We start from the raw sequence: 121,896 nt of genomic DNA on the forward strand, positions 1-121,896 counted from the left end.
CTGGATCTCCCACTTGGTGCAGGGACCCAAGCATTTGGATCATCTTCCACTGCTTTTCCAGCTGCATTAGTAGGGAGCTGGATTAGAAGTGGAGCAGTCAGGACTCCAGCATAGGGGATACTCAGCATCACAAGCTATGTCTTTACCTGTTATGTCACAATGAAATCCCCAAAATAAGGATTCTTAGGCATTTTTTGTCCTCCTCACTTCTAATTTGTTCCTTCTCTGATGTTTGTAACTGACAATACTCCTAGTCACAGTGGAACAGCAGTTCAAATTTTGTTTGCTTGCTTGTTTGTTTCAGTTTCAATTTTTTAATTTTTTTAACTTTTTTTAATACATTTTAGTTGGTGGTGGGCTCTCCCCTCCCCCTCCTTTTTTCTCCCATCCCCTTTGTTCTCTCTAGAATCATGTGTGCCCATCGTGAATTTTCCCAAGTCCATCATGCTTCCACTGGAGTATCTCCCAGTCATGTAGGAGAATAAATTCCCATTGTAGGTTAATTCTTGTATCCTGGGGTCTTAATATAGGCACAGTGAGGATAAGGCCTTTGTTGTTTATGGGTCGTACCAATAATAGTTATATGTGGACACTGACAATCACAGTTGGTTATAAACAATCCACCTCTTGTAGATGGTGGCAGTTCCAATCATTATAGCTCCTCTAGGCAGGGTTTCCTTGCCTTTCAGTCTTGGAGGGTGTTACCTCAGGCTATAAAACAAGTGCTTGCTCCAGTACCCCAGGACTGCATGCAGCCTTTGAAACTACATAGAATGGAAAATTGATGAAAGATATCAGGCATGCATGATACACAAATGAGCGATGTCAACATTTGCTTGATCAGTCAAGCATTGTCAGATTATATAAGATTTGGTGGCTGGGGGGGAATTAGAGGGAAATTCGGAAGCTCATCTTTGATCATATTCCCACAGTCAGTAACAGGAACAAAGAGAACACATCGGACCAACTGTGCTTGCTCTGGCAGCATATACACTAAAATAGGATGTATCAGTGATACAGGGATCCAAAGCCTCTGGCTCACAAAATGTGTTTATCCCCCAAAGGGTAACAATAGGATAAAGGATTTAATCCCCTCATACCCAGGATATTCTCTAATCCCACTGCAGTCTTTACACTGTCTTCCCAACCTACAGGCAAGACCACAGGAGCCCACCCCAGAAGTTTTCTTCTTCTACCCTCAAACCCAACCTCTGCCTCCTCTCACCACTTGCAGAGCCCCAGCCTGATCTCAGTTCAGCAGCAATTGCTTCAGACCCTGCCCTTTGCTCATTGCCAGCCTCCTTTGGACAGTTCCTAAGGTGTCCCTCACACATGGGGGTCCTCTTTGCTTCACAGCAGTCACCATGAGTCTGTCCCATTGACCCCTGCCTCCAGCCCGGCTGCAGAAACCCAGGCTGTGCCAGACCCCAGGCAGGGCAGAAAGGAATATGCTGGTTATGCCCAAACACTAAATAGTTCGAGTCTCCCCATCTGCCACTCAGAAGCAGGAGGCTATTGGCCAAAACTTGTAGGCTCAGAATTCAAGGAAATTCTGCCCTTAAACCAGTGCAGTCACACTGGATTCTTAGAACCGGATTCACCGAAGAACCTTAAGGGTCACTCCAGAGGCAAGGAACAGTGGCAGACAAGGAGGGTTCTGGGAATGGGTTCATCTTTGTCTGTCTTGTCTGTTGGTCTTTCACAGAGGACTTTGAAGGAAGTGTCAATCATCTCTTCTCAGCTCAAATCTCCCGTGAAGAGGTCATTTCTTGGGTAGAATTCTCTTCACCTACAGCAAGCACAAGGTCTGTAGTTTGCAGCCATTGTGGAATGAGATCAGTCACCCTTGTTCTGTTCTCATTTTCTGGGAATTAAAAAGTTCATTTTTCCTCAGCAGGTTCTCCTTAAAGTGTCCATATTTATCACAACATAATTACAACCTATGAGAGAGAAATAAAATGCTAATGATTATTTTCTTTCTGAGAAACAGAAAGTCATTAAATGTTTTTCTGTAAGATTTCAGGAAACGATCTCCAAATAAAAAGATGCATTTAGGCATGACATAGACCTTTGCAGCCATGAGGCCTGGTTTTCCCTCATCTGTGAACAACACACGTAGATAACGTCACCTTTGAGCAGCACATCTGTAACCCCCTCCATTATATGCTGACCCTGAGCTGCCAATACAACCCTCACAAGAAAACGCCTCATCACTCTCCTCCCCAGCTAACACACACATCTCCGTGGGAGGAAGGGATGGAAGTCTATGTTCTATATACATAGATTTCTCTAAAGGAGATTCTGCAGGAAAAACAAGCCTTAGTTCCCCAGTGTGGGCAACTCGCAGAAAGTAAAATAAACTCTTCACACCTGCAGGCTTCCTTGCTATGGATGAGTTTCCAGATCACACACCTCATCCCGGCCATTGCCAGATCAAGAATAACCTCAACGCTTCATGGCTGCAGGTTGGTCCCATTTCCCAAGTTCAAAGTTCACAGCCTTGAGTTACTTATGTACAGAAACACATAGCAGTTCCTCACGAATAAGTCCACAAAAACAAGCTCAAGCCAACAATGTTGACTTCACTCACTGTCTCCATTCACCAATGCTTCCTTGCCCAGCAAGAGTCTCTCTCTGCTTCCCATCTCCTATCTAATCTTCCCCAAGCTCTGTACCAAATCCATTGCCTCTGCAAACAGCTGCCTCTCCAAGTCCACAAGGTATGGGGGAACAATTTGAGTGGCTGAAGTTCCTTTTTATAAGACAAAAACCACAAATTCCTCTACTAGAGAATGATAGTTTTACCTTTACCAGTGTATAATATACAATTATATACAATGCTTAATATCACAATATACAATAGTACTTGAAGAATTTGATAGGGAAATGGAGATCAAAGACAAGTGTGCTTTGGTACAAAAAAAATTTTTTTTAATTCATGCATTGTTTTCTTCATCTGCACTTTCCATGAATAGTTTGAAAAGCTTTTCGATATAAGGTGATCTCTAACTTGTAGCCCATATCCTTCCTCTTCAAAAAGATGATGAGTACTGTGGTTTAACCCTGCCAGGCAGGCTCACCTCACTGCAGCTTTTGCATGTGCCAGTGAGAAGTGGCTAAGGCAGCAAGCCCAGCTCAGGTCTCCCACGTGGAAGGGGGCATTGGTCTGACCCAAAAAGGTCCTCTAATTTTCCTTCCTCCAAACTACCCAGTCTCAGCCCCTTCACTGACGTGTGAGTGCAGTGACCTGGCCACAAGTCATTCCTCACCTATGATGTACTCCCTCAGCAATCCCCTCCCCTCACCTCCCCATGCAGCCTTCCCTGAGCAATCCACAGCCCCCACACTCATGAGCATACAGATTCCAGACCCCAGTCTTCCAGTGGGATGGTGTGCTGGCCTGGAGCCCTGCCCACCCACCTGGGAACTGAGCACATGCATGGGTCCCTAGACATGGTCCACCAGCACACCATACCAGCATGCCAGCATGCCAGCATGCCAGCCTGGGAACCAACCCATCTGAGACCCAAGCACATAGGAGAAGGTGCCTGACAGTGACCTGTCACTGGCCTGGCACCTGCATGGCATGGATGCAGATGCACCTCACAAACTGAGTTCCCACTTTCCCATCCTCTCTGAATGTTCCAATGATGCATTCTTATACCCATTACTTTCCTCTCTCCTATTTAGAACCACAGACAATCCCAGGATGGGTTAGAAGATGCCTGAGCCTTCAATCATAAATTCAGTTTCTCCATGGTTGATGTAGGACAAGGGTGGGGGGAGCTGGAAGACAAGAAAGATGGCAGAAGCACATGGAGAGGGTGCAGTCCAGCAGGGTACGGGAGGTCCTAACATTCAATCGGGGATTTGTTGAGGAATAATGCCGCAGAAACCTGAAGGGGTGGTATCCAATCACTTCCCATGGCTGCCCCTCAAAGGTACACCCCAAGCATCCCCTCACTTGCTGGGGACAGAAGTTGTGAAAGGAAGGATCCTTCTACCATACCTCCACAGGCACACTGTCCCAGCGACCGCTAACAGACTGCAACATTCCAGGTCCTTGGCTACATGCTGCCCATGAATCATTTAGTTTAATTCTCAAAATGCCTGCTATTTTGCAAGTAAAGTGCCTGGGGCTCTATTTTGTGACTGTATCATAGATACAGGTGACCAGAGCTGCCACACCACACAATTGCTTCTCAGATGTGCTGTGGTGCAGTGCAAATGGCAGGAGAGATCCCTGACTCCCCCACCCTGGTTCTCCAAGCAGATCCACCTGAGCGGTGAACCCATTTGCCACAGTCTTTTATCCAAACAGCTCAGCCTTCTGGCACTTCAATGTCCCAGCACTAGCTACAAAGCTCCCTTGTGGTTCTGTGTGTTTGATGAGTTCCGAGCATGAGGACAATGGCCACTGATACCCTGTTTGTTGACTTTGCTACTCTCCTGATTCCAGGAATGGTCACTCCAGCCAAGCAGGACTGACTAATTGTTGATGTTGGCCTAGGTTTCTGTTGTTCCCCTGAGACATCTTTAACTTCGCACATGTCACACAAACTCACATGGGTCACATAACAGTGTCCCCAGAGAATCCTGCACTACACTCCCCATCCCAGGGCTCTCTCCACTCCACCTCCCTCCAGTTGCCAAATGCATTTTTTGGAGCCATTGGTCTGAACACACTCTCTTGTCAGCAGCTGTCAGTGGCTCCTCACTGTCTGGATACTGCTGGGTGATTTTGACCCCATCGTTCTCTACTTCTTACCCAGTTTTCATTCTGGGGCAAGCAGCCTTGCCAGCCTCATGCCAAGCCTCATGCCCAGTCTCTCCCAAGCACATTCCATGACTACAGCCAAGCCATTTTCAGTTCCCTCCTCCAACCCCACAGGCACTGGCCCTGCTCTCCCGATTTCCCTCTGGAAAGGTCCTACATCAACTCCAGACTCAGTCAAAACCCTGAATCTTTTCCAGAACTCCTTCCATGCATCCTTTCCTGGTTCTCCCTGGATCCTCTATTCCCTGGGTAGGATTTGGCTCATTACTGGGACTCCAGGGTGTTTAGATTTCTTTTATTACTCTTGGAATATTCTAACTTCCACCCTCATTGCCCCTATCGTCTGACTGCCCTTGTGATCCACAAATGACCAAATGCAGGCTTTGTCTTATATATTCTTCCACTTTCCCACACCGCTACTACTGGCAGCTAACACAGGACTTTTACGTCACAGAGTTCAACAACTGGTCAGGGAATTACTCCATGAAATGCAGAACTAGCTCAATACACTTGACTGAGGAGCTGGATTCACTCCTTTAACCTGGATATCCTGAGGTTTCTTTTTCCTCTTTGTATATGATTCAAAAATTGATTGTCCATTTCAATCTAGTAGCAACCCAAGTTTTATAAATATCATTGATCCAATTCATTTAAATATTCTGGGAATTGTTAACCAAAATTATGTCCATGTTGTGAAGATAAAATGTGAAAGACAGCAGAAAATAGTTATTGTTTTCCAATCATGTCTCTTCCTAACCCAGAAGACCAAGGCGCAGCACCCTAGAACCTTTTAATTTCATTGTAAATAACTTCTTTTTTAAATTTTGCTTTGTTAATTCGAAAGAGAGGGGGCAGAAAGATGATCTTATCTCACCTGCTGATTCTCTCCCCCAAAAGCCTTCAGCAGTGAAAGCTGGGCCATGGCAAAGGCACGAGCTAGGAAATCAACCCAGGTTTTCTGTGTGGGCAACAGGGATCTAAACACTTGATTCATCATCATTTTCTGCCTTCGAAGGTGTGCATTAGTAGGGAGTTGAAACTGGGAACACAGCCAGAACTTAATGCTGATCACCTTGGTTAGGTATGTTCTCCCCCCCCCCCCCCCCGCCCCGCCTCCCAGCCAAATCCCTTAGTCAGAGACTGCAGCACTTTCTGTGACCAGCCAGGCCTGGGTTATTAGCCAAGAGGGTGGAGGAAATGCCTCCGGAACAACACAAAACCAGGAGAGGAGCAGCTTCCCCAAATAAAAGAGACTAAGAAACAATTACAAAAACAATGAAAAAGTGCAACATCGGACTTAGGGAATGGTAGGATGCTTCTCCCTTTCTGACACCAGCAAGTTTCCAGTACCAACCAACGCTCTTCATGAATAGAACAGAAACAAGGTGATTGACCTGGGGAGAGAATTTTATTCAAAGAGTATCAATTTAAAAGAGAGCCAAATTTCCAAGAAAACCAGGGAACAGGGCTCAGAAAACAAGAGGAGCATCCAGCCCCAAGGCCAAGAGGGAGGCTGAAGGTCCACTTGCTGAACACTGGAGACTGTGGCTGGAACCCTCCAGGGGCCCTGGCTGTCCGCACTAGCAACACTGCCACCCTGCACCTGCAAGCCAGATGACCTGGTTGCCATTCTCAACAGAAAAAGTTCTCCTTATGTGGACAAGTGTCCAGCTAGCAAGTGGGAACTCTATGATGAAAGCATGAAAAAAGAATGAATTTGGGTGGGACAGCTGGCCCCAGCTGACACAGTACTGTGCCAGGTGCCATTCATTGACCACTGTCCCAAACGGTTGGACATTGGTCCTGGATTTTTCAGTTTTTACAAAATGTGATTGCCATCAATGCTGTCTGAAAGTAACCTGTGAAAGGTTTTTTAGACCTCCACTTTTCATTTGCATGCTGTAGACCTGTCTGACAGGGTATTGAGAGATCCTTTCCCAACCTGCAAGGGCTCAGCATGCAGGGAGTGCCTGGGCAAAACAGGATATGGTTCAGACAAAAGCAGCTCAAACAACTCCTTTCTAGCTGTTGGTGGGTCCTGCCAGCCTCTTGGTGGCTCAGCCAGCCATTTTGTGGCCTGTGCTATAAGCTGGAAGCTATATCAGGGTAAACTATGGAAGAAACATAGATTGTACATTCTCGAAATGGAGTCTAAAAGGAGTGGTCTCAATTTCCTTGCTATGGTGGCTTTGTCTTTTAATGTTTAAGATAAATCTATGACTATTGATGTTATTGTTAGTGACTTTCTTATTTTGAATTATTTTTGTTTGTATAATGTTTCTTGTTTTGTGGACTTCTTTTCAACCTCATAAGTGTCCCCCCTTTATGCCATAAATCAAAGTCATCATAGCCATGGTATACATTTACAATCTCTGCCAGTTACCCTGGCCATCCAAATATCCTTGGGTACCTGAGCACCCAAGTAAGGTAACCCCAAGATCTGAACAAGCTGTCCCAGCTTCTAACTGCAGGATCTCCTAGTGCTGTGCGATCTTTCCATTAGGTACAAATGCAGCTCCCCATGTCCTGGCAACCTCCAGAGTGAAAAACCAGCCATCTTCCCTCAACATATCCAGTGTGAAGTGTTGGAGACAAATGGTGCAGTTGTTACACTCCCTGGGAATGAGTGACGGGGTGCCTGCCCAAGCATTCAATGATTTCCATGATTGGAAATTCTGAAATAGTTAATAGTTGACTGTAATTCAAGCTGGCTTGCACAACTTTGCAAAGTTTAGGAACCAGCATTTCTGATATCATTCGACATAAGCCAGTTATTAATGGTCTATGTTCATCTGTGGCTAAGAGTCTGATGAAGTTGAAGTATATCTAAACAATTGGGAGACTCCTAGAAGAAGTGGGAAGCAGATTCTTTTGGGCTTCATACAAGTAAAAAATTAGAAAGTAACTTCTGAAACTCACTGTTAAATTGAAGCCTTTTGTTTATTTGAATTTGTATCAACTTGAAAAGAACAGACGCCATGTGTTTTGTATACACAATTCTAACAAAATAGCAGTACTGCCTCCCTGCCTCAATCACTCAAAATCTTGTCCTTTTTGCTTTCTTTCTTTCTTTCTTTAATTTTTTTAAAAGATTTATTCATTTTTATTACAAAGTCAGATATACAGAGAGGAGGCGAGACAGAGAGGAAGAACTTCTGTCCAATGATTCACTCCCCAAGTGAGCTGCAACAGCCAGTGCTGTGCCGATCCGAAGTCGGGAACCAGGAACCTCTTCCAGGTCTCCCACGCAGGTGCAGGGTCCCAAAGCTTTGGGCAGTCCTTGACTGCTTTCCCAGGCCACAAGCAGGGAGCTGGATGGGAAGCGGGGCTGCCGGGATTAGAACTGGTGCCCATATAGGATCCCGGGGCATTCAAGGCGAGGACTTAGCCACTAGGCCATGCCACCGGGCCCTCTTTCTTTAATTTTTACAGCAATTTTTTTGTATTTCATGTGTACAGTTTTAAGAATGCAACGATACTTCTCTCCATGCCCTTCCTTACTCCCTCTATGCGCCCTCCTCATTTTTTTTCCTTTAATTTTTACAATGATTTACTCCCCATTTTCTTTGTAATCATAGGCTTAACCCTTTACTACATAAAAAATCAACCAGTAGCAAGTAGAAAAGCTACTGTTTTTCAAGAGTATAGGCAAGCACTATACAAGAACCAATTCTCAAGATGCCAATTCGCTCATGTACATTACTTTGTCGTGTGTTCTATTTGCAGCAGAGTTGCACAAATAAATGTTATAACAGCATAAAAAGGACACTTCCTAGCAGCAAGGGAAATGGGAAATCATGGAAAACAAACCTCTCAAGTGTCCCATCAACTACTTCCGCAAAGTCAGGCAGAGGCCAGGGAGCATGTACCAACGCTGGAAAACTGCAGTTGCCAGAGACCAGTTCTGGTGAGACAAGGAAGTGCTACAAGGTTAAGCCAGAGACCAAACCTTGGGGAGGAGCTGCAGAGGCTGCCGGAGCCACCTAGAGCTGCTTGTAGATGACCCTGCGGGTGTCCCACCCATGGCCCCTTTGCCCACCTGGAGGTCACATACCACTTCAGTAGAGCCCTCCCACACATCCCCTGATGCCTTCCTTCATCAACACTTCTGGTTCCATGGAAAGCTTTCTGCGGGAATGTGTTCATACTTTTGATGGGCCTCCTGAAAGTGCTGGACAGTTCACAACCCAAATACCAACTCTCCCAGTAAAGAAGGCTGGCAGTGAGAGGATAGAGTCCATGGTCCTCTCCCTTCATTGGGACATTGCAAGGTGTGTTCCACATTGTCTAAGAGGGTTCCCAATGGTAATAAACCCCTTGCCCACATGTGAACCCTCTCATTGACTCTTGAACTTCCCACCTGCATCCCCACTACCTCACTGTGTGAAAGGGTCAGAAATCTCTACTTCCACAGTGATCAAGGTCTGTGCACTTCTTTGCTCTCTAGAGTTTTTATAAGTCCCACACTGCCTTATCTGTGTTGAAGGAAATTCCTGCTTCTGTGTGACTTAGAGCATTAACGCTGAGCCTCATGGTAATGCAAGAGTTGCCTAACCAGAACAGAGTCACAAAAATCACAAGAACGTGACCAAGGCAGATAGTCAGTCCCCTCCTCGCCAGGAAGTGCTTCCATTAGGGCTCCATCTCTGAAGTGCTATATTTTGCCCTAATAAAGGAGATGTTTGTCAGAATTTCCACCTTTCCTAATCCACTATCATCCTTATTCTGAAAAAGATTTCTTTTACACATTATACTGGTGATCAAATTCCTAAATGATGAGGCTGAGTGTGACTAATCTGTTAGTTAACAGAAATACCTAAAATAATGAAATGAGGGGTCAGTGTGGTGGCACAATGGGTTAAGCCTTCAACTATAATGCCAGCATCCCATCTGAGTGCTGATTGGACTTCCAGTTGCTCTAATTCTTACCCAGCTCCAATTCAGAAGGCAGCAGAAGATGGCTGAAGTACTCAGGTTACCCATGTGGGAGACCCGGAAGAAGAGCCAGGTTTCTTACTTCAGCCTAGCCCAGCCCCAGACATTGCAGCCATTTGTGGAGCAAAATAGCATGTGAGATCTCTCTCTCTCTTGTCTCTCCCCCACCCTGCAAATCAGACTTCATAATAAATAAAGGAGTATTTTAAAAACTAAAGTGATGAGATGAAATATGTATTCCAGAATAAAAACTACTGCCTCTACTGCGAGCATAGATTGAGTCCAAAGCTCCCTTATTCTTCAATTCTTATTCCAAAAGAAAGGCTCCTATCAGGAATGTTGCGTTTGTACTAACACAGCACTCTTCCAAGATGCGCTACCATGCCATTAGTATTTCATCCCACTTGTTGCAACCTCCACACTGAGCCAAGACAGGTGTGCAATTGACAATTGTGTTATTTCTCCCCCTTGCTCCAGATAATTATTCACCTTGAGCATGGTAAGCTATGCTTTCCTGCTAAGTTCAGTCATGACTGATCCTTTGATCTATTTATTCCATTGATGCTCCTTTTTATGACAACTGCTAGTTAAATTTGAATCAGCTCCTATAGCATCCTGAAGAAAGGAGCTATGGCAATGCTTAATGACGGGATTCCTGTTTCATAAATGACCTGACTAACATTATAGAGGCCATGGTGTATGGGATCTGAGGTCCTGGTGACAGAGAAAAGATTGTGAATTTGTTTATTTAGAATGACAAATAACAATGTCATTAAGAATATGAAGTGAAGTGGTGGCATTAATACAAGGGTTTAGTCATCCTATACCACAATACTTATCTAAAGTCCTGGCTTCTTCACTTTTGATCCACCTTCCTTCTAATGTACACCATGAAAAAAGGCAGATAATGGCTCAGGAGCTTGGGTCCTGCTCCCACATGGGAGAACCAGGTGAAGATCAATGTCCTGGCTTCAGCCTAGCCCAGCCATATGTTGCTGAAATTGGAGAGGGAGCTGGTGGGTTGAAGTGCTTTCCTCCCCCTCCTCCTCCTCCTCTTTCTTCTCCTCCTCCTCCTCATCCTCCTTCTTCTTCTTCTCTCTTTTTCTCTCTCTCTCCTTTCAAATAAAATGAAAATTTATTATTTAAGAAAAATACAGTAAAAATTGCTATCAAGAAAGAAAATAGAAATCAGAACAGGTGAAGCCAATTAAATCCTGTAAGCCTCAGTATGTAAAACATACAAGTCTGAAAAAGTCAGTCAAAGAGGTCAAAATCTGGGGTTGTCAAGAACAGATCTGAGAGAATCAAAATGGTGGAACAGAGTAAGGACACATTGAAACAGATGGAGAAACATTAGAGAGTGTGAAGCAGAGAGGGCACATTCCAGGAAATAGGAGAGGACATGATGACAGCAGAGAGACATCTGGAGACTCACAGACACAGGAAAGCAGCAGAACAACAATGTGGTATTGCAGTGACCAGTACCCCAGCGGCATTCAGCCAGTGGCAGTTTAAAACTGCACTGGCAGCTGGAGCTCCACCAGCATCAAGGTGGGAAGGGACATTCACCAGGAGTTCAGGAGGTGAACCCAGACAAAGAACTTCCCATTCTGCTGGTCTGTTTGATTTGACCAGGAACAGAGACAGAGCAGCAGATCTCAGACTAGTGGTTTGGGAACAAGGTGGATTTCACAGTCAAATCTATCCCCTAGAACAGCGTCAGGTTCAATTTGGTATAGAAAGGCAAAGGCTATGGGACAGCACTGTGCATGCACTAAGCTGGGAGCAAACTCATTTCTGGCTTAGTGAACTGCATCAGCATGGCAGCCTAAGATTCCACACAAGTTAAGTCCATGTAGCCCTCAGACCTGATGGCCAGCAGATCAAGAACTCTAGTAGTGGCACATCAGGCATCATTTTATACAGTGTGGTAATGGCTTTAAGACTGCAGGGACAACAGTGAGCTGCTCATGCGCTGAGCTGGGAATGAACTCAAACTGACTGAGTTCTGCAGAGAAAATAATACCGACTTTGGCATCAGATGGGTCAAAATAGGCCCATGTGGCCCTCAGACCTACCAGCCAACAGGTTACAGCAAGATCACCACCAACAACAACCAAGTTATATAGGACTCCTGGCGTCTTCCTAATCTAGGGACCTGCTCCAACCAGAAATAGGAGAAAGATTGTGCAGAAAGCGGTGCAACCTCAGCATGGAATCACAGGAGGTGGAGACTGGTGAGCCAGGAGCTGGGGTCAGAGACCATGGTGGAAGTCTAACATAAGAACTCAGATCCAGAACTTGCTGGAGGGAGTGTTACTGCTGACTGCAAAAAAAAAAAAAAAAAAGCCATGTACCAACCACAGTAAGTAAAATCAAATTGTAGACCATTGGGTTTACACTTAGAAGCCTGCCCTGAGGAGTCTGCGAACCAAAAGTACAGTGAACAAGAGCAAAAGAAGAGACAAAGGCACAATGAATATTACTGAAGAAACCTCTACAAAGGAGCAAAACCCTTTCCCAACCTTAGAGCTAACTGAGGAATACATGGAGGAAATGGGAGATACAGAATTACAAACACTTGTCATACAACTTCTTATCAACAATGAGAAGCATATAAAGCAGACATCCAAGGAATTTAAGGAGTATGTCACACTGGAAATGAATCAAATGAAAGCTGATCTATCAGAAATGAATAATGGAGTGGAACAAATTAAAAGTATAGTGGAGAGTCTCCAAAATAGAATGAAGGAGGCAGAAGAAAGAATCTCAGAATTGGAAGATATTTCCTGTCACCAGAGGGAAACAGACAAAAAGCTGGAAGCAGAGCTTGATCGAGCCAAAAAAAAAAAAAATTCAAGAATTGAAAGACATTATTCAAAGGCCTAATATAAGAGTTACAGGAGTCCCAAAAGGTGCAGAAAGAGAAACTGGGTTTACAAATGTATTTAACAAAACAATCAGGGAAAATTTTCCTAATCTAGAGAAAGAATTAGGAAACAAGATCCAGGAGGGACACAGAATTCCCAGCAGAGATGACCAAAAATGATCTTCACCACAGCACATAATAATTAAACTCTCTTCACTTGAACATAAGGAAAAGATCCTTAAGTATGCACGTGAAAAAAAAATCAACTGACTAATTTCATGATGTTGTAAATTTCCATTTTTCCCTCTGTTGTTGAATTTGTATTGTGGCATTTCATTTGAGGGGATGATATTCTGACATCTCTACTTTCAGATCAAAGATGGTCCCCCAATGAAACTTAATTTGATAATAAGATACTTGATTCTATTAATGATTCATGTCCACAATGATGGAATTATAACTGTTTATGAGCTGTGGTACTGTAATAATATGGAGGAAATCAATATGGGGAGGAGGGCTTGGGGAGGGCTTGGGGGAATCCCAGACCCTTTGGAACTGGGTCATAAAATGAAATAATAAATAAAATAAAATAAACTGACATATAAAGAAATACCAATTAAAATCACAGGAGACCGCTCACACAAATCTCTACAGGCCAGAAGGGAATGGAGTGACATATTCCAGATTCTAAAAGAAAAAATTGTCAACCCAGAGTAATGTACCCAGTAAAGCTTTCCTTTGTCTTTAAAAATTAAATAAAATTCTTCCACAGTAAAGAATAGTTAAGAGAATATGCCTCTTCCAAACCTGCCCTACAAATGATACTTCAAGATGTTCTCTTGACAGAGAAAAGGAGTAGCACCCACCAAAACCAAAGGCAAATGGGAAGAACATCCCAGTAAAATAACAGCAGAAGACTAAATCAATGCACAACCCATGGCTAAAATGACAGGGCCAAATTACCACCTGTTCATGTTAACCCTGAATGTAAATGGATTAAACTCATCAATCAACATCATTAGTATACTGGATTAAAAAAACAAAACCCATCTATTTGTTGCCTTCAGGAGACATATTTCACCAACAAAGATCAGCGGAAACTGTATTGATGGATTTTGATGTTTTTGTTCTTAGTTTCATCTCTTCAAAACACTTTCTCTCGTGTTAAATTCTTCACTGACTCATACGGTTGCACAGTTTTCTTCAAGAAGGTTCTTGATTTTCTTTTACAGTTCCTCAATGAGACATTAGTCATTCAATAGCATGCTATTTAACTTCATGACATTTTACATTTCTATTTTTCTTCCTGTTGTTGATTTTTGTTTGTGGCTTTTCATTTAAGGGGAAGAATAATAACTGTGTAATGGAAACTATCATATCCAGATATGACAATACAATGCAGCATGCATCTCTATTTCCATATCAAAGATGGACTCCCAATGAAACTGTTAACTATATCTTGACAATAGCATGCTGGACTCTCTGTCATTGTCCATGCCCACAATAATGGACTGTTTATGAAGAACTATACTATAGTAATAATATAGGAGAACTCAGTGGTTGGGGAGGGAGCTTGGGAAGGGGTAAGGGAAAATATCAGGGCCTATGGAACTGTATCATAAAATGAAAAGAATAACAAAGTGTAAAAAAGGAATAAAAAAACAAAGCAGCAGATAGAAAGAAAAAAAAAAAAACCAGGTCTGAGAGCAGAGTGTAACACAGGTCAGCTGAGAGACTGGGGCCAAGACCATGAGCAGTGCAAGCATGCTGTAGGCTTTTTTGAGCTAGGGCAGTGTCTTAGTCCATCTGAGCTGTTCCCAAAAATACCATTAACTAAGTTGCTCATAAACAATAGCTATTTTCCCCATAGTTCCAAAGGCTGAGAAGCCCAAGACCAATGGATCAGCAGTCTCAGCATCTAGTAAAGACTCAATTTCTGGTTCATTGATGGTACCTACTCCCTGCATTCTCACATGGTGGAAGGAGCAAGGGCTTTCTTGCTGGGATCTCTTTTGTTATGGACACTAATCCATTCCTAAGGGTTCTACATTCTGACCTGGCCACTTCCAAAAACCTCCACCTCCTCATGCTGTCACTTGGGTGTTAGATTTCAACATACACATTTGTTGAAGTTGAGGGAGAACATTCAGGCCACTGCAGCTAGTTTTGTGACTGTGGTGGCAATTCACCAATTACATACTGATTATTTCTGGATCTCCTCACCTTCAGGAACAGTGTTGGATTGAACTTTCTGGTTCCCTTATGGCTGAGTACATTCTATCCAGTAGCTCTGTCAGTAGTTCTGTCCAGTAGTTCTGTCCAGTGAGTTTCTAGGCAGGTGGTATGTATATCCTTTCCAGGGCAAAGCATTTAATTGCCATCGAAATACTTTGCAGAATTCTCTTTCCTCTCTGAAATAGAGATGACTATTGTTATAAGGTGGTGGCCATATCAATGGCCTGGGTCCTCAAAAAAAGATGCAGAACAACGTATCTAGCTAATCTTTACTGGACGCATTATATGAGTAAGAAACAACCCACTGTTGTTTAAACCATTGAGATTGTGGAGTTTTGCATTGTCACACCATCTCATCTGCTCTGTGTAGAGGTCATTCTGCTGGATTCGGGAGATAAGGTTACCAAATAGTGCTCACATTTGTACAAGAAGCAACTTAAGGTCATGAAAAGAACACTAGTCTCAGGAGGTGGTTGAGTTCATGGATAGATGGATAGATGCTCCCGATAGCCACTCATTAATCCTCCCCTAGTCAGTGTGGGAAAGACAGGTGACTTGCTTCTAACCAATAAATATAATGAAAGTTACAGGTGGTCATTACATTACATTACACCAGCAGCCTTCTATATCCGTGAGCTCCAAATCCTCAGACTCAACTGTGGATGCAAAATATCCCTATAAAAAAATCTGCACTGACCATACACAGACTTCTTTTCCCTGTCAATGTTCCCTTAAAAATAACAATTTATTAACACTTAAATGATTTAAAGATTTACAGTGTATAGGAGGATGTGCATAGGTTTCAGCCAAATACTATGCCATTTTCTGCAAATGACTTGAACAACTGCAGATTTGGATACACAAATGGTCTTGGAACCAATCCTCATGGATGCTGTAAGGGACAGTGTATCTGACTCCATTTTGAAGACTCTGGAGAGTCTCTGCCTACTTGACATCAACAACCCACCTGCCAAGGTGTTGATGGCAGCTTCCAAGAGTTCAGGGCAGCCTCTGGGAGCTGAGGGCCCAGCACGAAAGCAGGACTCTCAGTCTTCCAATCACCAGGAAAGAAATTCTGCCAGTAAACTACAGGAATTTGAGCAGATCCTTTCCTAGCAGGCTCACCAGATGGGAATGCAGCCCAGCTGACACATCATTACAGCTGGTAAGACTCTAAGCAGAGAGCTCAGTTAAGCTTCAGGTCCCTGACCAGCAGAAACTATGAGAGAACACATATCTTGTTTTCTACTGCAACATGTGTAGCCACATGTTATGCAACGATAGAAAGCTAGCACAGTCAAGAAATGATTTCATATATGCAAAACTAGTTTACAAACTGAAAAGTGCTATATACATGCTAGATCTTAGCCTCAATGTATTCTGGAAGCTTCTTGGTAACTTTATATCACACAAAATTAAAAAAAAAAAAAACTTGTGCTTTGGGGGATCCAAAAGCCATTTTTTCAGCCACGCTTTCATGTAAACTTGCCCAATTTTTCTTAAAATTGCAGTATCTGCTCTTTTGTTTTGACCTTGGAATTCTGACAGCTGTGTCACAGAATGCTTTCACTCTGAGATATGCATAACTTCTCTATTGCTGTCAATGAAGGCAAAACCTGACGTTTAAATGCTCCTCCTTAGAGATCTGTCAAAAGCACAAGCAGTTTTATCCAGGAAACCTATTTAATAGGTATACTTCAGACCACATTTCAAGGGAATTGCCACTTTGATCGCATTCACTATTACCCTGCACGTCACGGTGACACGGTGACCGTCAGCAACATCCATGAGTGCTTGTACACTGTGTCTCAGTTTTTCATCTGGTGGCTTTAAATGGATGTTGAAGAGCTGTTGTCCATATTAATATGTCAGATTTCATCACCATTACAGAGATACAGACAATACAACCAACGTTTTCTGCCCCAGTAATGATATTTTTTACTTGCATGGCAACTCTCCTTCCAAGAGGCCCTGAACAGTGTGCAATCAGCTTTGTGGCTTTGGAAGGGCAATGCCAAGTTCTTAGCCATTGCAAGACTGCGGTGTGGTAATTGTGATAATAACCAAGAACTCACCTCCCTCTAGAGGCCAGGCTTTTGTAAACTTTCCATCTCAAAACAACTCTACTAAGCCAATACCTTCATGTCCATAGTGCCTATCTGGAAGCTCAGGTATAGGGAAAATAATCTCTTCGCTTGAAGTCACACACTTCTAAATCACTCAGCCAGCAGTTTTAAATCAAAGATGTCAGATCCCAAAGCAAACTTTCTTCCCCACATCCCTCCAACTCCTCTAATACTGAACATTAAGCATATACCATAGAACCAGTTTAAGGGCATTTCCCAATCTTCTTCCATTTGTTAACATTCATTAACTGCTCCAGTCCTTTTTAGATGGTTATCTACATAGCCATCAGCTCAAGAATTGAGTGGTGCCCCTATCTGTAATGGGAAGAGATAAGAATCTTACATTACTTTGGATTATACTTGGCTGTGAATGCTAAAATTGCCTTAGCTTGAATAAGATAGGAGCTTATGTCTCTCTCAAGCAGGCACTGTATTAATTTGTAGATTATTAAATCCAAAGTGCAGCCTTCAGGGAATAAACAAGAACTCCCAGTGTGAGCCAGAGTGGAATCTGCTGTAATTAGAGAATGCTGTGGAGCCCAAAAGAAGTAAGCTGTCGCTGCTAGGACCCAGGAAAACGACCTCAAAGAAAAGCAATTGGATTAAGTTTAGAAACTGAGTGATATTTAAGTAAACAACATGGAGTTAGAATGGTGTTTTAGATGTAAAGAAAAATAAAAGGACATCCCCTTAAATAAAAAGCAGGAACACTAGTGATGAAAGTGCTGGGAGTGCTAGTCCATTTCCCACTCAAAGTGAGGCATGTGACTCTAAGACATCTTCCTTTTATGCTGTTTCAGTATTCATTTTTTCATAGTTAAGTACACGGTAACTCAAAACTACATTTTCCTAACTTAGTTATACCTTGACGAGTCACTTGACTCATTTCTGATCAATGGGACCAGTATGATATAGCAAAGGCAGCCCTGAGGAACATCTCCAAGAAACTAGCTAGTATTCTCTTTGGCCTCTTGTGCTTTTCTTATGTCCTGAAGGTTGGAACAGGATGTAATGGCTGAAACTTAGGCAGCCATCTTGGGTATTGATGCTGTAACATCCTGCGATAAATAGAAAACCTCCCTATGGGCCTTAATTGCCTTTCAGGTTGGAATGGATATATGATGTGAAAACAGTATTCCCACACCATAACAATGTGGCCCAACTGAAGCCACAACTCTCAGAGCAATGTTGAAAGACACAAACAACCAGACATTAATTCTAAATTAGCTCAAATTTTTGGCTGTGTCACCTAACTACATGAAAGCTCAGATCCAGTTCCCAGCAGCACTTATTTCACTTCCCTTTCCATTCATGTCTACCTCCCTCATCATAGTTCTACTCTTCCTCAGTATCCAAACTGTCCTGAAGCCTAAAGGCTAACAACTCTTCTCAGTAACATTAGTTCCCATTCTTCTTATCTCTCTGAAGAGATATCTATTGGGGCATGCAGTGCAACATAGTGGGGACACGTGCCACGGGCTGAGCCTGGGATGAGAGGTTCTCCACTTCGCAAGAAAGCCAGCTTTGTCCCACTCCTCCTAGACTTGCAGAGAACTTAGCGAGAGGTAAGACTTTCTGTCTTGGTCCTTGATTCTACTCCCGAATGGATCTCCTTTCATTTGGAAGGTGTGTTGGGTAACTCTAGAAAAATAGATCCAAAAGGATTTCCAAAGATATATACAAAAAGAGCTCTTTTTTATGGGACCATAGTGACAGAGATCAAGAGATGCTACCATCTGCTGTCTTAAAAGCTGAAGAATTGAGCAAAACGATGGTGTGGTTTAATCAAGATCCTAAGGCTTAGGGACAGGAGGGCGATGGAGTCTCAGGCCCAATTTGAATCTCTAGAAACTAAGAGACCAGCGCAGGACAGAAGGAGATGGATGTCTCAGCTCAGGCATAGAGGAATCTCACCTGTTTTATACCTTTTTGTTCTCTTAAAGGCTTTCACTTGGCTGCTGGTGCCCATCCACATTGGTAAGCGTGATATTTCCTCACGTCCTGATTTAAATGTTACTGCATTCCAGGGACACCCTCACAGACTCACCCAGAGTTATTGTTTCTCAACCCACTCAAGAACTCTAGAGACTTATTAGCCTGGTAATCTGACATGAAATCAGCCATCACAAAAGGCAACAGAAAAAAACATAAAAAAAAAAAAAAAAAAACCTGGAGAATATGTGGGTCAGACCTCATTGTTTGCTCACCCAAAAGCCATTCCACCCTTTATCCTTATTAACAGCATCTACTATGAAGCTTTATGCAAAAGCAATTTTGGTTCCCACCCCAGCCTTTGAAAATGAAACATCATAGGCCCGGCGACATGGCCTAGCAGCTAGAGTCCTTGCCTTAAACGTGCCCGGGATCCCATATGGACGCTGGTTCTAATACCAGCAGCTCCACTTCCCATCCAGCTTCCTGCTTGTGGCCTGGGAAAGCAGTCGAGGACGGCCCAAAGCTTTGGGACCCTGCACCTGTATGGGAGACCTGGAGGAAGTTCCTGGATCCTAGCTTCGGATCGGCATAGCATCATTGGCCATTGCGCTCACTTGGGGAGTGAATCATCGGACAGAAGATCTTTCTCATTATCTCTCCTCCTCTCTGTATATCTGACTTTCCAATAAAAATAAATCTTTAAAAAAAAAAAAAAGAAAATGAAACATCATTAGCCAAGGCAACCCATGTAGTTCGCATTCCCTCCATGTGTGATTGGCACGGAGGTGGACATAAGATCCACTTCTGGACAAAACGGAGAAAGGGGACCTTGTTTTCTAGAAATTTCTCAGAATGAGTTTTATTCCTTATTTTAAAAAAAAGAATAAAAGAAGAAAGAAAGGAAGGAAGCTTCTTCAGAAACCCAGAAACAGAGAAAAAAAACCGTAACAAAATGGGCAAAGGAAATGAACAGACATTTTCAAAAGAACAGATTCAAATGGCTAACAGACATATGAAAACATGCTCAGGCTCCCTAGCCATCAGACAGATACAAATGAAAACCATGTTGAGGTACCACCTAACTCCAGTGAGACTGGCCTACTTTCAGAACTCGACTAACAACACCTGCTGGCATGGATGTGGGGAGAAAGGTACCCTCCTTTACTGCTGGTGGGAGTGTAGGCTAGTACAACCACTGTGGAAATCAGTATGGAGACTGCTTGGAGAATTGCAAATAAACCTGCCATATGACCCAGGTATCCCACTCCTAGGATTATACTCAATAGAAAAGAGAGGGATCTGTAATCCTATACTTGCAGCAGCACAATCTACAAGAGGAAAGACATAGAAACAATCCAGATGTGCATCCAAAGAAGAGTGAATAAAGAAACTCTGGTACATCCACTCCATGGAATGTTATTCAGCTATTAAGAAGAATGAAATTATACTATTTACAACTAGGTGGTCCCAACTAGACCATTATATGCTCAGTGAAATGAGTCAATCACAAAAGAACGAATACCATATGTTCTCTCTTATATAAGGAAACCAGTATGGAAAGTGTAACTTCAATAATTCGATCCATACTGTTTGGTTGGTTGGTTGGTTGGTTGGTTGATTGGTTGGATCCCATGTGTTTTGATGTTTTTTATTTCAGTTTTGTTTATTCCAAATAATTTCTTTTCTCTTGTCGAATTCATCACTGGCTCTTGGATTACACGGTGGCATGATTTTTCCCAAAAGACTTTTGTGTTTCCTTTTTGTCACTCATGTGATGGTTACTCAGTGGCACATTCTTTCATGGTGCTATAATTTGCTGATATTGTTGTTGTTGTGGCTGTTCTAACTCATACCAGTTGTTGACCTTGTTTCATGGCTTCTCAGTTATGCAAATGTATAGTGATGGAGTACTGGGGTTTTCATATCCAGATGTGGAGCTATGATGGAACATGCATCCCTGCTTCCAGACAAAAGATGGATTCCCAATGAAACTGTTAGACATGTGTAGACAATGGAATGCTGGACTGTCTGACATTGTCTGTACCAACAATGTCGGGGTACACTTAAATACAAGACAGAATTATGATTCCATATGAAGGACTATACCATTGTAGTAAAATGGGGAAAATCGGTCAGGGGGTGGGAGTTTGGGGAGGAATCCCAGTGTATATGAAATTGTACCACAGAATTCAAAATTCAAAATAAAAATGTATTTTAAAAAAAGGAAGGAAGGAAGGAAGGAAGGAAGGAAGGAAGGAAGGAAGGAAGGAAGGAAGGAAGGAAGAAAGAAAGAAAGAAAGAAAGAAAGAAAGAAAGAAAGAAAGAAAGAAAGAAAGAAAGAAAGAAAGAAAGAAAGAAAGAGAAAAACAAAGGGCATAAGAGGGGCCCAGCATGGCAGCCTAGTAGTAGGCTTCAGTCCTCATCTTGCTTGCACCAGTACCCCATTTGGGTGCCCATTTATATCTCAGCTGATCCACTTTCCATCCAGCTCCTGGCTTGTGGCCTGGGAAAGCAGTAGAGAGCAGCCCAAATCCTTGGGACCCTGAACTTGTGAGAGACCCAAACGAAGCTCAGCCACTTGCTAATGAACCAGCAGACAGAAAATCTTTCTCTCTATTTTTTCTTCTCTCTGTAAATCTGACTTTCCAATAAAAATAAATAGATCTTTTAAAATGGTATAAGAGAAGCACCCTCTTTTCAGTTGTGTGAGAATTTGATGCTTGGTGCTATGGCAACCACTGAGTTATCATCAAATGAAATGCAGAAGGAGCACAGGGAAATTGACTCATCCACTCCTGCTAAAGTTAAAAATCTGAAACCACTTATTTCCAGATGTGTGCTATATAAATAAGTTCTTACTTCTAACTCTGCTTAATATCCCATTTCTTAGAGCAAACAGTGTCCTAACTAATAAAATAATGAATGGCATCCATCTACTTGTTCCTATCCACTATTTCAAGGTTGTGGAAGATATTATAAACAATGATATTGGACATCATTATAAATAAAATCTGTATTTTCCTTCAGGTGTAATTATGAAATAAACAGCACAATTCACAAATTATGAAATTGACAACATAATTTGATAGACATGCTAAGAGTACATGGGAATATAAAGTTAAATTTTTACAAGGGTCATTTCAACCAGATCATGTTGCAATGCCTAAAGAAAACCTTTACTATCTCCTTTCATATTTCCTTCATTGACTGGCTGACCCTGTTGGCTTTCCAAGCAAAGAGGCTGACAGTTGTGTGGCATGCCCACTGTGTACAAGCCCCACTCCTGGTGCTTGACCTGAGGGTAGGCAGGAAGGTGGCCCAAAACTTGTAAGTACTCAAACTGGCAAACCTGCACAGCAAACAAGGTGAGTTCTATCACCCTCATAGAAATGTACCATCATTTAATGTAGAACATTTTTCATGCAAGAAACTAAACACAATGAACGGAAACTGCCTTTGCCCTTCTGATGTCGGTTGTCTGAGTGCTTTAAAACATTATGTATGTTTATGCTCTGCCTATTGCACAGCTGTTTTTTATTATGTTTGGATATGGAGTATCACATACCCCCCTGTGTGATGTACCTGTCCTTGGGTAAAACACATCCATTTTAAAATGCCGTTTGTAGATTATTTCTCTGAGCCCTGCAAAGACCATAATGAGATAATGTGATGGAAAGCATTTTGTGAGTGGTTAGGTACTATGTAAAAAAAAGTTGCCATTTTTATTACAACTTTGGATTGTAATTGCCCCAGCCATTGCAGCCATTTGGGGGTAAACCAGCAAATGGAAGATCTACCTATTTTCTCCTCCACCCCACTTCTGACTTTCAAACAAATCTTAAGAAAAAAATTGAAATATGTATTCTCCCCCCGCCAAAAAAATGTAAAGTGAGCAAGGATGCCTTGAAAACCCTGTCCTAACCCCACAGAGGCTGCTCCCAGGACAAAGGGACACACCTAGAGGCCCACCTGTCCTGATGATTTCCATTATTCTGTCCAAGAAACAGCTCACAAATCCTGCCTTCCTGCTGAAAAAAGCAAGCAAATCTGCCACATGCACTTCCAATCACAGGCAATTACACAGGATAAACCCTTAAATCTTTTGTAAAGTGAATATAATTGTTGACCCCTGTGTTGTGGTCTTCCTATAGTCAGCACTGAGTATGGTATAGCCTCAATATCCAGTTGAGCAAGGGTCAACAATGTTATTGAATTCACAAAACAGCTTCTGATTTCTTGCTTCTCAAAGTCAAGTCCCTAGATCACAGGGAACTTCTTAGAAATGTGGAATCAGGGGCCTGGCACTGTCGCCTAGTGGCTAAAGTTCTAGCCCTGCACCCACTAAGATCCCATATGGGCACCAGTTCATGTTGCGGCTTCTCCACTTCCCTTCCAGCTCCCTGCTGTGGCCTAGGAAAGCAGTACAGGATGGCCCAAAGCCTTGGGACCCTGTGCCTGCATAGGAGACCCAGAAGAAGCTCCTAGCTCCCTGCTTCGGATTGGCTCAGCTCCTGCTGCTGCAGCACTTGGGGAGCGAACCAGCAAATGGAAGATCTTTCTCTCTGTATCTTCTTCTCTCTGTATATCTGCCTTTCCAATAAAAATAAATAAGCCTTTAAAAATTAAAAAAAAAAAAAGGAAATGTGGAATCAGCTCTGACCCGAGACCTGCTGAATGAGGACCCTCAGGTGTCTGATGTTGACCTGAGAGGATAAGGACTGTCACATTAGACCCTGTGTGCAGCTCATGCCGCTTGAGTCCATCCCAGCACTCACTTGAGACAGCCCCCATGTATGCCTTGTTGCACAGCTCTGCCAGCGGACAAAAAACATGCGTGCTAGGCTACTGGGTGCTGGGCGGAAGTTCTGGGGAGTTATAGCCTTCCATGGAATATGGAATTGGCATATGAATATCACAGTTTCTTTGGCCTTCAATAAGAAAATGCTTAAATATATTCCACATAGTTTCATAGTTCCCAGTGATATTGAACTCCAGGTTCCCATAAAAATAGCCCAGTGTTGCCTTTCCCATATTTCTCTGTCCTTCGTCCATATTCTCAACATCACTGCTGAATCACATCCTAGATGCTTTCCCTCTAAATGACACTTTGGGACCCACTTTTAGAAGAACTCAAATCAAAGAGAAGTACTTTCTCTTCTAACAGTCTATGCTCCATTCTAACCCTTTGTATTAGTCTCTGTGTTGCCATAATAAACCACATCGATTTGGCAGCTTCCACAACAGACATCTACTTCTTCATAGTGCTGGAGACTAGAAATTCCAGAGCAACATGCCAGTGCTGGGACCAGCATTGTAGCATAATGAGTAAAGTGGCTACCTGTAATGTCAGTATCCCATATAGGCACTGTTTTGTATCTTAAGCTGCTCCACTTTTGATCCAGCTCCCTGCCAATGGCCTTGGAAAAGCAGACAAAGGTTGCCTAAGTGTTTGGCCTCCTGTGTGTGAGAGGCCTGGACAAATCTGCTTTTGACCTAGCCCTGCCATCAGGGGAGTGAATAGCAGATGGGAGATATTCTCTCTCTCTCTCTCTCTCTCTCTCTCTCTCTCTCTGAACTCTTTCAAATAAATAACTAGCTCTGCTTTTGAAATGCCACTACCATCAGCTTCTGGTGGGTGTCTTCTTCCTGGTTTACACATGGCTGCCTCCTCACTGTACCTTACCCAGTAGAGAGAAAGCAAAACAGATGCCCTGCTGTTTTCTTCCTCTTTTTACAAGCCACAGTTTTATTGGATTAGAGCCACATGCTCATGTCCTCTTTACCTAAGTGCTCTGTCTCCAAATGTATGAATTTAGAATGGGGGGACACAGCAGGTGCATAACACTCCTTATTTCAAAATATGAAGAATACGAAGCTTCAGTAAATTAAATAGGGGTCCAACAGGTCGATAACATCACACGGATCTGAAAAAAAATAAAGAATCCAGTCACTTGGCTTCTAATTCTGATTCTAGCACTGAGCTTCCTGGGCCAGTGCTCAGTCGAAGCCTCAGGATACCAGACAGGGAGATTACTAAGAAACAGCAAGGTCAGTCCAGATTAGGAGAGTGGAACCAAGTACCCAGATCGCCCGATTCAAGTTCAAGGTCCTTCCCACCAAAGTTGTCAGGAGCTTTAAGAGAACACAAAGCCCAAAAAGTGATAACACCGAACTTAAAAAATATGCCTCATTCTTTTCTTTCAAGAATCTAAATCACTTTGATTACAACCGATTCATGATCATTCACACTAATGAAACAGAATATGGACATAAATAATTCAAAACCTCACTAATAATGAGTGCAGCTGTAAGACGCTCCTGCCAAGGGGAGCATCCCTGGAGGCCACCCAGATGGGTAGGAGGCGGGCATGGTTCCCAGGGTCTGCAGCTGATCTGCAAGAGAGAACACAGCTTGTTGCCAGTCGCAAGACTCTGGTTTAGGGAGGCACAGTCAATTCAGGTCCTTTGTGATATGCATGCCTTAGTACACATGCTGAGAGGCCAGCAGCTCAGGGAGTCCATGCAAGCCTTACGCTTGTTTCCTAATGAACTCCTAGCACTGGTTAACACAGGTGCTGTCTAAAGCCCTCCTCCTGCCTGCTGGCCTCTCCTGCCTGGGATATTGTTGCAGAAACTCAATGGAGCACGGCAGGAATCAGACAAGCCCAGAAAATCCAACTAACCACTGGGCAAATAGACTCACTTCAGTATTCTTCAAGGAAAATGAGGAGAGGCGTTCCAGACCCACCTGCCGTGTATCTGCGGTCCCCACATACCCTCCTCCTCAATCACGTCTTGCTTGCCTTGCCAAGAACACCATGTGATGAGAAAAGTGTCCCAGGTACACATGACTGTGTTCATCTCTGCTGATGGAGCCATTTTTGTTCAGAACCAAAATTCAATTAAACTCCTTCTCCCTCCTCAGCCCACTGTTTATAACAACACACCCCTCAGCAACATCAGCAACTACCCAGGTTTGACACTAAAAGCATGTGGGTATATAATTCGGAACTAATGTGGATAAAGCACCAGATACAAACATGATGTTCCCTCAGGCAAACAATCCCAAAGTGCGTTTGACACAGCCCCTCACAAGCATCTTGGCAGGATCAGGTCTCAGTGGTCCCACAGTGGAGACCATCCTGCACCGTTACATCAGCCTGTTCCATTCCTACTCTACTTCCTTTACAGTTTTTTCTTTAAGACATTTTTTTTTTTGGCTGGAAAGGCAGATTTATGGAAAGATGGAGAGACAAAAACATCTTCCATTTGTTTGTTCACTCCCCAGATGACTGCAAAGACCAGAGCTGAGTCAATCCGAAGCTGGGAGCCAGGAGCTAGAAACTTCTTCTGGGTCTCCTGTATGGGTCCAGGGTCACCCTCTACTACTTTCCCAGGCCAAAAGCAGGAAGCAGGATGGGAAGTAGAACAGCTGGACACAAACCCACACCCATATGGGAGGCTGACACTTGCAGGCAGAGAATTAGCCAATTGAGCCAGCATGCCAGATTTTCCTCCCCCACTCCCACTCTCCAGCTTCCCAATGGAAATTCCCCTGTGAATCCCTGTTAATTAGCATGCAAGCCCTGTGATCGTCCCTGTAAGGCCAATGGCGACTTCTACCATCGCAGGCGGAGCAATGTGTAATATAACTATGCCCTTACCTTCACATCTAGGGAAAAAAAAAAACCTGATTTGCGTTATGCACTGTATGCTGGGATCCAATAAGGGTGTCGGTTCTAATCCCAGCACTTCCACTTCCTTTCCAACTCCGTGCTGGTGGCCTGGGAAAACAGTTAAAGTGTTGGGTTCCTGCACCAGCGAGGGAGACCCAGATGAAGCTCCTGGCTCTTAGATTCAGATCGGCACAGCTCAGGCAGTTGCAACAGTTTGGGGAATAAATCAATGGATGGAAGGTCTTCATCTCTGTCTCTTCTCCTCTCTGTATATCTGACTTTGCAACAAAAATAAATGAATCTTTGAAAAAAAAAAAAAAGAATGATGTGTAGCTGAAGAAATGAAAAAGAAAATCAAGAATCTTCTTGAAGAAAATAATAGTACTGTGAAGAATTTAATCAGAACAAAGTGTTTTGAAGAGATGAAGCTAAGAACAAAAACATCAAAATCCATCAATATAGTTTCCGCTGATCTTTGTTGGTCAGATATGTCTCCTGAAGGCAACAAATAGATAGGTTTTGTTTTTTCAATCCGGTATACTAATCTGTGACGTTGGTTGATGAGTTTAATCCATTTACATTCAGGGTTAACATGAACAGGTGGTAATTTGGCCCTGTCATTTTAGGAATGGGTTGTTCATTGATTTAGTCTTCTGTTGTTAGTTTACTGGGATGTTCTTCCCATTTGCCTTTGGTTTTGGTGGGTGCTACTCCTTTTCTCTGTCAAGAGAACATCTTGAAGTATCATTTGTAGAGCAGGTTTGGAAGAGGCATATTCTCTTAACTTTTCTTTACTGTGGAAGAATTTTATTTCATTTTCAAAGCAAAGGAAAGCGTCACCCTGTAGCCCTTGACACTTTGTACCCTAATCAACTAAGATTATTAAAATTAATTAATTAATTAATTTTTTAAAAAAAAACAGGAAAGCATTGCTGGATTCATTTTCCTGAGCTGACAATTTTTTCTTTTAGAATCTAGATATGTCACTCCATTCTCTTTTGGCCTGTAGAGTTTCCTGTGAGAGATCTCCTGGAGTTTAATTGGCATTCCTTTGTATGTCAATTGATTTTTTTCACATGCACATTTAAGGATCTTTTCCTTATGTTCAAGTGAAGAGAGTTTAATTATCATGTGTTGTGGTGAAGATCACTTTTGGTCATCTCTGCTGGGAATTCTGTGTCCCTCCTGGATCTTGTTTCCCAATTCTTTCTCTAGATTAGGAAAATTTTCCCTGATTGTTTCATTAAATACATTTGTAAACCCAGTTTCTCTTTCTGCACCTTCTGGGACTCCCGTAACTCTTATGTTAGGCCTTTGAATAGTGTCTTTCAATTCTTGAATACTTTTTTTGGCTCGATCAAGTTCTGCTTCCAGCTTTTTGTCTGTTTCCCTCTGGTGACAGGAAATATCTTCCAATTCTGAGATTCTTTCTTCTGCCTCCTTCATTCTATTTAAGAAACTTTCTAAGTGTTTTGAATTCTCCCATTTCCTCCATGTATTTCTCAGTTAACTCTGAGGCTGGGAAAGGGTTTTGCTCCTTTGTAGAGGCTTCTTCAGTAATATTCATTGTGCCTTTGTCTCTTCTTTTGCTCTTGTTCACTGTTCTTCTGCTAGGCAGATTCTTCTCTTTGGGGCAGGCTTCTAAGCTGTGTCACCCACAAGTCTACAATTCAATTGTACTTATTGTGGTTGGTGCATGGCTTTTTTTTTTTTTTTTTTTTTTTTTTGCCGTCAGCAGTGACACTCCCTCCAGCAAGTTCTGGATCTGAGTTCTTATGTTAGACTTCCACCATGGTCTCTGACCCCAGCTCCTGGCTCACCAGTCTCCACCTCCTGTGATTCCATGCTGAGGTTGCACCGCTTTCTGCACAATCTTTCTCCTATTTCTGGTTGGAGCAGGTCCCTGGATTAGGAAGACACCAGGAGTCCTATATAGCTTGGTTGTTGTTGGTGGTGATCTTGCTGTAACCTGTTGGCTGGTAGGTCTGAGGGCCACATGGGCCTATTTTGACCCATCCGATGCCAAAGTCGGTATTATTTTCCCTGCAGAACTCAGTCAGTTTGAGTTCATTCCCAGCTCAGCGCATGAGCAGCTCACTGTTGTCCCTGCAGTCTTAAAACCATTATCCCACTGTATAAAATGATGCCTGATGTGCCACTACTAGAGTTCTTGATCTGCTGGCCATCAGGTCTGAGGGCTACATGGACTTAACTTGTGTGGAATCTGTAGGCTGCCATGCTGATGCAGTTCACTGAGCCAGAAATGAGTTTGCTCCCAGCTTAGTGCATGCACAGTGCTGTCCCATAGCCTTTGCCTCCCTGTACATAATGGCACCCAATTCAGCTGTGGGTGGCCGACTTTTCTGTGACATCCAAACTGTTCCTGAACCGCCTGTTTGGGACCTACCACTCTGTCTCTGTTCCTGGTCAAATCAAACAGACCAGCAGAATGGGAAGTTCTTTGTCTGGGTTCACCTTCTGAGCTCCTAGTGGATGCCTCTTCCCACCTTGATGCTGGTGGAGCTCCAGCTGCCAGTGCAGTTCAGGTGGCTGCTTGCGTAATGCTAGTGGGCTATCCATCACTGCAACACCACATCGTTGTATCTGCTGCTTTCCTGTGTCTGTGAGTCTCCAGATGCCTCTCTGCTGTCATCATGTCCTCTCCTATTTCCTGGAATGTGCCCTCTCTGCTTCACACTCTCTAATGTTTCTCCATCTGTTTAAATGTGTCCTTACCCTATTCTTCCATTTTGATTCTCCCCTGATTATTATTATTATTATTATTTATTTCATGGTCAACCAGATGTTCTTTGAGACAATTCTGTAAGTTACTATAACCATTTTCTCCAAAGCAAGCCATAATTCATTCTTCAGTAGTAGCCATTGTGTGACAGCCAGGACTCCAAGGCCATGGCACATATGATGGCCTACTAATCAGCAACACATTCCCAAAACATTTCTATTTCTACAACTTATTTATCACTTAACAGGAGAAATACATCCTTAACAGAAATACATCACTTAACAGGAGAAATACAACAGGAAAACACATAAAGATCCAAGACAAAAGTTTCAAATATTAAATCCCCTTACAACCCCATAAATAATCAAGCAATAATTAAAATAATATCTTTATAATATTAATATACATAAGCATCCTTTAATTAATTCCTCTAGCAAAAATTATAAAACAGACACATTTTCTATGCTCCAGAGAAGTTGAAAAGACAGGCTAGTCTTTAGGGTCACAGTAACTATATTTATTACCACAGTATTTTCAGCTCATACTCCCATCACTTTCACCAATTTTTAGAATACTTGTCAAGCCCTTTCCCTGAAGATACACTACATGTCTGGGCCAGATTACAGGACAATAGACAAAATAAGATGTCCAGAAACGGCACAGGCTTAATTATATTCCTGTGTGTAAATTGTTAAAGGCCCACTGACCAAGACATGATCAACAACATTAACTCCCAAGCTCACATCAGTTGCAAAAACCATCTCACAAGGGCAAACAACAATGCCTCAATAGATTACAGAATTCTTGAAAAGGGTGGTTGAGTGTCCATGCATTGGGCTGAAACTCGTCAAGATGGTTGGAGAGGCCTTGCCATACAGCTGGAAGTTCCTTGCGTCCTTGCCAACAGGGAGCTGTTCTCTTTACACCTTCGTGTCGTCCACACTTCCTGCATAGACTCCAGCACATCAACAGCTTCCCCATCAGGAAGATGAGAGTCATGTTCTTGTGGTTTGGCAGAGTATTCAACTACAAGCACATGTGGGCCTTAACATAAAGGAAGCACTTAACACAGTGTCTGTTTTACTATTATCACCATGTAAGCCATTAAACTGTGCACAAACTGAGTTAGCAATATTAACTGTGTGATATAAACCAGGAAAATAACTCAACTTGCTTGTTCAACAGGGAGGTTTCCTTATTTTTGAGGGTAAATATGTCAACCTCTCATATCAGGGAAAATATACCAATTACAGCCTGTGCTGTTCACATAGAATGGGTGAATAAGTTAAACTCAGTATCTACTTACAAAACCAGCAATAAACAAATTATATTAGAAACATTTGAAGGTCTGTCTTAATTGTTATGGCATTAAACCACAGCAAAATTTAGACCCATAAAAACTTTGAATCACTATTGTCAAGGTTTGAAACCTCCTGAACTGGCAGCAATATTATTTTGTTTTTAGTTTTAGTTCCATACTATAATATGCAGCAGAGACTTGGCAGCTGGTCTGGGAAATCTCATCCTACAGACAGCTAAACAGGCCAAAAACATTCATTTCTGTAGCTAAACCTGTGACAGCAGAGTTTGAATAGACTAGTTTATCTTAACTTTTCTGGACAATGATCATGCAAAGGAAACTAAGAAGACCTCTCAGTGTGATTAAATACAGAGAGGGAGAGAGCTCCAGGATTCCACTCCCTGTTACCTGAAAGAGATCTACAGGACACTGAATCAATCTTCTATACAGCTAGAGGCTCCGTTTAGAAAATCATTTGCACAGCATTCCGATGAGGTTGATTTCTACCAGGCAAAGTCCTTTGAGGAACAGGACAATGCAACTGCCAGGTCTCAGACTCAGAATCTTTAAAAAATCATCTTGGGCCTGGCATGATAGCTTAGCAGCTAAAGTCCTCACCTTGCATGCACCGGGATCCCATATGGGTGCCTGTTCTAATCCCAGCAGCCTCACTTTCCATCCTACTCCCTGCTTGCAGCCTGTAGTAGAGGATGGCCCAATGTCTTGGGATCTTGCACCCATGTGGGAGACCTAGATGAAGCTCCTGGCTCCTGGCTTCAGATCAGCGTATCTCCCGCCATTGCAGCTGCTTAGGGAGTGAATCATCAGACGGAAAATGTTCCTCTCTGTCACTTCTCCTCTCTATATATCTGACTTTGCATAATTTTTTTTTAATCGTCTTGGAACCAATGCAATGGTTCAATGGCTAAATCCACACCTTGCAAACACCAAACTCCTTGGGACCCTGCACCCACCCAGAGGAAGCTCCTAGCTCCTGGTTTCAGATCTGATTGGTTGCACTTGTTGCAGCCACTTGGCGAGTGAGCCAACAGATGAAACGTATTTCTCTCCTCTCCATAAATCTGATATGCCTTTCCAATAAAAACAAATAATCTTTTAAGTCATCTTGTTACTATTCTGAGATTGTCCTCTGGACTCTCATTCCTTTAACCCTTCTGCTGATGATTAAAGGCACATTTATTTATTTAAGACGGGAAGACAGAGAACTCCCACCTCCTGGTTCACCCCTGCCCCTCGCCTCACTGCCGCCAAGTGCCTGCAAAAGCCAAGCCTGAGTTAAGCTGCAGCCTAGAACTAGGTCTCATTCCAGGTCTCCCCACTTCAGTGGCAGAAACCCACTAAGTCTACATTAGCAGGAATGTGTGATTCTGGGCAGAGCTGGGACTCTGGGCCAAGCACACCAATACGAGATGAGATCATCTTAAACTGTGTCTTAAATGTTAGGCCTAACACCTGCGCCTGGTAGGCATTTTATTTCCCATGATAAATATTTCTGTTTAAAATACCTGGCATAATTTCTGGTTTCTGACTGCATCCTAATGATAGCATTGCTCGTCTCCAAAAATTGGCCTGGTTCCTTTAATCTAACTGATGCCTCTAAGAGATACAAGGACTAAAATGTCATGAGCTGAGTTTAGAAATTCTAATTCACTAGAAAAGTTTAACCACCTCACCATATACAGAAGTCACCGCCATTTCTAACAGGCAAAAGAAATAACTCTTTACAACAAAAGACCTCTCTTCCTCCATAGCGCTTTCCCTGTCTCAAGAATAATCCCCATGCCATCTAACACCAAAGCCTGTGCTGGGGGCTGGCATTTAGCACTTCAGTTAAGATCCTGCCTGACATGTCTGCAGCCCTCAAGTCCCAATTCCACAATTTTTTAAAGATTTATTTATTTTCAGTGGCAAGGCAGATTCACAGAGAGAAAGATCTCCCATCTACTGATTCACTCCACAAATGACTGCAACAATCAGAGCTAAACAAATCAGAACCCAGGAGCCTCTTCCAGGTCTCCCACACAGGTGCAGAATCCCAACGCTTTGGGTCATCTTCTACTGCTTTCCCAGGTCATAAGCAGGGAGCTGGGTGGGAAGTAGATCAGCCAGGACATAAACCAGTGCCCATATGAGATGCTGGTGTTTGTAGATGGAAGATTAGCCAATTTTGATCCATCACATCAGCTCACATCTAATTCCAACTTCCCTCTGTTGTGCACCCTGAAAAGCAGCAGATATGGTTGGAGTACTTGGATATCTATCTATCTATCTATCTATCTATCTATCTATCTATCTATCTATCTATCTATCTATCATCCCTATCTCTCTCTCTCTCTTTGTTTCTCTGTTGTTCCCCTAAGCATGAGATTGCATCTGCCACACTACAGTGTAATTGGGAAACTCCATGCTCTATTGCTGGGCTACGATTGGGTCATGTTGATCCCTTGGCTCATATTCCAGCATCATTGCTATCACATAAAGAGATGCCACATAGACACCATGTAGGAAACCTGCCTTCCTTGACTGCAGAAGCATTGGCCATGAATTAGCAGAATCATTCACGCATCTGAGGATGGAGCATCTTACACTAAAAGAAGCTACAGCCTCAACATAAGGCTAAGCCTAAGGTGGATCCACCCAGTCCCAGATTGAGATTAGCATGTGGTGAAATGTGATATTCCTCCATCATTTTGAAACCATACAACATAGGAAGATTATGTTTCCATTCAACTTATTTTAAAAAATCCTGTGGGAGATCGCCCCACAGGATCTCTGTCTGCCTAGCCCATATAGGCGGCCATAGACACATGGCACACTGTGCCCTTGGCTAACAGACCCCAACATGGCCTGTTCACTAGGCATGCAACAAGAGCGATGGGCTGCACCCTAGTCTCTCTTCCCTACTCTGCTAGGACTTCCCTTGTAAACAACTCAAGGAAGTCAAATGTTAGATTCATCCTGCTTTTCAGCAGCTAACGAGTCTGCCCTAAGATGTAATTTCCTGTGCTTCTTGACCTTTAACTTCATTGGCGGATCCAGAGAGATAGACACATTTGTTAGCCAGTCACAATTTTGTTGTCAGGTAAAAGCACTGTTGGGACCACCCTTCTGCCTGCCCCCTCCTCTATATAAGCTTCTGACTTCTCTCAAATACACCGACATTCTTCACCACCAGTTTGTCTGCAGTGTTGCTGCTGCAGAAGGGCACTGTCGCCTCGCCCTTCGGTGGTCTGGGGGCCTGCTGGACAGAAGACTCCTGGTTTTCTCCAGATTCCCACACAGCCAGGACAAACTGCAGGAGTAGGGCCCTTCTCCAGGTTAATGAACTGACAAACACCCCTAAGTCTCGTAGTTCATGAGACTCCTGCCTTGGAGACACGAAGCAGATGGATGCAGCAGTTGGGTTGAGAACACCATGTTCTTATTTTGAGGGCTCTGTGTTTCCAGAGCAACATCATACCTGAAGAAATGCAGCCTGTCATATGGACTGGCATGGTCTGTTTCCATAACAACAGCAAGCTGGTTGTGGGATTCCCTCTTCTTCCTCAACAGCGACCATGATAACCACATCACACACCTCTACTTCCCAGCCAAATGTCCACCTCTCTCCTCCTTGACTGGCCAGTTAGATGAGGTTTTCCAGAAGCAGACCCTGAGATGGCCATTTGAACCCAAGTGATTTATTAGATCAATCCCTAGTAGATGCTCTATATGCTCTTTTTAAAGTTTCAGAAAATAATAATAAACAATGTATCATTTTGTGTGTGTGCGTGTGTGTGCGTGTGTGTGTGTGTGTGTGTAAACAGGGGAAAAACACAAAACAGTGATAAATACAAAATCCCATATGGCTGTTGAGTAGAAGCACGTGGGCAGGTGTAATTGACCCTGTTTGGGTTCTTATGTCAGGTGGTAAATTAACACTTAAAAAAGAAAATTTAAATTTAAAATGCACCTAAGATGCCAGCATCCTGTAAGAGTCCTGGCTGTTACATTTTTAATCCAGCTGTCTGCTAATATCCCTGGAAAAGCAGCAGGAGATGGCCCAAGTACCAGGGCTCCTGCCACCCCTGTGAGACCCAGATGGAGTTTCTGACTTCTAGTTTCAATTTGGGCTAGCCCCTGCTATTATGAATTAGTAAATAGAAGATCTCTATGTGTGTATCTGTCTATAATTCTGCCTTTCAAATAAATAAATAATTCACATTTGGTCTTTCTACTGTAACAAGAAATGCCATAAACCAAAGCGTTTGTAACCAACAGAAATATTCTTCACCCAGTTTTGGAGGCCAGGAAGTGGATTAAGCAGGTTTGGGGTCTGCCTCACAGACCTCACCTTCCCACTCTGTCTTCAGGTGATGAGAGGGCCAAGGTGGCTTTCTACGAGGGTACTAATCCCATGGGTGAAGGCTTCACCCCCATGACATCATCACCCACCAAGCTCCCCCGCCCCCCGCTTCATGCCACTTCACTGGGACTAGAATTCCAGATGTAAATTGAAGACACATCACTGAGACCTCAGCACCATCCTCAGTAACTGGCAACCCCAAAGCAATGAAGGAGAAAAAGATGAAGAATATTTTCATCTCAAATCAGTAGATATATAAACCAGGCTAAATAGAATATTATTCCACAATCAGTATATACAAACATTGCCTATATTGGCGACCACAAGAGAAACTTACATATAGATATAGAGATATATGAATATCATAAATCCTGCTGTATCTCATCAATTATACAAGGATAGTAATCAAAATACTTAACACGTGAAGCTAAAAAAAATACACTGAACATAGATGCAAAAATTATACAGCTTAAAGTAAAACCTATCAAGAATATAACAGGTAACTTATAGATAACATACTCAAATCAGCATTAGACATTAGCAAAACTAAAAAGACATACAGGGGAATCAGGAGTGACCTTGACAACCTCTTAACAGGTGGTCATATGCTCACAGCAGGGGGGACCCCAGAATGGAGCAGGTGGACAGGAGGAGGCATGTATCCCAACCCTGGAGACTCCTGGATCCTCACCAAGGACTATCAGGACGGGCACCAAAGGCTATATCCCAACTGCCAAGGAGACCATGGGGAATTGGACTGAGCTTGTAAGCCAAGAACTCTGAGGTCATCCACTCCCTTTCGGATCTCCCACATGGGGTGGAAGAAGTCCAGATCCTTCCTCACAGGATCTAATGTCACCAGAACAACAGCCGGGAGCCCTGAGCAGACCTCTGAAACAGAACAGTAAGCTTCCTTCGGGACTTGAGAGAGGAGCTTTCTCTGGTCCTTACTTAGCTCCAACTTTGGATCCCCACTCTCTCTTGCAATGACCATCAGGGTCGCTCTAGAACCCCCACCCTAAAAAATTTAGATGAGATAGACAGAGACCAATAAGGAAAGCTTAGAACCAGACAGGAAACAGTCAGCTTGGACTCACATATACCTTACTAGGTAGGACACAAAGATTAGTTACTCCTCACCAAGGTATTGAAGATTTCTCTGCACACCCCTCCTAAAACTGTTCTGCACCTCAACTGTTGACATATGCCTTGTTAGAGTTATTAGCCAGTTTGGACTAGCCTAAATTGTACCAAGTTCAGTAAAAATAATGCTTCAATACTATAAACTGCTAAATATAAAAATGAAAATAGTCATGAGACAGCTGATAGTACCCTATAGCCATTTTAAAATATATAGCAGCCAGTTGTATATAAACTAAAATTGGAATGTCAGTGAAGTAGTCACAGGATGTGGATAAGAACTTGCATTCTCTAACATATTGGTCATTCAATACCATGTAAATTAACTCCATAGTTTGTAAATTGTTGTGGATGGGTTGTTGTGGCTTTTCACTGGACGGGATGATATTCTGCCAGCTCTGCTTTCAGACCAGAGATGGTCTCCCCACGAAACTGCTGAATTTATCTGGACAATAAGATGCTGGACTCTATGCGTGGTACATGCTTGCAATGAAGAAACCATGACTGGATTTGAACTGTAATACTGCAACTAGGTGGAGAAACCCACCATGAGGGGAGGGCATGGAGAGGGGTTGGGGAAATCCCAGAGCCTATGAAATTGTGTCATAAAATGAAATGAAATTAAAAAAATTATACAGCTTAGTCTAAACTAAACTTTGAGATTATTTACATGCATTTTAACATTTAGCCTTGAAATACAAGTCGCTCTTCTGACTTTGGTGAGAAGTCTTTGCAAATATTTCCACTTTCCTGGAAGCTATCAAAAAAGCACAGAATATTCTGCATAGTAAGCCTGACAGCTATAATCCAATAAAGATTTGTGAGAGAACCAGACTTCAGAAATGGTTGCTATTTCCTGAAGAAACTGTTTCTCACCTCTAAGAAGCTTATAATGCTGATTGGCTGTCTTTAATGTGTTGCCTTGGTGATGTTTAAATTGGCATCTTAAAGGTATAAATACTTGTTGACTCTTTGTTAAGCCAGAAAGAGATCACTGGCTCTTAACATGCTGAGTGAAAAAAAGGAAAATGACTTTTAGATTTTTATTTTACACTGGAGTTTGATTGAAAGTCTCGTCTAATTTAAATAAATGACTAACACCTGGGTTAAACAGAAAATCACGGGGAAACATATAAGCTACTTAGCACTGAGTGACAAGGAAAGTAGCATGTGTCAAAATCTGTGGGTTACCTAAACAGTATTTGGAAGGAAATTTATGTCCTTGAATATATTGAAGGAACACTTTAAAAATGTAACACTTCTTCCTCTTTGCTTCCTACCCTTCTTTTTCTTCCCTTCCATTCCTGAATAATTATGCCCTGGGTGGATCACAAACAGGTTATCCACACACAGGTACGGAGGGGCGGGGAGTCGCAGTGGCTCAGGTACAGGGTCGGAGTCAGAGTTAGCAGGAGTGTCCCAGCTTTGGCAAGGGAGACAGCGGGGCACAGGAGGGAGTATGACCTCCAGCTCCAAGCCCAGACCCTGAGCAGGTAAGACGGCCATCCCCACAAAGGGCAGCCAGCATGGGCGGTCAGAGTAGGGTACAGCAACAAAGGCATCCACAGGGCAGAGGCCAAGGTGGCAGGGATGGACAATCTCTCACAAATGGAAGATTAACCAGAGAAGTAAAGAATTGGTGTTCCAAAAGTCTTATTATAAGTTTAAGCTTTAATAACTTTGGAGTTACAGCTACATTGGTTTGTATACTCAGAATAATATTTTATTTTCCGTCTTTGTCTCCCTCTCTCTGAAGATGGTAAACATTGACAACAAAGACAGAATTAAAAATATATTATTCCGGAGCAGGCCTTCAGGCCAGACCTCATCCTACATCAGGGTCCCCAGGTTCGACCCTGGCTAAAGCTCCCAATTCCAGCTTCCTGCCGATGCAGATTCAGGAGCCAACAGTGACTTTGCAAGTAATTATTAGGTTCCTTCCTCCCACATGGGAGACCTAGATTTTGTTTTTTCGATATTTTTTTCCTTTTTGTTTATTTGAAAGGCAGAGAAGGAGAGCCAGAGAGAACAAGATCTTCCATTGGCTAATTCACTCTCCAAAGAGCCAGGCCAAAGTCAGAAGCCTGGAACTCTATCTTGGTTTCCCACTGGGTTGGTAGAGGCCAAAGTACTTGGACCATCTTTCACTGCTTTCCCAGGCACAGGAGCAAGGAGCTGAGTCTGAAGCAGAGTAACCAGGACTGAACCAGCTCTCCAAGAGAAAATGCCATCCTCAGAGGCAGTGTCTGTGTCAGTGCCAGCCTCATAGGCAGCCTGTGTCACATGCCAGCCGCCTGAATATCATTCTTGGCTCCTGAACTCAACCTAGACCAAGCGTGTTGCAGCCTTTATGGGTTTGAAACAACCAATAGGAGCTGCTTCTCTCTGTGTAATCTATGCATGTCTACATGTGTGTGCCTCCCCTCTCTCTACCCCATCACTCAGCCTTTCAAATAAATAACACAAAATGTTATCTATACAAAATATATGTTTCTATACTTTATATATATATAATCATCAGCTGCTCTTTTGTTTACCAAAGCTGTTTCATTGAAAAAGACTTTTGAGGTCTCTACTACCATGATGTCTTTATCAAGCTCTCCTTGTTGACAGGGAAGGACGTCTAATTTTAGAGACTTATCAGGGAAGATAGAAACTGAGAAATCATGATATGCAACCCTCTTGGGAGCCAACATTGTGGCATAGCCCATGAAGTCACCACCTGCCACAGCAGCGTCCCAAATGAGCACCAGTTTGAGTCCAGTCTGCTCTACTGCGCTTCTAGTCAGCTCCCCACTAAGGAAATAGGAAAAGTAGTAGCAGATGGCCCAAGTGTTTAGACCTCTGCTACCCACATGAAAGACTCAGATGAAACCCCCGGCTCCTGGCTTCAGTGACCCAGTGAATAGAAGATCTCTCTCCAAGTCAGTATCTTTCTCTCTCTCTCTCTCTCTCTCTCTCTCTCTCTCTCTCTCAATTTCTCTGTAGCTCTACCTTTCAAACTATATAAATCTAAGAAAATAAAAAGAAAATGCAGTTCTGGGAGATGAGCCAACATGCAAGAAGCTAGCACCTGCAAAGATTTCCTGGCATGTTCCAGAAATCCTAAGGAAATCGATGTGGTTGCAGCAGAACAACAGCAGGAAGAGAAGCTGGCACACCAGGCAGCAAGACCAAGTGCTACAGGGCCTGGCAAGGATATGAGAACTTTAGCTTTAATGCCAGGCCCGATCCGTTCATCCCATGAGTTAGTGTCAGATCATCTCAGGAGCTACTCTCAAGGGAAGATGCGAGACTGCATGACCCTCTGTGAAGCTGGAACTCAAAACTTGAGTTCTCAGAGCCAGTTTTGTGGTGCAGCACGTTAAACCATTACCTTGTAATGCCAGCATCCATATGGGTGCCAGTTCATATCCAGGATGCTCCACTTCCAATCCAGCTCCCTGCTACGTGCCTGGAAAAGTGGCAGATGGTGGCTTAAGGGTTCTTGCCACTCATGTACAGATTCAGATGAAACCCAGGCTCCTGGCTTCTATCTGGCCCAACTCTACCCATTGTAGACATCTGGAGAATCAACCAGAAGATGAACGATTCTCTTTCTTTCCCTCTCTCTCTCTTTCAAGTGTAACTCTGCTTTCAAATAAATACTAAAAAAAAAATGCTCTCCCCAAATACATTCTCAAAGCTCTCCCCATGCTCAACCCTGTCAGTCCTACATGTAGGTAAGGAGTATACAAGTTGCAAAATTTGTAAACAGACTCTCAGTTCAGTTTAGTATCTGTATTGCTTCATCTCAAACTTACATTTTAACATGGTGTTACAAAAGCAGAGAAGACCTGGGACCTCCAAATGCCGACCAATGCAAGTTTCTTTGCCCGTGCATTACTCTACAGGAAGAACAGGCAATGCCTTCCTCATAACTTTGTCTTCTAATCAACGAGTGCTTGTCATGCACTCTGTAATTGCTTGGTATTCAAGATCTTATTTGGTCCCTAGAGCAGAGTATTGGGAAGAGGATGAGGATACTCCTTCTGCATGCAGCTTCTGCAACACATCCCAGCAAACAAGTGTTTCTGGAAACCAGGTGCCTCCAACCCCCAAGCTAGCGCTGTCCAGTTCTGCTATTCCAAGGAGAATGGAAAACCACCAGCTCAGCAAGTGGCTTTACATGTTTATGTCTGGGTTTGTTAGAAGAGCAATGCCTTTCCCAGGTTCTCTTCAATGGAAGCAATGCTACTCTGATAAACCCAGAAGTAGCCACTCTGGGTATATGAGCAGTTTATATGAAATATTTCCAATAATTTAAGCACCAAAAAGAAAGAACCAAAGACAGAGAAGGAAAAGAAGGGAAGAAGGTTGATCTAGTTCTTCCAGGAAAAGATTCATGTTAGAAACATTAGAATACAGACAGTAGGGAGAGAGCAAGAAGGCAAAATAGGATGTGGACATGTGAAAACGGCCCCAAAGGATTAACAGAGAAGCAAACAGGATGTGATTCCAGGAGGTGGAGGAGGACAGGCCAAGAGCAAAGGGACACCTGGAAGCAGCAGACAGCTGAGCAGTGTTGCCTTGAACAGATAGCCCAGGGGAACAAATACCTTGACAATACGATGCTAAATCTTCTACAATTGTGTATATCCACAATGCCATGATACACTTAAATAGCAGAATATTGGACTTGTGACTGTTGCTGAAGGACTGTGCTATTGTAATAAATGGGGGAATGGTGAGGGTGCCAGAGAATAGAGAGGAGGAAAGGGAGGTAGAGAGGAGAATCCCCCTACCTACAAAGCCATATTATGGAAAACCTTTTTAAATTTTTTTTTATTAGAAACAAGAACCTGGACCTTTTCTCCTCTGTCCGTGTGGGTAACTCCCTAAGAGCCTGGTGGTTCCACTTGACTTCTCAGAAAAGCTTTACTTGCAGCTGAACGAAGTCTCCTAGCATCTAAGCTCTGTGTCTCCTTGTGACCAAAGAGATAAGCTTGCAGTGCAGCCCCTGCTTGATGAGCCATTAAAGCAGGGATGCAGAGGAGGTAGCCGCTGTGCCCTAGGAGCCTCTGACTCCGGGCTGAGCATGGTTCTCCCTCCTGAGTACGCATTTGTGCTTGGCCTGCAGGTGCTCTCCTGGAGGGCGCGGAGACAGGCACCACTCATGGGAGTTTCTGTTTTTCCCATACTGGCTGCGCCCCAAAAAGAACTGCCCTAAACCAAACCTGGACTGCAGAGGCCTCTTATGCCTGGTGCCCCTCGTTCTGGCCTGGCTACACAGTCTGTCATCAATGGGAATGACTGTCTACTCTCTTTGCCACAGCCTTCAAAGACCACCTACACAACCTGAATACCCTTAAAAACTCTGCAACACCTGAGTCACTACCCCAATCCCAGCCACCGGGCTCCTGCCCCCACCCCTTTGCCTTCACCCTGAAGATGCAGAAACTGTCCACCTCAGGGGACCCCATTTCCACCCACAGGCTCTCCTCCATTCCTGTGTTTGGTTAATTCCCACATTGAGTAAATAGAGCTCAGAAAGGCCTGCTGGGGCCACCCTGGCCGGACCAACTGTCCCTCACACTTCTTCAAAACACCATCTTCTATTCATGGTGCTTGCTGCTACTGTGTTTCTGTGTTCCTTAGCCATCTTCTCCAGCACAGAACAAAAGCCTCCTGAGGACTGCTCTGTGCTCAGCCTCTAGATCAGTGCTTGCCCATGATGAGCATCCTATAGACTGGCATACTGACTGATTACCATCCCCTTCTCATCACAACCTTCTCATCACACCATCCAAGCCCATACCACTTGATGTTCCTTCCCATTTCAGGTTCATCTGCCCCATCATCATTGGCTCCATGGGAGCTGATCGGAAAGCTGTGAAGAAGAACCCAAGGTCTGGGAACGACTTGAACAAATCTGTACTATTGTCCAAATATCAGAAAGGAAGGTAAGAAGGGAGAGAGAAAGGGTACATGGGAGAGGGGAGAGGAGGGCACTATGCTGAGCAGGTGTCAGAATGGATGTGGTGGCTACAAAATCACCCAAATAAGAAGCGGAATACTTCTCCTTCAGGAGGATTCGAACAAAAAGAAGGATAAAGGTTGGAGGGAGTTGCTATTGTATGTGAAAAGTTATAATGCAAGATAGAATGTTATAAATTTTAAGCAAGAAAAGTGGAGAGGCTCTGTGGTGACACATAAGGCTAATCCTCCACCTGTGACATCGACATCCCATATGGGCACCAGTTCTAATGCCACCCATCCCACTTCCAATCCAGCTGCTTGCTAATGACCTGGAAAGATAGTGGAGGGGGGACCAAGGTCTTGTGTCCCTGCACCCACATGGGAGACCTGGCACAAGGCTCCTGGCTTCAGACCTAAGTCGGAACATCATGGCCATCTGGGGAGTAAACCAGCAGATGGAGGATCTGTTTTCTCTCTCTTTCTCTCCTTCTGTCTGTAACTCTGACTTTAAAGTAAATCTTTCTTGAAAAGAGTTACAGGACCCAGAAAAACTGCTGCCAAAAATTGGAATATACATTGTGACTCTCCACCTAAAATCGTGGCCTCTCCCAAGCCAGCAGCCGCCTTCCTTTTCTCCTTTCTTCCTATTTCCCTTCTCCCTCTACTTTTAAGGAATTCCCAGGGCCTGAGTATGAGAATTTTATGCAGTGGAAACATGAGTAAATGCTTAGGGAGCAAGTAAGTGAATAGACCAGTGTTCAGGTGTGTAGAGTTGAGACGGGGTAGGTGTCAGGTGACAGAGAAGTTGAGGCCTTTTTCCCCCCAAGGTCAAGAATATCTCCATGGGTTTTTCAAGGCTGCATCCCAAGGCCAGGGTAGGAATCACAATTTGTCTCCAGCATCAGAAGAAAAAGTCATGGAAAATCTTTCCTGCTGAGAGTGGATGTGAGCCCACCACACATGCATGGAGATCAAGATGACGCCTGCACCCCAGCCCTGTAAGTAAAGTTACTGCCAGCTTTCAGCACAGAGAGCTCATTTTCAAGCAGTGGAGCAAAAAATGCTTAAGGGACTGACTGGCAGAAAGTGCAATTATCTCTTCTCTCCTCCCGCTCCACAGCTAGCAAGGGTCAGTGGCAAGGGAGAGATGGGCTGGAGCGGCAGCCAGGGAGCATCAGTTTCCTTCAACATTTTCCGTGGAAATGAATTGCTGCGCCTCTGACAAATGATGCTAAGTGTCAGAGCGGCAGGCTGACAGGCACAGCTGCTGTCAGTGCCTGCTCTGTAGCTCTGTGTAACCCTGCCCTGTGGGCATGTCAGCAACACTTGTCTCCAAGGAGATGAGCAGCCTCGACTGATGTCTAAAGAGCCAAAGGGTGGGGCCAGCACAGTAGCCTAGCAGATAAAGTCCTCACCTTGCATGCACCAGGATCCAATAAGGGCGCCAGTTCTAATCCCAGCAACTGCACGTCCGATCCAGCTCCCTGCTTGTGCCTTGGGAAAACAGTAGAGGACGGCCAAAAGCCTTGGGACCCTGCTCCGGTGTGGGAGACCTGGAAGAGGCTCTGGGCTCCCAGCTTCGGAATGGCTTAGCTCCAGCCATTGCAGCTACTTGGGAAGTGAATCAACGCATGGAAGATTTTCCTCTTTCTCTTCTCCACTGTATGTCTGATTTTCCAATTAAAAAAATAAAATAAATTAAAACAAAAAAAGAAAAAACACATTCTTGATTTAAAAGCCAGAGAAGATAATCTTTTTCTAAAAACAAGTGGTGATAAAATGTCACCTCCTCCATTTCCCTGCATCCCCTTTCTTTCTTCTTTTTCAAACAAGTTTCAATCATTTTGTGAGCTCACTAACCCCAGAACACCTCTAAAAGGCAGATTCCTTATAACTCCATTTTATGGGGGAATTTAACTAAGACATAAAGAAGTGGCATGGCCTATGAGGATTCCACAGAGAAAGCAGGATTCAAACTTCACAGAGCAGCACGGGCTTTGGCACAACAGGGACACCCACATCTAGTACTAGAGTGCCTAGGCTGGAGTCCCAGCTCCATGACCAATCCCAGCTTCCTGCTAACATGCACCCTGGGAAGGCTGCAGGTGATGGCTCGTATTTGGGTCTACAGCACACAGGTAGGAGAACAGGGTGGGGACTCCTGCTTCTGACACAGACCTCACTCGGCCTTGGCCTTGGCAGGCATTTGGGGAGTTACCCAGAGATGCAGTTCCCCCTCTGTCTAACATTGAGAGGCATACCTCTCAAATGCATCTAAATATTAAGAGTTGCATAATTACTTCCACAATCAATTTTAGAATATTTGCATCAATCCATAAAAGGAAGCCCATAGTCTTAACTAAGTAACACCACATCACCCCCACCACCTCTCCCAACACCTGGCCATCATTAGCGTGCCTTCTGACTCTATTGCCTATTCTAGAAGTATTTGTTTATATATAGCCATACAATGAGATGTGGCCTTTCACTCAGCATAAATTTTCAACATTCACCCACATTGTAACATGTATCAGATACATATTATTGCCTCATTCCTTTTTAAAAAAAAATACTTTTTATTTTATTGCTGTTGGAAAGGGAGGTTTGCAGAAAGAAATAGAGACAGAACGATCTTTCATCCACTGGTTCACTCCCCAAATGAGCTGATCTGAAGCCAGGAGCCCCTCTGGGTCTCCCATGTGGGAGCAGGAACCCAAAGACTTAAACCATCCTCCACTACTTTCCCAGGCCACAGGCAGAGAGCTGAATGGGAAGTGGAGCAGCCAGGACACAAAATGGTGTCCATATGGGATCCGGGTGCTCGCAAGTGGAGGATTAACCAATTGAGTCATTGAGTCAGGCCCTAAGGTGAAATAACACTCCATTAACTGCCCACATCACATCTTATTTATTCATTCATCATTTATTTAATATTCATTTGTTGGTGGGCATTTAGGCTGTCTAAACATTTTTTTTCTTATAAGTAAGGCTGCTATGAATATTTTTTAAAGATTTATTCCTTTTTTATTGAAAAGTCAGATATACACAGAGGAAGAGAGACAGAGAGGAAGATCTTCTGTGCATTGATTCACTCCCCAAGTGGCTGCAATGGCTGGAGCTGCGCCATCAGAAACCGGGAGTCCAAAGCCTCTTCCAGGTCTCCCATGCCAGTGCAGGGTCCCAAGGCTTTGGGCCGTCCTCGGCTGCTTTCCCAGGCCACAAGCAGGGAGCTGGATCAGTGGTGGGGCCACTGGGATATGAACTGGCGCCCATATGGGATCCTGGCGTCTACAAGGCAAGGACTTTAGCTGCTAGGTTACTGTACCGGGCCCAAGCTACAAATATTTTTATACAAAATGTTAAGTGGACATATATTCTTTCTCTTAGGAGCTGCAGAAGTACCTGCTAACTCAATGTTTGAAATGGCCAATTTCTTAAAATTCTCGTTAACACTTTTTATCATCTAGCATTTCTGGTTCTAGCCATCCTGTATAGGTACACAGCAATCCCTCAGTGTGGTCCTGATGCTCGTCTCCCTGATGGCTGATGGCGTTGAGGCTTTTTACACGGCTTAGCAAGTTGGAAGCAGTAGGTTCGCTGTAAAACTCTCCCTGGACTACCTGTTTTAATTTTAAAATATTTGTTTTTCCCTCTTCTACCAGTAAAATCTGCCTTTCCACTTTGTTACTCTGCTTCTGCTTCCTTCACCCATTTTCCCCAGTGCTTCCAACTATTCCACCTGTCCAGTCACAGATCCCTTACCAAAATATGTTCTTTGAAACAGGCTCTTCATCTTCTGTTTTCTTCACTATATTTACTACTGTCAGAAATATCCTCATTTCTGTGCTTGCCTATTACCTGTTTTCACACACACACAAAGAGGAGACCCAGGAAAGGGAAAGAAGAGAGACCTTGTCTATTATTTTACATCTGTGCTCCTCAGTGCCTGGGAAAGTCACAGTCAAAACTCCTGCACATTTGGTGATTGGATGGACAGTTCTCAGATCGTGCACTTCTTGTTGGACTTGGTCAGGCTACATCACATTGTGCTCTTTCAGAGCTCATTAAATAAGATGCATTTCCTAAGGGTTCCAAGTGAAATACAGGCCACGCATGATGCAAAACACTCTACAGCAAAGCACACACAGTCATCTTCAGCCTTCCCAAGGGATCCTAAAAAACCATAGAGATACCAAAACTCAAGAATGCTCACATTGGGTCCAACCTGAGGAGCTATAGACAGAAACTGCATTTTTAATGAAAAAAACACCATAACCCTGTAAATGCTCAACATCTAACAATTAAAATGCTGTGAAAGATATGCTGGGAGACTGTAGTATTCAGGAATATATTTGTTGTAACACATAAAAAAAAAGGATAATCTAAACAGGCATTGCATGTTAGTCACAAACAGGGATGTCCTAAATGGCTACAGGGAATTCAAACCAAATATACTCATATTTGGGGGGGTACATAATATTTAATTTTTTATTGATTTAACTTAGTTGTGGGTACAACTAAGGGCCACTGTTGCTTTTCCACATATTCTAGTTTTCTTGCATGAATATGTTATATTTTAATAACAAGAAGCAAAAATTGCTTTTAAAAAATAAGTAGTCCACAGATTTCATCAAAACAAAAACAGACATTTTAGTAAAAAGTGCTTATTATTTCATTGTATTTCATTTTAAAGCAATGGATTACTAAACATCAAGCCGTTGTTATGTATATTACCAAGCTAATGAGGAGTGTTTCTGGAAGTAAACAGTGACTAATAAATATCATTATTCTTCAACTCCTGGTAAAGTCACAGATTCAAGATAATGATGGACACTGGCTGCCAGGCACTTTGCCTTTTGCTGAAAGAACACAAGGCAATCTGCCAGGAGCCTTACAAAAGATGCAAATGATGCCATGCATACATAACCCAGAGTGTAGAAAACCACATACACAGTTTCTTTAACAACAACAACAAAAATGATGAGAAGAGAATCTGAGTAAGGAACTTTGGGGAATTCTACAGACTATAAGATACATGAGCCATAGTGATAGAGGTAGGTAGACCAGCTGCACGTGGCTAGTCCAAATGTAAAATGCATACTAGATTCCAATGATATAATATGGAACAATAATATATTACATGATAACAGTACTCTTGACAGACTTTAAAGAAATGTAAAAGTAGTTATTAAATTAAAATTAAAATTTCACTATGTAGCTTACGTTGTATTTCTGTGACAGCATTATTCTTACTGTTACTGCTTAAGTTCTATTTAAACACAATTTCTATAAACACAGTCAAGGACCACATCATGACATTTGCATCAACAAATGGACGTTGTATATGATGGTGAGTCCACACGGTTATATTGCCCAATGACATCACACCATCAGGTTCCTGTATATTCTGTTCACACAACAAAACCTCCCACCCATACATTACCCAGGATGTAATCTAATCTAATGGAACCACCAGAGTAGATGTGGCTCATCACTGATTAAATTATCATTACACAGACATAACTTCATTGCACAGGTCTTATACTAATATGACAGTTTATTACGTTAGATGTGACAATGATATTATAATTATGTTGCCTAAGATGTTCGTTATCTTTTATAGTTACATTTGAAATGTGTAGGGATGGAATATTAGGATGAGGACTTGCTTCACAATCGTGTGAGAAGGAAAGGTATAAATAGAATTGGGCATGAACAGATTATGCTAAAATGGAAAATAAATGTGAGGCTGACTGTTAGTCTCCCCACGTTTGTCTGTTGTTGACTTTTTTTGGTAAAGAATATTTATTTGAAAGGTAGAATTATAGAGAGAGGAAGAAACTGAACTTTCATCTGCTGACTCACTTCCCAAATGGCTGCAATGGCTGGAGCTGAGCCAGCCCAAAGTCAGGAGCAAGGAGCTTCTTCCAGTTCTCCCACATGGGTGCAGGGGTCCGAGGCATTGCTCCATCCTCCACTGCTTTCCCAGGCCATCAGCACAGAACAGGATTCAACATAGAGCAATCGGAATTCAAACTGGCACCCATATGGGATGCCAGCTCTTCAGGCAGAGACTTAACCTACTATACCACAGTGCCATTCTTAGCATTTATATGTTCAATGAGTAAACATTAATATGAAGTTGATGAGATCAGAACTATGGAAATACCTTTGGAAACCAAGAGCAAGATAGTAATGTGCCCAATCCACAGAATTCTGAGCAGGCACCCTTCATTGTGAACTTTCTTATTGTCCACCTTATTCTTGATTTCAAAATATTCTGTGCTCAAATTCTTTCCTGCTATTTAGCTTTTATGTTAGAAGTGTAACCAGTGGGACCAGCACCATGGCTCAACAAGCTAATCCTCCACTTCCAAGCACCAGCACTACATGTGGACACTGGTTTGTGTCCTGGCTGCTCCACTTCCCACCCAGCTCCTGCTTGAGCCTGGGAAAGCAGCAGAAGATGCTCCTAGTCCTTGGGCCCCTGCACCTATGTGGAAGACCTGGAAGAAGCTCCTGGCTTCAGATCAGTTCTACTCAGGCTATTGCAGTCATCTGGGGTGTACACCAGTAGATGGAAGATCTATCTTTCCTTCTTTCTGCTTCTCTAATGAAACTAAAAAGAAAAGGTATTTCTAACTTAATTCTCTTACCCTAGTCTCCTCAGTGGATGACTTTAACTTTGTGCTGAACAGTGTTCCGTGCTATGTAAAAATAAGTCACTCCAAACCTTGTTGGATTAAAACAACATCCATTTTGTGTGCATCTATTTCTGATCCTTGGGGTTGGCTAAGGTCCATTAGGTGGTTCTCCCTCAGTCTGTCACGTGGACACAACCAGGAGGTGATTGAGGCTCGAGTCATCTGAAGGAATCCCCACCCATACGTGTGATGATCAGTTCTGGCCTTCAGTACTCTCCTAAGTTTGATGACAAATACTGGTGGTCAGGTGGGACATAAGCAGAGGATAGCACATGGACTTTCCATGCGATCTGGCTTCTTCATTGTAGTGCTAGGTTCCCAGAATCAGCATCTCACTAAATAGTATCACAGGTGGTGAGTCAGTCACCTTTGTGACCTGGTCTAACAAACATCACTTCCATCATCAGCCCCCTCACATTTGAAGGGGGGAAATAGAGACTCCAGCTTTTAATGGAGTGTCAGTGTCACACTGGAAGATGAGTCTATGGACTGGAAGATCTTGTTGCAGCCATCTTGGAGGATTTAGTCTGTCAGATTTCAGTGCCCCCTTGATAAGCGTATTCATTTCTCTGCCACTGAGCAGTTTCCAAATATTAGTAAGCCTAACAGCAGTTTTCTCTGCTTCGAGCTGTCATCTGTCTGCTCCTGCTCTGCTTGCAGATTACCCAAAGCACCCAAATTCACAGTATTCACGTGCCAAGGATGCTTGCTCCCCCATATCCACCCTTACGTTTCAACCTTCTCTATTTCTCCTCCATCCGCTCTTCTCCCTGTCAAAATACCAACAGATTGCATTGGTCATATGCTCCTGAAAACATGCTAACTTTGCAGACCTGATCCAAAAAATACAATGGCAAAACCATGATTAGTTAACTCTTAGTTTTCCAAGATTTATTTTATTTTTATTTGTATTTACAGGGAGAAGGAAAGACAGAGAGAAGTCTTCATTTCACGTGTTCACTCCCCAGATGGCAGCAATGGAGCTAGGCTGGTATAAAGCCAGGAGCCTAGAGCTTCCTCCAGCACTCCCACGTGGGTGCAGAATCTTAGCCAGGAATCTTAGCCTTTCTCCTTTGCTTCCCAGGCATCGGCGGGAGCTGGACCATAAGTGGAAATGGGATGCTGCTACAGTGAAGCACCATGCTCAGTTAATTTTAAGGCTATTCAGTGACTGTGCATTCCTCTCATTGATTTGTGTCATTATAATAAACAGCAAACTTCACCAGTGTTAAGTCCTGGAAAAGCTTTTAAGTGCCAGGTTGAAAAAAAGAATCATTCTACACACAAAATTCCTATCACTAGAAACATAATGGCACCCTCTGCTGTCAAAAAACATTTTCCCTGCAGGATCTCTAGCACTTTAATGCCATCAGCTGCCAAGCATCTTAACAGATGTGAAAGGCAATTCAATGAGAGAAGCACAGGTATTGCTTTAAGGCAGGCCAAGTGTCAAAGGGCTTGGGCCATTCTGCCCTCCCACTTGCATTAGCAGGGAGCTGGATTCGATGTGGAGGATCCAGAATTTGAACTGGTGCCCATCTGGGATATTGATGATGCAGGTAGAGGCTCTTTCTGAGACGCCACACACCGGCCCAGAGTCTATACTTTCACCCTCTGCTCTATTGCCTGATAAACTGCTATAGCAATTAGGACAGGGAACAGGCAGAAACTTCCTTAAATGTGTTAAGAATTATTACTAGGTATTATCACTCTTAAAGATAGCTGATTGTCAGGAGACATTTCTTGACCATACTAAGCAGAGAAATTAAGAAATAATCCCAGTCTCCCTTCCACACTTTAGCCACCTCGGCTCTTAAGATGCTTTCCGCTTCTAAACTTGTAAATTTCTTCGAGAAGTAAAACTATATGACAGTAAGCATCACAACCTCACTAAACTCCATGAGCTGCTTATAAGAGAATGGATTTCTGGACCTGCTGCGATGGCTCAACAAGCTAATCCTCTACCTGCAAGTATATATTGGTGCCAATTCGTGTCCCAGCTGCTATACTTCACATCCAGCTCCCTGCTTATTGCCTGGGAAAGCAGAGCAGGATGGTCTGAAGCCTTGGGACACTGCTCCCAGGTGAGCGACCCGGAAGAAGCTCCTGACTCCTGGCCTTGGATAGCTCAGCCCAGCCCTGACAGTTGTGGCCATCTGGAGATAGAACCTGTGGCTAGACTACTTTGCTCTCTCTGCCTCCTTCTCTGTGCAAATCTGCCTTTCCAATAAAAATAAACAAATCTTTCAGAGAGAGAGAGAGAATATGGATTTCTAGTGGATGACGCATGCATGGGATAATGCAAGAGCTGTGGCAGCACCTTCAGAGAGAGCTTTCTCCATTTTCTTTCCTCAAACAGAGAAGTCCGCTCTGCTTGGAAACATGGGGAGGCAAGCCTCAGCATTCCAGGATTCCCCAGCCACACCACTCTGTCCGAGGAGGCATTGTCTAATCGGTGAGAATTGTGGAAAGCATCAGGGCTGGTGCATGACTGAGGTCCTTTTCCCCAGGTACTGCAGTGCCCAGGACTCATACTTCCCTTACCAGGGGAGCATCCACCCTATGGAGGGAGACCTGTAGTCTTAGACCACAAGCTCAATTTAGCGCAAAGAACAAGTTCAATTTGGCCATGGTTCCAAGCCACAATCTCCTTTCCAGTTTAATCATCAACATTTGATTTTCCTCTCAACTTCTCAATTGATTCAGAACTTGATTGAGAAGTGTACCAAAGAGAATTCAAATGTAGAAAATGTTAAGACACAGGTTATATGAAGTTCAAGATCTGATACTTCACAGAACAAGTCAATCAACCACCTCAGCCATATGTTGGTAGTGAAAAACTGGGCAAACAGAGACTCTAAGATGGACTATGTCAATCAGTGGATTCTTCAACGATGTCATCATGCTTGAAGTGGCAAGATTGGCAGCAATTCATGACTGCTGAACTATCAAAACCACTTGAGCAGGACCCTCGGAGCATGCCCCACATTAGGGACCTGGGGTGGGTGGGAGACTGGGTGGGACTTCTCCCTTAATATTCTCCCTTACCCCAGATACATGAAGGAAACAATGTAGAAATGATAGTCTTTTCCACTTTCCTGTGGCCCTTGAACCTTTTTAACTATGTAATGATTATCAAAACTATAATAAAAAATGAGAAAAAATCTGATACTTGGAAGGAATTTAGAGTTCAAGAGTGGAAAATGATACGTATATGTGTGCTTTACTTAAGTAAGGCAGAAAGCCAAGAAATTCCAACAAATGCTTTTTGGGGAGGCAACAAATGATTCAATTGGCTCATCCTCCACCTCCAAGTGCTTGAATCCCATATGGGCACCAGCTTGTGTCCCAGCTGCTTCACTTCCCATCTCGTTCCTTGCTTGTGGCCTGGGAAAGCAGTAGAGGATAGCCCAAAGTCTTGGGACCCTGCACCAGCACGGAAGACCTGGAGGAAGCTCCTGGCTTCAGATCAGCTCAGCTTTTGGCTGTTGTGGCCATTTGGGGGGTTAACTAGAGTATGGAAGATCTTACTTATTTAAAGAAAAAAAAAAGCTGTTGGGATTCCACGAAGCAGGCAAGGGAAAGGGCAGTGGGCAAGAGCTCAGCATGTTCAGGGATGGGCTTCCCAAAGAAGCTTTAATGCTGCATCCAGGCTCCAAGAGAAGACCTGGGGCTGTGACTTCTTCCAGGGTTCTCAGGGAACCTGCTCAACAAGGGATTGTGGCGCCAATGGCCAAGAAGCCCCACTCAGCCTGTTCTCCCAGCAAGGGCTCTCATCTCAGCAGCCTGCAAAGGCTCACCAGTTGTCTGCTCTAGACTTGGGTAATTCTGAATTTTGACCTTGGAAAAATAGACAAACTACATGATGAGGAAAAGGACAGAGAGAAAGAGGATGAGATGAACAGTTGGGAGCAGGTGAATAATTACAGGTAGCTTTTACTCCAATTTGATCACTTGCTGTTTGACTTTCAAAAAATACAACTTGAGACTGGCACTGTAGTCTGTCAGGTTAAGCCTTCACCTTCAATGGCCACATCTCATGAGCACAGATTCAAGTTCTGACTGCTCCATTTCTGATCCAGCTCCATGCTAATGTGCCTGGGAAGGCAGCAGAGGATGGCCCCATATTTGGGCTCCTACACCCACATGGGAGACCTGAAGCAGCTCCAAGCTCATGACTTCTGGCTTTAGCCCAGGTCAGCCCTGACCACTGCAGCCATTGGAGTTTACCAGCAGATGGAAGTTTCTCTCTATGTCTCTTCCTCTCTCTATAATTCTGCCTTCTAAACAAAAGCTACAATTTTTTAAATGTTTTAAAAATAAATGAATAAAAAATATTAAGCATTTGGACCTAATGAGGTATGTGAGAATAAATTCCTTTTTTTTAAAGCTCTGACTTGGGATTTTTTTTAATTTTTATTTTGAATTTTTTAATTATGTGGTACAATTTTGTATAGTCTGGGATTCTCTCCCAAACTCCCACCCACTGACAGAATTATCCCCATTTTGCTACAATGATATAGTCCTTCATAAACAATCATTATTCCATCAGTCTCTTATTTAAGTGTACCCCGACGTTGCTGGTACAGACAATGTCAGACAGTCCAGCATCCCATTGTCTACACATGTCCAACAGTTTCATTGGGAATCCATCTTTCATCGGGAAGCAGGGATGCATGTTACATTATACCCCCACATCTGGATATGGTAGACCTCAGTACTCCATCACCCATCACTGTAAATCACTATACTATACATCACTATAAACTTGGAAAATTGCAAATAACTTTGCCATATGACCCAGCTATCGCACTCTTAAGAATATAACTGATAGAAATGAAATCTGCATATGAAAAGGAGATCTGTAATCCTTTATTTGCAGCAGCACAATCTACAATAGCAAAGACAGGGAAACAATCCAGATGTGCGTCCAAAGAAGAGTGGTTAAAGAAACTCTGGTACATCTACTCCATGGAATATTATTCAGCTATTAAGAAGAATGAAATTATACTATTTACAACTAGGTGTTCCCAACAAGAGACCATTATGCTCAGTGAAATGAGTCAATCACAAAAGAACAAATACCATACGTTCTCTCTTATATAAAGAAAGCATCATGAAACTGTATCACATAATATAATGTTAATAACAATAAAAAAAAAGAAAACAGAAAAAAAAAGAAAGCATCATGGAAAGTATAATTTCATTAACCCAATCCATACTGTTTTTTGTTTGGTTGGTTGGTTAGTTGGTTGGCTGGTTGAATTGGTTGGCTTTTGTTTGTTTTGTTTCTTTGTTTTTGCTGCATCCCATATGTTTTGATATTTGATATTTTTTATTTCAACTTTATTTATTCAAAGTACTTTCTTTTCTCTTGTCGAATTCATTGCTGTATCATGATTTACATGGTGGCATCATTTTTTCCAAAGGACTTTTGTTTCCTTTTTGTCACCCATGCGTTGGTTACTCAGTGGTGTATTTTTTCATGGTGTTATAATTTGTTGGTGGTGGTGATGGTGTTGTGGCTGTTGCTCTAACTCATTCCAGTTGTTGACCTTGTTTCACGGCTTCTCATTTATGGAAATGTGAGATTAAATTCTTAGCACAACCAAGAACAAAATCTAGGCAAATGTTGAATAAACTTGGGACCAAAAGATGTCACATCTCATGATAACACCTCTCTGATAACAAACATCTGAAGAAATTGGAGTTTGACTGCTCATCCTAAAATGAACAAAATTGGGTCTGGCGTGGTAACCTAGTGGTTAAGTCCTCGCCTTGCAGATGCTGGTATCCCATATGGAAGCCAGTTCTAATCCCAGCAGCCCCACTTCCCATCCAGCTCCCTGCTTGTGGCCAGGGAAAGCAGTCGAGAACGACCCAAAGCCTTGGGACCCTGCATCTGCATAGGAGACCTGGAAAAGCTTCTGGCTCCTGGCTTTAGATCCTGGCACAGCTCAGACCATTGCGGTCACTTGGAGGAGTGAATCATTGGACGGAAGATATTCCTTTCTGTCTCTCCTCATCTCTCTCTCTTTATATATATATATATCTGACACTGCAATAAGAATAAATAAATTTTAAAAAAATAAAATAAAATGAACAAAATTCACAGGCTTCTCCCAAATATTCTGTGATCATTGTGTGGCATAATCAAGACAAAATCTGTGTTCCTAAGGATACCTTACTTAGCCACTTAATAAGGACATTAAGACTTGTGAGATTAGGAGGAAGTTCTTGCCTTCTGGCTTCAGATCGGTTCAGCTCCTGTCGTTACAGCTACATATAAATCAGGCTTAAATATGTCTGATGCATAACTGCTATAAAATAAATGCTTGTTAAAATGGAATTTTAAAACAAGCCTAATAACCAGATTCCAACATGAGTTACCTGGTATCTGTGACTTCCAGTTGGACAAACAGTGATACCATCACATTTCAACCAAAATGTTCTAGCAGAGGTAGGAGTTTGGCCTCGTGGTTAACACACAAGTCAAGGCACCCATGTCCTACATCAGAGTGGTGGGTTTGACTCCCATTTTGGCTTCTGGTTCCAGCTTCCTGCCAATACAGGCTCCGAGAAGCAGTAGGTGATGATAGCTGGGTCCCTTCCACCTGTGTGGGAGAACTGGACTGAATTCAGCTCCTGCCATCAACTCCAGCTAGCACAAATATTTGGGGAGAAGGCTAGCAGATGGGAGTTCTAGCTCTGTGTATGTGTGTATGTGTGTGTGTGTGTGTGTGTGTGTGTGTGTGTGTGTTTGTGTTTGCCTCTCAAAGCTTAAAAAGTTTCTAGTAATAAACATTTCAGGGGAGCTTTTCAAAGAACTTTTGTGCATACACATATAGACATTCCTATGTTTGGTTAAAAAAAAAAAACAGTAACTTAATTTTTAAGAGTTTTCACTAGAACTTAATTTTTAAGAGTATAAGGCAAGATACTACCAAGGAGGAAAATCTCCAGTATTTTCCCTAAAATATGATCATCTCCCTCACCTGAGCCCACGATGGCCTAGAAGACTTGCCCAGCTTACTTCACTTACAGTTATCTCTCATGTAGCTCCCCCAAGCCAGCTGCCGGAGGGTTTCCAATGGCCATTCCCAGCTGTAACTCCGCCAGGCTCTGTATCCATGGTAACCTGTATAGACCTGTTGAAATGAAGGAAAAAATAAGAAAAAAAATGAAAAATAAGAGAAATGGCCAAGTCTCTTAAAACTTGTACAAAGTGAAAGGAGTTTGGAAGAGCTTAGAGAAGTTACTGAAGAATCTGGATTTTACCTGCCATTCAAGGTAAACGTTGCGCTGGACCACAAAGATCACCCAGGTGTTTAACAGCTTAGGATGACTGCTCCAGCATAGCTGTCTAGCCCAGTGGCTGAGACTGCCATGTCCCAGACTGGAGCTCCTGGGCTTGACACTTCCACCGGTTTGCGACTCCAGCTTCCCACCAGTACACATCTTGAGAGGTGGTGGTGATGACTCAAGTATCATCAGCTGATGACTCAGCTGATGGCTGTAAACCTGGCCCAGGCACCACAAGGAAGTGATATAGCAGGATTTATATAAGGAAAGTGAAGCCATGTGTACAATTACCATGTAGAGAAGCCAATGTGCATGTGTAGTGGGTTAAACCTCTTCCTGAGACATCAGCATCCCATACGGATGTGGGTTGAAGTCCCAGCTGTTCCACGTGTGGTCCACTTTCCTACTAATGACCTGGGAACAGCAGTAGAAGAGACCTAAGTGCTTGGGTCCCTGGTATCCACATGGGTTACCTAGATGAAGGTCCTGGTTACCGATTTTGACATGGGCCAGTGCTATCCACTGCTGTGACCTAGCGAAATAAGATGTCTTTGTGTGACTCTACCTTTCAAAATAAATAAAATAAGTCCTTTTTTAAAAGTAATCAATCAACAAACTTTAGCCAGGCTAAGAAAAAAGGACTCAAAACCAGAAATGGGAAAGCAAACAATACTACAAAAATAAAGGGAATGCTAAGAGACTAGTAGAAGCAATTTTATGTGTAAAAATGGGTTATGAAGAAATATATAAATTCCTAGCAACATACAACCTACCAATAGAGAACTAAGAGAAAACAAATCCATAACAAGACTGAACCAATTTCAAAACTTCACATCAGAGAAAAAGCCCAAATCATACGGTTTGAAGGAGGAATTGATCATTCATAATTAACCAATAACCAGTCAGATAATACCAGTTGTTCTCAAAAACTTCCAAAAATTAAGGAGGGAATATCAAATTGATTTCACAAGGTGAGCATTCCCGTGGTTCCAAAGCCAGAAAAGGACACTAACAAGAAAGAAAAATGACAGGCCAATAACACTGATAAACCTAGTGGGGTCTTTAAAAATTCATGGGAGACAGATACTGTGAAAAACTGTACGTGAGACAGAAGGGGCAAAGCAGGTTAAGCTGCCATTTGTGATGCCTGCATCCTATATCTGAATGCTAACACAAGCAGAGAATTGTTCAATTACTTGAGTTCCTGTCCAACTGGGAGATCAAGAAGGCGTTCTTGGTTCTTGGTCTAAGGTTGGCTTAAGCCTGATATTGCAGCCATTCAGGGGAATGAATCAGTGGATGGAAGATCTCTCTCTCTCTCTCTCTTCTCCCTCCCTTAAAAACAAAACTTTTAAAATATGCATAATTTCAGGACACAGCATGATGGTTCAGTGGCTTCTCCTCTAAGATTCAAGCACACTGATACCCATCCTCACCACTTCTACTCAACAGAATGCATAACTTCTAGCCAAAGGAACTAGAAAAGTAGAATAAATAGGAATGGAAGAAATAAAAGTGTCCATATGTTAATAATATCATAAATTTGTATGTTAAAACCTAAATATACCACCAAAACACTGCTAGAACAGATAAACAAATTCAGTCAAGTCTCAGGACAGATAATTAGCACAAATATCTGTAGTATTTCATTATATTGACTGTCTGGATATATGAAATCAATTCTATTCACAATTGCATTAGAACCAAAAAGTATAACTTACCAAAGAGGTGACAGATCTGTGTAATGATGAAACAGACAACACAAATAATAGAAATAATCTCATGTTCACAAATTGAAAGAATGCTGTGGAAATGTCCCTACTACCCAAAACACCTACACATTCAACACGATTTATATCAAATACCAAACACACAGAACCACATAAGCAATTTTGAAATTCTTATGGAACTATAAAAGATCTAGAATCATCAACGTAACTTTGAGCAAAATGCATCAAGCTACCTGACCCAAAATCTATTCTAAAGCTCTAATCCTCAAAAGAGCATGGTTCAGACAAAAAGCAGACACACTGAGCAGTGGAATAGGGAAGTGAGCCATGAGAGGATTCCCCACACCCAGGGTCAATCAATTTACTTTTTAAAGATTGATTTATCTAAAAGACAGAACTAAAGAGAGGTAGACAGAGATTGATCTTCCAATCCCTGGTTCGATACTCAAATGGTCACAGTGGCCATTTCTGGGCCAGGGACCAGGACTCTGTGTTGGTGTCCCACAGGGATGTCAAGGATCAAGGTAGTTGGACCACCTTCTGCTGCATTTTTAGTTGCATCAGCAGACAGCTAGATTTGTGCTCTGGTATACAGCGCCAGCACTGCACATGTCAGCTCTACCAAAGCACCTATCTCAATTTCAACAAAAAAATGCCAAGAACACACAATGGAGAAAATCAGATACTCAAATGCCAAAGTATGACACTGAACTCTTACAGCAGATAGAAAATTTAACTCAATACAGATTAAAGAGTAACAACTTAAACTGTGAAACTTCCAGAAGAGAGGCAGGAGGACTGCCCCATCACATAGGTCTTGGCAAAGCTTTTGTGGATATGCCACCCAATCTACTGGCAAGCAAAAGTAAACAAAGAGAATCACATCAAGCTAAAAAGCTTCCACACAGCAAAGGTAACAAGCTAACTCAGGTAGGAAAGAACCTATTTGCAAACAGTATACATCATTAAGAGCTGATATCCAAAAGATATAAGGAATTCAAACAACCCAATAACAAGAAAATAAAGAACCCAATTAGGAAATGGATGGAAATCTAAATGGACATTTCTCAAGAGGATATACAAAATGGTCAATAGACATGTCAAAAAATGTTCAGTATTAATCATCATGGAAATGAAAATTAAACCAACGAGATCTTACTTCTCACCTGTCAGACTGAAAGACAGGTCAGTGTGGTGGCGCCACTGGTTAAGCCATTACTGATGACTCTCAGCATCTATATGAGCCCAGGTTCCAGTCATGGCTGCCCTGCTTCTGATTCAGTTATCTGCCAGTGCACTTGGGAAGGCAGCAGACAGGCAAAATGTTGGGACCCTGGCCCCCTCCTGCTGCTGGTTCTCCCCCTCTGCTCTCCCTCTGTAACTGCCTTTCAAATAAATAAAATGAAGGAAGGAAGGAAGGAAGGAAGGAAGGAAGGAAGGAAGGAAGGAAGGAAGGAAGGAAGGAGGGAGGGAGGGAGGGAGAGAGGGAGGGAGGGAGGGAGGGAGGGAAGGAAGGAAGGAAGGAAGGAAGGAAGGAAGGAAGGAGGAAGGAAGGAAGGAAGGAGGGAGGGAGGGAAGGAAGGAAGGAAGGAAGGAAGGAGGAAGGAAGGAAGGAAGGAGGGAGGGAGGGAAGGAAGGAAGGAAGGAAGGAAGTTAGTTTACATGCCACGAATAATGTGCAGAAAAGAAAAACCTGTGCTGTGTAGATGGCATAGTTAATTTATGGAATACAGTTTTGTGGTTCTTCAGAAAGCTAAGAATTACCATGTGATTCAGCAATCTCACTTCTGGGTACAAGCCCAAATGAGTTAGTCAGTGCTTAAAGAGATCTGTACTGCAGCAGTATTCATCTAAGATATGCAAGGAACCTAGGTATCATTACTTTTTCAAAACATAAAGTTATATATACATCCATATATACATTCATATATATTCATTCAAAGGAATATAATCTTTAAAAAGGAAGGAATAATTTTATTTACAATAACATGGATGAAACCAGAGGATATTACATCCAGCAAAATAAGTCAGGCACAGAAAGACAAATATGTGCTGTCACTTTTACTTGGAAGAGAAAGAAGTTACCTTCCCAGAAATAGAGAGCAGTAGTGGCTGTCAGAGGTTGGGGACCACAGCGTGAGAGAAGAGAGAACTATAGGTTACAGAACGCATTACAGCCTTAGTGAGCTTTAATAAGCTTCCACATAGCATGATGACGACAACAAATGACACACTGTGTATTTCAAAATTATCAAAAATGTAAATGTTTTTACCATTTGCTACATAATGGACTTGTTAATAGGCTCAATCATCATTCCATAATATAAACAAATATCAAAACACATTGCAATCACAAGTATACAATCTGTACAATTACTAATCTAAAATATTTTAAGAAAAACGTGGCATCTATCATTAAAACTAATGAACTCATTTCAAATTAACCTATTCAATTAGTGAACAGCTATTAAGTGTCAGGTATTTGTAAAGTTAGACCTTTAGGAGCTAGAAATTTGTTTTGGCTTAAAGTAAGTTAAAAGACAGAAAAAATTAAATATGTATACAAAATGAAGATAGCTTTTCATGCAAGAATAAAAATTGAGCTTAATCTTAAAATCTGTGATGCCACAAATATATTAGCCTTCAGAAATAATCCCAAGTTATTATCACCCTGAGCTTCCTGTACTGGTTAAGAAGATACCAGACATCGAAAACAGGTTTAAAAAATGAAAATCTTGACATATTTTTCCTTAATAATAAAAGAAGCCAGTGTGCTACTACCTATCAAGTAATTCACAAATATATTTGCTCCTAGCTTTCAAAATACTGAAACTACAGCTTATAGAATTGTATCATAAAATTAAAAATAAATAGGAGAAAAAAACTGCAACTACAGACACCGTTTCTGTGGCAGTATGACCTGACTCAGAGACACATAGTGCTGTCTTATCTCAGGAGCAGACGATCCTGCTGTACTGATGATCAGAATAAGTGTTTAACATTCCTCTAACTCTGAAGCTTGGGTAGAGGGAGCTCCCAGCAGCGTGGGGGGTGGGAGGAGGCGGTGCTGGAGGTTCTGGAGCCAGGCCAGACTCAGTGCTTGGGGTCCTAGCCCCAGCCTCTTGCCTGGGCCCAAGAAGTTTCACCCTTCATGGTAAGTACACTGTAAAGGAATCTCTCAGGAGCTCTGGTTGGTCCCTGGCTCCGCCTTCCACTGCCATCCTCAGCTTGCAGGCAGCCAGAGCATCAACTGGCGCCGTGCTCTGCCCACTGGCCACTCGACAGCAAACTCTGGGGTCTTGAGGGTGTGGACTTGCTGCCTAGGGACACCCATGGATAAGGCCACTGTGCATGTAGGTGAGGAATGAATCTTGAGGGACTCCAACTACAGGATCCCTGTGCTTGCAAATAGGTAAGGGGACTGAGACATGGCAGTTTGGACAGGGGAGACCAGAGGATCTATGTGGGTCAGACTGATACATCAACCCACATTGGAGTCCTGAGTAAGGTTTGTTGGCATGGAACATTGCTGAGCAACACACGACAGTCCACACAAAGGCTGGGGCTGGGGACCTGTCTAGCAAGCCTAGATCCCAGTGCCTGAGTGGGTGTTGGAACAGGGGATGGGTCACGTTACACAGGGTCATGACACTAACCAGCGCACAAGCAAACCAGGTCCAAGAGTAGATTTTGTGGGGGATCTGTGGGCCCAACCCTGTGGAAATACAAGTCATGCTGGTTAGCTCAAGAGTTGGGGTGGTGATGGTCCAGACCTGGGGGTTAGGTAAGCAAGGTAGCTCCAACTGTTGGCTTTCTTGTAGGTTGGTTTTGGAAGGAGGCAGACCAGGCAGGACTAAACAAATCTTAGCTCATAGGCAAGTGCAAAAACCAGGCTGGAGGGCCCGGCGCAATGGCGCAATGGTTAAGGTCCTCACCTTGCATGCCAGGGATCCCATATGGGAGCCGGTTCTAATCCCGGCAGCCCTGCTTCCCATCCAGCTTCCTGCCTGTGGCCCTGGAAAGCAATCGAGGATGGCCCAAAGCTTTGGGACCCTGCACCCGTGTGGGAAACCTGGAAGAGGATCCTGACGTCGGATTGGCTCAGCTCCAGCCGTTGCAGCCGCCTGGGGAGTGAATCGTCGGACGGAAGATCTTCCTCTCTGTCTCTCCTCTCTGTATATCCGCCTTTCCAATAAAAATAAAATAAATCTTAAAAAAAAAAAAACAACAGGCTGGAGCACAGGTCATGCCAGGCTAATCTATCACACCTACTAGTTTGCACAATCCAGGGATGGGAGTAGACTAAGCAGAGCCTTGTTGCAGCATCTACCAGTGAGAGTTGGGACTGAGGGCAGGCTACAGCATCCAAAGGCAAAGGCCAAAACAGTGGAGGGTCTATGCCAAGCTGGGTCAGAACAACCACTGGCACATACAAGCTCTATGGGTGTGAACAGGCTTGGTTGGGGAGCAAATGGGATGCTCTTGCTTGCTTGTGGGTCCCACTAGTGACCATGGAGACCAGAGTAGGAGCTGCATTCTGGTCTGGACATGGCTGCAGTATCCTTCAGCACAAGTATGGACTGAGTTTGGGGTGTGCCAGACTGAGCTAGACTCCAGCACCCACTGGTGCTCGTGAGAACCAGAGTAGGTATAGGACAGGCTAGGCTAGGTGTTTGCCCCTGCTGAGCCAGGTGTGAGCTGTGTCTGGGTATGGACCAGGTTAGGTTGGGCTGTAATACTCAACAATAAAAACTGGAATGGGTTGAAAGCCAGTCAGGAAAGGCCACTGTTCCTGCTAGGACAGAAGGTGGGCTAAGTAGGGCTAGCCCATGGATTCACTGGTATGTGCAGGATCGGACACTGAAAGAGGTTCCGATGGAGGAAGTAGGGAAACCCCTCTGTTGGGACATAGTCCCTGCAGGTGAGCACAAGAACCACAATAGGGAACAGCCCAGACCAGGTCAGGGTATGTTACCCAGCAGCACACATTTGACATAGGTCTGGGGCAAACCAGGCAGGACCAGTTCATCTCACCCGCTGGTGAATCCGAGCACCAGAATTGAGTGTAGGTTGGTCTGGGTTCAGTCACAACACATGCAGTTCATATGAGGGCCAGGACTGGAGGCCAGATGGGCTGGGCTAGGCTGTAGCCCCTACCAGCATGAGCTGGAATTGGGGTGGCCCAGGCCCGGCCAGGCTGCAGCACCCACTGGCAAATACTGAGGTGAGGTGAGGCATGGCAGACCAGGCCACAACACCCAACCAGCACACGTGACAGCCGGGGAGAGGGGAGCAGAGAGGGGCCAAAGCTGGTAGGGGGGCTGCATGGGGCTTCTCTGATGGACCACCACTCCCACTGGAGAGTGTGGGTTGGGATAGGAGCAGACTAGACCAGGCAGGGCTACAACATCTGTTGGCCTCATTTGAGCTGGATCAGAGAGAGGCCAGACAGGGGTTGACTGTTCCTATTGGTGCATGCATAAGTCAGAGTGGGTGTGGATTGGTTGGGCTTTGCCACAGCATCAGCTGGCAGATGCTGACAACTGTTGAATGATTCTGTCAAGTTAACCTGCAGAACCACCCGGAAATTTCAGGATCCAGGAGTACGAGTGGGCCCAGTATGGAAACAATGGGCACCTCCCTCTTGGGTTGTCACATTCACACTTGTGAGCATGAGAACCAGGACTGGGGCAGGCATGGCTAGACAGAGTGGCACCCACCAGCACTTGTGTGGGCTGGATAGTGGGGTTGCTTGGATTGAACTAGGCTTCAATGCTCATTGGCATGTGTGAAAGCAGAATGGGATGTGGGACAGACTGGATCAATCTGTTGTACATACTAGCAAGCATGGGAACCAGGGCAGGGGGCAGGCTTGATGGGGGTATGGTGGATCGCTTCAAGTAGGCTGCAGCTCCCACTGGTTTGCAGGAGGACCAAGTATGTTGTGGGCAGGATTGGGCTGGACACCAACACCCATTGGTTTATGTAGAAGACAGGGCTAGAGACAGAACTGACCCAGCAATCGCAACTACCAACATATATACAAACTGATTTGGGTGACAGGCTGTGTCTGAGCCTGTACTGGCAAGCACACACAAGAATCAGGTGTGAGATTACCTCAGACAAAGCTTCTTTGGGAATCCCCCCAACTGAACCTCATCCATGAAAAGAATTGCAGGTTCCATGGTCTACCCGTGCAATGCATGAGTCAGAGCTGGGCCTTCTCAGAGGCTCAGACAGAGCAGTGGACAGCATATCCAGGTGCACATGGAGGATACGGCAGTACACTGCAGACTGCGGAGGGCACCTGGTACAACAGAGGACAGAACAAATTGCTCAATTACCCCGGCCAAGTGTTAGCAGTGAATATCCAGGCAGACAGATTCTAGGATGGACTATGTCAACCAATGGATTCTGGAGCGATTTCGTCGTGCTTGGAGTGGTGAGATTGGTTTTTCCGAATTACTTCCGGTAATTTGGAACTGTTGAACTATCAAAACCTCATGAGCAGGACCCTCACAGCATGCCCCACAATAGGGACCCTGGGGTGGTGTCATGCGACTGTCCTCCATCCCAGGATGCAGAGGCGTTTGGGAAGCTGGGTGTGGCTTCTCTCCTTATCTCCCCTATTCCCCCAGATACAGGACGGAAAGAAAAAAGAATGTGAACCCCTGGTGAATGTCGCTTCCCACCTTGATGCTGGTGGAGTTTCGGCTGCCGATCGCCACTCGCTGAATTCCGCTGGGGTATCAGTCAATGCAACACCACACCATTGTGTCCACTGTCTTCCTGTGTCTGTCAGTCTCCAAGTGTCCCTCTGCTGTCATTCTGTCCTCTCCTATTTCCACAAATGTGCCCTCTCTGCTTCACACTGCCTGTTTATCAGTCTGTTTAAACACGTCCTTACCCTATTTTGTCATCTTGATTCTCCCTGTTTTTATTATTTTTTAAAGATTTATTTATTTTTACTGCAAAGGCAGATATACAGAGAAAAGACAGAAAGACCTTCCATCCACTGATTCACTCCCCAAATGGCCGCCAATGCCTGGAGCTGAGCTGATTTGAACCCAGGAGCCAGGAACTGCTTCCAAGCATCAGGTACAGGGTCCCAAGGCTTTCAGCCATCCCTCACTGCTCTCCCAGGCCATAAGCAGGGACCTGGATGGGAAGTGGAGCATCCAAGGAAATGAACTGGCATCCATATGGGATCCTGGTGCATGCAAATCAAGGATTAAACCTCAGGGGAATTGTGCCAGGCCCAAGAATACTATTATTTTATACAACATTTTTCCGTCTACTCTTACAGAAGAATATCTCAAAAAAATAAAATTTTATATCATAAAACTTATTAAACTCTGAGCCAGAAACAAACAAGTTTGAAAAGATTTATATAAATGTTTTAATATAATTTTATTAGCATTTATTACACCAGAATTCATGTATAGACAGACACTAAATGACTGTCTTAAAAATTTTTTAATCCATGTAATTAGATTTTAATAAAGTAGAATTTGTTCTCACTGTACGGCCCTGAAAGTCAAGAATACTACTGGGAATTAAGTGCATCTTTATCAAGAACCAGAAATGAAGTTTATGTGCAGAGTGTCACTTAAAGTTCCACCAAATTGAACGTATTTCTGTAAGAATGTATCAGTGGCAAACATCATTGATTTTCAAATGACTGACATTAAAAGAACTTCCAATCAAGCTACAAGAACACTGGCTTTTATCCCAGATATAGCTACAATTCATTCTATAGACACGTAGAATTCTTAAGTATGTATAATATGATTGATGGTATGTTGTGACTCTAGTACAAAACACATCAACTGGAACAGAGCCAAGAGTATGACACAATACGACAACAGAATACTAAGGAATGCGTTTCAGTGACGGAAGATGCCGACGTTTCTGGTGAGGCCTAAGTCAGTCACTGGTGATCCCTAAAATTCTACGTCCTCCAGCTTGAGCAGTATTGTAGGATTCACAAATCTTGCATTTCATGCCTAGAATATGGAACTGGACTGTGGATCGTCCATTACAGTCATTGCAGAGAATCTGAAAAGAGATTAATGCAAATTAAGCATTTTTTAATACTTTTTATTTACATAAAGAACAAATTTCCTGTAATTTGTTCTTTTCTTTAAAAATTTTTTTTAATTTTTATTTTTCATGATACAGTTGCATAGGCTCTGGGATTTCCACATATCACCTTCCCTCACCCTCTCTCCTCCCCACTGATATTCCCTATATTGTAACAATAATATGGTCCTTCAATAACTGTCCTAAGTCTATCCTTCTGTTAAGTGTATCAAGACACTGTAGGTAGTGACAACTGTAGACAGTCCAGCACCCTACTGTCACAAGTAGACGATACACATTGTGGTATACTTGCCTTCACTGTATACATACAATTAATACACGTTTATACAGTATCTACTTGTTTACCTGCATATCTACTCATTTTTTGCATGCATGCTGCTTTAAGAGCATAATAATACTTCCCACCCTGCTCTCCTATCCCTCCCTCCTTCAGTTCCATTTTTAATTTTTAAAATTTTATTTGTACTCACAGGCTTAATGCCAAATTAAGTATTTTAATTTCATAACTACAAGTTGCAATGTCTAATCATACAACAAAACATCTAAACAGCTCCATAAGTAGAAATACATTTTTACAATGCAAACTCTAAGAAACTATTAAGGTAGCTTTGAATTTAGAAAATGAAAATGAAGATTTGAGCAAAGAAAAATGTTTTATAAAATTGTCCCCAAACAAAGTAAATAACAAAAGCAAGAAAATTAACCAAGGCATAATGATACACAGTACAACTTAAAATGATTTTCATTATTTTTCAATAACACTTAGAAATTTATCTTTTGGTTAATGAAACTAAGATTTTTACAATTACATAATATTCTTATTTATTCTTTAGATATGGTATATAAAGTTGCCAGATTCCAATGTCTCAAGAAAGAATTAAAAATGGAAACGAGTAGTTCCTAGAGTTGCTGGGGGACAGACGTTCCCGGATCAGCCCTGAAATGACAGCAAGGTGCCACTTCGGAACTAATCTCTCCTCGTGCTCAGTAGGATCCTAAAAAACGAAAAGTGCTAACCGGAAAACAGAGCACCGTGTTAGCAAGTCAGCACAGAATCAGCTTTAGAACATTCACACCAGAAAGAAAAACAAATTTCCAAATTTGCTCTTGACTCTAATTGTGAAAACAATTTCTTCTGACAATACAACCTACTCAGGGATCTTGGAAATGGCTGTCAATGGGTATGGGATTTTTTTCAGGTAATCGAAACATCCCATCAGTATATAAAAAGAAACAACCTATGATAATAGAAAGAACACTGAACAGCACACTTTAGAGGAACAAGTCAGATGGTGTGAATCGTTCTTAACAAAGCGTAATCCAAACCGTTACTCCCATGAACATAGCCCACTTCAGCCCCAGTGAAACATCTCATGATTAGCAGTTTATAATCCGCAGTGATTTTCCACTGGCCTTACTAACAATGCAATTGTCACGTGAATCATGATATCCAGTGTGAACAAAACAGCTAATTTTACTTGTTATGTTATATGGTCTTCAGCCTTGTGTGCTGAAGCAGTTAATCAGAAAATTTAAGCTCAAAAATTACTAAAGAACCACAGCTGTTTAGCTTTCTGATTCTAATATGTAACTTGCTACTATGCTGATAAAACACAACAGCATGTCTCAATTAATGAAAATAGGTGACCACTCTCCATAAAGCAAAAGACACAAAACTACTTCCTGTACTTGCAGGACAATCAAGACGAAATAAAGTCTAACAACTAAACATGCAGTGAACATTAAAAATCCTAAAGGAACTCCAAATCACCAATCATGTTCTCCTGAAATAGGATTTAAGATAACAAAAACAGAAGACAATTAAAACATCAGACCAGTGACTAACTGTGGCAAGTAACTTGCAGATAGCTCAGAAGGAAGATTCTGTCTGCCATCTAGTGTTGGGAAAAAAACGCACTGACTTTTTCTTTCTGGTCTGGGCATAATTACAATTTAAAGATCATTTTGTCATTCCCACAATTCATCATGTTGGAATCTAGTATTTTTAAAACACATTTGGGCAAAAGGACAAAAACAAACAACAAGGAACCCGGGCAGATTTGAAGCCTTTTTCCTACTCACATCCACAGTCATGTTCTGATACTCCAAGGGCATCGGCGTCTGTGCCACTTCGTCATCCAGCTGCCTCCAGTACCTGGTCATATCCAGGGCAGAGCGCATACACAACGGACAGCGGTACCCACTACGAGAGACACCAGAGTACATCACCTCGATGACACAGATGAAGCAAGCCAACCGGCAGATAAACTACCCAAGACAAGGTGCGATTATCTTGCAATTATTACAAGATAATCTCTTTAGAATCTGGGATGGGGCAGGTGCTGTGTGTGTAGCTTGCTAAAACACGTGAGGGCGCCGGTGTGAGACCTAGCTGCTTTATTCCTAGAGCAACTCCCTGCTCATGTGTCTGGGCAGGCAGCAGAGGATGGCCCAAGGACCCGAGCCCCTGCATCCAACATGGAGACCTGAAAGCTCATAGCTCCTGGTTTAGAGCAGCCCTGCTCAGGCCATTACACCCATGTGGGCTGTAAAGCAGCTAATGCAAAATTTCTTTCTCTCACTGTCTCTCCTCTCTCTCTTTGTAATTCTGCCTTTTAAATAAATATAAATAAATTTCAAAAAAAACCTAGGAAACCTTCACATTATGATAGTTTTCAATTAAATTCCTTGTGGGGTTCTGGTGCAGTGTCCCAGTGGCTAAAGTCTTCCCCCTGCACAAACTGGGATTCCATAGGGTGCCGATTCTAATCCTGGCAGCCCTGCTTCCCTTCCAACTCCCTGCTTGTGGCCTGGGAAAGCAGTGGAGCACAGCCCAAAGCCTTGGGACCCTGCACCCGCGTGGGAGACCTGGAAGAAGCTCCTGGCTTTGGATCAGCACAGCACTGGCCGTTGTGGCCACTTGGGAGTGAATCATCAGACAGAAGATCTTCCTCTCTATCTTTCCTCCTCTCTGTATATCTGACTTTCCAATAAAAACAAATACGTCTTTTAAAAAAAAATTTCTTGTAATATTTTTTAAACCTACTCTCTACTCAGTTCTCTAAAATAGAGAGAAATTAGTCTATATTCTTTATAAAACATAGCCCAGGCAGTTAGGAGAAACGATTAAACTACTCCTTGGCTAAACAACCACAATTTCTGAATCTATTCATTCAAAGAAGAGATTCTATTCCTTAAAATGTATTCAGATCATTACCATTTCTTTTCTAAAACTTTTGGGACAGTTTCCCTATATCTGGCTCTTACATGAAAATTTCTGCTCATCATTTGCAGGACCTAAATTAATTGAGTCACCACTTTCCAAAATCCTTTCCATCTCATGGCAGTCCCCATTTTAAATAACCTCTTTTCTAACCTCTGTAGTTCACTGTAACGGACCAATATAATTGTATAAAAAATTTCTAAGCAACATTCTACCACATTTTTCTAATGCCGTGTCTGGCAAAGACCGTTCCTAAGAAGAACAGCAAGCAAACAGGTGTCTGTGTCAGAGGTGTACTCCTTTAGCCCTAACCAAGATGCTCTGTCCCACGTACCGCTACCCATCGAGCCCACATACCCGAACCCAGCAGAGTGTAAGCAACAGCAATGTTTGCCCCCTCCCCACCCCTACTAATCACAAATGTTAATAAAATCTCTTTAAACACTCACTCTTTTAACATTTCTTCATAACATGTTCTGAAAGAAAACATAACATTATTTCAGTAAAACAAAAACAGCGTGCACTATTTTCAAATTTTATTTGCGGGGGGGAGGGTGGGATTGTTATTTTACCTGTGTAATAGATGTCCACAGGGCAAGACATGAGCCATCACACGGGATGTGTGAATGTCCTGAAGGGGAGAAAACATTAGTGCTTCTAGAACACACCACCGCCGGGGCTTTAGGAGGCACTGTACAAAGATGTCTAACTCTTACCTCCAAACAGATTGGACAATTCTGCCGGGAAACATTCTCAATGCACTGTTTAAAAAAGAACTCACATTAAAAAAAAAGCTTACCCAGGTGACTATGCCACATTTTCACATGGCACATCGCAGCGACATTAATAAAAACTAACAATAAATTCCAACTTATGAAAAACAACAGCTTACATCAACGCATGCTTTCTGCATGCCACAAAGGAGCTGTGTTCTGTTTTTCAACAGCTCTTCAACTCTTTACCTTCTCATGTTTGGCACATTATGTGAAAGAATGCAAATTACCATTCAATCTTAATTACTCAGATTAGGCTCATTTTACAAGGAAGGGCACTGACGCAGGGAGCCACCATGTCACAAAGATGCAAAGATCACAAGATCAGGGGGCCTTCCCAGGCAGCATTTTATTTCAAAGCCATTAGCCTAAAATAATAGGCAGAGCTACTTAATAAGAACATGTTGTAGGCTAAATTCAACTCTAAGCCAGACAAAGCAACAAAATTATTACTGCATTTTACAGGTAAATATCTGAGACCTAAAAAAGCTAGCTAGCATCCACAGTTTCACACCGGTAAGAGGTGGAATTGAGTGCGAGCCCAGCACACGGACTCCAGAGCTTAAGTTCTCATCTTGACAAACTGGAGCATTCGATTAGCGGTAAGAGACAAGCAAAAGAAGCACCGCACTAGACTCCCGTTTGTAACAGAAGTAGTTAAGCGGTCGGCAGGACCATTTTCCAACGTAGGAAATAAAAGAAAACTGAAAAACGACAACATTAAAATACCACAGAAGCAATGCAGTATTTAGTAATATGTACTATTAAATACATATAAATATATATTTATATAAGAATCCATGGCACATATTTACAAATCTATCTAACATATTTAGATACTACATTTTAAATATATAGAATTATACTTTAAATACATCTGTGCTTGTATATATAGAAAACCGCTCAAAACAATAAACTTAATCTGGATTATGATCCCAGGTCTGTTATTTACAAATCTTCAGAATTTTAGACAAACCATCATTTCTCTGGTCTTATTCATAAAGTGACTCTAATACTTCATTTGATTGTCAACTGGGCTTCAGACAAACACAAACACTTGAGCCTCTGTGGGGCTGGCCTTCTGGTGCAGCGGCGTGGGTCAAGCCACGGCACACAACCAGGCCTCTCACACGGGTACCACTTAAAGATGTTCCGTTTCTGAAGCAAAAGGCGGTCCGAGGCTCTGGCACTGTACCCTAGTCCTCATCTAGGCTAAGGTCCTCACCTTGCATTCACCAGGATCCCATAAGGGCACCAGTTTGCGTTCCAGCTGCTCCACTTCCCATCCAGCTCCCTGCTTGTGGCCTGGGAGAGCAGTTGAGGACGGCCCAAAGCCCTGGGACCCTGCACCTGCGTGGGAGACTCAGAAGAGGATCCTGACTCCTGGCTTTGGATCAGCTCAGCTCCAGCCATTGCAGCTACTTGGGGAGTGAACCAGAGAACAGAAGATCATTCTTTTCTGTCTCTCCTTCTCTCTGTAGATCTGACTTTCAAACAAAACTAAATAAATAATTTTTTAAAAAAAGATGGTCCAATTGTTTGGGCCCCTGCCACCCATCTGGAAGACCTGGCCAAAGCTCCTGGCCCCTGGCTACGGCCTGGCCCAGTCACAGCTGTGGTAGCCATCTGGGGAGTGACTCAACAAATGTAAGTTATCTCTATCTCTCCTGTTATTCTGCATTCCAAAAACAAAAATCATTACAACTGTAATATATGTGGTAATCAAAGGCAATTTTTTTTTGTAATCTCTTAATTTTTTAATTTTATTTTAATAATCTTAGTTGATTAGGGTACAAAGGGTCAAGGGCTATGGGGTTAAAGTGGGTAATATCATTGTTTCCACACTAATATAATCATTTTTCCCTGTATCTGGGGTTAGGGGAGTAACAAAGGGAAAAGCCCCACCCAACCTCCCACCCATCCCCAATCCCCAACAGGAGGCGCGCTCCAAGGGTCCTGCTCATACAGTTTTGATAGTTCATCAGTTCTGGATTGCTGCCAATCTCACAGTCCCAATCGCAATGAAACCTATTCCGAGTCCACAGACTGACAGTCTCTTGGTGGTTGGGGTTCCAAGATCAGCAGTTGGAGGGATCTCCAAAGAAACTTCATCTGAGATGATCCCAGATCTGATTCTTGTGTGAGTTTGCTAGTACAGACTCCAACACCACCCGTCACCCTATTCAGCTTATGCACATGCTGGTCGTTGTGATCGCTGGGTCAGTTCTGTTTCCAGCCCTTCTTCCTTGTGAACCAACGGGTGTTGTAGTCCAGCTCAATCCTACCCACTTCATACTCGGTCTTCATGCAAACCAGTTGGAGCTGCAGCCTAGTTGGGGCAACTCCCCAAAACCCCTACCAGTTCTGCCCCCTACCCGGGTTCCCATGCTTGCCAGTATGTACCGCAGAATTGTCCAGTCTGTCCCACATCCCATTTAGCTCTCACACGTGTCAGTGGACATCGAAGCCTAGTTCAACCCAACCAACCTATTATCCAGCCCATACACTACTGGCAGGTGCCTTTCTGTCTAGCCACCCCTGTCCCTATCCTGGTTTTCGTGCTGTCCAGTGAGGGTGGTAACTCTGAGGGAGGCCACTATTTCTCTACTAGGCCACACCTACTCCCAGAGTATGCAGTCTCCAGGTGGTTCTGGCATTTGACTTGACAAAATTAGCTCCCAGTGCCAGCCTCTGCCAGCTAATGCTGCAGCTAAGCCCAAACAACCCTCAACCACTCTAATTTTTGCTTGCACCACTCGGAACAGTCAGCTCACCGTGAGGCCCACACGTGGTATAGCCCTGCCTAGTCTGAAATGCCCCCATCCCAACTCATGCTTTCCAATGGAAGTAGTTGTCCAGCAGGGGTACCCATGTTCCCCTGTCGGCTTTGCCTCCTCCCCGTGATTATCGCATGTGCTGTTTGGATGCTGCAAACACATCTGGTACGGCTCATCTCACCTTGGCATTACTTGTTGTGTACTGGTAAGTGTTGCAACCGAACCTGGCTCAACCCACACTCTTTTCTGCTGCTCAGATTCACCAGTAGGTAATGTGAACAGGTTCAGCCTGGTCTGCCCCTAACCCATGCCATGTGTATGCCAGTGGGATAATTTCCATTGCCTGTTCTGGGTTGTTCCCTATTGTGCTTCTTGTGCTTACCTGCAGGGACTGTGTCCTGCCAGAGAAGTTGCCCAGGCTCCACCATCAGAACCTCTCCCATTACCAGTTTTTGCACATACCAGTGGGTCCATGAGCCAGCCCTACTCAGTTCACCTCCTGTCCTAGCAGGAACAGTGGCTTTTCCTGACTAGCCTTCAACCCAATCTGGTTCTCACTGTTGGATGTTTCAACCCAGCAACGGCTCTTCCATACCCCCATTCAGCTCACACATGGTTCAGTAAGGGCTGAGATCTAGCCTAGTCTGTCACACATCTCTCCCCAGTCCTCCAGAGCACCAGATGGTGTTGGAGTCTGGCCTGGCTTGGTGCTTCCAGTCCCAGTCCACACTTGTGCCAAGTGAGATTACAATCACATCCTGATCAGAATGCAGCCCCAATTCCAGCCCATGCGCTCCTTGGACACCCAGCTAGGGTGTCCCCTTAGTTCCTTCATTTAGTTTTGTTCTTTTTTTTTTTTTTTAAGATTTTATTTATTTATTGGAAAGTCAGATATATAGAGAGGAGGAAAGACAGAGATCTTCCGTCCAATGATTCACTCCCCAAGTAAGCACAACAGCCGATGCTATGCTGATACAAAGCCAGGATCCAGGAACTTCTTCCTGGGCTCCCACACGGGTGCAGGGTCCCAAACCTTTGGGCGGTCCTTGACTGCTTTCCCAGGCCACAAGCAGGGAGCTGGATGGGAAGTGGAGCTGCCGGGATTAGAACCGGCGCCTATATGGGATCCAGGAGCGTTCAAGGCCAGAACTTTAGCCGCTAGGCCATGCCACCGGGCCCCCTTCATTTAGTTTTTATCAGAATGGCAGATTTACAGAGAAGAGGCAGAGAAGGAAACATCTTCCATCCACTGGTTCGCTCCTCAAATGGCCCCAACAGCCAGAGCTGAGCCACTTCATCTGAAACCAGGAGCCAGGAGCTTCTTTTGGGGCTCCAACACAGGTGCAGAGTCCCAAGGCTTTGGGCCATCCTACACTGCTTTCCCAGGGCAAAAACAGGAAGCTGAATGGAAGTGGAGCAGCCAGCACATGAATAGGTGCTTATATAGGATCCAGGTGCTTGCAAGGCAAAGTTAGCTAATTGAGCCATTGAACCAGGCCCTTAAAGGCATTTTTGAGTTAATGAAATGCAAATACTGAGGTGAGCATCCAATGACTTGATTACACATTCTATAAGTCAAAACACCACTGGATGCAATCTCTAAGAGGTTCTTTACTACTGGCTATCCTTGGTAGCATATCTTCCTGTTACCCTAAACTCCAGTTTACAAAATCTAGTCTTTTATCTCCAAAACGCCAGTCTGTTGATCAAGTACCTAAAGCTGAATCTTGTCTTGACTCAGCCCCACTCCCCTCCCTTAATACCCTCTCAGCATCATCCAGCTCAGTTTTCCTCACCACTTCACTGCTTAGGGCAGGCCTCATCCAACATCACATTTCTGCAGTAATCCAATGGAGTGCTAAGGAAATGGCTGGATATACTCTCCAGGCAACACGGCCCTCTCCTTGAGCAATCACACATAGAGGTCATCAACATTTTGCTAATAACATAGGTAACTGCAGACTGTATGTTCTGAGGCATACATTTTAGAGACCCTATTTCTTAATAGTGCCTTTCTAGAAAACAACAAATACAGCTGCTATTGGAAATATCTTAAAATTAGCATGCTTCCAAAACATACTAGCATTCAAACTGCTTTTCCAAAGCACTATAAAAATTATCCATACTGAATTACATACCTTGTGTTTTCCTTGAAGATTCATGGCTAGACATAAATTACATTTCAAACAGTGAAAAAAATCTTCCTTTGGGCCAATCCTAACAAAAGAAACACAAACGATTAGATTATTTATACTCCAGAAATGTTAGATAATACAATTAACAATGTAGACATTAAGTTTCATTGCAAAAAAAAATCTAAACCACAAGGAAGTACATCGGCTAAACAGCATTCCCCAACAGCCTTCTCTAGCCAGACACTGTAAACAGGACGGTTATCTATGCTCCATGGCTTTCTCAAACCAAACTGCATACCTAAAAACAAACAAACAAAAACAAGAATTGCATACCTCAATACACACACACTTTAGATTTGATTTCTTGCATAAATGGACTGTTTCCATATATGCTACTTTGTAATCTTTTTTTTTTCTGACTTAACAGAAGGTCCTAAGGAGTTGCCTACATCTGTCTATACAGAACCACTTAAATTTTTCTAACAGCTACATGGCTTTCAGAGCATGAAAGCATCAAGATTGTAAAAGAAAAAGTTCCCTTTTTGATACAATTTACAGCCTTCAGCCACTACAATGACACAATAAATATTTTGTTCAGGTGTCACTTAGCCCACAGGTGATTATTTTTTCACATTTCTAAGAAGGGAACTACTGAATCAGAGGTACCACATCATTAACTGTGACCTGTTCCACCAAACACTGCCAACTGCAACCAACGGCACATGACAGCACCAACGTCCTCCGCACTGGCCACTTTGCATTCCTCAAATTATGAAAGAAAACATACATAAACTTATATATTCACATATATACATATATTAACCTGAAAAGCAGAGTTACAGAGATCTTCCATCTGCTGGCATATTCCCCAAACCACTGCACTGGTTACAGCTGTGCCAATCTGAGGTCAAGAGCCAGGAGCTTCTTCCAGGTCTTACATGTGGGCACAAGGGCTCAAGGATTTGAGCCATCCTCAAATTCTTTTCTAGACCATAGCAGGGAGCTGGATTCAAAGTGAAGCAGCCGGGACTTGAACCACTGTCACTATGGTGCTGGCAGCTTAATGTACCATGGCTCTGGTCCAAAAGCAAGTAACATGTTAAGGCTTATAATCCATCTGGAATCTTCTATGGATTTTCTGATGATGTGATCTGTCATTTTTCTATTATTTATTTTTCACTGGGTTAAAAGTCTTTACGGTTCTCCTATGTATACAGCTAACAATTACAGATTTTATTTTGGAAAGGCAGAGGTAAAGTGATACAAAAGGAGAGACAGAGAGCTTCCGTCTGCCCAAATGATTGCAATGGGTCAGGGTTGGGGCAGGACAAAGCCAGGAGCCAGAAGCTTCACTCAAGTAGGTGACAGAGGCTATCATGTAAGGCCTTCCCAGGAGCAGGAAGCTGGATTAGAAGTAGAGTGTCTGGGACATGTACTGGAAATGGGATACTAGCACTGCAGGCGGCAGTTTAATCCGCCACTCCACAAAATCTGCTCCCAGCTCATCATTTTTTTTAAGTATTTATTTTACTTATTTAAAGTCAGATCTTTCATCCGCAGCAACTGGGGCTGGGCCAGGCTGAAGGTAGAAGTTTCATCGGGTCTCCTACATGGGTGCAGAGGCCCGAACACTTGAGCCATCCTACGCTGCCCTTCCAGCCATACCAGCAGGGAACTGGACTGGACATGGCACAGCTGGAGTTGAACCTGCACCCCTACAGAATGCCTGCACTGTAGGCTATGGCTTTCCCTGTAATCCACAATGCCAGCTCCCAGCTTCAATCCATTAGAAACATGTTCCAAATGGCGAAGGGGCAATTTTCTAGTTGTCTCTAAATGTCCATCCTCTACTGCTTCTTTAGACTGTTCAGGTAGGCCCCTCCACTATTCAGGACTGTCTTCAGCAAAAATTATTCCTCAGACTCTCTGGAGGTTGTGAGTGAAAGAAGAAAATCATACGCCTTGCCACCTTAAGAGGAAAGCCAATGGAGGCAGTTTTTGCTCCGCAGATGAAGCCGCAGGCTGCAACGGCAATGTACCACGTGAGCATGTCTCACGCCTGCAACCAGAAGACCCTTCTCTCCCTGTTCCTCTGCCTTTCACATAAAGAAAATAAAACTTTTTTTTTAAGATGTATTTTTATTTACAGAGAGAAGATCCTTTGTCTGCTGGTTCACTCCCCAAGTGGCCACAACGGTCGGTGCTGTGCTGATCCGAAGCCAGGAGCTTCTTCTGAGTCTCCCACGTGAGTGCAGGGTCCCAAGGCTTTGGGCCATGCTCCACTGCCTTCCCGGGCCACAAGCAGGGAGCTGGATGGGAAGTGGGGCTGCAGGAATTAGAACCGGCGCCGATACAGGATCCTGGTCCATTGAAGGCAAGGATTCAGCCACTAGGCTATCACGCTGGGCCCAAAAAAACCTTTTTTTTTTTTTTTTAATAAAGAGTACAGAGTATATCCTCCCTTCACATGCCTACCTGCTTCTTACTGGTCAGAAGAAACAGAGTCAGCTTACACCCTACAAAGGAATGCCGAGCGCCCACACTCCCATTCAACCTCGTGACTCAAACTTATCCAACAGCAAGCACTGATCTTTCTCGAGCCACAACTAGTTTGAATATTTGCTAAAAGATACTCTGATGAACTCATGGAGTTTTCAGGATCTACTTGTATTTCCCAAATGGATAATGAATTATCCTAATGGTTTCCTTTCCTCAGCTTAAAATGCCCCTTTTGTTACAAAGGCATACATATATAATAAGCGTGTCTGGGTACACACGTCTACTGCATTTTTCTCCCTGTCTATGTGCGTGCTCCCACAGAAAGCGCGAACCGCCCGAGTGTCTGCGGCTTTGTGATATGGTGACATGTGAAAAGGCAGTGTTCTCTGCTGCTCTTCCACTATAAAACGTGCAGAGCTACTGTGAGTCTCCTTTCACAGGTGAATGTTAGGACGGCCTGTCACTCTTCACCCATAAAATCCTGTAGGGGCTTCCGCTACCGCCCAAGACAGAAAAACAACTGTAAAACACAAACCACAGGAAGCCTCTGTTCCACAGAACATCAGGCAACACAAGGCAGTGATCGGTAAGAACAGGAAACAAACTGAGTGGGCCCTGCAAGTTCACCGCCTAGGGTTTTCAGGCCAGAAAAGGGTGGGAGAACTAACGTGAAGCCAAGAGCACTTCTCGGCCGAGACTGTGAGCTGACAGTTTTGGGAAAGAGAGGCCCTGAGCTCCGCCATCAGCACCCCAGTGGGCAGAGAGGGGCAAGCAGGAGCTGCTGGGGAGTATTTCCAGACACACAACACAGGCTGGGAGGAAGCTGCTCAAGCCTGGGGACACATCTCCAAGAGCTAGGAAGAGCAGTCCTCCCATGCACAGCCAGCGTGCAGTGACCCGCAACCTGGAGCCCTGGGCAGCACGCTCAGGAAGGCGCTCACCAGATCCTCCACAAACGCCATGTCCCAGAAGGCTCGAGCTATTGCCAATTAACTCAACCGTGTCCTAAAACAAAATGAAAAAGATCTACAGATACACCAAAGTAGCCGGCATTCAACAAGCCGGCACTCAAAAATCAGGGTGCTGTGTCCCAACAACAATGAGCAGGCATACAAATAGGCAGACAAAAAAAGACACAAAATGAGAAGATTAATCAGCATCTACCTAGAGCCCCATTACAATCAGTAGAGGGCATTAACACTGTCACAACTGTATTCTGTATGTTCAAAGGATGAATATAATATGCAAGTGATTTTTTTTTTTTACAAATCCAAATCAAACTTCTGCAAATAAAAAAAAACCTTAAAGACATATAAAAACCACTGATGAAGTTAATCGAAAAAGTTGATGCTGTTGAAGATAGGATTAGTCAACTTGAGAGCTATCCAAAGGGAAAAAAAGAAAAAATAATTTAAAGATTTGTTTATTTTTATTGCAAAGTAATTTATATAGAGCAAGGAGGAGAGACAGAGAGGAAGATCTTCCGTCCAATGATTTACTCCCCAAGTGGCTGCAATGGTCAGTGCTGTGCCGATCCAAAGCCAGGAGCCTGGAACTTCCTTCCGGGTTTCCCATACAGGTGCAGGGTCCCAAGGCTTTGTGCTGTCCTCGACTGCTCTCCCGGGCCACAAGCAGGGAGCTGGATGGGAAGTGGGGCTGCCAGGATTAGAACCAGCGCCCATATGGGCTCCTGGTGCATTCAAGGCGAGAACTTTAGCCACTAGGCCACAGTGCCGGGCCCAGAAAAAATAATTTTTAAACTGAGGAGCCAGCACGTAGCAAAGCAAGTTAAGCTGCTGCCTGCAATAACAGCATCCCATATGGCTATCAGTTCCAGTCTTGACAGTTCCACTTTTGATCCATCTCCTGCTAATACACATGGGAAAGTGCTTGGGCCCCTGCAACCATGTCAAACACCTGACTTCCACCTGGCCCAGCCCTAATCACTGCAGTCTTTGGGGGGAGTAAAACAATGGAAGGAAGATCTCTCTCTACTTCTCTCTCTCTGATTTTCAAAAAAATAAAATGAGTGAGCATGAATAAGCTATGGAACAACTTCAAGCAACTACTACATGTAACTGAAGATCCCAAATGTGGGAGGCAGAAAAAGAGGGAAGAAAAAAGGAGAAAAGAGGCAGTACCTGAAGTAGTAAAGCAATGGACAAAAATTTCCTGGAACTGACCAAAAATATAACCCCAGAGATTCAAGAATCTCAATAAACCCTAAGGAAAGACAACATGAAGAAAGCCATTCCCCAGGGCAGCAAAATCAAACTGTTCAAAACCAGAGATAAAGGAGTAATCTTAAAAGCGGTGAGAAAAAAAGGCATGGAGAAAGCAAGTTGGATGACTTGAGATCTCTCACTGGAAACAACACACAGCAGGGAACAACACAGAACAGCATCTTTGACGTTCCACAAGGACAAAAGTGGTCAGGCTAGAATTCTATATCCAGCAAAAAATTTTCAAACACAAAAGAAAAATAAAGAGGGTTCAACCATATAAAAGGGAAAATGGGAGCGAGCAGTGTCATAGCACACCAAACCTCAGCCTGCAGTGCCAGCATTCCTTACAAGTAAGGTTCAAGTTCTAGCTGCCCCACCTCCTATTCAAGTCCCTGTTATTAGCCTGGGATAACAGGAAAACGTGGTCCAAAGCCTTGATCCCTTGCCTCTATATGAGAAACCCATAAGAAGCTCTTGACTCCCAGTTTCAGACTGGCCCAGCTGGGGACTGATCTAGCAAATGGAAGATCCTCGTTCCTCCCTAATTCTTTCAAGTAAAATAAATAAATCCTTTAAAAAAACAAATAAAAGTGAAAATGACTTATTACAGGGGACAAGCACAGGAAAAAAAATGAACAATTCCGTATAAACATGGGTCTGCACTAAGAACTGAGAGTGCTGAAAGTGTTAACTGCAGGAACAAGTAAGCGCATTGTTTAGAACTATTCCCAATGTAACTGACAAAGCTAGTTTGTAACAAAAACAGCTGAGCTGGTTTTGGTCCTGCAGTGAGAGATGACCTTCAGGCTCAGGAGCAGGGCTTCCCCAACTTAGCCCTCAAGGCACAGGAAGAAACTTGATACATTCCTGCCCAATTCTCCCTGACTTCTGCCCTCTCTAACTGCCCCAGGGCGCCACACACACACACACACACACACACACACACACACACACACACACACACACACACACACACACACACACACACACACACACACACACACACACACACACACACACACACACACACACACACACACACACACACACACACACACACACACACACACACACACACACACACACACACACACACACACACACACACACACACACACACACACACACACACACATCCCTACACTTGAAATTCAACACAACTGCCCCAGGGACACACACACACACACACACACCCCTACACTTGAAATTCAACACAAGTCCCACAGAGCAAGACATCCTCAACTATGTACAAAACACACTGACCTCTTTTACTCCATCTTAGTAGTGACTCACAAATTCAGTTCAACTTAAATATTCTATAAATACTAATAGCTCCCACCACCAACCCAACAGCAACCCAAGCCTCTATCTGCACCTGCGCTGCCTCTCCTCCACTTTCACTACCTCCACCAGGGCTTACTTACTTTATTTATACTCCAGCCCACCCTGCCTTATTTAACTTTAACCTATCACTATTAAAATTTCCCTGGATGGCCCCGCAGTGTGGTCTAGTGGCTGAAGTTCCTTGCCTTGAACGCACTGGGAGCTCATATGGGCACCAGTTCTAATCCTGGCAGCTCCACTTCCCATCCAGCTCCCTGCTTGTGGCCTGAGAAAGCAGTCGAGGACGGCCCAAAGCCTTGGGACCCTGCACCCACATGGGAGACCTGGAAGGAAGTTCCAGGCTCCTGGCTTTGGATCAGCACAGCAGTGGCTGTTGCAGCCACTTGGGGAGTGAATCATTGGACGGAAGATCTTCCCCTCTGTCTCTCCTCCTCTGTATATCTGACTTTGTAATAAAAAATAAATAAATCTTTAAAAAAATAAAATAAAATTTTTCTGGAACCTCCCCACACAGGGCAACTCCAATCCCCATAACCAGACCACAGCTGTGACTGCACCATTCCTCCACAAACACCACAAACTTGAAACAAGAATCCTGTCTGTCACACATGGTACAGACTCCCTGATACTTACTTAATAATTTCCAGAAATGTGAAAAACAGGATCCATCCCTAATCCCTGGAGTCAAAGCATCATTTTATTAATGGATGTTTTACTTTCCCAATATAGTTACAAATTTATGTGACTTTAAAACTTTTAAACATAAGATCAGCTTATTATTCGAAATGTATGCAACACAGAACATTAATAGATAAAACAACATCCAAAGTCTCCAATAATTCATACCACCAATGGGCAACTGTCACTAATATTTTATTATATATGAAATACTGGTAAACCTTTTATCAATCATTTTTCCAATCCCTAAATATTATTCAGGTCACACTATTCTTAACATGGTTTGCAAATCCAACAATTCTCGAAAACATATGGGTTTTTAACTTTTTATTCTATCCAATTCTATAATGATTTCTGTACATAATTATTGGTACACATTTTAATTTCATGGGGTAATCTAAAAATAAGTTTGAATGGTCAAAAATTTTAAACATTGTTTAAAATCATAAATCAGAACACAAGAACCTCTTCTGATACATAATACTGTTTTATAACAAACAGTACTTAGTAACAATGGGAAATATTACTTAATTCTTTATTTAGGGAATTTGTCATTATATTAGACTCTTAGGGTTACAGCAAATTCAAGATAATTACTGCAACATAATTCTCATGCTAATGTGATACTAAACAGGAGATCAGATTCAATGTGGTTCATAGATAACAATTCTAAGAATATAATTATACTTCCTTATTTTTTTAAACTCTAGTACATTTCAATAAAATATATATATATATATATCCATTACCAAAAAGTTAAAGTTTTCAAACTGACACCTCTAAATCAGAGTAAGGAACAATCTAGAACTGGTGAGCCAAGAGTAGAAGAAATGAAGCCAGACAGCCCTGCCAAGCAGCCTTGTTCATCTTCGCCTTGCACATTCATTCATCTAATCCAGTACGGCCAATGATGAAGTTTCATAATACACTTAAGACAAAAATGTTTCTTTTCAATCCCTAAAGAGAATTCTTGCCACAAAAGACCTCACTGAAAGCACCTGAAAATAAACACTTTAATGAGTTTTTTAAAAATAAGAACAGATATAAAGCCTCCTAATGTACCTACTTGAAGTACTCAATCATTGGTTTCATATCTGAGTCATGTAATTTTATACTAGCAAATAACTTGCAAATTTATTTTATACTTCAGAGTTCTAGAACACAAAATGAAGTCTACGGTCAAGTATTAAAACCCCAACACACTCAGACGTGACAATCAAAAATACCTCCCAACTACTGTCAAGCATCTACTACAGACAAAGTCACCCCAGAGAGAACTTTAACACTGGTAATGAAACTGATCTTACAGGCAATACATTAGATTATGGTTTTCTGATGATACCAACCCAAATAAATGGTCTCACAAAAAAAAAAAGGACAAAAGTGCTACTTGGGTTGCCCAAGTTGCACACAGGAGTTCCTGGGTTCATTTCAGCTCAGCTCCCAATCCAGTTTCCTGCTAATGCACTTCCTGACAGGCACACAACGAGGGCTCACGTAGCAGGACCCCTGTCACCACCACGGGACACTCAGCCTGAATCCCAGTTCCTGGCTTCAGCCTGGTTCATGCTCGATTACCACGGACCTTTGGGGAGAGAACCACAGTGGATATGATCTCTCTATCCCCCTGCCTTTCAAAAAATATATACATTTTTTAGAAAAAAATAATACATTTCTAAGGACACAAAGAATATATATCTTCACCTAGTTAGCTCTTCAACTGCAAAGACTTCAAATCACAGTATTTCTGAGAGGACAGAATAAATCGATCAAGTCACGTGTTGGCAGTGAAAATCTGGGCAAATGGAGACTCTAAGGTGGACTATGTCAGCAAGTGGATTCTGGAAATTTTATAGTGCTTGGAATGGTGAGCAATTCAGAACAGTTTAATTATCAAAACCTCTTGAGCAGTGCCCTCAGAGCATGCCCCACGCTGGGGACCCAGGGATGGCTGGAAGGCTGGGTGGGGCTTCTCCCTTTATCTCCTCCCCTTGCCCCAGATACAGGAAAAAAAAGGGAATGCGGAAACAATGATCTTACCCACTTTCCTTGACCCTTTGCGCCCTAATCAACTATGTAAAGATTATCAAAATAATAACTAATTTTAAAAATAAAAAAACAAATGAACAAATCTTTAAAAAAAGTATTTTGTTATATGAGCCAAAGATAGCTGTCTTCTCAAGAAATAAAACACTAGTTCTCCAAGTTATCAAATGAATGAATTTGGAAATACAAATACAGTAGTAACCGAGAGTCAGAACCTACTGGTAAAGTGTTTGGGATCTAGACACAGTATGGCATTTTGATGACATAAGAATCAGAAATAATTTTAAAGCAGAACAGGTTAGAAATGTATTTGGGCCCGGCGCGGTGGCGCAAGTGGTTAAGGTCCTTGCCTTGCACGCCCGGGATCCCATATGGGCGCCGGTTCTATCCCAGCAGCCCCGCTTCCCTTCCAGCTCCCTGCCTGTGGCCCGGGAAAGCAGTCGAGGATGGCCCAAAGCTTTGGGAACCTGCACCCACGTGGGAGACCCGGAAGAGGCTCCTGGCTTTGGATCGACATAGCATCGGCTGTTACACTCACTTGGGGAGTGAATCATCGGATGGAAGATCTTCCTCTCTGTCTCTCCTCTCTGTATATCCGCCTTTCCAATAAAAAAATAATAATAAAAATAAATCTTTTAAAAAAAAATGTATTCAAAACCTGGAACCAATTGTTCACAAAGTGGGCCAGACTCAGGCATGACAACTTACAAGCAATTAGTTACAAAAGACATCAACAAATTTGAGTGAGGAAAAGAGAATATGTATACGTATGGGTGAAACAAAGTTACAAAGCAGTAGATCTTAAGACAGGAAACATACCAAAGATAAAAGACAGGTTATATAACAAATGGATCAGTTGCAGAGGAAACTATGTAGCAATCCAAAGGACATGGTGACCTAGCAGCAGAGAGTCAAAATATGTAACAACAGGTGGGAATTTGGCCTAACAGCTAAGTTAGAGTACTGCCACCCGCATCACCTGCCTGAGCTTAGACCCTAGCTCTGCTTCTCCACTCTGGCAGACAAGCAGTTGGGTCCCTGTCACGATGCAAGGGAACCTGGATGAAGGTTGTTCCTCCTCCAGCTACTGCAGGTAGGTGGGAGTGAATAGGCAGATGGGAGCTTTCTCTGCCTATCTCTCATGGAAAACAAGATGTAAAAAAGGTCACGTGTTGGACTGGGCACAAAGGCCTGCTGACTTAATCCTCACCTCACAACACTCAGGATCCTACATGGGAACCCGTTCACATCCCAGCTGCTCCACTTCTCACCCAGCTCCCTAGCTTGAGGCCTGAAGGATGGCCCAAAGCCTTGGGACCCTGCACCTGCTGGAAAGACCCAGAAGAAGCTCCTGGCTCCTGGTTTCTGATTAGCTTGGCTCTAGCTGGTGCAGCCACTTGATTAGTGAACCAGCAGATGGAAGATCTTTTTCTCTGTTTCTCCTTCTCTAAATCTACCTTTCCAATAAAAATAAATAAGTTTTTTTTTTTTTTTAAGAAAAAGGTCATATACCATAGCATTCCATTTGTGACACGATTCCTAAAGTCAGCACAGTGGTGACTTTTAGGGAATAATATTAACTTAGAGGGACAGAAAGAAGGTGCTTGATGATTCTTGAGCTGGGTAGTAGTTACAGGATACGTTTACTTGGTTGGAATTCATAAAGTTGTTTGTTTATCTTTTATGCATTGGTTGATGTCTGTTATCTCCTCCAATGCAAAAAGGTGTGGAGGCAGACAACAGTGACACTGCAGAACACGCCAGGCAGTGCAGGCCCCTGTGTGCACTTGTGTTGTTGCTGGTTTTAAAAAAGCTTAAAAAGCAAAGATAATTATTTTTAAATAGAAGAATGCTTACAGATTTGGAACATAAAGAAAAAATATTATTTTAAAATTTTATTTATTTGAAAAGCAGAGTTAGAGATAACAGGAAAGATGGCGGGGGCGCGGAGAAGCAGGTCTACCACGTGGCTGGCAGAGCCTAAGGTCCTGGGCTCTCTTCCACTGCTCTCCCTATACCAGCAAGGATCTGGATTCAAAGTGGAGCAGCCAAGTCTCCAACCAGCCCCAAGTCTCAGGCCATGGTACCCGCTGTTGCAACGCTGCCACCAGGAAAAGTATTTTTTGTACAGCTTAAGATGTGTTTGAATCTTAAGCTAAATGTTATTGCAAAAGAGTCAAAAAAACATGAAAAAAAAACACCACAAAAAATGACTTACAAGTTGAAAAAGTAAAAACGTTACAGTAAGTTAAGGTCAATTTATTACTGAAGGGAAAAATTTTTTCTTTCATATAATTCAGTGTAGACTAAGCATACAGTGTTTATAATCTACAGTGGTGCATTCTAGGCCTCCACTCTCACTTACCGACTTAACCCAGAGCAACTTTCGGTTCTGCAAGCTCCACTGGGGTGCTATGTCCCATCTTTGATGTCCTATTTCTCTAGTGCTTACCTATGTTCAGATACACCAACACTTCCCACTGTGCTGAAACTCTTCACAGTGCTTGCACAGCATCACACTGTACGTGTGTGTAGTCTAAACATCCGGCTCTGCCATAAGCCTACGAGTGCAGGAGGCCACAGTCACGGAGGGGCGGGTAGATACCCTCTGTGACGTTTGCACAACAAACCACCTCACAGAAGTGCACAAAACCCTGTCCCCATCTTTAATCCACACATGACACTAGCCATGCGGATCCCCTGCTCATGTATGTCAATAAACGTGTCCCGGCTTTTCTCCTGCCAACCTGTTTGTTTCACACTCAACTAACAAACCTTAAAAGGCAAAGTTAACTTTTTTTTTTAACTTTCCAACATTTATCAGTAGCACACTTGTCAATGAACAGATTGGAGTTATTTTATTCATATTTTATTTCTCTGTGTTTTCTAATTTTTATAAATCAATCTGCATATTTGGTATATTAAAAACTTTAAGACAGCTTTAGCCTAATTTTCTACTCCAGTTGCTAATAAAATACTTCATTAAAAAAACTTTATATCCCAAAACTAAAATTTTATATTGCCACACAATAGGTATAATAGAAATGATATGATTTTTGCAAAAAAAAAAGCAGGATGAAGGAGTCAGCACTGTGGGTAGCACACAAGCCTGAGCCTACAGCGCCAGTGTCCCATACAGGCACTGGTCCGAGTACCGGCTGCCCACTGGATCTAGGAGAGACAGCATCCCATACAGGCACTGGTCTGAGTACCAGCTGCCCACTGGATCTAGGAGAGACAGTGTCCCATACAGGCAGTGGTCTGAGTACCAGCTGCCCACTGGATCTAGGAGAGACAGCATCCCATACAGGCACTGGTCTGAGTACCAGCTGCCCACTGGATCTAGGAGAGACAGCGTCCCATACAGGCAGTGGTCTGAGTACCAGCTGCCCACTGGATCTAGGAGAGACAGCATCCCATACAGGCAGTGGTCTGAGTACCAGCTGCCCACTGGATCTAGGAGAGACAGTGTCCCATACAGGCACTGGTCCGAGTACCGGCTGCCCACTGGATCTAGGAGAGACAGCATCCCATACAGGCAGTGGTCTGAGTACCAGCTGCCCACTGGATCTAGGAGAGACAGTGTCCCATACAGGCATTGGTCCGAGTACCGGCTGCCCACTGGATCTAGGAGAGACAGCATCCCATACAGGCAGTGGTCTGAGTACCAGCTGCCCACTGGATCTAGGAGAGACAGCATCCCATACAGGCAGTGGTCTGAGTACCAGCTGCCCACTGGATCTAGGAGAGACAGCATCCCATACAGGCACTGGTCCGAGTACCGGCTGCCCACTGGATCTAGGAGAGACAGCGTCCCATACAGGCAGTGGTCTGAGTACCAGCTGCCCACTGGATCTAGGAGAGACAGCAAGCATCCCATACAGGCACTGGTCCGAGTACCAGCTGCCCACTCAGATCTAGTAGAGACAGTGTCCCATACAGGCACTGGTCCGAGTACCAGCTGCCCACTGGATCTAGGAGAGACAGTGTCCCATACAGGCACTGGTCCGAGTACCAGCTGCCCACTGGATCTAGGAGAGACAGTGTCCCATACAGGCACTGGTTCGAGTACCAGCTGCCCACTGGATCTAGGAGAGACAGCGTCCCATACAGGCAGTGGTCTGAGTACCAGCTGCCCACTGGATCTAGGAGAGACAGCAAGCATCCCATACAGGCACTGGTCCGAGTACCAGCTGCCCACTGGATCTAGGAGAGACAGTGTCCCATACAGGCACTGGTCCGAGTACCAGCTGCCCACTGGATCTAGGAGAGACAGCGTCCCATACAGGCACTGGTCCGAGTACCAGCTGCCCACTGGATCTAGGAGAGACAGTGTCCCATACAGGCACTGGTCCGAGTACCAGCTGTTCCACTGAAATCTAGGGGAGAAGAAGATGGTCCAGACACTCTGCCTGGCCCAGCCCTGGCTCCTGATGCCACTGCAGAGTGAAGCAGCAGCTGGAAGACTTCCCTCTTGCTGCCTCTCCTTCTCTAACACCCTTTCAGATAAATGAACACATTTTTTTCTAAGAAACATGAAGACACCTTTGTGAATAATTGTAACGGACACATATATAACTGTCAATATGTGATGAACTAGATACTTAAAATGAACACATTTTTTGACATGTAACTATGTTCCCATAAAGCTGATTTTAAAATTATTATCCAGAAACATTAGCAGTTAGAACATTTTACATACAGTACCTACAAATTCCACAGTTTTCACAATGATATTGCTTCTTGTCTTTGTCAAACAAATGGCATATACTGCAGTAATATTCACCAAACAGGGTACTGCACCCTTCACAAGTCTGCTGGGCCTAAAAAAGACACAAGAAATTTTAAAAACTGGAGTAAATTTATGAATATGACTATCTGAATATCCAGAATTTATGTTGATGTATATATGCAGTTTTATTTTTACCCATTTCCAATCATCTAAATCAAAGACACTTATTATCTAAGTTAAAAGAAGTCCCACTGGCAACAGTTCTCATTAAATTTTTAAAGCAGCTTAATATTTAACAAAACAGAATGTCATAGAAATCTTACATGTTGAATCTTCTCGCAGTTTATACACTGTACCTCCGTTACTTTAAATCGGTCCAGCTGATGATCTTCGTTGCTGTCATGACAGAGCCGGCACGTATACAGCTTGTCACAGCAAGGCGCCTAACCCCAGGGGAGAAACACGGATAAGCAACAAGACAAGACAAGTTTGCTATGCAAAGAGAAAAAAATTTTTCCCCCTCCTCCTCCCCTCCTAGAACAAGATCAAAGGACACCGGCAATGGACAGGATGCTAATAATATTTCATTGATTTTTTGGCATATTTTAACAATTTCCTTCAACATCTATATGTCTGAAGTTAAACACAATCTTAAAACACAAGTTTAGGATGGGAATCCCTAGACTGGGAGATGAATCCATAAACACTCTAACCTCTCAGACTGAGTAACAAATGCACAACTTCCTCACAGGCATTTCCACACAGATTTTTGTAACATACTCAGCCCCTTTTTTATTAGTACTTATTAATCAGCAACCCAATACTCAACACTGCAGAGGACATGCAAGTGTTAACAGACAGTCCTAGTGACAGCCACCAAAATCTAGTTTCCCCTTCTCCAGGGACACGTGACTGCCCACCAGTACTACTGCTGGATCAATATGGCAAGGTAACACATGAGGGCAGTCTGTCCCCAGAGGGATCGCACAGAACAGAGGCTTACTGCCGATCTGGAACCTCACCTGGACACTGTGAGGTGGGACAAAACAAACCACTTTCTCAGGCTCTTCAGTCTTTTCATCAGGGCTACAGAACCCAGCCCTAACTAGCACACCAAGAGACTTCCAAGCCACTTTCCAGGAAACAAACCTCGTGCAGCCAGCCACTCATTTCTGAAGGCTCCTTAGGCCAGACTGTTAGCCGTTTCTTCTTCAGACTTTAACACCTAACTGGCTTCCTTTCTCCCTGTGGTCCCGAAGCTTAGTGATCCACACCAAAAAAGATCTTCAATACTCCGAACTCTCAATTCCTGGCCCTTCCCACTTGCAATGACCTTGTTCCCCAGTCCTCCTCAGCCACTCCACAGAGCAGTGGCTCTCAAAACATTTTGGTGTCAGGACCTCTTCACACTTTTAAAAGTTACAGAAGATCTGAAAGAGCTTTGCTGTACAGGAATTTTATCTATTGATGTACACTACAGCACAAATTCAAACATTCTGGCCTGCCAACGTGACACAGGAGGTAAAGCCTCCACTTGCAACACAAACATCCCATATTAGCCCAGCCGACATCCCGGCTGCTCACTCCCGATCCAGGTCCCTAGCAATGGCATGAGAAAAGCAGCCCAAGACGGCCCATGTCACTCCACTGGGGGACCCCGTCTCCTGGCTTTGGCCTGTCCCAATACTGGCAACTGCAGTCATCTAGGCAGTGAACCCATGGATGGAAGATCTCTCTCTCTCTAATCTTGAATTTGAAAATATATGAATAATTTTTTAAAAAGCTAAATTTTAAAGCATTACTTTAAAAAAGTCTCAAGTCCATTACATGGAACATAAATAAAATGCAGTAAGGCTTGCATTGCGGTACACTGGGTTAAGTCAACATCCACGCGTCAACAATGCATATCGAGGTGCTAGTTCAAGTCCCAGCTGCTCTGCATCCAATCCATCCCCCTGCTACTGCACCAGGGAGAGCAGGAGGTGGCCGAGGTGCTTGGGCCCCTATCACCTTCACAAATACACAACTGAAAAGGAAAGAATATTTATGCTTTCTCACAAATATGTGCAACCTGAATTTACTATAAAGTAAAAAGTTTCTGAGACTTTTCAGAGAAGTATGAATTTTTGATACTATGCCAAAACTCAACAATTCTTAAACACTAGTAAGAACATGGAATCTAAAATTTTTTCAAAGATTTTTTTCTTCTTCTTAAACCCTACTCATCTATCTCATATTTCAAAAACATCTTTTAACCTGTATTTCTCATTTGGAAAATGTCTGTTCTCTGAATTACTTAGATTCTTCCAAGTGTTCATATATTGACATATGAAGGAAATCCCATTCATTAAAAGTCTTTAGCACTAAGGAGACAGTCTTAACAGAAAAGTTCTCTGGTCCTAAGAAGCTTCCGAGTTCACAGAAGCCAATAAAATCTTCCAAAATGTTAATAATCATAACAACTAGAAACTGACCACTGGCAACAGATATTGTCTAGCTTCCCTCCTTAATGTCTGCCAATTATCCAAGTCCTCACAATCTAACTGTACAACAGCTTCGCCTCAAGAAAATCATTTCATTTCAGTTTGCACAAGTACTTAATAGAAGCCTTCCATTTTGTTCAACAGAGCATTAATAAGATGTGCTGAGTTGACAAGATAATTTCATTGCTTCATCTATTACAGGTGAAACTGCCCCCCGCCTTTTTTTTTTTAAAGATTCCTTTACTTATTTAGAGGCAAGAGTAACTTCAGAAGCATGTCAAATTCATTACATGTAACATAAATAGAATGTAATGAATAAGGCTGGCACTGTGCTACATACAGTAGGTTAAGTCACCAGCGACAATGCCAGCAATGGGTATGCAAGTCCCAGCTGCTCTGTTTCCAGAGGAACTGATTTACCTGAAAAGGCAGACAGGGAGACAAATCAAGAGATCTCCCATCTGCTGGTTCACTGGTCCTTTTTTTTTGAAAGGCAAATCTACTGACAGAAAAAGATCTTCCATCCACTGGTTCACTCCCTAAATGGCCCAATGGCTGGATCTGAGCCAATCTGAAGCCAGGAGCCTCCTCCAGACCTCCCATGTGGTACAGAGTCCCAAGACTTTGCCCCAATCCTCTGCTGCTTTCCCAGGACCTATGCATGGAGCTGGACGGGAAGTGGTGCAGCCTAGACTCAAACCAGAACCCATATGGCATCCCGGCGCTTGAAGGGATAAGATTAGCCAATTGAGCCATTGTACCTGGCCCCAAGATCCCTTCCAGCATCACTGAAGAGGACAAAGGTTTGAAGTACTGATAGAAAGCAGTTTTGACCTCACAGACACCCTGAAGCTGCCTCAGCCCTTCACAGGGTCCACTAACTCCACCTAAACTGCTGCTCCCCAAATGCACCTTCCTGGGATCTCAATTTCAGGCAGGAAGTTTCTCTGCCACCTTCTCTTTTCCAGCTCACTCCTGGGCCACCCTCACACACACCCCAGCACCCTCCTGTCTTCCTCTACACACTCACCATACCAAAGTCTGAAACCTAGTGATGCCCACTCCCCAAATCTTTATCAGGAACACATGATTATAGCTTTTATAGAGACAAAGCAGCCCCATTCCACCTGCAAATCATAACCACTCCTAAGAGGCCAACTGTTACTACCGTATTACCCTATATTTTTCCTCATGCTAAGGGAGCATTTCACATCCTCTCTCTTTAAAACTCTTAACACCTCCTCTTCCTTAACACTCAGCTGGTGAACTTGTTATTTCACTATGAAAACGGAAGTCATCACAAGAGAACATCTTCTCACCAACTCAACCCACTTGCAAACACACCTCAATGTCCTCTGCCTTCACTTCTTGTACAAAGAATATCCAGGCCATGCCTCAATCCAAATCTAAAGAATATCAATCACCTTGGACACTGGATCTTAAGCCCTCTGGCACATCAAGGCCATGTCCCTAGTTCTTCCCCATTATAAAATGTTCTCACTTCTATGAAAAAACACGTTCTAACACCGCCACTTTTATAGGAGTTTGGGGAGTAATCCCATAATGTATCTCCCAGCAACCAAGGCCTCATTGTTTTTCTTGAGCTCTTTTATAGAAAATGATACTGTTTCTAGTTCCATTTGTCCTGTTACCTCCAGTCCACTCCAGTCGGGCTTCCTCCTTGCCAAAAGTAAACGTCAGCTCCCAGTTTTTAATCGAATGTGCATTTGCCCTAGCTTATCCCTTCCTCCTTGCAACACATCATCTGACCCCTGATATTTAGGAGAGCGGGAAGAAGGCAAAAAAAAAAAAAAAAAAGTGGCACTCCTGTCTAAATCCCTCAGAGCTAAAAAACCCAGATCGGGTTGTGTTTTCTCCAGGGGGAAGAAGGCTGTCCAAGATACCATTCAATCAAGTTTGAAAGAGTAACAGACCATCTCAATAGAAACAGAATAACAATTTCCCGACACACCACTTGAATGGACAACTCACAGAGTTTCATCCACAGCCTACAACAAGGGTCTATGTTGCCCACGCCAGCCTGAGACTACCACTTGCATCTAAAGATGCTGGCCCGTGACAACCAGCATGGCTAACCGGTGAGGCGACCCAGGAGTTCAGGACAGCAGGGACGGTGGTCGTCTACACTTACACTAACCCCAGGGAATGCACCTGCTAAAACACTACGAGTGCCCTTTACTTGACAGCCTTTTTACTTTTACCAAGCAAAACTACTACTTATCTTATGCTCCCGAACAGACACTAAAAAGAGTAGCTTACTCAAAATCACAGCGCTGAACAAGAAGTGTTTAGATTTGAGTGCAGGACTGTGCAACTCCAAAACTCCAGCTTTCTAAGCAAAGAGGGACCACTTCTTGTCCTTTGCAAGAAAAACCTGGGAACTTCAATTACATGTATGCCAATTAAAAAAAAAAAAGTTGATTGCACAAACAGCGAAAGTAGCAATACATATGTCTCATGCACATTTGCATACATAATTTCCAAGTTAAACAGTATCACGTGACTGTCTTCCTATTCGGGACACAAATTTCGTGCTTCACGGGTTTGGGCATTTGCACGGCCTCTAAAATGAAGCCTGTAGGCTGTAAAATAGCATTTCAGGAACTGAACACATCTGCCACCCTCCCATTTCCTACCCTCTTTTCATTATTTCATCACATGCCAGAAGCGGGGAGGGGTTGTGGGAGGCTGGTCGGGGCAAAAAAGCCACGCCGCCAGGGCCCTGGGGTGGCCTCAGTGTATACCTCCAATAGCCAAAGTCGAATAAACGCCCTAGTAAAAGGACTTGCATAAGCCGACGCTTTGACCAGCCAAAAAGGGTTTTTCTTGCAAAGGACAACGCAGGGAAGAAACACGGGGCCTATGGTCTCGTGGCCAAAACGTTCTCCTACAAGAGAAATCCAACTGCAGGTGAAGTCTCCTGGCAAACAGCCTAACCTCAAATTTAAACCCCAAGACTGATGGCGCGCCCACCCTGCCCCCGGCCCTGCCCGACCCGGAGGAAGCTCGCCAGGGATGTGCCCATTCAAGTCGTCACCTTCAAGAGACAGCCTCTGTCATAGTGCTCGCAGCCACGCTGGCGGCTGCCACCTTCCCGCGCCGTCGCCGCCGCCATGTCCTCCACCGCCCCGCACACCCCCAGCCCCTTCCGGGAAGAAGGCAAACCCCGCCCAGAGAAGCAGCGCCGCTCCTCCCAGCCGCAAGGGTCACATGTTCAAGATGGCGGGCGGGCACGTGACGCGGGGCAGGCCAGCTTCCGGCTCCCGGGGCGACCGGGCGGAAGTGAAGAGAGATGCAATTTCTGTCGTGGCTGTGAGTTGCTGTCTTCGCTGCCTAACGGTAATTATTCTTCTGTTGCTTTTTCTTGGCCTCGCGTCGCGGCCCGCCCCAATCATGGGGGGTGATGGGGGGAGGCGTGTTTCGGGACGAGGACGACTGCGGCGGCGCGGAGATGCCGGGCGGCCCCCGAGACAGGGGGACCCCCTTCACCCCCTCAGCTGCGGGGCACCTGTGACAGGGCGGCCCCTCCCTCTGGCGGGCGGCGGGGAGCCCGGCCAAGGGGGCGGAGCGCGGCCCGGCTCCGGGGGAGGGATCTGGCCTCCTCGGGGTGCCCGTGTGGGGCCCGGGAACCCACACTCCCCGCGGGACCGCTCAGCGAACTGGGCATCTGGAGGGGCGGCGGGGCGTGGGAGGACGGGCGCGGCGAGAGAGCTGTGAGGAAATGGCCGCGATCGGTGTGACGGCGTCGGAGGGCGAGGGAGAAGCGGGGGTCTCGGAGGGGACAGCGGCCGTGGGCTCGGCGGCCACTGGACCGGACGCGTCGCCGGCCTCCAGAGCCGAGTCGGCAGCGAAGCCGCAGGTGTTGGCGCGTCCCTCGGCTTCCCGACTCCCTGACGCGTTTCCTCGGACGTGCTGGGAGAGGTCCCTGTGTTTGCCCCCAGTCCGCCCTTGGAAGTGCTGAACTGACTGAAACCATTTTCCGTTTTCTTCCAGTGCTTCAATGAGCTGCTAAAATCATGGTGAAATGTTGCTCGGCCATTGGATGTGCATCCCGCTGCTTGCCAAATTCCAAATTAAAGGGACTGACGTTTCACGTGTAAGGTTCCACTCAGAGTGCCCTGCAGCGATAGAAAGCAAAAAAAAAAAAAAAGAGCAAACGTTCTGTTTGGGTGTTCCATTTTGAACTTGAGTCCCCAAGTGCTTTTTAAAGTCACCTTTGCAGTTCAACTTGAAGTAACTGTGAGGACTTTAGACTCTAGTCATTTAGAAGTTTTAAGATAATCTGCCAAGGTATCAGGCTTAACAACAAAATATATCCATAAATATATTTCAGAATCAATTTGCTGTTTTTACTTTGCATTTTAACGTATCTTCAGCGATGTGTGCATGTAGCTGACAGTCTGAAGGAAGGATCTTTGCTCAGGTCTAAATGCTGTTGTTTCTGTTTAGAAACAGACCAAGGATAGGTTGTAGAGTAGACAGAAATGACGTGTTCAGAGCAAGAGTCTTTTAGTTGCATTACAGGTAAGTCAAGGTGATCCTGATTTAGTGTTTTAACTATACTCAAAACCACAAGGAGTGATTGAGCAATAAGATTTTAAGCAAATGATTCATTTCCTGGAGATCATCTCTGGCCATTTCTGTACCAGACAGCATGCTAGCTGCCAAAGGACCATCGGGTAGCATCCGATACCCTGCCTTATTCTAAAAAGAATCAAAATCAGCTTTGAATTTGGGACAGAAAAGGCTTCCTGACCTCTGTACTCTGCCACAGACTCGCTCAGCATTTGTAGACCTGCTGTGTGTTAAATGCTGTGCTAATCCGCTTTCTCTGGCTCCGGAGAAATGGAAGGTGCCCAGTTCACCCACGAGCATCAGCTGTCAACTTCAGATAGGAACAGGCCCCTGGCCATTGTTGAGCATTCCTCCATTGAGAGACACCTTTCTCAACTGCAGATCTTCATATAAACTGCTAAATATCCATTGAAGTTTTTCTTCCTAATGGGAAAAATTGAAAGGGCTATGTATGTCTGATGGCATAATTAGGAAAAAACAGCCTGAGCTTAGGGAAGCATGAATCACAATTCCCGGAACTGTCAGTTCCTACAGTGGAAACAAGCAAGATAAAGGCACTTCAGCCTCAGCGACAGTTCGAGGAGGTAGTTTTAATCTAGCACGTATCCATACTGTTTTTAATTTTGAAATTTTTTTTCTAGATTCCCCACAGATGAAATCACCAAAAGAAAGTGGGTATTAGCCATGAAAAGGCTTGATGTGAATGCTGCAGGCATTTGGGAGCCAAAGAAAGGAGATGTCTTGTGCTCCAGGCACTTTAAGAACTCAGATTTTGATAGAAGTACTCCAAACATTAAATTAAGACCTGGAGTCATACCGTCCGTCTTTGATTCTCCGTATCACTCACAGGTTGGTTTATGAGATCCTCCTTGCCGTCGTTACTCACTTTGTTGCTGTGAAGGAACCCTTACCACTCTGGCTAATGTTTTTATTGTTTGCCTGTTTATTTGAAACCCATTCTTTCAGTTTTTTTAACCTGTAGGCTTCACTTTTCAGTTTTTAAAATGTCTAAGTATTTGGTGGGTAGCCACTCATACATTTTTTGTACATTCCCTAAAGTTTGATGAAGTCCATCTGGAATTTATGAGTAGCCATCATTCAAGCTTTGTGACTAAGAGCCTAAGGTAGGCACTTGGCCTAGTGCGTAAGACAGTGAGTGGTTTACTGTGCCTGCATCCAAGTCTTGGGTTGGTTCCTGACTCCTTATTCTAGCATCCTATTTAGACCCTAGCAGACAGCAGGTGATGTTGAAGGAAGTCGTTCTCCACCACCCACCTGGGAGACCAGATTGAGTCCCCAGCTTTTAGCATTTTAAGTTCTGACTTGACAGACTTAACAATGGCAATGTTAGTCAAAAGTAGCCAAGCAAAAGTACATTTCTAAGAACTACACAGGTGCAAGTTTAAAGTCTAGGTAAAGACCAAAGAGATATGAATAGGGAAAAGAAAGGGAGGAGACCAGAAAAAACTACATAAGGAAAAGAAGTAAGTACACTCTAGTCAAACTTTTTTCTCAGTGATAGTAGCATATGCTGACTGCTTCACCCTCAGTACCTTGACCTATGTCCCTAAAAGTGTACTGGCTTCTAGAAACTGGATGGTTGGTTCCAGTGTGGAAAATACAGGAAGAGCCTGTGGATTCCAAAAATAATAATGGACCTCCATGGAGAGGTGTCCCCTTCCTGTGACCTCAAGGAATTTTACATGGTGCTAGGCCAACTCAGTCACTTTTTGTAGTTGGTCATCTTCTGAAAGTGCCTGGGTGGCCAAATGAAAGGTCCCTTGCTTTCTTCCATTTAAGGAACATATATACCATGTGTAATTTAAAGATTTTTTTTTGTTGTTACCTACTGGCTAGGTGCCATCTAGCTGTAATGTTTAAAAGATATTAAGAAAAGGCATATAAACAAATTTTTTAAAAAAAAAAACATAAGCAATTAAATCATGTCACTAACTTTCCAAAACAACTGTTTATTCCTGAATAACAGAGTAATTTTCCATGATAGGAAATTTGTTGATGCAAGCAAAACAAATTACAGTCTAATCACATAATCCAGAGATGATAATGTGAATACATTCATGTGTTTCTCTCCACTCATTTGTATGAGTTCATATATAAATTCAGCCTCTTCAAATACAAAGTTACACTAAATCTTATTTTTACCTGTTTCTCTGTTTTTTTTTTTCTGTTGTGCTTGCTAGGTGCTAGTCACTGGTCACATACTTGACAAATATATTAACTCACTTCCCTCCTCAAAAATGAGCGTAAGAAAATGCCGTTACTCTCATTTTATCACTTGAGGGACGTAAAGTTCAGTAAGCTGAAATGCTTTCCCCGAGATCACACAACTTATGAAATAGCAGAGACTTAAATTTGAACACGGGTGTTTTAGCTTCAGACGTTAAGTATCTTCCCACTACAGAGGCTTTGAAACTTTAGTAAGAATTACCTGGAAAGTTTGTTCAAAAACTTCCGTACCCCACTTCCGGAAAATTGGACTTAGTAATTTTGATTGGAGTGCTGGGTTCTGCAGTGTTTCAAAGTAACTCCTCATGTGATTGTACACCGCAGGTCTGTTTAGATCCCATTTTAAAAAGAAGCCAGTATAGAATATCATTTTTTCCTACTAAACTTTATTACTGAAATATAATAGTATGCCCAGCCTCAGTGTACAGTGGGTTTTCACGATATGCATGTACTCGGGTAGTTCCCTCAGGCGAGGACATAGGACATCACCAGCTCCCCCAAACTTCCCTCGTATTGTTAGTCACTGCTTCCCACGAGGCTAACTACCATCCTAACTTGTATCACTGCTAATTGTGTAAATGAGCCCGACAATATATATCCTGGCTTCTTAGTTCTACATTTTGTGTGATTCATCTGTAGTATTCACTTGTATAAACAATGATTCCTCCGCACTGTTCTTGAACATGAAGGTGGTTTTCACATAGGAGCTATTAGAAAATGTGCAGCCATGGACGTTTCATGTGTTGGTTCAGCCTGAATGGGGTGCCAGAGTTTCCGAAGTGATTTGGAAATTTATGGTCTTATCATTAATATGAGGGTTTCAACAGGTTCACATGTGCATATTATTTTTTTTAAAAAAGGCATGGATTTCAAAAATGTAATACACCAAAATAAACTCATACTTGGGCCTGGCGGCATAGCCTAGTGGCTAGGGTCCTTACTTTGAACGCGCCAGGATCCCATATGGGCGCCAGTTCTAATCCTGGCAGCCCAACTTCCCAACCGGCTCCCTGCTTGTGGCTTGGGAAGGCAGCTGAGGACGGCCCAAAACCTTGGGAACCTGCATCCGCGTGGGAGACCTGGAAGAGGTTCCTGGTTCCCAGCTTCAGATCGGCACAGCACCGGCCATTAAGGTCACTTGGGGAGTGAGTCGTTGGACAGAGGGTCTTTCTTTCTGTCTCTCCTCTGTGTATATCTGACTTTGTAATAAAAATAAATAAATCTTAAAAGAAAAAAAAAAACCTCGTACTAAGTTCATAGTATGAGCAGGATCTAGCTTGAAGCACTAAGGATAAGCACAGCAGTTTGGAAGAGCCCCTATCAGATTGGCATGAATTCTGCCCAAACTGTAACAATAAAAATCCGGTTTATGATGAAGCTTGGGTGGAAGAATGGTGAAATCACTGACCTTTTGTGGAACGGTGCAGTTCACAAGCGGGTGCCTGATTTTAGGAAGCAGTAAGCTGGTTTTGAAGCCCATCACAGCCAACCATCCATGTCAGTTTGCAAGGAAAAAGATTGATCTTGTCCCTGCCCTGGGGAGGAGAATCAACAAGCGAACAGCAGCAACCGAGCCAACACCAAGACGGCTGACTCCACCTCCGCCATGGTGACTGGGAACTGGCAGCGTTTCTGCTCTGTGGATGCTGACACAAACAGCACGGGGATCCCGGAAGCAATCTCTGAAGAGCTGGGACAAGAGCCAAAACGTGACTGTGCCTGTACTGTCTCAACGACAAACATGCAGACCGATGGCAGCAAGGTTAGAGGATACTCAGCTTTTGTGTTTTTAACTTTCTGGAGGACCAAAGAATGTTAACATCTTTCTTTCCTTTGAGCACAGCGTTTTGAGAAAGTTAGCCAAAATTTTAGGGAAATACTTGAAACAGCTTCACCAGGTAGTGTTTCTGTACTGTGACTCCTCCGGCTCACGGCTGTCATCCTCAAGGACATGTGGCAGGAGTTTTGATGGATGTCATCAGGCATGATGTGGCTTCTTCACACTTTCTTCACCTTGAATCTTCAGGGCCGGAAGCAGTGCGTTAACTGGCTGACCCTCCCCATTTTCACACCGGGGTCCCAAATGTCCTGGCTACTTCACTTCCCAACCTCATTGGAGGATGGCCCAAGACCTTGGGACTGAGCCACCGGTGACACCCAGAAGAAGCTTTCTGGTCGTTTGTGGAGTGAGCCAGTGTATGAAACATCTTTATCTCTCCTCCTCTCTGTAAATCTGCCTTTCTGATAAAAATAAATCTTTTTTTAAAAAAATCTTTGAAAGGCAATTTTTTTAATTTATAATGCGAAAAAAAAATGCATTGGCATGATTGTATGTCCAGGACTGTCAATTTGGGATGTACTAAAATGGCTGCTATCAATGCTTAGAAAAGTGGCTTCAACTTTTTGGGGGGTGTGGGAGTTGTTTTATGTTGAAAAACAGGTTTCCACATTTCATCCTTACCTTCTAATTCTACAGTCCATGGACTTTTGAAGTCCTGTCATACATGTAAACATTTGGGGCCAGCACCATGATGTAGACTAAGCTACCTTTGGCACCGGTATCCCATATAAGCACAAGTTCAAGTCCAGGCTCCTCCACTTCAATCCAGTTCCCTGCTTATGGCCTGGGAAAGTTGTGGAGGATCTCCCTGCAGCCACATGGGAGAACTGGAGGGAGCCCCTGGCTTCTGGCTTTGGACCAGGCCAGATTTAGCTTTTGTGGCCATTTGGGGAGCAAACAAGTAAATAGAAGACCTATCTCTCTGTCTTCTTATCTCTGTAACTTTTCCCTTGCAAATAAAAATAAAATAAGTCTTTATTTAAAATAAGTTTCTTGGAGCCATCACTGCCCCCGGGTCTACGTTGGTCGGAAGCCAGAATGGGAAGCCGGAACAGAATTACACTCAGGCACTGTGATGTGGGACATGGGTGGTGTAACTGCAAGGCTACGTACGTACTCCTGGGTTTATAGAGTATTTGCCATGATTATAGGAGTTGGCCCTGTAAAAACTATTACAAAACCTGTAATCAATGGCAGATATCTTTCAGGATTTTAAATACTATAAAATGAATACTTTATTAAAGTATTTAAAAGAGAACTTCTCTGCTGATTAACTCCCCAGATGGCCATAATGAACAGGGCTGGACAAGTCCAAAGCCAGGAGCAAGCAGCTTGATTGTGGTTTCCTGTGTGTGTGGTAGGTACCCCAACACTTGGAACATTCTCCACTGCTTTTCTAAGGCCAAGAGACAGCTGGATCAGAAATGAAGCAGCTGGGACACAAGCTGGTGTGCCTATACAATGCTGGTTCTGGGGCTGGCGCCTTGGCTTAGCAGGCACAGCCTCTGCCTCGCCCTCAGCATTCCACATGAACACTGGTTTGAGTGCCAGCTATTCCTTATTCAGCTTCCTACCAGTGACTTGGAAAAGTAGCAGAGGATGGCCGAAGCCCTGCGGCCTCTCCCCCCATCCACATGGGAGACCCTGAAGAAATTCCTGGTGCCCATCTTCAGACCTGCCTAGCTCCGTTGCAACCACTGAGGAGTGAATAAGCAGATAGACACTGGCTCTGTCTGTCTCCTCTCTCTAATTGCCTTTCCAATAAAAATAAATCTTTTTTTTAAAAAAAAAAAGATACCTGCCACACCGTAATACCAACCTGACCATTATTGTAGCAGATCTTTATTCCTTGAGCCAGATTCCTGGAAGTAAAATTACTAAATCAAAAATTATACACATTTTGAATTGTTTGCTTGTGATACTGGTGTCCCAGAGGTTTACTAGAAACCTTACACAGGCCACTCCTGCCAGCTATGCCTAACAAAATATCAATCCTAACTTTGGTGTAAATTGTTTTTAATGTTTGATAAAGTGGACAAGCAAAATAGCTTCTTGTTTTGACTTCAAATACAGTAAGTTCCTAGGCATTGTTAGTTGACTGGATATTGATGTTTTGTCGGTAACTTGGTAAGTCCTTTTTCTAAGCTATTTTGTAGAAACACTGTATACTGAAGGATGTGAATGTTTAAATGTCATTTCTGTTCTCTTTAGTTCTCTTTATGTCCGCAGTTTCCTTTTCTGAGGTTCAGACTTTTAATCATTAATCAGTTTTGAATTTTCACTTGTGTTGTATGACTCTAGCCTTCAAGGGTATATATTTTTTAACTTCTTTATGGTTTTTATATTCCTTTTCGGTTTACTTGTATTTAAAGTGTAAAATTGCTGAAGTGTTTGCTGTTGATAACATGGCTGAGATGCTCTTTCCTGTATTCGGAGTGTTATTTTTGTCCTCAAGGCTTTCATGCACTTTCTCTTTTCCTGAATTTTTGTGTCCCTAACAGAGTCGTAATCGTTGTTACTGCGCAGTGCACCTTTAATAGCTGCGAGGGCATGTACTCCCTCGCGCTTCCCTTCGCTTTCGGAAACATTTGTATTTCCAGATGAGCTTTAAAGAATTATCTTTAAAAAAAAAAAAACAGTATCTGAGTACAATCTACTGATTTTTAAAGCAGTTTTTATGAAAAAAAAATTGATATTTTCACTACACGAAGTTAAAGAATAAAAATTTAATGAAGGGTAAAAGTATCCCATTGATTGATTATTAACTATTCTTCACAGGAGAAAAGAGAAAACATTCATTGTAGAAACAATTTCACCTTTAAAACCATTCCTGTCACAAACCACAGTTACAGCCTTGTTGGTGCTTCCTCATATATTGAAGAATTCCAATCCCAGTTCTTTTTTGTAAGTACAATTACTCGCTAAACTAATGCTAATACTCCTTAAAGTAAGCATGCCCTGTCCATTGGTATTAGACGTTTTAGAATATTAGGCACAACTTGGGAGGGTTAGAAGTTGAAGATCTTTTTTCAGTATATAATATCCACAAATAATATTGCCTCCTAGGGTTATTTTATTTCATAAATGACTGGAATTCATGTGTGTGTGCAAGTTAACCCTTTGGTTACATACCATTTAGTTTGAAAAATGCATTTGTAAGAATATTTCAATGCCAGGAATATTTTTTACCAGAAAAATAATTTGTCCTTTTAAGTGCTATGTTTTCTACATATGATCATATGATTTTTTAAAAATAGCTAGCTTGTGTCTTGAGGTTTTAACATTCATCCACACACAGACTCTTGAAGCTTGCATTTGTTCAGCTCACTTCCTGTTCGTGCTGGGGGCAGGACTGGAATCTCGATCTGATTTACTATCTTGCTCCCTGTGGCTTTTTAGTAATTTTTACAGTCAGCCAGTTGTTTTGTCTGTTTAGATTTCTCGTGTGTTTTTTTGGAAGCGCTTTGGAAATTTCTGCCAAAAAGTAGCAGAATTTAACGTATGTTCTGTTGACTGTGCAGCTCCAATCGGGAAGAACCAGCTTGTTGGTAGTGTCCGGGCCGTCAGCCCGTGAGCTCAGGAGTGGATTCCCACTGCTGCGGCCTGTGACCCCTGCAGCACTGCCAGTCCTTCCCGGGTGGACCTGCGGGTGAGGAGCCCTCAGCACTGGTGTCTGAAGAAAAGCACCGCTAACCTTTGTTTCTGAAAAATGCTTCCAGTGAGTTTCCGATTCCAGGTTCATAGCTTTGGAGAGTTTTTGATATCTCATAGTTTTAATGCTATTGCTCTCCTTATGTTCTCATTCTCACAGTTTCTGATTTTAAAAACTCATCATTTTTTATTCTGCACCTAATGTTTCTTTTTTTTCTTTTTTTTTTTTTTTTTATTCTTAAGACTTTCCTTTTTATAGTTTTGACTAGTTTGACCATATAGTTTGACCATGACATGCAGAGATTTTAATTTTCTTAATATTTGTTGTGCTTGGGATTGATTGAGGTTTTTTATATGTGGTTTTATAATTTTCCTCAGACTTTGAAATATTTTGGTTATGATTTCTTCATCTGTTTCTCTCTGTCCTAACTCTCCTCTCTCAGGGACTCCTGATCTCACGCGTCGGGGCTGTGTCAGTGTGCTGCAGCTGGCTGACGCCTTTGTGCCTTTTTCCCCCTTTTGTCTGTTGTCAGTTCTGGTCATTTCTATGGATGCATCTTCACATTCACTATGTTTTCTGAAGTGTCGAGTCTGCTGTTCTCTGCCATGTCTTTCACTTGGCACACTGTAGTTTTCGTCTCCAGTTGTTCTGTCTCTTTGGCATCTTGCATGTTTCCACCTTTATGAATATATAGAATAATTCAAATAACTTTTTAAGTTCTTTTGCCTAATTCTAACATGTGTGTTAGTTCTGGCTTGATTTTTTTCATTGGTTGGTTTAATCTCTGTTATGGCTGACACTTTAATGTCAGTTGCTTACCTGACTAATTTTGAAAGGTGTACATCGCAGCTTTTAGTTGGCTGAGTTCTAGTGTATTTGCATCATGTGTTTCTGGGAATTGTTCTGTGCTAGTTATTTACAAACAGTTTGATATTTTCAGATTAGGCAGGTCTAGAACAGTGCTCAGAATGTGGCTACTTGCAAACCACTGAGCGAGCAGACTCATGTGCTCTCCTCCGTGCTCCACATGCTGAAGCTTTGAAAGCCAGACCAGTGAGTGCGAGTAGTTCCCTAACCCTAACCCTTCTGGCTTGCTTTCCTCAGCCTCAGGTTTCCTCACACACTCTGATGGTTTGTTTGGTTTGTTTTTTTGGTGGTTTTTTTTTTTTTTTTGAGATTTATATATTTTTATTGGAAAGGCAAATATACAGAGAGGAAGAGAGACAGAGAGGAAGATCTTCCGTCCAATGATTCACTCCCCAAGTGACCTCAATGGCCGGTGCTGCACCAGTCTGAATCCAGGAGCCAGGAGCCCCTTCCAGGTCTCCCAGGTGGGTGCAGGGTCCCAAGGCTTTGGGCCATTCTCGGCTGCTTTCCCAGGCCTTGGGCAGCGAGCTGGCTGGGATTAGAACTGGTGCCCTTATGGGATCCCAGTGTGTACAAGGCGAGGACTTTAGCCGCTAGGCCACCGCACCAGGCCTGCTTGCACTGATCTTACTCATGGAACCTTTGATGATGTCAAGAATTTTCCATTCACCTCTTCTCTTTGTCTTGTGGATTGTAGCCATCTTGCTTTCCCAGGAAATTCTGCACTGTTTCCTCAGTTTGGGCTGTATGCCCCTCCATGTACTGAAGCCTAGAGACTTGGTCCAGGGGGTAGACTGAGGCAGTGCTAGGCTCACTTCTTTGTTTCCCCAAGTCTCCAGGATAGCTGACTTCTTTGCTCAATATCCACTGTTTTCAAAACTCTTGTTGTGTCTTTGGCGGCATCTGGGTCTTTTAGGACAGGATCAGTCCAGTTTGTTATTTTATCTTGGCTGGCAGCGGAAGTCCTCTTCACCGATTAAATCTTAACAGGTTTGCAAAGTTATTTTAGACTATCCTTATAAAATTTGCCTTTTATTTTCTTAATTTTCACATGAAGAAAATATTCTTTACAAACTTAAGCATAGTCTTAATAAATGTTGAAGGTGTTAAATTATCTCTAAAAATCCAAGACTGGAGTCCTCTCTGAATCCCTGACAAGGACCAGGATCAGTACCAGTGCTGTTTTCTGTCATCCCTATTAAGTGAAGTGTACATGTCAAATTTAAGTAACTCAGTGAAAAGATCTATCAGTTTAAGTATGTGGGATAGAAGCTAGTCATGGCACGTGTCATGGTGGCCACAGCAGATCGCATCACGAGGTGAGACCTGCTTCCCATCTGTACCGTTCTCCACTCCTCACACGTGCCTAGCCGTACAACCCCAACATACTTCCCCTCCTGTCCTTTTCCTGTGTTCTTTAAACCTCTGTGGAACACCAACTTAAAGCTGAGACTTAATTACAAGCTTTTCTCTACTTACCTGTGTAATTTAATACTTCGGTCTTTATCTTTTTAGGAACATAGCTACAGTGTAATGGACAGTCCAAAGAAACTTAAGCATAAATTAGATCATGTGATCAGCGAGCTGGAGGATACCCAGGAAAGCCTGCGGAACGTTCTAGAACGAGAAAAGCATTTCCAGAAATCACTGATGAAGACAATCAGGGAATTAAAGGATGAATGCCTGATAAGCCAGGAAACAGCAAATAGACTGAGTGCCTTCTGTTGGGAGTGTTGTCAGGAGAGCATAAAACGAGAGTACATTTCATGAAGTAATTTAATATTATGTTCTACCAGAAATCGGCACTGGTACAGCTTTTTAGAAAATATTTCTCACTTCCATCACTGTATAATAACCATCATTTAGAAGTGCTGCTTTTGTCCCCTGGAGCATTGTTTTATAGTTGTTATCCAAAGACTTTTTTGAAAACATGCAGGAGTATGTGGTAGTTATCATGTTTTTGTGTGACTTGTAACGATTATGTTTTATAGGCCTGAACTAGAGTCAGGTCACTGTTGGTAAGATGTTGAAATCTCAAGAAAATTGTGCAGGACCAAGGAAATGTCCCAGACTAGCCACAGTAGGTTCCAGGAGTGGGCAGGTGGTGTGTCAGCAGCACGAGAGGCTGCCTCATGATAACGGTGAATTTTGCTTTCATTTATGGTATATTTCCACCTAGGTACCAACCTAAGGTCTGTAGTTAGCAGTAATGCTAAAGGGTCTTTTTACAAGGCTTCCCACAATACTGAGCTGGGAGTTATTCATGGTGAAGGTTTGTTGACTCTAAAATCATTGCAAGCCAGTTTGGGAAGACCCCTACGTGAGCCATCAGGTTTTCACTGCGGCACACCCTCCTTCCTTCCAGCATTTGATGTAAACCCATAGAACTTTGAAAACAAGCTATTGATTTTAAGGTGGTTACTCTGAAAGGTTGACTAACTTCATCATAAAGATATAGCTTCTTAAAGGTGTATCTGAATGCCAGTATTAGCTGAATACTATGATGCTGCTTTGGTATTTTATAGACAGTAACATTGCTGACATTTTTTGAAAGCACATAGATGAAACCACTAAAATTTTAGTAACTGTGTGGCTCTTCAAGGTTTAATAATTTGAGAAAAATTAGATTTTTTTTGTTTTACTTCGGAGAGTATAGATTTGTGACCAAGGGCTTTTCTTTAGAGAAGTTCCGTGAAACAACAGATTTAAAATAGCTTTTTAAGGAATATTCAAAAGAATAACCTAGCTGTTTTCTGATCCAAATATCAGAAACTTAGCTTTGCTCCTCATATGTTATTAAGAGCAACTGGAACTATCATCAATACTGTGCGATAGAACAAAAACTAGCCAAAATTTTGAAGCATGTGTACATGTGTGAGCCTCTTTCAGAAGTCCACGTTAGAACTTTGTTATCGGTTGTCTCATTGTAGTAACAAGAAATGAACTGCATTTTGTACTAAGTTGTTCCTTGTGGTTTTGTGTTATCTTGATATCAATAAGGATACAATCACTTGAGGGTTTTTTGTATTTAAGATTTTTCTATGTTTTACTGTATATTTTTATGTGGGTTTCCAAACCTTGACTCTAAATGCAATTTTACCATGATGAGAGGCAAACATGCTATTTACTATTTTAAAAAGAAAGCAAAGCCTTTTTTAGCTACCCCTTATTTATTTCAGTTATTTAACTTTAAAATCACTCCAAGAGCAAGCGGAAGGATATGTTCCGACAAGTATCTGCACGTTCTAGCACCCTGCTGGCTGCTGGGAGGGAATGCAGCCGGAAAGGCCTTTCCAAGAGGGAAGTCCCAGTTTGTGCAACCACAGTTTCCACAATCCCTCCCGCATCTCGGTTCACATGAACTCCGTCCTTACCTTCCTCATTGGCCCTCATACCAGTGAGACACCGGTCACTGGGAGCAGAATGTTGGTATCCTTAAGGACCCGGAGCTGCCCATTTGTTCTCCATTCTTACATGGGAATGGTTCCTAATAGAGACCTGACATAACAAGTGGGATCCTCGCCATTGCCATCCCAAACACAAATCTAAGCACAGCATATACCTCAGTCCTCTGTCTCCAAAGACCCCAGGCCAGGGAAGAACCATCCCGCAAAACAGACCCAAGGCCTGTGCCATCCAGAAGGCTGGCAAAGGGTTCCAGTGTGCTTTACAGCTTGGCACGGCCTCTGGATCCCAGAACACACCATTATACGAGTGCAACCTCAGCACCAAGTCAGGTATGAAGGACGTGATGTGGCATTTTTCTTAAAGTCAAATTTAAATTTCTGGAAATAGACTTTGATCACTAAGGATAGTTACAGCTATACCATAGTCTTTGATTTGAGGAAAGATGAAATGTATTATATGTTTAATAAGACAGAATTATTACAAAAATAATTGAGGGTTGAAAAATCTTTTATTTGAAAAATAAAGTATTTTCTCCAATCATGTGCCTATGTGGATTTTATGCTTTAAGTCAATACAGTGTGCAGAGAATGGGCTTTGGCCGTCGTTTCTTCAGCAGCCTTTCCCTGCCGGCAACTCCAGTGTGGGTTCTGCTTGAGTAGATGACCTGTGGGCAGCTGCATCCCTCCACCAGCATGAACCGCGAAGAGCCCTTTCCTGCTGTGGACCTCACTGGAGGGAGAGCACTGCCCCAGGTGTGTCAGACGTTGGCTTCAGAACCCAGAGAGGCCAGTCCACTGCCTGCCTTCTTCATGGCAGAGCCTGCACGTCATAATGATTTGTCTTCTACTTTAGAGGGAATAATGTCCTAGCATACTTCAGATCACTGGGCATTTCTCCCTGCAAAGTTTAACAAAGTTAGGGGTTTTTGAAAACTCTATAGGGCGCTTTTTTTTTTCCAGTTTCTGAAATACCTATGCTTTATAAAGGCCTCCGATTTTCTCATCCCATTGGGTTACTGTAATTCCTTGATAGAATGAATTAAGCAATTTTCTGTGGAATGTCTTTGAACATAGCAGAAGCAAGATCATTTACATAGGCTTGGGGCAAGATGGTACCTGCGTACTGTTGTTCATTCTTCTGAGCTGGAACTAGTTTCTGATCCTCCGAGTGGAAAGGATACATCCACAGCTCGGGCTGCATAGCAGGTATCAAGGACTGCATGTCAATCTGCTCTAACAAAGCTACTGCCTCTGGCTCTGCAGCTATGTCAGGGCTACTGCTTGGCTGAATTTACCTTAGTGACCGTCACCTGGCAGGATCTGGTGAACTGATGGGATGACGGGGCTACTACTCTTGCATACTGTAGATGTACAGAAGTGGCATTAGCCAGTCCCACAGAAAAGCATGAAACCAAGGTAATAATAATTAAAAACAAGCGGACAGGTGGAGGCCCGGGACTGATTTGTTTTCCTTAGAAAGGCCTCAGGGTTGGAAGTCTTGGCTGGTATCTGGGAATCTGGAATTTAGAAGTCCTACCACACCCTCGTTGTGAGAGTGGCTTGCTGTGTCTGAACTGGACAAACTGTGTTTCATGCTGAACACCTGCTTACCATCTCGGAGTGGGGAATTTGGGAATGTTACGGGAAAGGTGCCTGGATGACCACATCCAGCAAAAACAGCGACACTGAATCTAATGTTTGTGTTGTTTTTCAGGTTTTTTGTTGTTTCCTTTTTTTTTTTTTTCTTTTTTTTGGTTCTGTGTTTGTTCTTGACACAACATCTTCAACATCTTTAATGAACGTCCCTAGTAGACAACATATCATACATACAGTGATAACTCAGTGTGACAGGGATTCAGTGGTTCCTTTGTTGAGGCCCCAGAGAACACCCCCAGGTTCAATGACACAAAATTCAGAACATAGTTTTATTCATGACTGACAGTAAAAGAATATCATCACTCCCCACCCCCCCTGCTCCCTGAAAGAGAAAATTCAGCAAAAGGAGAAAGGTACAAGATATTTGTATTCATGGGCCCAGCAGCGTGGCCTAGTGGCTAAAGTCCTCACCTTGCATGCCCCGGGAGCCCATATGGATGCCAGTTCTAATCCTGGCAGCACCGTTTCCCATCCAGCTCCCTGCTTGTGGCTGGGAAAGTAGTCAAGGACGGCCCAAAACCTTGGGACCCTGCACCCGTGTGGGAGACCTGGAAGAAGTTCCTGACTCCTGGCTTTGGATTGGCGCAGCACTGGCCATTGCACTCACTTGGGGGGTGAATCAACAGATGGAAGATCTTTCTGTCTCTCCTCCTCTCTCTATATCTGACTTTCCAATAAAAATAAAATCTTAAAAAAAAAAAAAAAAAGATACTAAGATACTTGTATTCAACACAGATGGCCTTGTGGAATTGCCTAAAGTTGGGACCAAGAAGTTGAGCCCTCACAGCCATCAGTCAGCCATCACTGGACAGGCAAAGGGCGCATTCATTTCAGCTGGAGCAGTTTCTAGGTGGGACGGCTGGTCACAGGTTTCTGTGCTGGCAACACTGCCAGCAGCTGGAGTAGTAGTTCTGTTCCTGGATGCGGTGCTGGGTGGAGCAGCAGAGCTCCGCTCATTTCTGAAACTGTCCCTAGCCTGCACTCTGCTGCTCCTGCCCAGAGTTACTTTGTGATCTAACACTCTCATTAATGGATAACAGTGGTTGACATGACTGTTGGGGACTTGGGGCATACATAGTTAAGTGTCATGAGGTGATGGAAAGTTGTCATGGGTGAGTTGTTTTGCAAACACCGGAGCCCTCTTACACAGGTGGCCTGTTGTTGGCTAGAACATTGGCACACAGCCCAGGACAGTAACACTTTGAATTCTCCTTAACATCATTTGCAGTAGAGTGAACATAGTCTGAGTATAAAGGTGAGAACTAATGAACCGGTGAGACACCAGCTGCCATGACTGGGCCGTGGCTTGTGCCCACGGTCCTTTCACTGAAGCTTTGCTTCTCAGCATGGCAGTGTGATGGGTAGTGGGACGCCAGAGATGCCAGTTAATGGGAGGTCCTTACCCAAGAGGGGATTCAGGTCATGTTCGTGACGTTGAGGTCTTGCAAGAAGGAGTTAACAGAGCAATCTTGGAGCCCATGTCACCCTTGGGTTGCTCGCTCCCACCACATCCCCACTACAGTGCCATCTGCCTTTAGGCCCTCACCAGGGGCTCAACACCGGAAGCACACCAATCCCAGCATTACATACTCCAAAATTTGGGAGTTAAAAAACCTGTGTAAAGTTCCCCAGCCTCAACTGTCTTGTTACTGTAACGAAAGCAGTCAAATTCAACAGGCCATCTGCAGAAGCACCAGCACCTAACGCGGTGCCATCTGGTACCTGCTCCACTAGAGCTGCTCAGCCCAGAGGCTCTAGACCAGCTTCAGCCAGCTCCGCATGCAGAGCGTCAGATCACACACTGAGCGCTGTTCAAAATGCATTCAGATGTTTAAGTTCATAAACACGTTTATGCATATACAATGCCCCGACATTGGAACCCATCTTAGCACTTGCACTGTGACTCACAAATATGTCCCCCGTTTTTAAAAGATTTTTATTTATTTTTATTAGAAAGGAAAGTTTAAAGAAAGAGGAAAAGACAGAAAGATCTTCCTTCCACTGGTTCACTCCCCAAATGGTCACAACAGTTGGAGCTGAGCTGATCTAAACATTATAGGAGCCAAGAGCCTTTTCCAGGTCTCCCAAGTGGGTGTAGAATCCCAAGGCCTTGGGCCATCTTTCATTGCTTTCCCAAGCCATAACCAGAGAGCTGAATTGGAAGTGGAGTAGGTTGGACATGAACTGACACGCATACGGGATACCAGCGGTTAGAGGTGGAGGATTAGCCAGTTGAGCCAACACACCAGCCCCTAAACTCCATTTCCGTGGAGTGTATACCTTTAGCCTCTTCCAGACACGCTCCCTTCCTCGCTATCTAAAATCATTTCCTTGCTTTGAGACATTATTGCCTACAACAGATGATTTGGTCTCACTATCTCCAATCTGCCCCGGGAGGAGTCTGAAGTACATGTCCTCAATAATTACACTAAACACAGTGAACAGAGCATCCCAATTTTAAGAAATAGTTGGTTGGAAAAGATTAAAAAGCAAGACTCAACTACAGGCTGGATACAGGGTAGCTCCTTTAAATATAAAAATAAAGGGTCCGGCAGCATGGCCTAGTGGCTAAAGTCCTTGCCTTGAACGCACCAGGATCCCATAAGGATGCCAGTTCTAATCCCGGCAGCACCGTTTCCCATCCAGCTCCCTGCTTGTGGCTGGGAAAGCAGTCGAGGACGGCCCAAAACCTTGGGACCCTGCACCCACCTGAGAGACCTGGAGGAAGTTCCTGGCTCCTGGCTTTGGATTGGCGCAGCACTGGCTGTTGCGGTCACTTGGGAAGAGAATCATAGGATGGAAGATCTTCCTCTCTGTCTGTCCTCCTCTGTGTATATCTGATTTTGCAATACTTCAGTGTAGGAGCTGGGTCCAACAGTCATGTAAAAGTTTTACGTTCTTCGTTAAGGAACCTAGATAGGCATATGTACAATCCCCCAAACAAGAACATACATAACCCAGATTGTATGTGAGGATAATAAATGTGTGCTCAACTAGGCCACTCTGTGTTTCCAAGCTCAGTGTTCATGAGTGTGAATATGGCTGGAGTGGCCAGCAAAGCGTGACGTGTGCTCACAGGATTCTTCCCTCGAGTCTGGCACTCCTGCTTCTCCTAGGCCTGAATCCCTGCCCAAAGGAAAGTCAGTGTTCCCTCCTAGGAAGCTAACAGGTAACATTGACTCCTCCATTGCATTAATAAGCAAGAGTGTTGGATAGTCTTCTGAGAATGGAGCCACTTCCTGCCACTGGAAGCCAGTGTGGGGGCTGCCTGCCCCCCAGTCCTACTGTTCCTGACCGCACAAGGTTTCCACAAGCTTCACCCCGTAGTTCCAAAAACAGCTGTCATTGGTCCCTTCGAAACAATCTACTTGGGAGAAACAGCTGGCCCCTGCTCCCACCTCCCTCACCTTCCCCAGTTGTTCTTCTGACCACAGAACTGTGCCTGAAACAAAGCGGGGGCTGCCACAGATGGAAGAAAATGTTGAGTCAGGACAGTTGACAGCCAAGTGCGGGTTGATGACAGTCCTTAGAAGTAACAGTAGAAAAGCACCGGCTGAGAACCTAGCACATTCCACAGGAGCTCACAGGTTCTCAAGTGCTGGGAACACGATGCCAGGGATTGCAGACGTGCCTGACCAGTAAGAAGTTCTAAAAACTGTCATGCAGGGCCACAAAAGGTTATTATCAATCTCAGGAGGATGGGTTCTTTTTTTAAAAAAAAATAAATTATTTTGATTTCAAAGGCAAATTTACAGAGAGAACTAGAGACAGAGGAAGATCTTGCATGCACTGGTTTACATCCCAAACAGCCAGAGTTGAGCTGATCCAAAGCCAGGAGTCTCTTCTGGGTCTCCCAAGCAGCTGCAAGGTCCCAAGGACATGGATGTCCCAGGAGGATGGGTTCTTAAACTCAGACTCCTATGTTCCTCATGGCACTGCAGTGTTGGATGGCACAATTGCTTAATAGATTTTACACTAAACATATATATATTTTTTTCAATTGGAAAGTCAGATCTACAGAAAGATCTTCCGTCTGCTGGTTCACTCCCCAAGTGGCTGCAATGGCCGGAGCTGAGCCAAGCCAAAGCCAGGAGCCAGGAGCTTCTGGGTCTCCCACACTGGTGCAGAGCCCCAAGGCCTTGGGCCATCCTCTACTGCTTTCCTAGGCTACAAGCAGGGACCTGGAAGGGAAGCGGAGCAGGCAGGATACAATCTGACACCCATAAGGGATCCTGGCACATGCATGGCAAGGACTTTAGCCACTAGGCTATCATGCTTGGCCCAAACATCTTTTTTAAAAAAGTGTTTATTTTTATTTGAAAGGCAGATTTATGGAGATATTTGTTTGTTTGTTTACAGAGAGATGTGTTTATTTATTGAAAGTGGAACATCCAGGACACAAACCTATATGGGATGTCAGCTGACCAAGGATTAGCCTACTGAGCTACCACACCACACCTTAAGGTTTGGGTGTTGGAGTCAGCCTTACTTGGCATCTGTCAGCCCAGGCACATGGCACAGTCTACAGACTAACACACTCCACCGACTGGCCCACTGCAGGTAGTACTCAAGGCGCCCCCGCTCCCCCTGTGTGAGGTGTGCAGGTGTTCACAAGCTGTGCAGGAACACACCTGCATGTTCACACAAGGACAGGAAAGTGATCAGTGTGGCAACGAAAGACACTGAGACTCAAAGATTAGATTACGTTTCCTTGTTCCCTGGGTGGGCCCTTCTAGAGTTCTGTCCCAGAAACTGATTCTATTAGCAACTTCCTCAAACCACCTGCGGGGAATCGAGCAGACCCGGGTTCAAGTCCCAGGCCTGATGCACTGACAGGGGGCCCAGTCACGCTGACCTTCTCTGAATATGCACGAAGTAACCACAGCGAGAATCTCACTTGTGGGAACCGCAGACCACCCAGCATGCCTGCCATACATCATGGCTCCCTTCAGACAGCACCCCAGGGACGTGGACAGAAAGGGTGAATATAGAAAAGGGAGGTGCTTCATTCACGAAAGATGAGAGGGTGCAGGCCACAGTGGCCAGACAAGCTCCCTGGACCCTCAGTAACCTTCCTCTTCATGCGGCAGCTCCAAAGCAGGTGCACTGCCCCCCTTGGAGATAAAATTAAACAACTTTCCCCCCTCCATCCTCCCATCCAGCGCTAACAAGCATTTGCTCCATTTCAGGTGCTTTGTTCATTCAACTTTATCAAACACCTTTTCAAAAAGCACTGCTCAAAATGTGGTCCTGGGGCTGGCACCGTGGCATAGGGAGCTAAACCTCTGGCTGTCATGCTGCCATCCCATATGGACATCAGTTCAAGTTCCAGCTGCTGCACTTCCAATCCAGCTCTCCGTTTATGGCCTGGGAAGGTAACAGAAGATGGCCTAAGTGCTTGGGCCCCGGTACCCAGTGTAGGAAACCTGAAAGAATCTCCTAGCTCCTGACTTTGAAGCGGCCCAGGTGCAGCCATTGGAGCCATTTGGGGAGTGAACCAATGGATAAAAGATCTGTCTCTCCTTTCTGTAATTCTATCCTTCAAATAAAAAAAAAAATCTTTAAAACAAATGTGGTTCAGGCCCGGTGGCGTGGCCTAGTAGCTAAAGTCCTCGCCTTGAACGCGCCAGGATCCCATATGGGCACCAGTTCTAATCCCGGCAGCTCTACTTCCCATCCAGCTCCCTGCTTGTGGCCTGGGAAAGCAGTTGAGGATGGTCCAAAGCCTTGGGAACCTGCACCCGTGTGGGAGACCCGGAAGAGGTTCCTGGCTCCTGGCTTCGGATCGGCATAGCACCGGCCGTTGCACTCACTTGGGGGGTGAATCATCGGACGGAAGATCTTCCTCTCTGTCTCTCCTCCTCTCTCTATATCTGACTTTCCAATAAATAAATCTTTAAAAAAACAAATGTGGTTCACAGCCCAGTATACAAATAAGGAGCTTGCACCAGCATGTAGTTCAGCAGCGTCATGAAGTGCACAAATGTTCAGTGACCTTTGGTTCATATCATGTAGGCTAGCAGACTAGTACCATCTCTGCACAGCAAGTCTCCGAGAGGCAATCTTGGAATGAACCGAATCTGTGCCTGTGGTCAGCTGACAGCAGAGGAGGCCTGATTCTTACCAGATAATAATCTAGGCAGAGCCTGTGCAGCTGAAAGTTACTGTTACCAAAGTGTTGTGGCACAGCAGGGTAAGCCACCAGTTACGACACCAGCAGTCCATGTGAGCACTCGTCCGAGTCCCAGCTGCTCCGCGTCTGCTCCAGCTCCCTGCCCATGCACCTGGGTCAGCAGCAGCAGAATGCCCAAGTGCTTGCGTCCCTGAATCAACATGCAAGACTCAAATGGAGCTTCTGGCTCCTGGCTTCAACCTCAACCAGACCTGGTCGTTGAGGCCACTTGAGAAGTGGACCAGTGAACAGAAAATTGATGTTCTCTCTTCTCTCCTTTATTCTATTTAACTTCCTTTCACATAAATAAAAAAAAAAGTCTTTAAAAAAATAAAGGAAAATAATTCTTTTCTCAGTAACATGTTAGAGAATATTTATAAATGCCCAACCCTATCCACTTGCTTATAACCTATTAGCTCATTCAACCAATAAGACAGATAAATGTTTATATTTCTCATTGGAAACATGAGATGAAATAGAGGAGAGTTGGGTAAGTTGCCCAAAGTCTCGTGGCTGATAATCTGTTATCCAGAGTCATTTTGCTGTCAACTCTGATCTGCAGCACCAGACCCAGAGATTTGGACTTAGCACATGTTGGATTGCCAAACGCTCACAACTGAACAAAGACCAGACTTAGCCCATCCATGCGACAGCTCCAAACGGAGCATGTAGAGGTTAGAGGATCCAGTGTGACCTCATCGTGTGTCTGCCGCGGAGGGAAGCCCACAGTTACTCACAGCCACAATCCGCCTCTGTCTGATGCCACTGCCAAGTATCCAGGGAGGAACTAAGTGCTCCAAGCGACCTCACCTTCCCACACGTTTCAGCAAGACCCAGCGGTACCCACGGCCTGGCCAGCACAGACACCTGTCTGGTCAGCCAGCTTCTAGCAGCTCCGGGGAAGAATGCGTGCAATGACGGAGGAGTGGCCACTAATCTGCCAGCATTCCCACTCCTTAAATGCAACAGTAGAAAACCCATAGCTGGCCCATGTTCTAACACTGAGCTGAATGCAGGATTTTCCTGCTGTGTGCAATTTGCTACTCTTGCGGTAACACTATCAAATCAGTTTTGTATTAACAAACAGTCTGCAACACGCTGTGCAAGGCTTCAGTACACCTGCACCTAGAAATTCAGATGTTCGAATCTGGTACCTCTGCTGCTCAGCAAGCTGCCTCTCCCTTCAAGTCCACAGGCAAGACATGAGCTTTTTCTCCAGGCAACAAGCACTCAAGCACTCAAGTACCAAGAGTATTGCAACGGGGTCTGATCGGCTTGGGTTTGAGCCAGGTACCCCTCCCTAAATCCACTTCCATAGCCACAGAACTGCTGAGTCAGCAGTTGTCAAGTTCGGGCCAGGAATGTAGGGAGATAAAGGCTTCCCAGAGCGGGTCTAGGGGAGACGATCAGAACCTGGACAGGTGCTGGGCTGGGCGAGCAGAAGAAACAGCAAGCAGAGCTCAGCGGGGAGAAGTCTCGGTGTTGTAGCAGGCAGGCAGAGCTGCAGCCTGAAGACTTTAGTTTGAGAACCTCTCCCTGGGCACTAGTCAGCCCAAACAAGGGGAACTGTGTAGAAGAAGCATTTCATGGCAGACAGAGCACCTTCATCTGCACCAGCGGCTATACTGGGAAACTTAGGAAATCATCTTATCAGTGTGTTCAGCCTGGAAAGTAAATCATGCTGCCAATCTCGTGCCAGGAGGCTTGTCCCAGTCCCTGTGGCCAGATTCCCTCCCCCGATTCATTCACAGGCTTGCGCATCCCTGCGTCCTGGAAGAGTCCAGCGTGTGTCTGCCACTGGTCAAGCATGATGGCGCCATCCGACTCTGTCAGTCACACCCACAGGTCACTCTGTTAGGAAGTGTCCCACCCTGAGGCCTTGGCCCTGGGCCCCTGCGAGGTGGAGCCATGGGGCCTTCTCAACATTTGGCAGAGAGACTAAAACATTTCACATTTTCCTTTTTTACAACCGTTTATATTGGGAAGCTCCAAGAAAAAAGGCAGAGACCACATTCATTCTAATAGGGTCATCAGTCAACCTCAGCAGTGGTTAGACAGGGACAAGTTCCCTGGCTCCCCCGCTCACTCCCTGTCTGGAATAACTAATAGCAAACCTGATGGCACGCAAGCTGAAATCCCCTGGGCAGATTCCTCTTCCAGGCAGGATCAAGGCTCTCATGTTTTCAGGCAAAGTCATCATTATTGCACCTAGAAGTATTAACATTAATCCCTCAAAATCCAGAATGCAGCCTGTGGGCACATTTCCCCAACTGCCTTCAACTTGAAGCTACAATTTGTTTGAAGCAGATCCAAATAAATCCACAGCATGACAATTGGTTGATAATGTTTTCCAGCATCTCTCTTAATCTATAACTTCTGCTTTCAAATAAAGAAAAATATATATATTTTATTTATTTCAAAAGCAGAGTTAGGAGGAGAGACACACAGAGATCTTGTGTCCTCTGGTTCATGCTCTAAATGGCCCCAGTAGCCAAGGCTGGGCCAGACTGAAGCCATGAGCTTCTGCCTGCTCTCCCACATGTGTGCAGGGTTCCAAGTACCTGGGCCATCCTCCAGTGCCTTCTAAGGCGCTGGCAAGAACTAGACTGGAAATGGAGCATCCTGGACCCGAACTGGCTCCTGGTGGTGCAGTTGGAGACTCAATCAGCTATGCCATGGCGCTAGCACCCTATATTTCTTTTAAAAATCTCATCTTTTGTGCTCCTGTATGTAGGTGATTTTTTTGTTTGTTTGTTGCAGTTACTTGTTTTGAAAGACAGAATGACAGAATTGTTTTAAGTTTTGCTGTTAAAATTTTTGTAAAGTTTATTTAAAAGATGAGGTGCTCGCCGGGACACACAGGGCATGTTTGAGGGTGGAGAGGATCGAGAGGGGAAGGATGCGAGATGGGGCAGTTTCTGCCCTCCATCGGTGCCTATGCATGGCCCAATTTTCACAATATTTTCACAGCACTTTTACTGCAGTAAGTTGACACCCAGGTTATCAGAGCACAACTAGAATAACAATTAAAAACAAGAATTTGGGGACTGGTGGTGTGGCACAATGGGTTAAGCTGCTGCTTACTGGCATCCCATATTGGAGCCCCACTTTCAGACCTGGCTGCTCCATTTCTCATCCAACTCCCTCTGATGTGCCTAGGAAAGGAGCAGCAGATGGCCCAAGTGCATGGGCCCCCACCACCCAGATAAAGTCCCAGGCTCCTAGCCCTGGCTGCTGCAGCTATTTAGGGAATAAAACAGCGGAAGCTTGCTCTCCCTCTCTTGTTCTCTCTCTCTCTCTCCCCCCACCTAGCTCTGCAATAGGCCAGGATGTCTCTGCCAATCTGTTGCCAAATCACCAAGATGACTTCTCAGCTTCTCTAGGCCTTAGTCTATCCATCTGCAAAATGGGTACACTGGGCAAATGACTAAGGTGCTTGACACCCCTGAGAGGAGACATTGCAGCTGAAAACACCCTTGCAGGGACATCCTCCAGGCTTCCTTGGAGCTGTACCTTCAAGTCAGCAGAGGCCCCAGACCCTCTCTAGGTTTCCCTTGAGTGGCCCCAGCCCTGCCTCTCACCCCGTGCTTCCTGACACTCCTTGACAGTCCTGAATCACAGCGGCTTCCGGGATTACTTGCTCTGCCTGTGTGGTAAACACTCATCCCAGCAGCTTCCGTCTCACCGCAACTACGTCCAGCTCAGGGCGGCTCACCTTGGCCTCTGCCAGGTCTCACAGCAGCACAGGCCCCTGTTTCCAAGCACTGCAGGGGCAGGAGGGCCAGGAGAAGCTGGGCCATCTTCAGGCAGGCCTCAGGGAACTGAGGAAGGCGTGAAAGACCAGGGTTGACTGGTGCTACAGCATTCGGGGCCCGCTGCAAGAGCGCTGGCCAGAGCTGTTTGGTGTTTAAGATTTTTTCCTCTGGAAGGTTTCTGGCTCCCGTGTTCAGTTGCCATAGGAGGGTGACTCAGAGTCCCCAGGTAAGCATCTAGACTAAACCACCAGTGAATGAAGTGGTGTGACAGCAAAGGCCACAGCCTCACAGTGACACTGGGCTAGCTGCCTTGCTCTTCTGTGTCACCACATATCACTGCAGTGTACTGAAAACACACTGTCTAGGCTACCTTAGATGCAGGTAGACCGAAACCAATGACTAATTCTGTCTCAGTTGGCATTTGGTTGGAACAAGTTTACATTCCAAGATGCAGCTAAACCATAAGACCCCCTCAGTCACCAACAACTATTTCCTTCCTGCAAAGCAAGACAAAATGCAAAACATAAGACGGACTGCTTTTCACTGTCAGTGGAACAAGACTTGCCACCTGAATTCATGAAAATGCCCAAAACCCCAGAGTCGGTTATTGGTACTAAGAGGGAGAAACATAGTGCAGTTATGGTGTAGATGAGGTGGGCTTGGCAGTGTCCTTGGGTATCAGGGGCATTCCCTGGGAAGGTAATTCGCATGAGATGAGTGGCTGGTTACCAGGCCGGGGTGAGACCAAGCCTCTGTTTCCTGTCTCCCGACTGGATCCTTCCTCCACCCATGTGCCATGCTCCACCTTGGCCACTCTGGTCAAATCTAAGTCATTGGAGCCACCTGATTTTGAACTTGAACCTCCAAAACTATGGACTAAGGAAACCCTTCTCTTTTAAGTTAGTTTTCTCATTGTAGTTAGGCAAAAGGCTGCTAATACACTCTGTATACAGCATTGCCAAACATCAACTAATAGTTCTTCTCTCCTATTTTTCACAAGAACATCAATCTCCTGTGCCTGTTGACAGGTATTTGGGGTAACAGACACATCCTGGACACGGACTGGGAGAGGGAAAGTTATAGAACACCACACGTGAACTGCAAAACTCAGGGTAATTCTCAAATCACATTCCCAGAGGCTCCATTCCTGCCAGTCCCACCCTTTTTCTAGAAGGCGATCACTGCGTCCCATCCCCAGCCACAGTACTCAGGCCTGGCCAATCAGAATTCTTCCCTGACACTGTTCGGGGAGTGTCAACAGTTGGCAAGTCATACAGGTACAAAGCAAACTGCAATTAACATAGACTATCAATTCACTAATGAGCTCATAATGGCATCAATGAATAAAATTTTAAGACAGAAGTTACACTGAATTAGGAGTGAGAAGTTGAATTTTGGTATCAGAAGAATATCAGTTCAGTGTTGTCTTCGCACTTAATATCTTTTTGTCTTGGGGAAAAAAATGCAACTCCTCTTGAGCTTGCTGTGGGAAAACCACCTAGCATGAAGTGGCCAAAAGAGCTTTGTCTCTTCACACACTGGGTCAACAGCAGTGACCCATAGCCTATTACATTGGAAATTACCTTCTCATTCCCACTCTACAATAAAGGATGACTTGTGGTTGAAAATGTGTTTTTATCAAAGCCACTGCATTTGAAGTATGCTTTTGAGACTCAACCCTATTCAGTACCTTGGAGCCAATGTTGGATTCCTACAGTCCCTGCCCCTCTCCATCCCCTCTTAGCTCAAAATGTCCTTGCCCTGCTTTTATGATTGCAAATCAATCTCTTAGTAAAATCAGCTCCCTGGATTGAACTCATTCCTTTTCCCTATACATCAAGTCTTGGTGAATGGTCTTATCTTGGGTGTTTCTTTTTTAGAAACCAGAACATGAGCTGAATACTTTGCCTTTCAACCCCAACCTCAATCTATAGGAACCTTTGCCAGTAACCTCTTGGGGAGTCCAGGAGTTAAGCAACAGCTGCTGGCTCCTTGCTCTATGCTTTGCAATAAACGCTTCCTTCTTTCCTCCAACCCAGGTCCAGCCGCTGACTTCGTGCACATTGGGTGAGCAGGCCAGTGTTGGGGATTCTGTAGCAATTCCTTCAGACAGCTTTGAATTTGTTCTATTCAACCCTCAGAAGTATGACTTTGTTTTCATGTAAACAGCATTCTTGCAAATGAATGTGGTCACTCCCAACAGCGCCAATCATTTCAGTTCTTTAGAACATGGGTCCACTTCACACGGAACAAACAAAAAAGAAGACACAGCAAGACTTAGTTACTCTATCTGCTATTGTGAAGAAATTTTAGAATCGGGTAAAAATCTGATCAAATTTTTGAAATAATTTTTAAATGTTTACTTATTTATTGGAAAATTAGAGCAACAAACAGAAAAGTAGGAACAGAGAGAGAAATGTTCCACTCCCCAGATGGCTGCAAGAGCCAGAGTTGGCCAATCTGAAGCTGGAAGCCAGGAGCTTCTTCTGGGATTCCCACGTGGGTCCAAGAGCCCAAGGCCTCTGGTCATCCCCCACTGCTTTTCCCACACCATGAGCAAGGGGATGGACGGAGAGTGGAGCAGCTGGGATTCAAACCATTACCCACATGGGACGCTGGCATTACACGATGCAGCTTTACCCACTACTCCAAACTGCGGGCCCCAAAGCAGCAGTTTTGAAAAACACTTCTAACATGTTTTTCTTTATTTATTTTAAAAGATGTCAGGACAGTAGATGCAAATGGAAGGGTCCCTTCTCTTTTACTGTTTACCTTCATTGGCATCTAAATCGAAAGCTCATTAGAAACCCCAAGCAGAAAACAAATGATCCAAAGGAGGAACAAGCATCCAGCAACTGAAAGTTTGGTTACTTAAATGGCAGTATCTCTC

At 43.8% G+C, this 121,896-nt stretch overlaps 2 protein-coding genes across 8 annotated transcripts; one reads left to right on the plus strand and one right to left on the minus strand.

Moving 5' to 3' along the window:
- Positions 1–65,187: 65,187 nt before the first annotated feature.
- On the minus strand, positions 65,188–94,084 carry RCHY1 (ring finger and CHY zinc finger domain containing 1). Of its 5 annotated transcripts, XM_040967360.1 has the most exons (9): positions 93,873–94,084; positions 88,655–88,774; positions 88,307–88,422; positions 74,811–74,889; positions 69,839–69,883; positions 69,695–69,753; positions 69,572–69,598; positions 67,982–68,102; positions 65,188–65,854 (listed from the first exon to the last, which is right to left on the minus strand). In XM_040967360.1, exons 1-9 carry the CDS (start codon positions 93,948–93,950, stop codon positions 65,723–65,725), a joined length of 777 nt encoding a protein of 258 aa, XP_040823294.1. In that variant the 5' UTR covers positions 93,951–94,084; the 3' UTR covers positions 65,188–65,722. The 5 variants fall into 5 exon arrangements, with proteins under 5 accessions (XP_040823294.1, XP_040823296.1, XP_040823295.1 ...); XM_040967362.1 differs by lacking the exon at positions 88,655–88,774; XM_040967361.1 differs by lacking the exon at positions 69,572–69,598.
- THAP6 (THAP domain containing 6) lies at positions 94,073–107,223 on the plus strand. Of its 3 annotated transcripts, XR_005882395.1 has the most exons (6): positions 94,073–94,174; positions 94,829–94,931; positions 96,052–96,259; positions 102,276–102,401; positions 103,019–103,215; positions 105,532–105,619. XR_005882395.1 is itself a non-coding variant. In XM_040967366.1 (5 exons), the coding sequence occupies exons 2-5, from the start codon at positions 94,852–94,854 to the stop codon at positions 105,784–105,786; spliced, it is 669 nt and encodes a 222-aa protein (XP_040823300.1). In that variant the 5' UTR covers positions 94,073–94,174; positions 94,829–94,851; the 3' UTR covers positions 105,787–107,223. The 3 variants fall into 3 exon arrangements, 2 of the variants coding, with proteins under 2 accessions (XP_040823300.1, XP_040823301.1); XM_040967366.1 differs by lacking the exon at positions 103,019–103,215 and having other exon boundaries at positions 105,532–107,223; XM_040967367.1 differs by lacking the exons at positions 102,276–102,401; positions 103,019–103,215 and having other exon boundaries at positions 105,532–107,223.
- Positions 107,224–121,896: the final 14,673 nt, after the last annotated feature.

Source organism: Ochotona curzoniae, unplaced genomic scaffold, assembly GCF_017591425.1.
Source record: "Ochotona curzoniae isolate NIBS_2020 unplaced genomic scaffold, NIBS_Ocur_1.0 scaffold_4506, whole genome shotgun sequence".
Lineage (NCBI taxonomy): Eukaryota > Metazoa > Chordata > Mammalia > Lagomorpha > Ochotonidae > Ochotona > Ochotona curzoniae.

Bases quoted from the DNA above. Each gene is read 5' to 3' on its own strand.
- RCHY1 (XM_040967360.1), bottom strand. From the start codon at position 93,950: ATGGCGGCGGCGACGGCGCGGGAAGGTGGCAGCCGCCAGCGTGGCTGC. The intron at 88,423-88,654 runs GTAAGATTTCTA...TGTCTTTTTTAG, and splicing joins ACTGCGAGAAGATTCAACAT to GCCCAGCAGACTTGTGAAGG. The intron at 65,855-67,981 runs GTGAGTAGGAAA...ATCTCTTTTCAG, and splicing joins ATCAGAACATGACTGTGGAT to ATTCTCTGCAATGACTGTAA.
- THAP6 (XM_040967366.1), top strand. From the start codon at position 94,852: ATGGTGAAATGTTGCTCGGCCATTGGATGTGCATCCCGCTGCTTGCCA. The intron at 94,932-96,051 runs GTAAGGTTCCAC...TTTTTTTTCTAG, and splicing joins AAGGGACTGACGTTTCACGT to ATTCCCCACAGATGAAATCA. The intron at 96,260-102,275 runs GTTGGTTTATGA...TATTCTTCACAG, and splicing joins ATTCTCCGTATCACTCACAG to GAGAAAAGAGAAAACATTCA.